At 41.0% G+C, this 144,179-nt stretch overlaps 4 protein-coding genes across 4 annotated transcripts in view; 1 reads left to right on the forward strand and 3 right to left on the reverse strand.

Moving 5' to 3' along the window:
• Positions 1-8,182: 8,182 nt before the first annotated feature.
• LOC132652905 (PRAME family member 8-like) lies at positions 8,183-91,455 on the reverse strand. The gene is given in 6 exon segments (XM_060378849.1): positions 8,183-8,300; positions 8,915-8,933; positions 88,925-89,358; positions 90,106-90,563; positions 90,565-90,715; positions 91,169-91,455. Coding segments are annotated over 6 exon segments (1,467 nt in total).
• On the forward strand, positions 32,729-37,752 carry LOC110544917 (PRAME family member 12-like). The gene is made up of 4 exons (XM_060381233.1): positions 32,729-33,015; positions 33,464-33,648; positions 33,775-34,054; positions 37,182-37,752. Exons 1-4 carry the CDS (start codon positions 32,729-32,731, stop codon positions 37,750-37,752), a joined length of 1,323 nt encoding a protein of 440 aa, XP_060237216.1.
• An 11,437-nt stretch (positions 91,456-102,892) lies between the features above and the next one.
• LOC110543884 (PRAME family member 12-like) lies at positions 102,893-107,839 on the reverse strand. Its single transcript, XM_060378850.1, has 4 exons — positions 107,553-107,839; positions 106,923-107,107; positions 106,514-106,796; positions 102,893-103,412 (listed from the first exon to the last, which is right to left on the reverse strand). The coding sequence occupies exons 1-4, from the start codon at positions 107,837-107,839 to the stop codon at positions 102,893-102,895; spliced, it is 1,275 nt and encodes a 424-aa protein (XP_060234833.1).
• A 34,777-nt stretch (positions 107,840-142,616) lies between these two features.
• Positions 142,617-144,179, reverse strand: part of LOC110543634 (PRAME family member 8-like) — a 2,623-nt gene continuing 1,060 nt past the window's right edge. The window contains 3 exon segments of the mRNA XM_060378851.1: positions 142,617-142,755; positions 142,757-143,191; positions 143,948-144,179. The exon segment at positions 143,948-144,179 is cut by the window's right edge and continues 135 nt beyond it. Coding sequence (XP_060234834.1) covers positions 142,617-142,755; positions 142,757-143,191; positions 143,948-144,179 — 806 coding nt within the window.

A 144,179-nucleotide genomic window follows, 5' to 3' on the forward strand; every position in this document is an offset into this window, starting at 1 on the left:
ACCCTGTTTCATTGCTTGTTTTCTTTTCATTTTTGTTGGGACATTATCTGTATGCCCTGTTTTCTTGGGTGAATTTGTTTTCATTGGATTGGAGTTTTCCTTCTAGTATCTTCTGTAGGGATGGTTTGCTGTGTAGATATTGTATAAATTTAGTTTTGTCATGGAATATTTTGTTTTCTCCATCTATGTTGATTGAAAGCTTTGCAGGGTATAGTAGTCTGGGTTGACATTTGTGATCTCTTAGAGTCTCCATGATACTTGCCCAGGCCCTTCTGGCTTTCATAGTTTCTGATGAGAAGTCCGGCGTGATTCTGATAGGTCTACCTTCATATGTTACTTGGCCTTTTTCCCTTGCTGCTTTTAATATCTTTTCTTTGTTCTGTAGATTTAGTGTTTTGACTATGATGTGACGTGATGTGTTTCTTTTCTGGTCTAGTCTATTTGGAGTTCTGTAGGCCTCTTGTATATTTATGGACATCTCTTTCTTTAAGTTGGGAAAATTTTCTTCTATGATTTTCTTGAAAATATTTTCTGGACCTTGGAGTCTGGAGTCTTCTTTTTCGTGAATTCCTATTATTCTTAGATTTTGTCTTTTCATAGCATCCTTGATTTCTTGGATATTTTGTGATTGGAACTTTTCTGATTTTACTTTTTCTTTGAGAGAAGTATCCATTTCTGCAAGTGTGTCTTCAGCTCCAGAGATTCTCTCTTCCATCTCTTGTATTCTGTTGGTGATGCTTACTTTTGTTGTTCCTGATCTTTTCTCCAAGTTCTCCAGCTCAAGGGTTTTCTCATTTTGTGTTTTCTTTATTGATTCTAATTCTGTTTTCATGCCTTGCACCATTTCTTTCATGTGTTTGAATTTGGATTCCTGTCTCTCTACGATGGCCTCTATTTCTTTTTTCATTTCCTTCTTATATGCCACTAATTTTTCCTCTACTTGTGTATCTATTTGTTTGGCTATGTTTGCCTGTGTTTCTTTAAGGATATTGTCTATTTCTTCTTTCTTTGCCTCCAATTGACTGGCCATCTCTTTGAAAGACTTGTTCATTTCCTCCTTATGAGCCTCAAATAATTGGGCAAGCATGGCTTTAAAATCATTTTCCTGTGCTTCTGCTGAATTGGTGTATCCACCGATTTTGGGGTTTGCTGGTGAAGTCATGATGTCCTGATTTATGTTGGAAGTGTTCTTTCGCCTACCTCTGGCCATTGGCTTATCTGAAACCTTCCCTGTTTGTTTTTGGATTCTGCAGATCAGACTGGTGCTGTCTCTCTCTGGTGTCTGGAGAGTTCTTCAGGAAGCTGAGCACTCTCAGCGTGTGCTGAGGACTAGCTGTACCTGTGGGAGGAAAGTACGCAGGCGCAAACGGGGCAAATGCAAGCGTGTGTGTCTGTGTGTGTAAGTGTGCGTGGATGAGTTTCTCGAGGGACAGAGTGATGGCTAATGTTGAACCCTTGAGTGTGTGGGAGGGGCTCTGCACTGTATATGTCGCAGGCGCTAATGATGATCGCAGCGCAATTTCTGGCATTAACTGTCTTAGCTCCTCAATCAGGCCCACAGGGCAGGAACTTCAATGTCCCTAGTGCCCCTCTGTTTCCCAAAGTGGGTATGTGGGTGGGAGGGGGGTTCGATGCCTGGCTTCTGATTTAGAAGGACCCAGGATCTGGGGAACTGCAGATTCTCAAGGATGCACTTACTTACAGGCAGGTCTCTTGGCCGAGATCGTGGTATCCTGGGCTCTCTGCTCTCTGGTTTGGCCCTGCTTCTTTGATGTGTTCCGCCAGTTCTGTGCTGCTGTCACTGCCAGGTTCTGAGGTCTTGCTGCAGCTGGAGATTTCAGGGTGGTCACTTCAGCAGGGATGGGGTAACCAGGCTCTCTGTTCTCTGGTTTGGCCCTGGTTAGCTCTCCAAGCTTGGGAGGCCCAGTGCCTGGTGTGTCCAGGTTGTGTGACGTTTCTGCCTGGTTTCGGTGAGTATATAGCGTATTCTCTGTCACTGTGGGATTGGGCGGGCCGCACCGTCAGTGATGGCGATCCTGTGGATGCAAATCCTTTTTCTGATGCCAACTTCTGACCTCCAAAAGACACATATGGCACTCCATGGTATACAGACAAAAATTGTTTGGTTTGCTTTGTTTTCTTTCTTTGTCTCTTTCATTTATTTATTTATCTTTTTGAGACAGGGTTTCTCTGTCTAGACTCTGCAGACCAGGCTAAGCTCGAACTCTCAGAGATCTGTCCAGCTTTGCCTCCTCCAGTGCTGGGATTAAAGGTACATGCCATCATGCCCAGCTTAAAGTTATTAAAAAAGAACTAGTTTAAACATTACATAAACCTATTTTTGAATTTTTATGTAATTTATTACCATGTATTTTATGTGCATTGGTGTTTTGCCTGTGTGTATGTTTGTGTGAAAGTGTTGGATCCCCTGGAGCTGAATCACAGACAGTTTTAGGCTATCAATTTTGTGTTGGATACTGAACCTGGGTCCTCTGGAATAGTAGCTAGTGCTCGTAAGCCATCTCTTCAACTTCTAGTATGTAAATATTGTCTACTATGTAAAAATTGTTTAGAGATGATGCCACCAAGAATGGGAACTAGACAGGGAGAAGCTTCATACTACAAGAGGAGGCAAAAGCCTGGAGAGATGGCTGAGCAGTTAAAAGCACTGAATGCTCTTGCAGAGAACCCAAGTTCTATTTATCGTATCAACATGGCAGCTCACAACTGTCTGTAACTCCTGTTCCAGGGAATCTGACATTCTCACACAGACATGCATGCAGTCAAAACACCAATGTATAGAAAATAAAAATAAATAATTTCTTTAAAATTAAAAAAAAGGAGTCAGAAAGTGGATCATCTGTAGTTTGAGTCTAGCCTGGGTTATAGATTGAAACTATTTCATCTAGCCAAGTATAAACACTCAGTCCTCAGTTCAATAACAGAGAATCAATATACAGCCTTGAGACTTCAGATAGTACAAGTCTAGAATTTTTGAAGGTGGGAGCCATAGTACCCTGGAGTAAAAGAGAGCAAGAAACATGGAGAAGCCCAGTAACATTTTAACTTCAGCCACGTTCTTTTGGAAAGTTTGTTTCAAGTAAAGGATATGTTAGACCCAGCTGTGGTGGTACAGGCTTTTAATCCTGAACTATGAAGGTAAAATATCGTGTAGAAGGAAACACCCACATTTAAAATTGAAGTCTAACTAATTGTCAAAATGAGGTGATGAATCAGAGAAGAATTTGAGGCCATAGAATATTCCCAACTCTCATGAGATGTGAGAGGAAAGAGAAGCTCCTCAATGGAGCAGCAAAGAGAATGAGGGAGAGGAAGCAGTTTTGCTGGGAAAGATTCACAGAGAAACATTACAGACAATAAGCTGGATACAGGTGATTATTACAGGTGATAACAGAACCAGCCAGAAAAGGAAAAGGATCTGGATTAGAAGAGATTGTAGAGGCCAAGAGAAAAACCAGAATGAACAAGTCAGATGTGGGAGGATTTTGAGCCAGAAAAGCTGAGTTGAACCAACTAGGAAGGGTAAGCTTAGGCAGTAGTAAGTCTCCAAGGCTGAAAACATTCTAAGCCTAGATTAGATTGTACAGAGGCTATAAGCTTCCAGGCTGAGCCTAGTTTAGCAGATGGAGGCAGTAAGCCTCCAACTCTACAATGGCATCTGGTGAATTAAAGTTACATTTATAGTAGATAGATATATCATACATAGGTAGACAGATAGTTTCAGAATCAGGGTTTCTACTACTGAGATGAAACACAATGACCAAAGCACCAGTTGGGGAGGAAAGGCTTTATTTGGCTCCTACTTCCAGATCCATAGTCCATCACTGGATGAAGTCAAGACAGAAACTCAAGCAGGGTTGGAACCTAGAGGGAGGAGCTGATGTAGAGGCCATGGAAGAGTGCTGCTTACTCTTCCTCATGGCCTCTTCAATCTACCTTCTTAAAGAACCCAGGACCATCACCCCAGGGATGGCACCACCCACAAAGCCTGGTCCTCATCAGGCAATTGCTCACTAATTGAGAAAATACATTACAGCTGGATCTCATGGAGGCATTCCCTCAAATGAAGTTCCTTCCTCTCTGAGGACTGTAGTTTCTGTCAACATGCAAAAGCAGCCAATATAGATAGATAGATAGATAGATACATGTGTACATACATACATATATACATACATACATATTTAATAGATGAAAAAAAATTAAATAGGTAGATTGATAGATACATAGATGATGCATACATATATATGTACATAGATACTTAGATAGATAATACATAGATAGAGATAGAACATGCATAGATAAAAAGATTGATACTTAGATAGATAATACATAGATAAAATGGTACAGAGATATATATATAAACGGATAAAAAAGATAGATTAAATGGAAAAGTAGATTGATATATACAAAGATAGTGGATACATACATACATATGTACATACATAGATAGAGAGATGGTAGATAGAGATAGAGAAATAGAGAGAGAAGGACATACAGACATAGAGACATTAGATAGATATAGATACATTCATAGACAAGTGATTCATATATACATATATACATACATAAAGATAGATTGATAGCAAGATAGATAGATAGATAGACAGATAGATAGATAGATAGATAGATAGATAGATAGATAGATAGATAGATAGATAGATAGACAGATAGATAGACTAAAAAATGATAGACATAATAAATGTGAGGGAAAAACATTTCAGATCCAAATATTAGGCTGCAATTGTGTCTCTCTGGGTATAAGACTTTTTGTTCAATCTTATTAAGTGAACATTTTCTTGGGAGACATGAATAAAATTCCTCCCACCCCAGAAAGAGTGCCAACAAGACACTACAGCTATGATTCCAACCTTGAATTAGCAATCAGGCTTGCTAAATCCCTGGGTGTATTGGGCTTAAGCTTGCAGATAGTTCAGTTGGTAGAAAGCCTCAACTCAGCATAATAACTTCATGTCACTCAAATTTCAACTGATGTGACAAAGGCCATGACCAAGAGTAACTAGAGAGGAGCAGGTTTGTTTTACCTCACAGCTTTTAAGTCCACTGAAGGAAGTCAATGTAGGAACTAGGGATAGGGACCTAGAGGCAGATACTGATAGAAAAGTCTTAAAGGAATATTGATTACTGGCTTGCTCCTCAGGTATCCTTAGCCTGCTTTGTGATACAGCATCTATGACCACCAGCTCATGCCTACTCCACCCACAATGGCCTGGGCTCTCTCATATCAACCACCAATTAAGAAAAAGCACCACAGGATTGCACACAGGACAGTGGAGTAGGGCATATTCTCAATTGAGTTTCCCTCTTCTCAAATGAGCCAGGCCTTTGTCAAATTGCAATAAAACTACCTAGAACAATTGACCCCTGTGGATTCCATAGACACGTTTACTGTTAAACCATGACTTTTCTTTCTTGTTTACTCCCTAGACCTCATATTAATATTAAAAGGAACATCACAATATAAAGCATTGCAGCTTGTCAAACTCCCACAGTCTTTACAATTCTAAAAATGTAAACGTTCATTTTTCTTCACTTTTTATTCATTTCTTTCTTGTTTTACAGTTTTTATTCCATCACTGAGCAGAAATAAGATGAAATCAAAAGAGACTAGAATGAAAATTCTGAGGGACTCTGGCTCCACATCAAGAGGAGGTTTCTTGAATTCACAAAGTAGGTTTTCAAACTAAGTAACTAGGATGGTATTGAATTTCTGCTCTGTCATCTCTCCCCGAAGACTAGGGGGGCATGCCATCTGTGCATTCTTATACCCTGTTTAATGGGGTTCACAGATTCAAGTAATGCATAGATAAGCAATCTATCAGGTGAAGTATATCCAGACCTGTTTGGGAGGGACACAGGACATTGTTATTCCTTGGTCAAATCTAAGCAGTCACTATCTGAAATGAAAAAAATAAAAATAGAACACACACACAATACACTTAAAACCTAATGCTTTAAAGATGATACGAAATAGGTAAGATTTTATGTTAGATAGGCACTGATTTACTTTGATTCTGTATCTACACATGCTTTCTATATTGAAGATCTTGTGTCTGGAGAAATGACTCATCTCTTAAGAGCAGTGGATATTCTTCCAGAGCATCATGGCTCAGAACCATCATACTGGGAACTGATGCACTCTTCATTCAGGCAGGCATGCATGCAAATAGAGTGTTCACATACATAAAATACATACAAAACTAAATTGTCAACATTGACATACCAATGATATCCTTTTACTTCATCCAGGGTTCAAGAGCTCAGACCCTAGAGCCAAGGGCAAAGTAGGCTATTGCTCACTCCACACACTTGAAAAGTCCACATACTGTCTTCACTCTGCAGTGCCAGAATTAATGTCAGAGACACATACCAGTGAGGCAAGCAACCTGCTCCAGAACAACATCTCTGCTTTAATTAATTACTTCCTTTCATATTTCCTTGTGAAACTGAGTTTTTATATCAAGAGGTTTAAAAATTCAGTGTCTATATATGTGTATTGTGTAGATTTGTGCATGTAAAAGGAAAGACACACACGCCAGGAGAAGTGGGCCAATGACATGAAGTTTGAGGCCCAGTTGAGAACCCACCTTATATGAGTACTGAATGCAAAGTTTGGTCTTCTGAAAATGCAAGCTGTGCTCTTGATCTGTGAATCATTGCTCCAGTCTATGAGTTTGTCTTTCCTTTTTAAGACAGTGCCTTATTCTGTACTCTAGGCTGGCCTAGATGTCTCTATGTGGCCCACCCTGGTGGAAAAACTTATCCACATTCCCCAGTGGTGGGAAAGTTGGCAATACTGTCATCAACCTGTTCATGTTTACTTCTGTCCAGAGAGCACCTGTTTAGGAGCCCTCAAATTTAGATTCTTTATGGAATTTAGACAACAACAATTACAGTTATACAAAGAACCCATCTTCTGTGGGTTCAATAAATATTCCAATGAAGAACAAAACAATAATCATTTTGCTATTTTACTATACAGAAAAGGGGGCATATACTGGCTAGTACTAGGGAGATTTATTTTATTCATTAAATACGTTCATACAGAGAAAACTGAAAGTGTAAATTATAGTTATTTCGTAAAGTAAATGTTTTCTGCATGAGAGGGATTTACATATTATTGAAATCTTTATAAGCTATGGCTATTTCAAAGAGTTTGTGAATCCAAATGAATACTACCATATAGACATGTGGCAAGGAAGCTGGATAGAGTGGTTTACAGTGGTAGTCTGAGCCAGACAGAAAGATCAAAAGTTCAATGCTGGCTACAGTACATTTTTATTTATTGTTTTCAATAAAACGGTCTATTTTCTGAGACAGAGTTTTTCTGGATAGCCATGACTGTCCTGGACTTACGTTATAGACCAGGTTGTCTTCAAACTCAGACATCCACCTGTCTCTGTTTCCCTGAGTGCTGGGATTGCAAGTGTGCACCACCATGCATGTCAGGGAACATGATTTTTAAGAGAAAAAAATTGTAAACCCTGAACAATTTCCCCTGTGTTGTCTCCTCCTTCCCTTCAGTGACCTCTCATGGGCCTATGGTGTCTAGTGGCCTGAGTGTACTGGATATTAATTGTCTGTAATTCATTAAAACCTTATTCATAAGATGTATACTATGTTGCTCACTTTAGTTTCAAATTTTTGTACACATAAATGGCTACACAAGAAGGTTTGTAACTAACACACAGACAAAAGACAGGAATGAAGGACATATCACCAAAATTTTAGTTTTATGGATGACCTGGACCATTGCCTCACTCATTAAAAAGTGGATTTTTCAACTGGGGTCGGGGAGTCACTGACCCTTCCTGACCCTGAACATGGCAGTGAGGGTGATAACTGAAAAAGACCCCAGAAGGAGAGCATCTAGGTTTACAACTGCAGGACAAAGCCAGTGATTATTCTATCCTGACAAAAGCCTCTTATAAATGTAAAGTGGTCTTTCTCACTCTACAAGATCCTCTGTTCCCACAATTGCATTGTCTTCCATCTCAACTTCAATCTCCAAAATCCAACTCAAGGTACATCATTTTGTTTCCAAAAATATGAAGAGTGTCTGAAGCTCTGAGTCCCCAGCATGAGAGATGGTCCGAAGCCTTTCATTTCTTTCAATCCAGAAGTCCTGTTTCCCTATTTACTGTCACCTCTGCTGGCAATGACAGAGTCTGAATTCCTGGTCATAGACACAGGGCTCTCCACATCTAGGGCACATATTTGTAGCAAAGGAGATGTACTTAGGCTGTCTTAGGGCCCTGAGCCTGCCTATTTCCTCTGCACAGAGTTGGTCAAATCTCTCTGTGGAGACATAACGGAAGTCATCCTAGCACTCGAGAGGGGCAGGGTACTGTTCCACATTCATCTTGCTCAAGTTGGCTGTGTGCTATAAAAGGTTCCTCAGTATGGGCATGGAGAAGTCATTGCCATAGAAACTGACATTAGCCAGATGGGAGCACTTGCTGAGGGCAGGTATGAGCAAAGTGAGCTGAGAGTCCTTCATCCTACAGAGCTTCAGGTCCAGGGACTGCAAAGTGTCTGCCACATTCTCTAGGAGGACTCAGAGAGGCATAAGATCCAAAGCCTTTAAGCCCACATGTTTCATGTCCAGATGTTTCAGCTGAAAGAGCTTTGAGAACCTGGACAAGTAATTCAGGTCTGACTGTGAAATGTTACAGTAAGTGATGGACAGGGTCTCCAGTGGGGTCATCAGGCACCTAGGGATAGACCAGGATATTAGTTCTGGGAAATGGTGTTGGAGAATATGGGTGGTATTTACACAGAGGTAGAGGAACCTGGTGCACCAAGCTCAGTTTTACCAAATAGCAAGGACATTCTCTAAGATGCTTCCTGTTGGAATCTGCTCAGTCAAACAAACCTGCACTTCATCTCCTGGCCTCACTCTCAAGCAGAAAACCAGTTCAGCCCATAAGCCCAGAAAGCACACACAAAAAATTCCAAACGATGAGCATGGGAGATCTTTACATTTTCTGCTATCTTCTTCAATTTCTTTCTTCAGAGACTTGAAGTTTCTTCATACAAGTCTTCCACTTACTCGGTTAGTTACACTAAGACAGTTTATGATTTTTCTGGTGATTGTGAAGGCTGTTTCCTAATTTATTTCTCAGCCTCTTTTCCTTTTGTATAGAGGGGGACTACTGATTATGTTTTTTTTTTTTTTTTTTTTAGTTAATTTTTTATCCAGTCACGTTGCTGATGGTGTTTGTCAGCCATAGGTTTTGCCTGGAAGATTTTTTTTTTTTTTTTAGTTAATTTTTTATCCAGTCACATTGCTGATGGTGTTTGTCAGCCATAGGTTTTGCCTGGAAGATTTTTTTTTTTTTTCAATGCAGTTTAGTCAGGAACATTGAACAATCCTCGGACCCCGGGGAAAGCCAGCCCACAGCTTAAATAGCCTCTGGGTGGCCAACCCAGGCGTGCCACGGGGGCAATGCAGATATGTCCACATACATGGAAGCAAGCCAGATCCTCGGCCTTAGCCAAATGTGGAGTTGTTCGTGACAGAGAGCACTCACCATCGGGAAGGTGGAAGGCAGAAACCAGCTCCATCTTTAAGGCATAGCATTCCGCAGCTCTCTACAGTTCCCCCTTTTTGTTTTAGACGCATCAGGCAAGAGTAGAGGTCTGATCTCTGATATTAGAAATAAATTGGGACTTTGTACAGATGTTCATTTAGGTGTCATCCACCCAAAGAGCATCAGACCCGTCCGATACCTTTTTCTCAGAGGCAGGACCTGGGGCATCAACCCGCATGCAATCAGACATGCTCTTCTCTGGGTCCAAAGCAGCTGACCCTGAGTGCAGTGCTTAGCCTCGCATCCTGAGCGTATCATTTTAGCTTTTTATGGTATCCAACCATGCTTGGGGAGAATGTCCTGCTTCAATGGCTGTAAAGGCCTGAATGATCATGGCTGCATCACACTGTTGTGAGACTCTAATCTTGCATATATACCACAGGCAAACCAAGGAGACCAACACCAGAAGGCCTGCTAACATTACCATGCCCGCCCATTCCTTCAGATGATTCATGGCTGCAGCAATCCATGTTGATAATCCTGTGGCTAGTCCTGCGTCCACTCCGGTAGAATTTACTGTGACAATGGCCACTCTCAGCTGCTCCATCGTAGTATCGAATTCTCCAGTCCAATTACCTAAAATATAGCTCGACAATTGTTTAGACAGATTTGCAGCACAGGAAAAATTCTCATGTTGTATGCTAGTGACACAAAGTCCAGCATACTTTCATTGACAGCCAGGTTGAGCGATTTGCCATAGGGTATCAATTTGCTCCTGCAAGAGGTCAATCCTCTGATTGAACACCATCAAGCTTCCTTTTAGTTGAGTATTAATTCCTTTATGTACAACTAAGGCATGAGCTACATTGGCTAAATGATTATTCAGGGTCTGAGCAGTCTGCCCAGTATGACTCATGGCTAATGCCCTGGTGGTAGCTCCAACAGCCATCAATGAGATGGTAGTAACAATGGTGGCTGTAGTACCAAGAACCCTTTTCTGTCTGAAGAGAGTCATAGCGTGAGGGGCATCAATGGGCACAGGCACCCAGTGAGGCATGTGAGTAACCAGGGCATACCTAACTTTACTAGCATTCCAGCATTGGGCAAAAAAGCAAGTATCATTACCACAATTACTTGGCTCTATCTGGCTAATAATGAATAAAAATGGGGGATATAGACAAACAGGTGTGGGCTTATAGGAAATATTATGAGAAGCCTTAACCCCTCGTTGGAACATCCTGCGTCAGTTCTAGAACTAGCAGTGGTGGTGTCCGAGGTCTGAGTAGGTTCAGGAGACCATTGCCCCCAGGGGCGAGACGTGCTCCATGCCAATTGACTAACTCCATGTTTTCCTCCAATTTTGAAAGTCATTTAAGGTTCTTAAATTATTTTTTCCCTTTTTTCTTAAATTTTTCATCAATTACACTTTATTCATTCTGCATCCCCCCATAAGCCCCTCCTTCCTCCCATCCCAATCCCACCCTCCCTCCTCCCTCTGCTTGCATGCCACTCCCCAAGTACACTAATAGGGGAGGTTCTCCTCTCCTTTCTGATCTTAGTCTGTCAGTTCACATCAAAAGTGGCTGTATTGTCCTCTACTGTGGCCTGGTAAGGCTGCTCCCCCACCAGAGGGAGGTGATCAAAGAGCAGGCCAATCAGATTATGTCAGAGGCAGTCCCTCTTCCCATTACTATGTAACACAATTGGACTCTGAACTGCCCTGGGCTACATCTGTGCAGGGGTTCTAGGTTATCTCCATGAATAGTCCTTGGTTGAAGTATGAGTCTCTGGGAAGTTCCCTGTGTTCAAATTTTCTTGTTCTGTTGCTCTCCTTGTGGAGACCCTGTCCTCTCCAGCTCTTACTATTTCCCAGTTCTTACCTAAAATTCCGTTCACCTGCCCAACCGTTGCCCCTCCGGCTCAGCATCTGCTTTGATAGTCTGAAGGGCAGAGGCTTTCAGAGGCCCTCTGTGGTAGGTTCCTAGGTTGTTTCCTGTTTTCTTCTTCTTCTGATGTCCATCCTCTTTGCCTTTCCAGATGGGGATTGGACATTTTAGTTAGGGTCCTCTCTCTTGCTTAGTTTCTTTAGATGCACAGGTTTTAGTGGGTTTGTCCTATGTTGTATATCTATATGAGTGAGTATATACCATGTGTGTCTTTTTGCTTCTGAGACAACTCACTCAGGATGATCCTTTCCAGATCCCACCATTTACCTGCAAATTTCATGATTTCCTTATTTTTCATTGCTGAGTAATATTCCATTGTGTAGATGTACCACAATTTCTGCATCCATTCTTCAGTTGAGGGGCATCTGGGTTGTTTCCAGCTTCTGGTTATTACAAATAAAGCTGCTACAAACATGGTTGAGCAAATGTCCTTTTTGTGTACTTGAGCCTCTTTTGGATATATGCCCAGTAGTGGTATGGCTGGATCTTGAGGAAGCGCTATTCCTAGTTGTCTGAGAAAGCGCCAGATTGATTTCCAGAGTGGTTGTACAAGTTTACATTCCCACCAGCAGTGGAGAAGGGTACCCCTTTCTCCACAACCTCTCCAGCATGTGTTGTCACTTGAGTTTTTGATCTTGGCCATTCTCATGGGTGTAAGGTGAAATCTCAGGGTTGTTTTGATTTGCATTTCCCTAATGGCTAACGAGGTTGAGCATTTCTTTAAGTGCTTCTCTGCCATTCGGTATTCCTCTACAGGGAATTCTCTGTTTAGCTCTGTTCCCCATTTTTTAAGTGGATTACTTGGTTTGCTGCTTTTCAGCTTCTTTAGTTCTTTATATATACTGGATATGAGTCCTCTGTCAGATAAAGGGTTGGTGAAGATTCTTTCCCAATCTGTAGGTGGTCGCTTTGTTTTGATGACGGTGTCCTTTGCTTTACAGAAGCTTTTCAGTTTCATGAGGTCCCATTTATTGGTTGTTGCTCTTAGAGCCTGTGCTGTTGGTGTTCTGTTCAGGAAGTTTCCCCCTGTACCAATGAGTTCTAGGGTATTTCCCACTTTTTTTTCAAGCCGATTTAATGTGTCTGGTTTTATGTTGAGGTCTTTGATCCACTTGGACTTCAGTTTTGTGCAGGGTGACAAGTATGGATCTATTTTCATTTTTCTACATGTAGACATCCAGTTAGACCAGCACCATTTGTTGAAGATGCTATCTTTTTTCCATTGTATGGTTTTGGCGTCTTTGTCAAAGATCAGGTGTCCATAAGTGTGTGGGTTTATTTCTGGGTCCTCTGTTCGGTTCCATTGATCCACCATTCTGTTTCTATGCCAGTACCATGCAGTTTTTAAAACTGTTGCTCTATAGTACAACTTAAGATCAGGGATGGAGATACCTCCAGAAGATCTTTTATTGTAGAGGCTTGTTTTAGCAATTCTGGGTTTCTTGTTATTCCATATGAAGTTGAGAATTTTCCTTTTCAGGTCTGTAAATAATTGTGTTGGTAATTTGATGGGCATTGCATTGAATCTGTAGATTGCTTTTGGTAAGATGGCCATTTTTACTATGTTAATCCTACCAAGCCATGAGCATGGGAGATCTTTCCATCTTCTCATATCTTCTTCTAATTCTTTCTTCAGAGATTTGAAATTTTTTTCATACAAGTCTTTGACTTCCTTGGTTAGGTTTACTCCGAGGTACCTTATGTCATTTGTGGCTATTGTGAAGGGTGTTGTTTCCTTAATTTCTTTCTCAGCCCTTTTGTCTTTTGTATACAGGAGGGCTACTGATGTTTTTGAGTTAATTTTGTATCCTGCCACTTTGCTGAAGGTGTTTATCAACTGTAGGAGTTCCCTGGTAGAGTTTTTGGGGTCACTCATGTATACTATCATATCATCTGCAAATAGTGATAATTTGACTTCTTCCTTTCCAATTTGTATCCCCTTGATCTCCTTCAACTGTCTTATTGCTCTAGCAAGGACTTCCAACACTATGTTGAAGAGATATGGAGAGAGTGGGCAGCCTTGTCTTGTCCCTGATTTCAGTGGGATTGCTTTAAGTTTCTCTCCATTCAGTTTGATGTTGGCTATAGGCTTGCTGTATATCGCCTTTACTATGTTTAGATATGTGCCTTGTATCCCTGATCTCTCCAATACTTTGAACATGAATGGATGTTGGATTTTGTCAAAGGCTTTTTCAGCATCTAGGGAGATTATCATGTGGTTTTTTTCTTTCAGTTTGTTAATATGGTGGATCACATTGATGGATTTCCGTATATTGAACCACCCCTGCATACCTGGGATGAAGCCTACTTGGTCATAGTGGATAATATCTTTGATGTGTTCTTGGATTCGGTTTGCAAGTATTTTATTAAGTATTTTTGCATCAATGTTCATAAGGGAGATTGACCTGAAATTCTCTTTCTTTGTTGAGTCTTTGTGAGGTTTAGGTACCAAGGTGACTGTGGCTTCATAGAATGAGTTTGGTAATGTTCCTAGTTGACTTTCCAAGCAAACGGACCCAAGAAGCAAGCAGGAGTAGCCATTCTAATATCTGATAAAATAGACTTTCAACCAAAATTAATCAAAAGAGATGGGGAAGGACACTTCATACTCATCAAGGGAAAATTCTACCAGGAAGACATCACAATCCTGAACATATATGCCCCAAATACAAGGGCACCCACATTTGTGAAAGAAACATTGATAAAATTTAAAGCACATATAGATCCACACACATTAATAGTGGGAGACTTCAACACCCCACTCTCAACAAAGGACAGGTCAACCAAACAGAAATTAAACAAAGAAACAATGTCTCTGACAGAGGTCATGAATCAAATGGACCTAACAGACATTTACAGAACTTTACACCCAAACACAAAAGAATTTACCTTCTTCTCAGCACCTCATGGAACCTTCTCCAAAATAGACCACATAGTGGGTCACAAAGAGAGCCTCAACAGATACAAGAAGATTGAAATAATCCCATGTATCTTGTCTGATCACCATGGAATAAAGCTGGACCTCAACAATAACAGAAATAACAAAAAGCCTACACACACATGGAAACTGAACAACTTGTTACTAAATGACAGCTGGGTCAGGAAGTAATAAAGAAAGAAATTAAAGTCTTTCTAGAAATCAATGAAAATGAAGACACAACATACCCGAACTTGTGGGACACAATGAAAGCAGTGCTAAGAGGAAAGTTCATAGCACTAAGTGCCTTCAAGAAGAAATTCGAGACAGCTCATTCAAGCACCCTAATGGCTCACTTAAAAACCCTAGAAAAAGAAGAAGCAGACACACCAAGAAGGAGTAGATGGCTGGAAATAATCAAACTCAGGGCTGAAATCAATCAATTGGAAACAAATAAAACAATTCAAAGAATCAATGAAACCAAGAGCTGGTTCTTTGAGAAAATCAACAAGATCGACAAACCCTTAGCCAGGCTAACTAAAAGGCAGAGAGACACCACCCAAATCAACAAAATCAGAAATGAAAAGGGGGATATAACTACAGACACTGAGGAAATCCAAACAATCATTAGGACTTACTTCAAAAGTCTATATGCCACAAAATTTGAAAATCTAAATGAAATGGACAATTTTCTTGATCGATTTTACTTACCAATGCCTGGAATATTTTTGGGGTCACTCATGTATACTATCATATCATCTGTAAATAGATTCAATGCACCTCCTATCAAAACACCAACACAGTACTTTATAGACCTTGAAAGAATAATTCTCAACAAAACAAAAACCCAGAATAGCTAAAACAATCCTGTACAATAAAAGATCATCTGGAGGTAGTTCTATCCCTGATTTCATACTGTACTATAGAGCAAAAGTAATAAAAACTGCATAGTACAGGCATAGAAACAGACTATGGGGTCAGTACAATCGAATAGAAGATGCATAAATACACACACACACACACACACACACACACAAACACACACACCTATAAACACTTGATTTTTGACGACGAAAAAAGTCATACCATGGGGAAAAAAGACATCTTCAACAAATGGTGCTGGTCTTACTGGATGTCTACATGTAGAAAAATGAAAATAGATCCACATTTATCACCCTGAACAAAACTTAAGTCTAATGAGATCAAGGACCTCAGCATGAAACTAGACACAATGAATCTATTAGAAGAAAAATTGGGGAAGAGCTTTGATCTCAATGACACAGGAGATAACTTCCTGAACAGAATAGCAACAGCTCAGGTATAAGATCAACAATCAATAAATGGGAGCTCTTGAAACTGAAAAGTTCTGTAAAGCAAAGTGCTCGGGCCAGCGGAGCCTGTTATTAGCGGGGGATAGAAGAGAATCCGATCCTGTGAAAAGATGGGCTGAGAGAAAGAAATGAGTCCGAGCAAACAGGTGCTTGTCAAGGACCAACTTTACTGAGCAGAATTAGCTTTTATTTAGGGTTCAGGATGAGGAAGTAGGGTGGGTGAAAAATTACAGATTCTTCTCGGCCAGGGGCCTGAAACATCTTGTGATAAGCCATGGTTCTATGAGCACATCTCTGCTGTTACCAAGCAGTATGTTTACTGCAGGTAAGGAAACGGGCAAGTTGAGGCAGGTTGATGGGTTTCCACAGGTGGTCTCTGACATCTCCAAGCAGTATGTTTACTGCAGGTAAGGGAACGGGCATCTCCAAGCAGTATGTTTACTGCAAGTAAGGGAACAGCAAGTTAAGGCAAGTTGGTGAGCTCCTTCAGGTGGTCTCTGAAGTTGGCGAGTTCCCTCAGGTGGTCCCTGACATCTCCCCCTCTCTAGTCTAAATAAAATGAAGGAAAGGAATGATTTGCTGCAGCTCATAAGATGGGGAACTTTGTAAATTGGGGTCAATTGTTTTTTATTTGCCAAATGAAATCTTTAATTTTATGATAGGGGATAGAAACTGTGGTAATGAGGCCAGAGGGCTGAACGTTAGAGATCTGTGGGCAAGGCAGATTGCGTCCCCCAGAAGTGACGATTTGGGGGCTAGCATCCAGATCCTGCTTTGAGGGCCCAAGTCCCCAACCACCAGTCATCAGTCCAAACATGGGGCACAAATGGGGTCTGAGCCTGCTAGAATGACAAGGCTTGGGCCTTACCTGTCATGGGAGCGGCCTCCTCCAGGCGAGGTCGTCCTGTCTTAGGTGGACCAAGGGTTATATGTTCATTCCGTCTCTGACTTACCAGACCACTCACTTTGTGGAAAGTAATGCTTTTTTTAGATTGCCTACCCACAAGATATAAGATAGCTCGCCCAAAAATGGCTATGGAGAATTTGGAAAGCCAATCTTGGTTAATTTTTTATCAAATTTTACCACAGTAAACGTTAGCCAATTATAACAGCCAATTAGGAAGCTGCAGGAACCATTAGGGAAGCTCCACACTTATTTGTCCCTAACTAACAGGTGAAGCCAAGACCTCCCCCCAGTTGTTTTGAGGGACGAGAAGTCATTGTGCTGCTCTTGTCCATGGTGGAGTCCACGGGGGGGGGATCCTCCGTGGTGTTTAGGCGATGATAATGGACTGCAACAGGTTTCATTGCTGAGTCTACCTGTGACTTAATAAAACTGGTTAATCTATTAAAGGCCCAAGGGCCAAAGGAAAGAAGTAAAAGGATGCCAACAAAAGGTCCCAAAAGGCTTGGGAGCAGGGTGGTAATCCAGGGAGAAGTAGAGAACCAATTTTGATACCAGGATTCTTGTTGTTCTCTCTTTCTTTTTCTTTCTTCCAAACTATGTTTAACTCTATCAAGACTGTCTTGTACTAATCCGGTCTTATCACCATAAAAGCAACATTCCTCCTTGAGAGCTACACACAGTCCCCCTTCTTTGAGGAAGACCAAATCTAAGCCTCGCTGGTTTTGAAGAACCACTTCTGATACGGAGGCTAGAGAATCCTTAAGATTTTGCATTCCTTGGTGGATTTCTTGGATATCTTTATCAACAGCAGCAGTTAATTGTGCATAATGCTGTTGAGAAGTAACAAGAGAAGCAATGCCGGTTCTGGCCCCAGCAGCACTCAGGCCAAGGATGACAGTAAGTGTAACTGCTGTGAGAGGCTCTCTCTTGGTTTTTGATGAATAGGTTTTTCTCTCCCAAAAGTTTAGAAAATTATCTGAATTATGTATAAAAAGCCTAGGAAGAATGAAAACAACTACACAAAAATCCCTTTTTGTAAGAAAAACCGAATTAACTATATAAGTAGTTAATCCAAGAGAGCAAGCCAAATAAGTATTATCAGGAGCTTTAGTATAGGTGAAGGAATTATTTACAACAGAGGTTTGATTGCAAACTTGTAATAAAGAAGCGGGGGGGGGGGGGAAGCATATTTGGTCCTAGTAAGCAATGTCCCAAGCGTGATACCATGCTAAGAGTAAGGCCTCCTGATGTATCAGCGGCCCATGAAAGGGAATCAGCGTCATTAGTGGGGATGGGGTTTGCAAAGGAGGCAATACCCCCATAGAAGGGAGGTGTGGAGGAAAAGCAAATCCAGCACTCTTGATATTCGGGTAGGCTGGTATTATGAATAGCTTCAAGAGAAGCATTAATCAAGGAGATAATAAGATCAGTGGAAGAGGGAGGGCCATCAGGGATGGTAGGTTGAAATGGAGCAATTAATGAAGGCATGGTAATAGTGGGCAGAATGGTGGGCTTATTCTTTTGGGCAGGCTTAGCAGGCTGGTGTAATATTTTATTAGGCCCGATGGCTGCAGAGCCTCTATTTGGAATATTTTTAGTTAAGCTTATCTTAAACTTCAGACCAAAATCTTTTCCCTCCTTATGTAATCTAAGTCTCCGTTGATATCCTCGGCCTGTCCAATCTTTTTGTTTTCCTGGCTTAGTAAATTGGATCAGGAGGGGATTACACCATCCTTTTAACCTGGAATCAGACCCGCATTGCGAGTTTAATGGTTGCGGGTCAGAGGCTGTGTAAATCCTCTTGGGGGGGTATTCCAAGGGGAGGTGGATGGTTCAATGTGGCCAGCCATTAGCTGTTCCTGCACTAACTGCATGGCAGCCGTTAATTTATTTTGTGGAAGGGGCCATTGATCTACCCAGACAGGGACGTCACTCTTCCAGGTTATTTTGTCTGCCTGGTGTGTAGGAGGAGCAATGGCCCTTAGAAAAAATGGGAGTCATAACCAAGGCCTGTCCTGGACATTTTAGGGGTGACTGCAATAGGATCCAGGGCACCCTGATTATTTTTGCCCAGTTCTTTTCCAGGAATAAATCCTTGATCAAGCATTGGATGAGTCACGGTTTCTGAGGGGCTAAACATAAAGACTCCCATCTGAGTTAGAATATGTCTCCCCCAGAGATTGACTGGGAGGCCCGGGACTACGAAAGGTTTAACATGTCCAGAGTTTCCCTCAGCATCTTTCCATGTTAAAAGCTGGGAACTTTGAAGGGTGTTTGTAGATTGACCTATGCCCTGTAAGTGAGTCATTGAGGGCTGGAGGGGCCAAGATGTAGGCCAGGCATTTTGTGAGATTACGGTGGAGTCAGCCCCTGAATCTAGAATGCCCTCAAAAGTTTTTCCATTGAGCTCAAGTTTGAGAATGGGACGTTTTTGGGTGATTTCTTGAATCCAATAGATATCTGAGGACCCTGGAATAGAACTTCCTTGATGAGGCTTGAATGAAGGGGTGGATGAATCTAAAGGTAGGGGAAGGGCCTGGGCCAATCGCTGTCCTTGTTTAATAAAAAGGGGTCCCTGTGAACCACTAGCCAAAATTTTTATTTCTCCCGTGTAATCATGATCTACCACCAAGGGAAAAATGGTGATGCCTTTTAGGGTAGCAGAGGCTCTTCCTAAAATTAAGTTGGCAGATTCTGATAGCCTACAGCCAGGATTAGAACAGGACTCTGACTATCTACTAGGGAGACTGAGAAAGGAGGGTCTCAAACTCAAGGCCAGCCGGAGGAATTTACTGAGACCATGATTTAAAGCCAAGGATACTGCTGAGCACAGTGGCAGATGCCTTTAATCCCAGCACTCAGGAGGCCGTGACAGGTGGATATCTATGTGTTTGAGGCCAGCCTAGTTTACAGAGTGAGTTTCAGGACAGACAGGGCTACACAGAGAAACGCTGTCTAGAAAAACAAAACAAAAATAAGAGCAGGAGGAAGAAAGAAAAATGAGAGAGAAAAAAAGGGAGGTGTATTGTGCGGTCTATTATTTGTTGTGCCTATATGTGGTCCTGGGTTCCCATTGCCAGTGTAAAAAAAAAAAAACAAATAAACAAACCAGAGAAATTTGCATCTGTTGACTGGCTTTCACCCCTATTCTTCTGCAGTCCTTGGGAGTTAACCTACAGCCTTCCACATGCTAAATGACCACTCTACTGCCCTATCCCTTTTATGCACTTTTTTAGATTTTTCCCTATTGTTTTTAGAAAGCAGAATGCATTTTATATCCATGTAATGAGAGGTTCATGACTCTACATCTCTCTTTCTGTTCTGTGTACATGTATCTCTTTCCTGTTTGAAATTGCCCTGGTCCCTCACAGGGTCCAGTAAGACCTCGGCACTGCTGCATGAGTTCTGCACTACCCTCCGTGTAATCCTTTCCGGGTTCCTTTGGAAGGAGCCTTGGCATGAGTCTACAAGAGGAACTTGCACATGCATGCCACAAATCTTTTCCTTTTCTTGAACTCTGCCATAATAATGCTCCTGCCCCACTCCACCTCACACACAAAGTTCCACCAGTTCTGCCTATTAAAATTAATGACTTGAGAATAAGCCTCAATTTACCAAAGATTCATTCCCCAGGACTAGAAATTCTCCAGCATCAACTTGCTGCCTCAAGCCTGTGAGTGCCTGTGACCTCAAGACCTCCCTGTAAAATGTTCCTATTAGTCTTTGTGTCTAGAGCAGCTTCCTGAATAAATTGGCTCACATTCTGTTCCCAACTTATGTCTACCTTCTCAGGAGCTCCTGGGAGAGTTTCCTAAGGAGAGAAAATACTCTTATTTTAAGAACTTCCTTCCTCCTAGGTAAGCCAATTGGTGTGTGTTATCTCTGTCCTTCAGGTAAGAGTGAGAACCAAGTTGTTGTTCTTGAATGGCACCTCTTTCCTAGCTTCCCTATGAACTTAATTACTGTGACCCTGTTTGGTCCTAGAACCTGGTGTTTCTCCTGCTCTTCACCTCACCAGAGTTCTGATAACATCCCCTGGACTGACACTCTGTTCATCTGTCTGCCCTGGGCTCTCAAAACTGGAAGTTTCCTCTCTGTGACTATCCCTAAAAGATGAAGATTATCTAGAGCAGTGATTCTCAACCTTCCTAATGCTGTGATCCTTTAGTAAAGTTGCTTGTGTTGGGGTGAGTAACCATAAGATTACTCCATTGCTACTTCATAATACAATTTCGCTACTGTTATCGATCATAATGTAAACATCTGAAATTCAGAATATCTGAAGGCATCTCAATACACAGGTTGAGAACAGCTGGTCTAGAGACATACTCCCCTTTAGCTATCAGAGTTTTGAAACAATGGGTTCCTTTCAATTGTCATTTGTCCAGGAATTTTAAGCTGAGAGAGGCCAAAGATTGACTTTTGGCCACAAGAAGAACACTTTACTCTGGCAAAGAGAATTCAGGTTTCTGAGAAACTGTCAGGTCAACTTGCAGGACTGACTGGAAGTACAGGCAGTGATGAGTCACACATGACCAGCACACCTTTGATGTGCATACTGTCTGTCTCCCATCCCGGAGTGGGAATGCTGAACCAGTCTCTTCTCTGTCTGACACTGTTTGTCTCTTTAATTAGCCATTGAGATTCAGGGCAACATCCATTCGTTAGGGTCAGAACCTGAGTCCTGGTAGCCTTATAAGCCTGGGTCACATCTTAGAAAAATGATGTCTGCATGGGGATCCAGCCCAGCTCTTCCTAACTCCAAGCCAGTGGAATCAGTTCACCTTGAAAGATAATTGTATGAGCAGTGCTCAAGGACTACCCCTGTGAAACAGAAATTCACTCTTTTGGTTCCCATGTTAAATACCACCATCTCAAATTCCAGTCAGTCACCTAAGGACTACATGCATTTACTATTCTCAGTGTGACAAAAATCCTGACAAATGTCATTTAAGGGTCTATTTGTCTTTTAGTCTAAGTGGAGGCTATCACTGTGAAGAAGGAATGGCAGAGGGACAGTGAAGCCACTGGATACATTTCATCCACTCTGAGGAGGCAAAGCAATGAAGCTCTTGTTCAGATAGCTTCGTCCTCTTTATGCACTTCAGGGAAGGCACATGGAATGGCATTTCCCACATTAGGGTGAACCTTATTCACCTCTTTCTAATCTAGAAAGTCCCTCAGACATGTGCAGACCTTTGTCTCCACAGCAATTCTAGATCCTGCCCGTATAAACCACCACAAGGCCAATTATAGCTTCTAAGCTAACAGCAAGACTGAAAGTGTCTTCCCAGATAAATTTTTGAAGTTCAACTGAACAGCAAGCTGTACTGCTTAGGTATTTGATCACAGCAAGGAGAGGCCAGAGAATGTTGTAGGTGTTAGTTTTTAAAAACTCTTTTATTTACACTTTTTAAGCTCTACATTGGGCTTCAAATGTTATTAGAAAGAACAGCTCAACCGCTGTATTTTACCAATAAAGACACAGGAGCCAGATGCTGGGGAGAAAAACCTGCTAGCTCAGAGAGGCAGAGAAAGTAACCAGCTAACCTTCCTTCTAAGTTCAGTCTGATGGAAAAAACCCAAAAGGCTCATTAGCTCAGCTGACAGCCCCAGAGCAAAAGGCAAACAAAACAAAACAAACAAACAAAACACCCAAGGCCAATGGCTTGTTAGCTAAAAGCCCAAAAGCCAGGGAGCTGGGGAGCTAACTAAGCTAAAGCCAGAGCTTGAGCTAATTGCCTTTCTTCTTCTCCATGCTGTCTCAACTCAAAGTCCCTCCTACTCTTTAATCTCTGCCAGCTGGTTTCTAGCTCTGCCTCTTGACCTAGTATTAACTTTATTAGATCCAGTATACTGAGAGCTCTTGGATTAAAGTCTGGGTGAACCACACCAAAATCACCTGTTTACAATAAACAGACAGTTCTTGGATTAAAGGTGTGTGCTAGGGCTCAACCACACCAAAGAAAGAGGGTTTTACAGTTCACAATTTTGGGAATCACAATGGGATCAAATATCCTGCAACAGAGGATGACAGATTCCCCTGGAGCTAGAATTGCCTCAAGTGGATCCTAGGAACTCAAGTATAGTACCCTGAAAGAGCAGCCAGAGCTCTTAATTGCTGAGCCATCTCTCTCTCTACCTCTCATTTTCTGTTTTTGTTTGTTTGTTTGTTTGTTTGTTTTAGACAGGCTTTCTGTGTGTAGCCTTGGCTGACCTGGACCAGGAACCAGGCAGCTGCTGAGCCTCGTTTTAACCCCTGATTTTGTTATTTTAAAAAATATTTTCAATTAAATATAATCATAGCATTTTCCTTTTCTCAGTCAAGCCCTTTCCATGTATGTACCCTCACTCCATCTCGACTTCATTGATTTTTTTTTTTCTTTCTTATAAATATATAAATAGCCAGGTCAGTGGCATACACCTGTTATCCCAGCAATCGGAGAGGTAGAGGTGGGCAGATCTCTGTGAGTTCAAGTTCAGCCTGGTCTACAAAGTGAGTCCAGGACAGCAAAGGCTTCACAGAAAAATCCTGTGTTGAAAAAACATGTGTGTGTGTGTGTGTGTGTGTGTGTGTGTGTGTACACATACACATATATTACACAGACACATGTGAGTGTGTGTATAGATGCCAAATATTTATATTCAACCTGCTGAGTCTATTTAGCATTACTTGTGTGTGTATGATTTTAGTTCTGACCACCAGGCATTGCCTATGGATGAGCAGGCTGGGGATTCTGTATGACCAGTTCTCCCTCTCTTGGCAATCCTTACTTAGCTGCAGTTTTTAGTTAGGGGAGGGGCTCTATGAGACTTATCCCTTCCCATGGAATCAAATTGCAGCTTGTGGGTGGAGCTGGGGTGGCAAAGGAGAGGAGTAGGGAGAAATGTGGATAAGAGCTTCAGAGGAGCCTGAGAAGACACCCAGAGTTGCAGAGCCAGAGCCACTGCCTGGCCCTGCTTGGAGTTGGATTGCTGGCACCACTGTCACACACCATCATCACCCAGCCACTCCAGGCTAACGACATTAGACCCAAGACAGCACAGGGCACTAAAATTTCTGTATCCAGATTTGCAGAGTGGAGATTAGTTTTTAAACCCAAATGTGGTTTTGCCTTTAACCGAAAGTATTTTCCGTTGATACTTAATTACTTGTGATTCTGTATCAACATGTGCTTTCTACATTGAGGATCTTGTCGCCGGAAAAATGCATCAGCATTGAGAGCACTGGATGCTCTTCCAAAGCATCCTGACTCAGAACCATAATGGGATCTGATGCCCTCTTTGGTCAAGCAGGCATGCATGCAAATAGAGCACTCATATACATAAAATACACACAAAACTAAATTTTCAACATTGACATTCCAGTGTTTTCCTTTCACTTCATCTATTGTGCAGGAGCTCAGATCCTGAATCCAAGGGCAAAGTAGGCTATTGCTCACCCCACACACCTGAAACATCCACATACTCTCTTCACTCTGCAGTGCCAGAATTAATGTCAGAGACACACCAGTGAGGCAAGCACCCTGCTCCTGAACAACATCTCTGCTTTAATTAACCAGTTCCTTTTTTATTTCCTTGAGAAACTGAGTTTTTATATCAAGAGCTTTAAAAATTGGAGTTGGAAAGTGGCAGGGAGAAGCTGAGGGAGAGGGTGGAATTGGGAGGGCATAAGGGAGTGGATACAGCAGGGATACAGAGTTAATAAAATGTAAGAAATAATAACAAACAATAAAAAAAAGAGGTTTAAAAATTAGGTGTCTATGTAGGTGTATTGTGTTGATCTATGCATGTGAAAGGAGGGACACACACAGGCCAGGTTAACTGGGCCTATGACATGAATCCTTAGGCCCAGTTGAGAACCACCTGTTATGAGTACTGAAAGCAAAGTTTGGTCTTTGAAAATGCAAGCTGTGCTCTTGAGCTGTGAATGATTGTTCCAGTCTATCGGTTTTGTCTTTTTTCTTTAAGTGTCTTACTCTGTACTCTAGGCTGGCCTAGATGTGGCCCACCTTGGTGGAAAAATTTATGCATCTTCCCCTGTGCTGGGAAAGTTGGCAATACTGTCATCAATTTTCTCGTGTTTACTTCTGTCCACAAAGAACCTGTTGAGGAGTCCTAAAATTCAGATTTTTTATGGAATTTAGACAACAACAATTACAGTTAAACAAAGAACCCAATTCTATGGGTTCAATAAATATTCCAAAGAAAAACAAAACAATAATTTAAATCATTTTGCTATTTTACTATACAGAAAAGGGGGAATACACTGGCCAGGCCTTGGAGATTTTTTTTAAATACTTTCATACAGAGACAACTGAAGATGTAAATTATTTTGTAAAGTAAATGTTTTCTGTAGCAGAGGGATTTACATATTATTGAAAACCTTTATGTGCTATGACTATTTCAAAGAGTTTGTGGATCCAAAGGAACACTACCCTATATACTTGTGGTATGCAAGCTGGATAGAGTGCTTTATGGTGGTAGTTTCACCCAAACAAAAAGATCAAGAGTTCACTGCCAGGCTACAATACATTTTTATTTATTGTTTTCAATAAAAATAAAAACTTCTTTTTTGGGAGACAGAGATTCTCTGGGTAGCTGTGTCTGTCCTGGACTTACTTTATAGACCAGGTTGTCTTCAAACTCAGAGATCCACCTCTCTCTGTCTCCCTGAGTGTTGGGATTGCAAGTGTGCACCACATTGCATGTGAGGAAACAAAATTTTTAAGAGAAAAAAATTGTAAACCCTGTGAAAATGGATTTGCAGATATTTGAGAGCTGCCATGTGGATGCTGGGAAATGGAAATGGCTCCTTGTTAAGAGCAGCCAGTGCTCTTGACTGCTCAATCATTGCCTCAGGTATTTTCTTTGCTCTTCATTTATTGACAATAGATGTTTTTCATACAATACATTCTGATTATGGCCTCTTGTCAACCAGCTCCTCTGTGATCCTCCCCACCTTCTCTTCCATCCCAATTCCCACTGTCATCTCTTCCCTAAGAAGACAAAGAGGCAACTAAAGAATAATAAGAAGGATCCAAGTGGTTGGAGAGATGGCTCAGTGGTTAAGAGCACTGTTTGTTCTTCCAGTAGTCCTGGGTTCAATTTTCAGCGACCACATGTATAATGTGATCTGATTTCCTCTTCTATCAGGCAGATGTCCATGCAGAAATGCACTCACATACACAAAATAATTAAATCTTAAAAAATGGAGAGAGAGTGAGGGAGCCAGGCGTGGTGACACACACCTTTAATCCCAGCACTCAGGAGATCTCTGAGTTGATTCCAGCATGGTCTACAAAGTGAGTTCCAGGATAGCCAGAGTTACAGAGAGAAACCGTGTTTTGAAAGTCCAAAACAAAACATAGAAACAGAATAGAATTATAAGAAAATAAAACAAAAACAAACAAATTGAGTAGGAGAAATAAATACACGAACAGAGAAAAAAAATCAAGGATAGAGCATGAGGAGGTGGGAACAGTGACACTCTTTTGTAATCCCAGCACTCAGGGAGACAGAGACACTCAGATCCCTGTGAGTTTAAAGCCAGTCTGATCCAGGGCAGTCAAGGCTACACAGAGGAGCCCTGTCTTAAAAATAAAAAAATGAATCATTTAGATGCAGAAGGAGGACACTTTGGCACATACACGAATCCAATGAAAACAAAACTGGCTTTCTCTGCCTCATGTTCTTTCCCTTTCACTAATTTTTGTCATTTACCTCTGGGGAGGGGGGGTGGAGGGACACCACACCATTCTCCTATTTCTTCTCTCCATTCACTCTTCTCCCCATTTCCTCTCCTTATACAAAAACAATAATTAAATAAATAAATAAGAAGAAACAACAATAACAGAAAAACCACAAAATTGGTAGACATAATATACAAGCAAAGTAATATAAAAGTAATATAAAAAGTAAAGAAAAATCCTGATAAAACATTATGAGACCAAGAACCTCCAAAGATGCCACTGAGTTCATTTTGTGTTGGTCACTGGGCCTGTTGTACAGAGTGACATTTGTACTCTTGGGGAGACTCCATTTGAGGGAACTACATTCCCATTTGCAATAGCTTATCCCTAGCTTCTGGGTTAGGGATGGGAGCTTGTGTCCACTCCTCTCCACATTGACACCTCATGTGGTATAGACCCATGCAGGCCCTGTGCATGCTGCCTCAGTCTCTCTGGGTTCATATGTGCAGTCTTCTGCTGGGTTTAAGAAGGCCTGTTTCCTTGGTGTACTCCATTCCATCTGGTTCTCACAGTCTTTCTTCCTCCTTTTTCACTGGGTTCCCTGATCCCTGAGGGGAGGTTTTGACAGAGAAGTCCCAAATAGGATAGTGTGTTCATGATCTCTCTCTCTCTTCCAGCCTCATCATTCTCTCTCCATTTGTGTGTGTGAGTACTTGTGTAAATGTCCACATGAACATAATTGTGCCCCTTAAATCTAGGAAAGGTCAATAGATTCCTTTACACTCAAGTTATAGGACATTTCAAATCACCTCCATACATGCTGGGCAGTGAACTTCAGCATTTTGCAATAGCAGGATATTCTCCTAGACACTGAACATCTCTCCATGTCAGGTGATCCTCCTTTTCTGAAATTTTACTGAACTTCCTGAGAAAAACCAGTGAAATCTCCCTCCCTGATACACTTTGTGAAATGTTGTGAGAAAGTAAAGTGCAACCCCAATTTCCAATTATAGCCAATGAAGACATTGAACTTTTGAGCCCTGTATACTTAAACTGTCACATTCTCAGAGGATAGGCATGTTCCAACAAGTCTAGATCAGGTCTAGATGTCACCTATTGTTTTGTGAATGTCAAGCAAGGATTTTACTACCTAAATTCCTGGCACAGAAAGCCCTGCCAAATATTGTTATGACCTGCTTACACTCTAAAGCCCCTCTGCAGAGACCTACTTTAGTCCTTAGCATGACTGTGGCTCCTCAGTTAACTCTTGCTGTCACCTTTAGCATATCAGAGGCCATTTTGTCTTCAAGTCTCCATTTTGATTGTAAGGTGAAATTAAGACCAAATTCTCAATCCCTCCATGCCTGACACCAGAATACAATTCAGTAATTTGTACTTGCTGCTTAGGATCAAACAATAGATGGCAAATGCATGTTCTGCTTGTGTTAAAGATCACAACAGCCTGTTATATTCCTTATATCCAGATGGATGGAAAGCACTCATGACATCCCCTACCCTAATCCTAGCCAATTAGCTTAAAGTGCTTTGTCTAGCCTCCTAGATAAAATGCCATACACTTGGAACATAATTGATTATGTTTAGCTGGTCAAAATGATGTAATCTGAGTGTGGTGTTGGAATGGTCACTGTGTGGCTATTCCTGAAGTAATAACATTATTAATGGATGTAAGCTATCCTCCTGCCTCAGCCTCTGAGTAGCTACCAAACAGGAAGATTGGCAAAGCATCAAGCTCAGCTCTTGATTCTAGAATAGACAAATAAGTTTATATTTTCAGGATTAAGTTAACACTCCCCCACTCTGCTGACTCACACCCTGAACCATGCTGGTCACAAATATATAAACACTGCCAGGGTAGTTGATTCACATAGTAATCCTCCCTACAGGAAGGCTGAAGCAGGAGGATCCCTGTGAATTGGAATTCCAAATTAACCTTACCTACATAGCAAAGTTGTCAGAACACAATTCAAAACCAAGGAGAACAAGAGCAAATAGAAGAGTAAATAAACAAGCAAGCATATCGTAAAATTCAAGGTGAGGGAACTAGTCAGTAAACGGACTCATAATTTTCTTCCTGTTATGTTTTGGTTGTTTGCATTGACACAGAAATCTTGATTCAATCTAGGAATGGGAAAATCCAAGGTGGGATTAAATGTCTGGACTCAAATATACAAGCAGATGGCAGCTTGTGGTTGGTGGGTGGAACTGCAAAAGGGAGGGACCTAGCAGGGTGGTATATACAGGCTGCAGGGGAGGCAGAGGAGTCGTTCCCTCAGGAATGAACACTGTGAACACTGTGGTGACAGCCTGGCTCTCCTGGTATCCAGAGACCATGTGCTCATCAGTGCTCAGAACAGGTAAGTCACTTTGATCCAAAGGGCCCAGGAGCCCTGAAATAGAGAGGGTAGGCCCAAGATGAGAAAGTCATTTATGTATTCATTTGTTTATTTATTTACATAATTTTCTAAAGGAATTTTTCTGGATGTATATTTTTTAAAACTACTTTTAAAATTGTTAATATTTTTATTGATTTGGGCAATTTCATATCATTGAACCCTGAGCACACTGACATTTCATTTCAGTCAGGTCAACCACCCCAAGTATCAACAACCAAAAAATGCAAAAGAAGAAATTCAGTGTGTGTTGCCAAACTGTTCAGAAAGTTGTCTCCTGTGCCAATAAGGTCAAGGCTCTTCCCCACTTTTTCTTCTACTGATTTAGTGTGTCTTGTTTTAAGTTGAGATCTTTGATCGACTTGGCCTTGAATTTTGGGTATGGTGATAAGTATGGATCTAGCTGCATTTTCTATATGTAGACATCCAGTTAAACACGCACCATTTGTTGAAGATGCTGACATTTTTTCCATTGTATGATTTTGACATCTTTGTCAAATTCAGGTGTCCACAAGCATGTGGGTTTGTTTCTGGTTCTTCTATTCATTTCCATTGATCTACCAATCTGTTTCTATGCCAGTACCATGCCATTTTTATTACTGTTGCTCTATAGTACAGCTTGAGATCAGGAATGGAGATACCTCTAGAAGATCTATTATTGTATAGGATTGTTTTAGTGATTCTGGGTTTCTTGTTTTTCCCTATGAAGTTGAGAATTTTTCTTTCAAGTTCTGTAAAGAACTATGTTGGTAACTTGATAGGAATGTATTAAATCTATATATTGCTTCAGAACATGTATTTTTATTTTTATTTTTTAATATTAGTAACAGTTTTTAACTTTGTATTTCAGAACATAGGTTTTTTTTTAAAGAAGTTATTTCTTTTTATTTTGTGTGCATTGCTGTTTGGACTGCATGTTTGTCTGTGTGAGGGTGTTGGATTCTGGAACAGTAGTTACAAACAGTTGTGAGCTGCCCTGTGGGTGCAGTGACTAGAACCTGGGTCCTCTGCAAGAGCATTCAGTGCTCTTAACTGCTGCACCACATCTCCAGCCCTCTGCCTCCATTTGTAGTATGAAGCTTCTCCCTGTCAAGCTCCCATTCTTGGTGGCATCATCTCCACACAATGTGCCAACCTAGTCTTTCCTGATTTCCTTCTTAAGATTTACATGATAGATGTTGGAGAGTTGGCTCAGCACTTAAGAGCAGTAGCTGCTCTTCCAGAGGACACAGGTTCATTTCCCAGCATGAATATGACAGCCCACAAATATCTGTAACTCCAGTTCCAGGGGATCCAACACTTTCACAGAAACATACATGTAGAAAAACCACCAATGCACATAAAATACAAGGTAATAAATTATATAAAAATTCAAAAACAGATCTCTGTAATGTTTGAACTATTTCTTTTTAAAAACTTTAACCTTGGCATAATGACACATGCCTTTAATCTCAATACTGGTCGAGGCAAGCTCAGGTAGATCTCTGTGAGATTGAGCATAGCCTGGTCTACAGAGAAAGTGTGTCTCAGAAAACAAAACAAAACAAAACAAAGCCAAACAATCAGTGTGTATCATGAAGTATTATGTGTGTCTTCTCGAGGTCAGAAGTTAGCTTCAGAAAATGGGGTTGCAGATATCTGAGAGCTGCCGCATCAGTCATCTCTCCAGCCCTTTCTCGTTGCACTTTATTTATTGAAAATATATATTTTTTCATACAGTACATTCTGATTATGGCTTCTTCTCTACTGGCTTCTCTGTGATCCTGCCTACATTCTCTTCCATCCCAATCCACAATCTCTTCTCTTCCCTTAGAAGACAAACAGGCACCAAAGAATAATAAGAAGGAGCCAGGGGTTTGGAGAGATGGCACAGTTGTTAAGAGCACTGTTTGTTTTTCCAGAGGTCCTGGGTTCAAATCTCAGCATCCACAAGGAGGCTCACAACCATAATGTGATCTGATGCCCTCTTCTATCATGCTGATGTACATGCAGAGGAGCATTCACAAACATAAAATAATTAAATCTTAAAAAGGGGAAAGAGAGAGAGGGAGCCAGCTGTGGTGGTACATGCCTTTAATCCCAGCACTCAGGAGAAAGAGCCAGGAGATCTCTGTGAGTAGAGTCCATCATGGTCTACAAAGTGAGTTCTAGGACATGCAGAGTTATACAGAGAAACCTTGTCTCAAAAAACTAACCCACAAAGAAACAAACAAACAAACAAAAAACAATACCAGAAATAGAATTATAAGACAAGAAAACAAAAACAAACAATTCAGAATAAGTGAAAATAGACAAACCAATACAGAAAATAATCCAAAGATAAAGCATGAGGAGTTGGCCTGGTGGCACTCTTCTGTAACCCCAGAACTCAGGGAGACAGAGGCAGGGATATCTGTGAGTTTGAGGCCAGCCTGAGGCCAGGGCAGCTTTGGCTCACATAGTAATTCTCCCAGCAGGAACCCTTAGGCAAGAAGATGCCTGTGAATTGGAATTCCAAGTTATCCTTACCTACAGAACAATCCAAAAGCAAGGACAACAAGAGCAAATAGAAGAGTAAATAAATAAGCACCAAACCATAAAAATTGAAGGTTAGGGAATTAGTAAGTGGACACATGATTTTCATCCTAATCTGTTTTTATTGTGTTTGCATTGACACTGAATGCTTGAGTCAATCTAGAGAATGGGAACACCCAAGGTGGGATTAAGTGTCTGGACTCAAATATGCAAGCAGATGGCAGCTTGTGGTTGGGAGGTGGGGCTGCAATAGGGAGGGGCTGAGCAGGGTGGTATATAAAGGCTTCAGGGAGACAGGAGTCATTCCCTCAGGGATGTGAAGACTGTGGTCTTAGCCTGGCTCTGCTAAGATCCAGAGACCCTATGCTCATCAGTGCTCAGAACAGGTAAGTCACTTTGATCCAAAATGCCAGGGTCCCTCAAAATAGAGAGGTTTGGCCCAAAGTAGGAAAAGTCGGTTATTTATTTATTTATTTATTTATTTATTTATTTATTTATGTTTCTAAAGGCTTTATATTTCTGAATGTGTAGAATTTAAAACTACCTTTTAAATTTGTAATGATTTTATTTATTATTGGGGAATTTCACATCATTGAACCCTGAGCACACTCACTTCCCAGTCCACCCAGGTCAACCTCCACACTTGCCACCAACCAAAATAATAATAATAATAGTAATAATAATAATAATAATAATAATAATAATAATGGATGTTCAGTTTGTGTGGCCAATATACTCACTTGAATGTGAGCAAACTTCTGGTGGCCAGCCTCTTAGAGAAACATGACTCCTTTCTCACCTGCCATCAGCCAGGTGCCATCTCCTGAGGGTGGCTACCTTTCTTCATCCTTTCCACAATGTTGATTAGTTGTTTTTAGGACAAGATTTTTCTTTCCTGTCTATTCAGATGAACCTACTGAAGAAGATTGGATTTAAGTTCAACTTTATATAATGCAGGATGGAGTATCTACCCCATTTCTAGGAGTATGAAAGTTTTTCACAGGCAGATTCTATATTTTAGAAAAAATTTTTTCAAGATGGGTGTGTAAACTTCCATGCTCTGTGCTTAGGGACTTGTCATATGATCTGTGTCTGGTTGGCACACAAAGATAGTACTCAGCATTCAGACTTCTAGGGGCCCTGCCCAGTGGGGATGGGATTGAGTGGGGCATTGGTTAGGGTTGGAAGGATGACTGAGGAATGTGTAACCCTGGGTGTACCTGTCAGAGGCTCCTCATGCTGTCCATGACAGAGTTTGGTTTGAGACTTAAGGTGAGGACAATTGATTAAGTTGACGTCTCCACCAAGGACAGAGCAGTAACCTTGCCTGACCTTGAGAGGTTCCTGTGATGGTGAGGGGTCTTTGTAAACTTGATGCTGACAATATATTTTTCTCTAAATGCCTCCCCAGGATCCTTCTGACTGAAGACCTTCCAGGATGAGTGCTCAGACTCCACCCACACTCCTGAAGCTGGCAAGGCAGGCTCTGCTGAGAGATGAGACCGTGGACATGTCAGCTCTGGACAAACTGCCCATGGAGCTCTTGCCAGCACTATTCAAGGAGGCCTTGACTGGCAGACATACTATGACTGTGAAGGCAATGGTGGCAGCCTGGCCTTTCCCCTGTCTCCCTGTGGGGGCATTGATGAAGACCCCTGACTTGGAAACCTTGCAGGCAGTTCTGGCAGGAGTAGACATGCAGCTGCAAAGAAAGATTCACTCCAGGTAAGTAATAAGCCAGTAGTTTGGAATGGAGCCCATGGATAAAAGGGAAGCATTTGTGGGGTTATGGAAAATGGCTTCTTCATGAAGCTTTTGATGGATCATCAGATAGGGGTGCAAGGACCTTGGAAGCTGTTTTTGCTTGTCCTAAGAAAGGTTGGCTGTGGTCAGAGCTGGGAGTAGGTCTACCCACACATTGATATGAGTCTTCCTTGTAGTCCCACAATCACTAGTAATGGGACTAAGGAGTAATAGAGTCACTGAGAGGAAGGAAAGTTATGAGGACTACATGTGCAACACACGGAAGACTTCTGCAGGCTGCATACTGAATAATGAAAAAAAAAAATAACACCTCATCCGGAGTTAGAGTTGAGGTTAGAGATTTGGAAGAAATGCTGGGTTGCTGTTGGGTCTTGCTATATAGCTGACACTTCACATATTTTCCTCACAGGAGGAGAAAACTTCAGGTTCTTGACCTGAGGAAGAAGCACCATGAATTCTGGAGCATATGGGCTGGTGCAGAGGAGGGTGACTGCTCAGCAGAGGACCCAGATGAGCAGCAAGTAGTGAAGGTCCTTCCACGATATGCACTGAGGTGGCTCCTGAAGGTGGTAGCTGACCTTTGGCTCAGGCCATGTATAGATGAAGAACAAACATGTTTATTGAAATGGGCCCAGCTGAGAAAGGGCTCTGTAGAGTTCTGCTGTATGGAGATGAAGATCTGGGCTCTGTCTTCGTATATTAACTGAGGGGTCTTCAAAGGTTTCCATGAAGAGCACATCGAGACTTTGGAACTGATGATCAGTTGGGATATGTTAAAACTGTCACAAGTTGCTCCTTTCCTGGGCCGGATGAGAAATCTTCGCAAATTCTTCCTGACAAATACCGTCAAGAATGTCTTCATCATTGGCAACAGGACAACAGACCAAGAAGAGAAGTGTATCAGGAAGTTCATTTCTCAGTTTTACAAACTCGACTGTCTTCAGTATCTCTCCATGAATGGCATCTACTTTCTTAGAGACCACCTGCATCTGGTTCTTGGGTAAGTAAGGGTGAGGGCTGGGTCAGCTGCCAGAGCAGACATTTCTTTAATTTTAAAGATTAGTGGTTCATGAGACCTGCCAGTCACTGGGTACAATATTTAGGCCTCATTAGAATATGAAGGTTATGTGTTGTTTCCATGTGTAATGAATCAAGTTGTCAAATTCACACTCTTTAAACTGAGGACTGAATGTCAGATCTAGTAAGGATGGGATGTAATTCTTCTTGGAATCATGCCCACCCAATCCAATGGAAAGGGAACAGTAAAGGGAGAATGCAGTGAAGGTTCAGAAGACTCACCAGCACAATTTGGAGGTGAGCTCTGTGCTCAGATCTGTTAGTAGACTCAGTCTACCCCAAATTTGCTATGGGTGAAATGTTTTGAGCCCAAGTAGTGTACATGGCACAATGGGGATAGTGTGGGTGTTAAATGACAGCAATAGTGACTGTGCAAGGCATTGATGGAATCCAGAGTCCAATGAGCACACAGGAAGTGTCCCTAGAGCCTGCCAGGACTTTCATGGGTTGGAACTTCTTTTCTTTTTCTTTTATTATTATTGTTGTTGTTGTTATCATCTACAATTAATTTATTTTGTATCCTGAATGCAGTTCCCTTTCTCATCTTCCCTAGGTCTTACCTCCCACCATCTTCCTTACCATTCCTTTTCTCTAGCATTCTGAAAAGGGGAGTCCTACACCACTGCTATCTGACCCTTCCCTATCAAGTCTCATCAGGAATGCCTGGATCCTCTCTTCCTCTGTGGCTTGGTAAACCCACCCTGCCTGGGAGAGGAGCTCAAAGAACAGGCAACCAAGTTCTGGTCAGTGGCAGCCCCTGCTATCCTTATTAGTCGACTTACGTGGAGACTGAGCTGTCTATAGGCTACATCTCAGCAGGGGTCTAGGTCTTCTTGAATGGTCTTTGGCTGGTGCATTAATCTATGGAGGCCCTCCTGTGCCCTAATTTTTGGGCTTTGTTGTTCTCCTCATGGGGTTCCTGTCCCTGCTGAATCCTTCTCTTCCCACCTTCTTCCATTAGATCCCTGCTGTCTGCCCAAATTGTGGGTCTCTGTCTCTGCATTTGCTTTGATTCCATGGTGAGTGGAGTCTTTCAGAGGACATCTATATTTGTTCCCATCCTGTTTCCCTTCTTCAGCTGCTTCTAGTCTCCATCCTTTTGCCCTTCTGAGTGGGATTTAAACATCTCACTAGGTTCCTCCTTGTTTAGCTTCTTCAGGTCTGTAGATTTTAGTATGTTTATTTGTATTACATAGCTAATATCTGATTATAAGTGAGTATATACCATGAGTGTCTTTCTTCTTCCAGGTTACTCCAGTCAGGATGATCTTTTCCTGTTACATCCACTTGCTTGCAAATTTAATATTTCTGTATCAATTCTTTGATTGAGGGACATCTAGGTTGTGTGCAGATTCTGTCTATTACAAATAAAGCTGCTAGAATCATAAATTGTAGTTGAGCAAATGCCCTTGTGTGGTTTAGCATCTTTCAGGTATATGCCAAGGAGTGGTATAACAGGTTCTGGAGGAAGGGCTGCTTCCTCTTTTCTAAGAAAGTGCCAGATTGATTTCCAAAGTGGTTGTATATTTTTGTGCTAGTACCAGCAATGGAGGGGGTTCTCCATTCTCCACATCCTCTCCAGCATGTGCTGTTACTTGAGTTTTTGATCTTAGCCATATATAATGGGTATGAGATGAAATATCAGAGTCATTTGGAGTTTAATTTTCCTGATTACTAAAGATGTGGAGCATTTCTTTAAATGTTTCTCCACCATTCTGTATTTCTCTGTTGAGAATTATGCTTAGCCCTGTACCACATTTTTACTTTTTGTTTGGTTTCTTGGTGCTTAACTTCTTAAGTTCTTTATAGATTCTAGACATTAGCGATTTGTGAGATGTAGGGTTGGTGAAGATTGTTTCCCTGTCTGTTGTCTGCTGTTTGTTCTGTTGACAATGTTCTTTGCCTTACAGAACTTTTCAGTTTCATGAGGTCCCATTTATTGATTGTTGATCTTATAGCATGAGCTATTGATATTCTGTTCAGGAAGTTATCTCCTGTGTCACTGAGTTCAAAGCTCTTCTCCAATTTTTCTTCCTGTAGATTTAGTGTGTCTGGTTTCATGTTGAGGTATTTGATCTACTTAGACTTGAGTTTTGTTCAGGGTGATAAATGTGAATCTATTTCCATTTTTCTACATGTAGACACCCAGTAAGACCAGCACCATTTGTTGAAGATGCTGTCTTTTTTTTTTTTTTGATTGTATGGTTTTTCTTTGTCAAAACTCAAATGCCTATAGGTGTGTAGGTTTTTATGCATCTTCTATTTGATTCTACTGACCACACAGTCTGATTCTATGCCTTTGCCATGCAGTATTTATTTATTACTGTTGCTCTATAGTACAGCCTAAATTCAGGAATAGAACTACCTCCAGATGATCTTTTATTGTACATGATTGTTTTAGCTATCCCGGGTTTTTTTGTTTTGCTGAGAATTATTCTTTCAAGGTCTGAAGAATTTTGTTGGTATTTTGATAGGATTTGCATTGAATCTATTCACAGTTGATATGATAGTATGCATGGGTGACCCCAAAAATCTTCGAGAAAATTCTATAGCTGAAAATCACCATAAGGAAAGTGGCTAAATACAAAATTTACTAAAAGAGAAAATCAGTATTCCTCTGTATTCAAAAGGCAAACAGGCTAAGAAAGAAATTAGGAAAACAACACTATCGCCCCCAAAAAACATAAACTGTCTTGGTGTAACTCTAACTGTGCCAGTGAAAGACTTGTATGAAAAACTTCAAGTCTCTGAAGAAAAAAATTGAAGAAGATAGTAGAAGATGAAAAGATCTCTCAGATTCGTGGTTTGGAATTTCTTATGAGTGTTTTCTGTGCTTATGGGCTGAACAGTTTTCTGCTTGAGAGTGAGGCTAAAGAGAGGAAGGGTGGGTTTGTCTTGACTGAGCAGATTCCAACAAGAAGCATCTTAGAGAGTGTCCTTGCTATTTGGTCAAACTGACCTTGGGCACCGAATTCTTTCTACCTCTGTTTAAATACCACCCATATTCTCCAACACCATTTTCCAGAAATAATCTCCTTGTCTATTTCTAGGTGCCTGATGGCTCCGTTGGAGACCCTGTCCATCACCTCCTGCAACCTTTCACAGTCAGACCTGAATTCCTTGTCCGAGTGCCCGAAGCTCTTTCAGCTGAAACATCTGGACATGAAACGTGTGGGCTTAACGTCTTTGGATCTTAGGCCTCTCCAAATCCTCCTAGAGAATGTGGCAGACACTTTGCAATCCCTGGACTTGAAGGCTTGTTGGATTTCAGACTCTCATCTCACTATGCTCATACCTGCCCTCAGCAAGTGCTCTCAGCTGGCCAATGTCAGTTTCTATGACAATTACTTCTCCATGCACAACCTGAGGAAACTTTTGCAGCACACAGCTAACTTGAGCAAGATGAATGTGGAACAGTACCCTGCCCCGCTGGAGTGCTATGATGAGTTGGGCTATATCTCCACAGAGAGATTTACCCAACTCTGTGCAGAGGAAATAGATAGACTCAGGGCCATAAGACAGCCCAAGTGCATCTCCTTTGCTACACTTATTTGCTCTAGATGTGGAGAGCGTTCTATCTATGACCAAGAACTCAGACTCTGTGTTTGCCAGCAGAGATGACAGTAATTGGCAAACAGGACTTCTGGATTGGAAGAAATCAAAGGCTTGGGACCAATCTCTCATGCTGGTGACTCAGGACTTAAGACACTCTTCATAATTTTGGAAACAAAATGAGGTTTAGTGAGTTGGAATTAGGAGGCTGAATTGACATGGAGAACAATGCAATTGTGAGAGCAGATGATCTTGTGGACTGAGAAAGACCACTTTATATTTATAAGTCGCTTCTGTCAGGACAGGATAACCAGTGGCTTTGTCCTGCAGCTGTAAACCTGGATGCTCTCCCTCTGGGGTCTTTTTCAGTTATCACCCTCACTGCCAGGTTCAGGGTCAGGAGGTGTCAGTTACTCTACAACCCCAGTGAAAAAACACCACTCTTTAATGAGTGAGGCAAAGGTCCAGGTCATCCATAAAACTAAAGTTTTGGTGATAACTTCTTTCATTCCTGTCTTTTGCCTGTGTGTAAGTTACAACCTTCTTGTGTAGCTGTTAATTTATGTGTACAAAAATTTTAATGTAAAGTGAGCAACATAGCACACATCTTATGAATAAGGCTTTAATGAATCACAGAAAATTAACATCCAGTACACTCAAGCCACTAGACACTATGGGCCCATGAGAGATGAGTGAAGAGAAAGAGAAGACAACACAGGGGAAATTGAACAGGGTTTACAATTTTTTCCTCTTAAAAATTGTGTTTCCTTGCATGCAATGTGGTGCACACTTGCAATCCCAGCACTCAGGGAGACAGAGACAGGTGGATCTCTGAGTTTGAAGACAACCTGGTCTATAAAGTAAGTCCAGGACAGACACAGCTACCCAGAGAATCTCTGTCTCAGAAAAAAGAATTTTTTATTTTTATTGAAAACAATAAATAAAGATGTAATGTAGCCTGGCAGTGAACTCTTGATCTTTTTGTTTGGGTGAGACTACCACCATAAACCACTCTATCCAGCTTTCATGCCACATGTCTATAGGGTAGTATTCCTTTGGATTCACAAACGCTTTGAAATAGTCATAGCACATAAAGGTTTTCAATAATATGTAAATCCCTCTGCTACAGAAAACATTTTCTTTACAAAATGATTTACATCTTCAGTTGTCTCTGTATGAAAGTATTAAAAAAAATTCTCCCTAGTTTTAGCCAGTATATGCCCTCTTTTCTGTATAATAAAATAACAAAATGATTTATGATTGTTTTGTTCTTCATTGGAATATTTGTTGTACTCATAGAAGATAGGTTCTTTGTATAAATGTAATTGTTGTCTAAATTCCATAGAGGTGAGGATGCCTAAACAGGTGCTCTCTGGACAGAAGTAAACATGAACAGATTGATGACAGTATTGCCAACTTTCCCACCACTGGGGAATGTGGATAAGTTTTTCCACCAGGGTGGGCCACATAGAGACATCTAGGCCAGCCTAGAGTACAGAGTAAGGCACTGTCTTAAAAAGGAAAGACAAAACCTATAGACTGGAGCAATGATTGATAGCTCAAGAGCACAGCTTGCATTTTCAAATGAAAAAACTTTGCTTTCAGTACTCATATCAGGTGGGCCTCAGGCTTCATGTCATTGGCCCACTTCTTCTGGCCTGTGTGTGTCCCTCCTTTCACATGCACAAATCTACACAATACACATATGTAGACACCGAATTTTTAAACCTCTTGATATAAAAACTCAGTTTCACAAGGAAATAAAAAAGGAAGTAATTAATTAAAGCAGAGATGTTGTTCTGGAGCAGGTTGCTTCCCTCACTGGTATGTGTCTCTGACATTAATTCTGGCACTGCAGAGTGAAGACAGTATGTGGACTTTTCAAGTGTGTGGGGTGAGCAATAGTCTACTTTGCCCTTGGCTCCAGGGTCTGAGCTCCTGAACCCTGGATGAAGTAAAAAGATATCATTGGTATGTTAATGTTGACAATTTAGTTTTGTATGTATTTTATGTATGTGAACACTCTATTTGCATGCATGCCTGCCTGAATGAAGAGTGCATTAGTTCCCATTATGATGGTTCTGAGCCATGCTGCTCTGGAAGAACATCCACTGCTCTTAAGAGATGAGTCATTTCTCCAGCCACAAGATCTTCAATATAGAAAGCATGTGTAGATACAGAATCAAAGTAAATCAGTGCCTATCTGACATAAAATCTTACCAATTTGGTATCATTTTTAAAGCGTTAGGTTTTAAGTGTGTTGTGTGTGTGTTCTATTTTTATTTTTTTTTCATTTCAGATAGTGACTGCTTAGATTTGACCAAGGAATAACAATGTCCTGTGTCCCTCTCAAACAGGTCTGGATATACTTCACCTGATAGAGTGCTTACCTATGTATTACTTGAATCTGTGAACCCCATTAAACAGGGTATAAGAATGCACAGATGGTATGCCCCCCTAGTCTGCGGGGAGAAATGACAGAGCAGAAATTCTATACCATCCTAGTTACTTAGTTTGAAAACCTACTTTGTGAATTCAAGAAACTTCCTCTTGATGTGGAGCCAGAGTCCCTCAGAATTTTCATTCTAGTCTCTTTTGATTTCATCTTATTTCTGCTCAGTGATGGAATAAAAACTGTAAAACAAGAAAGAAATGAATAAAAAGTGAAGAAAAATGAACGTTTACATTTTTAGAATTGTAAAGACTGTGGGAGTTTTACAAGCTGCAATGCTTTATATTGTGATGTTCCTTTCAATATTAATATGAGTTCTAGGGAGTAAAGAAGAAAGAAAAGTCATGGTTTAACAGTAAATGTGTCCATGGACTCCACAGGGGTCAATTGTACTAGGTAGTTTTATTGCAATTTGACACAGGCCTGGCTCATTTGAGAAGAGGGAATCTCAATTAAGAACATGCCCTACACTACTGTCCTGTGTGCAAGCCTGTGGTGCTTTTTCTTAATTGGTGGTTGATATGGGAGGGCCCAGGCCATTGTGGGTGGGGTAGGCATGAGCTGGTGTTCATAGATGCTGTATCACAAAGCAGGCTAAGGATACCTGAGGAGCAAGCCAGTAATCAATATTCCTTTAAGGCTTTTCTATCAGTATCTGCCTCTAGGTCCCTATCCCTAGTTCCTACATTGACTTCCTTCAGTGGACTTAAAAGCTGTGAGGTAAAACAAACCTGCACCTCTCTAGTTACTCTTGGTCATGGCCTTTGTCACATCAGTTGAAATTTGAGTGACATGATGTTATTATGCTGAGTTGAGGCTTTCTACCAACTGGACTATCTGCAAGCTTAAACCCAATACACCCAAGGATTTAGCAAGCCTGTTTGCTAATTCAAGGTTGGAATCATAGCTGTAGTGTTTTGTTGGCACTCTCTCTGGGGTGGGAGGAATTTTTTTCATGTCTCCCAAGAAAAGGTTCACTTACTAAGATTGAACAAAAAGTCTTATACCCAGAGAGACAAAATTGCAGCCTAATATTTGGATCTGAAATGTTTTTCCCTCACATTTATTATGTCTATCATTTCTTTGTCTGTCTATCTATCTATGTCTCTTTCTATTGATCTATCTTTGTATCAATCTATCTATCTTTATGTATGTATATATGTATGTATGAATCATCTGTCTATGAATGTATCTATATTTATCTAATGTCTCTATGTTTGTATGTCTTTTTCTCTATTTCTCTATATCTACCATCTCTCTACCAATCTATGTACATACATATGTATGTGTGTATTTATCTATGAATGTTCTCTTTATCGAAGGATCATCTATCTACCTATGTACCTAAGTATGCACTATCTTTGTATCTATCAATCTACTTTTCCATTTAATCTATCTTTTTATCTGTTTATATATGTATGTCTGCACCATTTTATCTATGTATTATCTATCTAAGCATCAATCTTTTTATCTATGCATGTTCTATCTCTATCTATGTATCATCTATCTAAGTATCTGTGTATCTATCAATCTACCTACCTATTTAATTTTTCTTTCATCTATTAAATATGTATGCATGTATATATGTATGTATGTACAAATGTATCTATCTATCTATCTATCTATCTGTATTGGCTGCTTTTGCATGTCGACAGAAACTACAGTCCTCAGAGAGGAAGGAACTTCATTTGAGGGAATGCCTCCATGAGATTCAGCTGTAATGTATTTTCTCAATTAGTGTTCAATTGCCTGGTGAGGACCTGGGCTTTGTGGGTGGTACCATTCCTGAGGTGATGGTCCTGGGTTCTATGAGAAGGTAGGGTGAAGAGGCCATGAGGAAGAGTAAGCAGCACTCTTCCATGGCCTCTACATCAGCTCCTCCCTCTAGGTTCCAACCCTGCTTGAATTTCTGTCTTGGCTTCATCCAGTGATGGACTATGGATCTGGAAGTAGGAGCCAAATAAAGCCTTTCCTCCCCAACTGGTGCTTTGGTCATTGTGTTTCATCTCAGTAGTAGAAACCCTGATTCTGAAACTATCTATCTACCTACCTATCATCTATATACCTACCTACCTACGTATGATATATCTATCTACTATAAATGTAACTTTAATTCACCAGATGCCATTGTAGAGTTGGAGGCTCACTGCCTCCATCTGCTAAACTAAACTCAGCCTGGAAGCTTATAGCCTCTGTACAATCTAATCTAGGCTTAGAATGTTTTCAGCCTTGGAGACTTACTGCTGCCTAAGCTTACCCTTCCTAGCTGGTTCAACTCAGCTTTTCTGGCTCAAAATCCTCCCACATCTGACCTGTTCATTTTGTTTTTTCTCTTGGCCTCTACAATATCTTCTAATCCAGTTCCTTTTCCTTTCCTAGCTGGTTCTGTTATCACCTGTGTCCAGGTTATTGTCTGTAACATTTCTCTGTGAATCTTTCCCAGTAAAACTGCTTCCTCTTCCCTCATTCTCTGTGCTGCTCCCTTGAGGAGCTTCCCTTTCCTCTCTCTTCTCATGAGAGTTGGGAATATTCTATTGCCTCAAATTCTTCTCTGATTTTCACCTCATTTTGACACTTAGTTAGACTTCACTTTTAAATGTGGGTGTTTCCTTCTACACGATATTTTACCATCATAGTTCGGTATTAAAAGCCTGTACCACCACACCTGGCTCTAAGATATTCTTTACCTAAAACAAACTTTCCAAAAGAATGTGGCTGAATTTAATAAGTCACTGGCCTTATCCATGTTTCTTGCTCTCTTTCACTCCAGGGTACTACGGCTGCCGCCTTCAAAATTTCTAGACCTGTACTATCTCATGTCTCAAGGCTGTATATTGATTCTCTGTTATTGAACTGAGGAAGGAGTGTTTATACTTGGCTAGATGAAATAGTTTCAATCTATAACCCAGGCTAGACTCAAACTACACATGATCCAGTTTCTGACTTCTTTTTTTTTTAATTTAAAGAAATTATTTATTTTTATTTTGTATACATTGGTGTTTTGACTGCATGCATGTCTGTGTGAGAATGTCAGTTTTCCTGGAACAGGAGTTACAGACAGTTGTTTGCTGCCATGTGGGTATGATGAATAGAACTCTGCAAGATCATTCAGTGCTTTTAACTGCTCAGCAATCTATCAAAGCTTTTGCCTCCTCTTGTAGTATGAAGCTTCTCCCTGTCTGGTTCCCATTCTTGGTGGCATCATCTCTAGACAATTTTTACATAGTAGAAAATATTTACATACTAGAGGTTGAAGACATGGCTCAGCACTTAAAAGCACTAGCTGCTCTTCCAGAGGACCCAGGCTCAGTATCCAACACAAAAATGATAGCCTAAAAATGTCTGTGATTCAGTTCCAGGGGATCCAACACTTTCACACAAACATACACACAGGCAATACACCAATGCACATAAAATACATGGTAGGAAATTACATAAGAATTCCAAAATAGATTTATGTAATGTTTAAACTAGTTCCTTTTTAACAACTTTAAGCTGGGCATGATGGCATGTGCCTTAAATCCCAGCACTGGAGGAGGCAAAGCTGGACAGATCTCTGAGAGTTTGAGCCTAGCCTGGTCTGCAGAGGCTAAACAGAGAAACCCTGTCTCCAAAAAAAAAGAAAGAAAGAAAGAGACAAAGAATGAAAACAAACAATTTTTGTCTGTACACTTTGGAGTATTATATGTTTCTTCTGGAGGTCAGAAGTTTTCTTCAAAAAATGGATTTGCAGATATTTGAGAGCTGCCATGTGGATGCTGGGAAATGGACCTGGCTCCTCTGTAAGAGCTGTCAGTGCTCTGGACCACTTAGTCATTGCTCCAGGCCTTTTTCACTGCTCTTCATTTATTGAATATAGATATATATATATATATTGTACACTACATTCTGGTTATGGCTTTTTGTCCACTAGCTCTTCTGTGACTCTCCCTACATTCTCTTTCATTTCAATCAACACTCTCTTCTTTTCTGTAAGAAGACGAAGGATCCAGGGGGTTGGAGAGATGGCTCAGTGGTTAAGAGCACTTGTTTGTTCTTCCAGAGGTCCTGGGTTCAATTCCCAGGAACCACATGTATAATGTGATCTGATGTCCTCTTCTCTCATGCAGATGTACATGTAGAGGAGCACTCACATACATAAAAGAATTCAATCTTCAAAAAGGGAGAGAGAGAGACCAGGTTTCGTGGTACACACCTTTAATCCCAGCACTCAGGAGGCAGATTCAGGAGATCTCTGTAAGTTGAGTGGAACATGGTCTACAAAGTGAGTTCCAGGACAGCTAGAGTTACACAGAGAAACCATGTCTTGAAACACCAACACACAAACACACTAACAGGAATAGAAATATAAGAAAATAAAAACAAATCAGAATAGGAGAATACGAAGAAACCAACAAACATATAATCCAAGGATAAAGCACGAGGAGGTGGAACTCTTCTGTAATCCCAGCACTCAGGGGTGCAGAGCCAGGCAGTTCTCTGTGAGTTTGAGGCCAGCCTGAGTCCAGGACAGAAAAGGGTATACAAAAGCAGCCCTGTCTTGAAAAACAAAGAAAACAAAAAAGCATGAGTCATATACATGTAGGTGCAGGACACTTACACACACACACACACACACACACACACCATGAATCCCCAAATAACACAAAATTGGCTTTCTCTGCTTCAGTTTTTTTCCCCTTCCTTCATCTCTGATATTTCTTTTTAAGGAGGCCACCTGCCATGCTCCTATTTCTTCTTTCTTCTCACTCTTCTTCCCCTTTCCACTCCTTACTCAAAAACAAAATCTAAGAGAGAGAGAGTGACATCTTGTTCATTATTCAACAAACTTTTATTAATCTGAGTCTGGTGTTGTAATGGCTACTCTGTGTTATTCCTCAATTAATAACATTATTAATGAAAGTACACTATCCTCCTGCCTCAACCGTGAGTATCTGCCATACAAGAAGATTGGAAAATTATGAAGCTCAGCTCTTGATTCCCTAATAGACAAATAAGTGTATATTTTCAGGAACAGGTTAATCCTACACCCTAAAGCATCCTACTCTGAACCATGCTGGTTTCAAATGTGTAAACACAGCTAGGAGAGTTGGCTCACATAGTAATCCTCCCTGCAGGAAGGTTGAGACAGGAGGGTCCATGTGAATTGGAATTCTAAATTAACCTTACCTACAGAACAATGTTGTCAGAACACAATCCAAAAACAAGAACAACAAGAGTAAATGAATAAGCAATCAAACCATAAAATTCAAGGTGAGTGAAATAGTCAGTAAATCGACTCATGATTTTCAACCTGTTCTGTTTTTATTGTGTTTGCATTGACACTGAATGCTTGATTCAATCTAGAGAATGGGAAAACCCAAGGTGGGATTAAGTGTCTGGACTCCAATATGCAAGCAGGTGGCAGCTTGTGGTTTACAGGTGTGGCTGCAATAGGAAGGGGCTGAGCAGGGTGGTATATAAAGGCTTCAGGGGAGGCAGAGGAGTCATTCCCTCAGGGACTTGAACACTGTGGTGACAGCCTGGCTCTATTGGGATCCAGAGACCCTGTGCTTATCAGTGCTCAGAAGAGGTAAGTCACTTTGATCCAAAGGGACCAGGACCCCTGAAATCGAGAGGGTAGGCCCAAGATGGGAAAGTCATTTATTTATTGATATGTTTATATTTTTATTTACTTAAGTTTTTAAAGGCTTTTTTCTGGATGTATAGTATTTAAAACTACTTTTTAAATTTGCAATATTTTTATTGGTTATTGGGCAATTTCACATCATTGAACCCTGAGCACACTCACTTCCTAGTTCACACAGGTCAACCTCCCCAAGTCCCACCACCACCAAAAACAAAAAAATTCAGTTTCTGTGGCCAATACTCTCACTGGAACATGATCAAACTTAAAGTGGCCAACCTCTTAAAGAAACAGGAGTCCTTTCCCACCTGCCCCTCTCCCCCCACCCTTCTGAGGACTACCCTCTACCCTTCTGCATCCTTATCATAATGTTATCAGTTCCCTTTGATGGCTTTCTGTGACAGGATTGTTCATTCCTTCAGATGAACCTACTGAAGACACAGATTGGATTTCAATTCAGGTTTTTGACATAACTTTAAGAAATACAGGATGGAGTACTAACCATAATTTCCAGGATCATCTCAGTTTTTCCCAGACAGGTTCCATGTTTTAGAAAACTTATGGGTAGGTTGTGTGTGTAAATTTCCCATGCTTTGTGTTTGGGGACTTGTGACACAATCTATGTGTGATTGGCACACAAAGATGGTACTCATCTTTCAGACTGCTGGGGACCCCTGAAGGTGGTAGCTGACCTTTGGCTTATGTATTGTTTGAATGAAAAGCAAGCAGGCTTCTTGCAGTGGGCCCACCAGAGAAAGGGCTCCATACAGTTCTGCTGTATGGAGATGAAGATCTGGGCTCTGCCTGTCTATGTTACTCAAGAGGTCTTGAATGTCTTCCATCCTGAGTACATTGAGGAATTGGAACTGAACATGCTCAGTTGGGATTTGTTAAAGCTGTTACAACTTGCTCCCTAAGTGGCCCAGATGAGAAATCTTCGCAAACACTTGCTGGCCTACATCTTCAAGATTGTGTTCATGATTGGCAACAGAACAACAGACAGAGAAGAGAAGTGTGTCAGGAATTTCATTTCTCAGTTTTCCAAACTCAACTGTCTCCAGCACCTCTCCATGAATGGCATGTAATTTCTTAGAGACCGCCTGAAACAGGTTCTTGGGTAAGTAAGTGTTAGGGCTGGGTCAGCTGCCAGAGCAGACATTTCTTCATAATTTTAAGGATTAGTGGTACATGATGCCTGCCTGTCACTGGGTATAATATTTAGGCCGCTTTAGAATATGAAGGTCATGTATTATTTCCATGTATAATGAATCATGGTGTCAAATGCCCAGTCATGAATCAAAGGCCTGAAGATCAGATCTAGTAAGGATGGGTTGTAATTCTTCTTGGAATCATGCCCACCATCCAATGGAAATGAAACAGGAAGGGGAGAATCTAGTCAGGATTCAGGGGACTCACCAACACAGTGTGGAAGTGAGCTCTGTGCTCAGATCTATGAGAGCAGCCTCAGTCTGTCCCGAATTTCACATGGTTTAAATGCTTTGAGTCCAAGCAGAGCTGAGTGCATGGAACAATGTGGCTAGTGTGGGTTGTAAATGTTATCACCAGTGACTGTGTAGAGGCATTGATGGAATGCAGAGTGCAGTCAGCTCACAAAACGTATCCCTAGAGCCTGCCAGGACTTTCATGGGTTGGAAATTCCTCTCTTTATCTTCTATTATTATTATTATTATTATTATCATTTACAGTTTATTCATTCAGTTTGTATCCTGTTGGCAGTATCCTCTCTCATCTCTCCTGAATCTCACCCTCCATCTTTCTTTCTTACCATCCCCTTCTTCTAGTACCTTGAAAAAGGGACTCCTCCCCTCCTATAAGACCCCAGCCTATCAAGTCTCCTCAGGAATGCCTGGATCCTCTTCCTCTGTGGCCTGGTAAAGCCACCCTGCCAGGGCAAAATGATCAAACAACAGGCAACCAAGTTCATGTCAGTGGCAGCTCCTGCTCTTCTTATTAGTGGACTCACTTGGGACTGATCTGTCTGTGGGCTACATTTGAGCAGGGGGTCTAGGTCTTCTCCATGAATGGTCCTTGGCTAGTGCATCAATCTCTGTAGGCTCCCCTGGGCCAAGAGTTTTGGGTTCTGTTGTTTTCCTCTTGGGGCTCCTGTGCCATCTGAGTCTATCCCACCATATTGCAAAAGACTCCCTGTTGTCTGCCCAAATAGTGGCTGTGTGTTTCTATATCTGCTTTGATCCCATGGTGAGTGGAGTCTTTCAGAGGACATCTATGGTAGCCTCCCTTCCTCTTTCCTTTCTTCAACTGCTTCCAGTCTCTGTATTTTTGCCCTTCTGGGTGAGATTTAAGCATCCTCACTAGGTTTGTTCCTCCTTGTTTAGCTTCTTCAGGTCTTTAGATTTTAGTATGTTTATTTGTATTACATAAATAATATCTGCTTATAAGTGAGTATATACCATGAGTGTCTTTCTTCTTCTGGGTTACCCCAGTCAGGATGACCTTTTCCAGTCCATCCACTTGCTTGCAAATTTTGTAATTTCTCTATCCATTCTTTGGTTGGGGGATATCTAGGTTGTTTGCAAATTGTGTTTATTACAAATAAAGCTGTTATAAACATAAATATAGTTGATCAAAGGCCTTTGTGTGGTGGAGCATCTTTTAGGTGTATGCCCAGGAGTGGTATAACTGGTTCTTGTGGAAGGGCTATTTTCACTTTTCTAAGACAGTGCCAGATTGATTTCCAAAGTGGTTGTACAGGTTTGTGCTCCCACGAGCAATTGAGATGAGGGGAGTTCTATATTCTCCACATCTCTCCAGCATGTGCTGTTACTTGAGTTTTTGATCTTAGCCATATCTGACAAGTATGAGATGGAATCTCAGAGTCATTTTGATTTGCATTTTCCTGATTACTAAAGATGTGAAGCATTTCCTTAAGTGTTTCTCTGCCATTCAGTATTTCTCTGTTGAGAATTCTCTGTTTAACTCTGTACCCCATTTTAAATTCTTATTTGATTTCTTGGTATTCTTCTTCTTAAGTTCTTTATATATTCTACATATTAGGCCTCTGTCAGATGTACGGTTGGTGAAGATTATTTCCCAGTCTGTTGTCTGCTGTTTGTTCTATTGACAGTGTCCTTTGCCTTACAGAACTTCTCAGTTTCATGAGGTCCTGTTTATTGATTTTTGACCTTATAGACTGAGCTGTTGGTATTCTGTTCAGGAAATTATCTTTTGTGTCAATTAGTTCAAAGCTCTTCCCCAATTTTTCTTCTAGTAGATTTAGTTTGTCTGGTTTTATGTTGAGGTCTTTGATCCACCTGGACTTTATGGATCTATTTGCATTTTTCTATATTTAGTCATCCAGTTGGATCAGTACCATCTGTGGAAGATGCTGTCTTTTTTCCATTGTAGGTTTTTTTTCTTTGTCAAAAATCAAGCATCTATTGGTGTGTGGGTTTATTTCTGAGTCTTCTGTTTAATTCTGTTGATCCACCAGTCTGTTTCTATGCCTGTCCCGTGCAGGTTTTATTAATGTTGCTCTATAGTACAGCATGAGATCAGGGATAGAGTTACCTCCAGATGATCTTTTGTTGTACAGGATTGTTTAAGCTATTCTGGGTTTTTGTTTTGTTGAGACTTACTCTTTCCAGGTCTGAAGAATTGTATTGGTATTTTGATAGGAATTGCATTGAATCTACTCACAGATGCTATGATAGTATACATGAGTGACCCCAAAAATCTTCCATAATCCTGTAGCTGATAACACCATCAGCAAAGTGGCTAGATACAAAATAAACTAAAAAAGAAAATCAGTAGCCTTGCCATATACAAAAGACAAACAGAAAGAGTTAGAAATTAGTGAAGCAACACCCTTCACAATAGCCACCAAAAAAGAATATAAAGTGTCTTGGTGTAACTCTAACCAAGCAATTTGAAGACTTGTATGAAAAACTTTAAGTCTCTGAAGAAAGAAATTGAAGAAGATATATATATATATAAAGGAAAGATCTCTCATACTCATGGTTTGGAATTTCTTGTGAATGCTTTCTTGGCTTATGGGCTGAACTGGTTTTCTGCTTGAGAGTGAGGCCAGGAGATGAAGTGTCAGTTTGTCTTGAGTGAGCAGATTCCAACAGGAAGCATCTTAGAGAATAACCTTGGTATTTGTTCAAACTGACCTTGGGACACTGGGTTCCTTCTACCTCTGTGTAAATGCTACCCCATAATCCACAACACCATTTTCCAGAATTAACCTCCCAGTCTATATCCCTAGGTGCCTTATGACTCCATTGGAGACCCTGTCCATCACCTACTGCAGCATTTCACAGTCAGACCTGAATGACTTCTCTGGGTGTCCGAAGCTTTTTCAGCTGAAACTTCTAGACATGAAAGGTGTGCGCTTAAAGGCTTTGGATCTTATGCCTCTCCAAGTCCTCCTAGAGAATGTAGCAGACACTTTGCAATCCCTGGACTTGAAGGTTTATAGGATGAAGGACTCTCATCTTGCTGTGCTCATACCTGCCCTCAGCAAGTGCTCCCAGCTGGCCAAGGTCAGTTTCTATGACAATGACTTCTCCATGCACAACCCGAGGAACCTTTTTCAGCACGCAGCCAACATGAGCAAGATGAATGTGGAACAGTACCCTGCCCCACTGGAGTGCTATGATGAGTTTGGTTATATCTCCACAGAGAGATTTACCCAACTCTGTGCTGAGCAAGTAGATAGACTCAGGGCCATAAGACAGCCCACGTCCATCTCCTTTGCTACAAATATGTGCCCTAGATGTGAAGAGCATTGTGTCTATGGCCAAGGATTCAGACTCTGTCGTTGCCAACAGAGGTGACAGTAAATAGGTAAATAGGATTTCTGGATCAGGAGAAATGAAAGGCTTCGGGCCCTTCTCTCATGCTGGGGATTTAGACTTCAGACACTCTTTATATTTTTGGAAACAATAAATGTTTAGTGAGTTGGATTTAGGAGGCTGAACTGACATGGAGAACAATGCAATTGTGGGAGCAGAGGATCTTGTGGAGTGAGAAAGACCACTTTATATTTATAAGTCACTTCTGTCAGGACAGGATAACCAGTGGCTTTGTCCTGCAGCTGTAAACCTGGATGCTCTCCCTCTGGGGTCTTTTTCAGTTATCATCCTCACTGCCAGGTTCATGGTCAGGGTGAATGAGTGACTCCACAACCCCAGTGGAAAAACACTACTATTTAATGAGTGAGGCAAAGGTTCAGGTCATCCATAAAACTAAAGTTTTGGTGATAACTTCTTTCATTCCTGTCTTTTGCCTGTGTGTTAGTTACAACCTTTTTGTGTAGCTGTTCATTTACGTGTACAAAAATTTTGAAGTAAAGTGAGCAACATAGCAAACATCTTATGAATAAAGTTTTAATGAATCACAGACAATTTATGTCCAGTACATTCAGGCCACTAGACCCTATGGGCCCATGAGAGATGACTGAAGGGCAGAAGAAGACAACACAAGGGAAAATGAACAGGATGTACAATTTTTTTCTTTTAAAAATTGTGTTTCCTGGCATGCAATGTTGTGCACACTTGCCATCCCAGCACTCGGGGAGACAGAGACAGGCAGATATGAGTTTGAAGAAATTCTTGTCTATAAAGTAAGTCCAGGACAGTCACGGCTACCCAGAAAAACTCTGTCTCAGAAAAAAAAAATGTTTTTATTTGTATTTACTAGAATAAATACAAATATATGTAGCCTGGCATTGAACTCTTGATCTTTTTGTCTGGGTGAGACTACTACCATAAACCACTCTATCCAGCCTGCATGCCACATGTCTTTAGGGCCATTATACTTGTGAGTCAAAAACTCACTAAAATAGCCATAGTATATAAAGTTTTCCAATAATATGTAATTCTCTCTGCTGCAGAAAACATCTATTTTCCAAAATAACTGTATTTTACATCTTCAGTTGTCTGTACAAATATATTTAAGGAAAAAGTTCCCTGGGCCTAGCAGTTATATGCCGCCTTTTTTGTATAGTAAGATAGCAAAATGATGTATTATTGTTTCATTCTTTATTGGAATATTCATAGAACACATAGAACTTGGGGTTTTTTTGTTTGTTTAACTGTCATTGCTGTTGTCTAAATTTATAAAGTATGTAAATTTGAGGACTCCTCACAGATGCTCTCTAGACAGAATAAAAATGCACAAATTGATGATAGTATTGCCAACTTTCCAAACAGTGCTGTAGGTGGATAAATTTCTCCAACCAGGTGGGCCACATAGAGACATCTAGCCCAGTCAAGAGTACAGAGAAAGTCAATGTCTTAAAAAAAGAAACAAAAACAAACAAACAAACAAACACAACCCATCCCATAGACTGAGAGCGATGGTTCACTGCTCAGGAGCACAAGCTGATTTTTCAGAGGACAAAACTTTGCTTTCAGTACTCATATCAGGTGGTTCTCAACTGGGACACAGGCTTCATGTCATAGGCCCCTGTATCCTGGCCTGTATGTGTATGGGAAACCAGATCGTGCATGAGCTATATTTGCTTTGATTTTTTTTATATCTTCAAATATGATTTAAAAAAGAGTTGTAAAATATGTTGCTTTTCATTTAAAAGACTGCTGTTTCTTTAATGCAATATGTCTTCTTATGCTCTTTAAAGGGAAATTCAGGGTTACATTCAAATCATTGTTAACTATTATATAAAATATATGCCTGGTTGCCAGTTCCTATATATATAATTTAATGCTGTTTCTTTCTGGCTGAGAAGCTTGATATGCCCAGATTGTCCATTCCTGCTAAGGTGTCCAGCTGTGTTTAGTTCTCCATTTAGTGCTAAACAAAACTTTCGTCTTTTAAGCTTTTTCTGCTTAGTCTCAATGCAATGTAATAGGATGAGCAAGATCTGCTAGACCTTCTATGTATTGTAGGTGATTGAAAGTTTTGCTTTGATTTTAGTTCAGAAAGATATTTAAAGATATGCTAATGACTTCAGTAGGTTATAAGAGTGAGCTTTAGTTAGTCTTTTGTTTTGTTTTTAAGGTTAAACCTGGGATGGATAACTATGAAGTTTGCCTATGTAAATCTACTTGGGATAGACATGGTTTTAAACCATTTATCTAAGGAATATGACAGAATTAGAGATTATGGCATTCTGTTTTATAGGATGCAATTTAAAATAAATAACTAAACACTTTGAGATTCTAATGAAACTGATTAATCCTCTCTTGGAAAAATTCAAGCACATGATGCAACCAACTCCTCATTTAATTTCTCATGCTTTGAGGTACTTGACAAACTCCAGTAAAACGATAATTCTTCATAGGATATGCCTTACTTTTCATTGTTTCTAGCACCCCAAGTGCTCTTACTTTGACAACTGCAAGAGATCCATACAGCCAAAAATCTGGGTAAATCCATATTCGATAGATCCCCCAGGTAAAATTGTGTCCTAAGGAAAGCATTTAGCGACACAAAGCAACACTCAGCCTATGGCAACTCCTAGGGGCAATGTTGCTCCAGAAATGAACATGAAAATGCTTAAGAATTTTGATATGTACATTTAATTGCCCTTTAGGTACAACTAATCCATGCCATATCCCATAACTATATCTAAAGGTCTTTCCAGGTACCAGACACTTTTCAACAAGAAAATGACAAAAATGGCATCATCATTGCCGCTTTCACTAGCTTCACAAATAAAATCTATTATTCTGTTATTGTTTTAGTTAACAATAAGATGGTGTGTTTAGGGGGGTGACATTTTGGTAACCAATATTGCTTCCTTTGTAAATGACCCATTCAATTTCTCAGCTCTTTTGTTTCCACAGACTGTGTATACGTTCTTTCCAATGTTTGTATTTCATTTTGTTTTACATCTCCCTTGATTGCTTGCAATGTCCAGAATGATGATAAATAAAACTGATTTTTAATGGCAAAAAAATAACTAAAGATAGATAAAAAATAATTCAGATATGCTGGCCCTCAAGCTTGTCAGAGATCTGGTGAATATGGCATTTTAACATGTGTAAGCTTATTATGATAGAGGCCCCAAATCCTGGCAGTAGCTCCCACAAAGTTTCTGCGAAGATTTGAGCATAATGACAGATGACTTCGACTCTGTATTATGGTATACTAACCACCAGGCCTGATTGCCTCAACTGCCTACTGCTAGCACCCAGCCTAAACTGTAGACAAAACTGTGGACACCTGGAGAGTCAATGTTTCATGTTGCTAAGGTTGAGGTAAGATCATTCTCTTGTCTCTTTTTCCACAAAACAGACTCTCATTTTCTGAGGCCTGATGCTGAACCACCTATGCTCATGATGCCATGAGACCACAGGAGCCAGGGACAGCTACCTAGAGTAATGGACTGACTAGTTGTCACTCTCATTTTGATTGGTCCATATTTATCCTTCTCAGGTCTCTTATCACATCAATGGCTAAGCTAAACTAATGGTAGCTTTGCAGCTAAAAAGCAGATAATAAAATCCATTGTTAGTTCATTGGTTAGTGTATTAGCTAGTTAGAACTACCAGGTACTAGGTCTTTTATTTGCCTTTCCTACAGGCTTCATGTTAATTGTCTATATTTTATGATAAATAGCTGGATAAAAAGATATAGAATTTATACAAAATTTAAGGATATAAAAATTTAAGTTATGAAATTTTAAAAATTATTATTTAAAGATCTGGAAAAATGGTTCAGAATTAATAAAAATTAAAGGGTCAAAATAAATACTTTAAGATAATATTTCAAATTTCTCCCAATTCTCTGTTATTGATATGCTTACATTGTTGTAAAATCTCATAAGTCCATCAATACAATATTGATTAATAAAATTGGGATAGGCTGATGGAACACTGACTGCTTATTATCCAGTAACAAGCTTGAGATTTTTATTTTCTCTTGGGTGTCTTTTGGAAATAGATCTAGAGATGCTTGTCATCATGCTAAGAACATCTGTTCAATGTTCAATGTGTATTTGAATATCTGCCATTTTTTGAGGTAGACTTTGATATAGGATTTAAGAATATTTTAAGCCTATTCCTTCTAGTTGCTTTCTTTTTTTCTTATTATTATTAATTACACTTTATTCATTTTGTATCCCCCCATAAGCCCCTCCCTCCTCTCCTCCCGATTCCACCCTTCCTCCCCTTTCTGCATGCATGCTCCTCCCCAAGTCCGCTGATAGGGGAGGTCTTCCTCTCCTTCCTTCTGATATTAGTCTATCAGATCACATTGGGAATGGCTGCATTGTCTTCTTCTGTGGCCTGGTAAGGCTGCTCCCCCATCAGGGGGAAGTGATCAAAGAGCAGGCCAATCAGTTTATGTCAGAGGCAGTCCCTCTTCCCATTACTATGGAACCCACTTGGACACTGAACTGCCATGGGCTACATGTCTGCAGGGATTCTAGGTTATCCCCATGAATAGTCCTTGGTTGGAGTGTGAGTCTCTGGGAAGTTCCTGTGTTCAAATTTTCTTGTTCTGTTGCTCTCCTTGTGGAGTTCCTGTCCTCTCCAGCTCTTGCTATTTCGCACTTCTTACATAAAATTCCATTCACTCTGCCTGCCAGTTGACCATCAGGCTCAGCATCTGCTTTGATAGTCTGCAGGGCAGAGGCTTGCAGAGGACCTCTGTAGCAGGTTCCTATGTTGTTTCCTGTTTTCTTCTTCTTCTGATGTCCATCCTCTTTGCCTTTCAGGATGGGGATTGAGCGTTTTAGTTAGGGTCCTCTCTTTTGCTTAGTTTGTTTAGATGTACGGATTTTAGTGGGTTTATCCTATGTTGTATGTTTATATGAGTGAGTACATACCGTGTGTGTCTTTTTACTTCTAGGACAACTCACTCAGGATGATCTTTTCCAGGTCCCACCATTTACCCGCAAATTTCATGATTTCCTTATTTTTCATTGCTGAGTAATACTCCATTATATAGATGTACCACATTTCTGCATCCATTCTTCAGTTGAGGGGCATCTGGGCTGTTTCCAGCTTCTGGCTATTACAAATGAAGCTGCTGATTTAATGTGTCTCGTTTTATGGTGAGGTCTTTGATCCACTTGGACTTCAGTTTTGTGCAGGGTGATACGTATGGATCTATTTTCATTTTTCTACATGTAGACATCCAGTTAGACCCACACCATTTGTTGAAAATGCTATCTTTTTTCTATTGTGTGGTTTTGGCATCTTTGTCAAAGATCAGGTGTCCATAATTGTGTGGGTTTGTTTCTGGGTCTTCTGTTTGGTTCCATTGATCCACCATTTTGTTTCTATGCAGGTACCATGCAGTTTTTGTAACTTTTGCTCTATAGTACAGCTTGAGATCAGGGATGGAGATACCTCCAGAAGATCTTTTATTGTAGAGGATCGTTTTAGCAATTCTTGGTTTCTTTTTATTCCATAAGAAGTTGAGAATTTTTCTTTCCAGGTCTTTAAAGAATTTTGTTGGCAATTTGATGGGAATTGCATTAAATCTGTAGATTGCTTTTGGTAAGATGGCCATTTTTACTATGTTAATCCTGTGAAGCCATGAGCATGGGAGATCTTTCTATCTTCTCATACCTTCTTCTAATTCTTTCTTCAGAGACTTGAAATTTTTTTCATACAAGTCTTTGACTTGCTTGGTTAGGGTTACACCAAGGTACTTTATGTCATTTGTGGCTATTGTGAAGAGTCTTGTTTTCCTAATTTCTGTCTCAGCCCCTTTGTCTTTTGTATACTGGAGTGCTACTGATTTTTTTTTTTTCAGTTAATTTTGTATCCGGGCACTTTACTGAAAGTATTTATCAGCTGTAGGAGTTCTCTGGCAGAGTTTTTGGGGTCACTCATGTATACTATCATATCATCTATGAATAGTGATAATTTGACTTCTTTTCCAATCTGTATCCTCTTGATATCCTTCAACTGTCTTATTGCTCTAGCAAGGACTTCCAGCCCTATGTTGAACAGATATGGAGAGAGTTGGCAGCCTTGTCTTGTTCCTGATTTTAGTGGAATTGCTTTAAGTTTCTCTCCGTTTAGTTTGATGTTGGCTATAGGCTTGCTGTATATCACATTTACTATGTTTAGATATGTGCCTTGTATCCCTGATCTCTCCAATACTTTAAACATGAATGGATGTTGGAATTTGTCAAATGCTTTTTCAGCATCTAGGGAGATTATCATGTGGTTTTTTTTTTCTTTCAGTTTGTTAATATGGTGGATCACATTGATGGATTTCTGTATATTGAACCACCCCTGCATACCTGGGATGAAGCCTACTTGGTCATAGTGGATAATATCTTTGATGTGTTCTTGTATTCGGTTTGCGAGTATTTTGTTAAGTATTTTTGCATCAATGTTCATAAGGGAGATTGACCTGAAATTCTCTTTCTTTGTTGAGTCTTTGTGAGGTTTAGGTACCAAGGTGACTGTGGCTTCATAGAATGAGTTTGGTAATGTTCCTTCTATTTCTATTTTGTGGAATATTTTGAAGAGATTTGGTGTTAGCTCTTCTTTGAAGGTCTGGTAGAATTCTGTGCTGAAGCCATCTGGTCCTTGGCTTTTTTAGGATGGGAGACTTTTGATGACTGCTTCTATTTCTTTGGGGGATATAAGACTATTTAGTTGATTTACCTTGTCCTGATTCAGCTTTGGTAAGTCAAATCGATCAAGAAAATTGTACATTTCATTTAGATTTTCAAATTGTGTGGCATATAGACTGGCTCCGGGCTGGCTCCTGGGGCACCTGTGGAACCTGAGTCTTTTCCAGGGGATGTCTGGGTGACCTAAGGTCGGTCCCAATCATTTCCTGCACCGTGGGGTTATATCTAGACTGAAAATTCCAGTCTCTGATAGTGTGGTGCTCATGGTTCAGTCTGGGACCATGACCAGAGACACTGGCTTGTGGCTGTGGACTGGGGCTGGGGCTGGCTGACAGCAGTCAAGCAACTTGCAGAACTGAGTTCTCTTCTGAGGTTTAGCAGGGTGAGTTAAAAGCTGATTGAATCCCCCACTCTGGGGTATCTTCTCACCTGGGAAACACAATCACTGTGTTTTATGGCTGTGAGGTCTGATTGTTGGTCACTCTGCTGATCCTGCTATGCTGCTGGTCAGAATGAGAGTCCTTCCGGTACCGCCATCTAGCACCACTTACCTCTAGTTGCTTTCTTAAGGGAAGTCCAAGTATCTAGAGTTTAATACAAAAGCCTTTAATGAACTTCTGCATAACTTTCCAGTGAGGAAGAAATGGCATGATGGCTGATTACCAACAACTATACCCACAGTTAAAGTGTTAAACTTTCAGACCATGGACACATTTAAATTGTTCATAAAGGTTATAAAACAAGTCTCTAAGAAGAATTCTGTTGGATGCAGTTTAAGCTGTTATTCACAAAATGTTGATATATTATTTTTCTGAGTCTTTTTATAGATTTCCTTTTGCAAACTAAAAATTCATATGACTTTTAGGAAATCAAAAAGTTGTAATACCTGGTATTACAACAGATATGGTATCGCTCAGATGAGTTATTTTCTTGATTTTGGGATTGCTCACTTTTCCCCTTAGGAAACTTCTGTTCCTAGTCTGAATTTGCCTCAGCAGTTTTTCACCTGTTTGAAACTGCAAGCTGAGATCTGAACTTGCTGGAAGCTGACATGATTGTTCACTGACTCCTCAAGTGTATCAACTAACCGGATTCCTCTGAGGACTGCTGCATTGCCCAGCCTTTGGCTGGCATTTCAGCTTTTCTAGCCCCTTATTCCAAGAGTCCTTTTGTCACCTTTGAATCAGATTCAGAAGAAGAGATATTCAGTCCAAAATTCTGCCTATTAGGCTGAAATTATAAGTTAAAAGGGGCTCTCTGACATTAGCTATTTTCTTCAAGACCTGCTTAGCTGGAGTAGGAACTACTATTGCAACACTGGATATATGAAGCCAGAATTATAACAGCTCAAAGGTAATATCTTTTGCTTTTGATCATTTTTTGGACCATGCTTGCTTAAGAAGCGCTTAGGATACATTCAGCAAAGACTAGGGACTATAGAGTTGATGGTAATGAAAACCAAGTCCTGGCAGTTTAAAGCTGACCATGGGATGTAAGAGCCCAAGATAGGCTTCTTTATGAAGAAGGAAAGGGGGAAATGAAGACTTTAAGTTAGCCTGGGGGACTCCATGTTGAAATGAGGAGCAATCTTGAGTGGGAGCTGAACTTGAGCACTAGGAAATATCACAGAACGTGCTCTTGGCAACAAACAAAGTTAATTTTCCTAGCAATAGCCTCCAGGAAATATCACAGAATAAATACGTGATAGAAAATAGAGACTCACCCTGGCATCCATCAATGAAAATTGGTTGGGAAAATTCTCCCCCATGTTCCAGATGTAGTTTAGAAGAATAATTATTGTAAGTTAGATTCCAGCTAGATGGTCATCTCATCCCTCTGACTCTTATGCAATCTGGTAACTCTAAATCATGAACCACCCTGCTTACTGTCAATGGAAACCCCCTGCTTTCAGTTTTTCACATTAAAAACCCTGCTCACCCAGTGCTCAGAACCCACCTCTCTACTGCTGGGTCAGTGAGAATTGGGTCCCAAGTTAAATCGCTCTCATAATAAAGTCCTGTTGCTTTTGCATTGAGTCATCTCCTGGTCGTCTTTGAGGTTCTCATGATCCTGGCATAACACTCTCTGTTACTGAACCTCAGTGCTGAGTGTTTATTCTTGGCCAGGTGAAATAATTTCAGTCTATAACCCAGGCTAGACTCAAACTACAGATGATCCAGTTTCTGCCTTTTTTTTATTTAAAGAAATTTATTTGTTTTTATTTTGTATACATTGGTATTTGACTGCATGTATGTCTGTGTGCAAGTGTCAGATATCCTGGAACAGGAGTTACAGACCGTTGTGAGCTGCCATATGGGCACAGTTGATAGAACTCGGGGTCTCTGCAAAAGCATTCAGTGTTCTTAACTGCTGAGCCATCTTTCCAGCCCTTTACCTCCTCTTGTAGTATGAAGGTTTTCCCTCTCTAGCTTCCGTTCTTGGTGGCATCATCCCTAGACAATTTTTCCATAGGAGACAATATTTACATACTAGAGGTTGGAGAGATGGCACAGCACTTAAGAGCACTAGCTGCTCTTCTAGAGGGCCCGGGTTAAGTTTCCAGCACAAACATGACAGCCTAAAAATGTTTGTGATCCAGTTCCAGGGGATCCAACAGTTTCACACAAGCATACACATAGGCAAAACACCAATGCATATAAAATACAAAGTAATAAATAACATAAAAATTAAAAAAAAACATTTATGTAATGTTTATACTGTTTCTTTTTAACAAATTTAAGCTGGGCATGATGGCACATGCCTTTAATCCCAGCTCTGTGGGAGGTAAAGGTGGACAGATCTCTCTGAGTTTGAGCCTAGCTTGGTCTGCAGAGGCTACAAAGAAACCCTGTCTCAAAAAAAAAAAGTAAGGAATAATTAAAGTGTAATGCCTGGTTCACAGGACTCCAGAGACCACCAGGAGGCTATTTGATGCAACTGAAAGAGAGCTTTATTATGAGAGTGATTGAACTCGGGACCCAAGTCTCTCTGACCCAGCAGTAGAGAAGTGGGACCTGGAGAGGACAGGAGACCCACAAGGAGAGCAACAGAACCAGAAAATTTGAACACAGGGGTCTTCACAGCGACCCATACTCCAATCAAGTACCAGGCATGGATATAACCTAGAATCCCTGTGCAGATGTAATCCATGGCAGTTTAGTGTCTAAGTGGGTTACATAGTAATGGGAAGAGGGACTGTCTCCAACACAATCAGATTGGCCTGCTCTTTGATCACCTCCCCCTGAGGGGAGAGCAGTCTTACCAGGCCACAGAATATGACAATGTAGCCACTCCTGATGTGATCTGATAGACTAAGTTCAGAAGGAAGGAGAGGAGGACCTCCCCTATCAGTGGACTTGGTGAGGGGCATGCCTGAAGAAGGGGAGGGAGGGTGGGATTTGGAGTGGAGGAGGGAGGGGCTTATGGGGGATGTAAAGTGAATAAAGTGTAACAAAAAGAAAAAAATTAATAAAAATGATAAATAATACATAAATAAATAGGTAAATAAATGACAATCCAATAAAAAAAATTACGACAATAAAACATTTAAAGTTTATCAGGCATTTTAGACAATGACCTGGGGCATTCTAACAGGGAACTTGGAACAGTTTCTCAATCCTTTGGGGAAGACAAAAGACTTTGGTATTTATTTTCTTAATTTTACAAAATGAAACCAAGCCATATTATTTGAGCCAATTAAGAAAATTGCAGTTTTTCAATATATTATGTCAAAATGATAAAATAATAAAAAGGGTTCTGATGAAAACTTTTATATGGTCTAAAAATCAAGAAAACGTCTGGTTAAATAAAAAAAAAATGGAGCTGGGAAAAGCCTCTACTGAAGGTAAATATACTGTTATAAGGGTATAAGATATGTTGCTCTTCATTTAAAGGCTGACGTTTCTTCACTGTGAAATGTTTTTTCATGCTCTTTAGCCCAGGTTTACCTAGGGTTATATTTATGTTATTGTTAATTATTATAAAAATATATACCTGGTTGCAAGTTCCTATATAAATGATTTAATGCTGTTTATTTCTGGCCGATGGGTTTGAAATGGTCATAATTGTCCATCTCTAAGGTTGCCACTTGTGATTAGTTCTTCGTTTAGTGCTAAATGAAACTTTTGTCCTTTATGCTTTTTTGCTGTTCAGTTGTAATGCAATATGATAGGATGAACAAAATTTTCTGGCCCTCCTATATATTGTGTTTCATTGAAAGTTTTGCTTTGATTTTAGTTCAGAAAGATATTTGAAGTTATGCTAGTGAATGTTAGTTATAAGAATGGATTTTACTTGGTCTTTTGTTTATGTTTTTAAAGTTAAGCCTAGGATGGGTAATTAAAAAGTTGTCCTATGTAGATCTACTTCACATAAATACAGGTTTAAAATATTTATTTAAGGAATATGCCAGAATTAGATTATGACATTCTATTTCATAGGATGTAATTTAAAATTAAAAAAAATTTAAAAAGAGATGAAAAATAATTCAGATATGCTGGCCCTCAAGCTTGTCAGACATCTGATGGATATGGCTTTTTAACATGTGTAAGCTTATTATGACGGACAGTCCCAAAATTCTGGCAGTAGCTCCCCAAGGTCTCCAAGAAGATTTGGGCACAATGCAACTCTGGATTATGGTATGCTAACCACTGGGCAAGACTGTCCCAACTGGTCCACTACTAGGGTGCAGCCTAAACTTCTACGGTGCAGCCTAAACTGTGGACAAAACTGGTCACCTGGAGAGTCATGTTTCACGTTGTTAAGGGTGAGGTGAGGTCATTCTCTCATTTCTTTCTTCACAGTCTCTCATCTGTGCCTGGTCACTGGACCATCCTGCTCATGATGCCATGAGACCACAGGAGACAGGGACAACTGCCTAGAGTGATGGACTGACTAGTTGTCACTGTCATTTGGATTGGTTCATGGATTGGTACATACTTATCCTTCTCAGGTCTCTGATTACATTGATGACTAAGCTAAGCTAATGATAGGCTTGAAGCTAAAGAGCAAATAGTTAGATCTATTGTTAGTTTATTGGTTAATTCATTAATTAGTTACAATCATTAGGTACTAAGTCTTTTATTTGAAAAAGGCAGGCAAATTTGCCTTGCCTACAGGCTTCAAGTTAATTATCTATGTCTTAGGAAGAATGGGTGGATAGAAAGATAATGGAGTTTCTATAGGGTCTGAGGATTTACGAGTTTAGCTTCTGAGAATCTAGAGAATGTTGTTTGGTCTGGAAGAATATTTCAGAGATTATAAACGTAAGAAAGATTTGAGAGTATAAGTAGATGTTTTAAGGTATATGAATATGAATTGTAATGATACAGAGAAGTGATTTGAGGCCTATTAAACTGGGAGATATTTCAGATTTCTCTCCTCTCTCTACTATTGTTGTGCTTATGTGGTTGTAAAATTTCAGAAGTCCAGAGTTTTGACATTGACCAATAGAGTTCTGATAAGTTGATGAAACACTGATTGCTTATTACCCAGTCACAAGCTTGAAATTTTCACTGCCTTTTGTTTGTCTTCTAGAGATAGATTTAGAAATGCATTTCATTATGATAAACACATCTATACAAGGTGTATATCTGACCCAAAAGCCAGAGCTTTTACTATGATATTTTTAATATCTGCCATACCTCAGATAGACTTTGATATAGGATTTTAAAATATTTTAAATCTATTTCTCTAGTTGCTTTGTTAAGGAAAGTCTAAGCATTCAGAGTTTAATACTAAAGCCACTAATGTATTTCTGCCTAACTTTCCAATGTGACATGAAGATGGAAACTAAAAGTAAATGCTGAATGTACAAGAAATGGCATGATGGCTGATTACCAACTGCTGTACCCACAGTTAAAATGTTAGAGTTCCATATCATGGGCACACTTAAATTGTTGCTCACTCCATTGGATGCAGTTTTACCTGTTATTCACAAAAGGTTGTTAATATATTATTTTTCTGAGTCTTTTTATGTATTTCCTTTTGTAAACTAAAAATTTATATGACTTTCAGGAAGCCAAAAATTCATGAGACCTGAATCTGACATAGCTCAAACAGACCCCAGATGAGTTTTTCTCTGGTCTTGGGATTCCTCATTTTTCCAACTTACTAGACAAAATTTAATTTTTGTTTCTAGTTTAAATTTGTCTCAGCAGATTTTCACCTGTTTGAAACTGCAATCTGAGATCTGAACTTGCTGGAAGCTGACATGATTGCTCCCTGCCTCTTCAGGTGGATCAACTAACCAGATGCTTCTGAGGACTTACCCATTGCCCAGCCTTTGGCTGGCATTTCAGCCTTCCTAGCCCCTGATGCCAACGTTGTATTGTTAACACTGAAGCAGTTTCTGAAGACGAGATCCACATGAATCCCAGCTGGCTTTCTGCTTGAGAATGAGGCCAGGAGAAGAAGTGTCATTTTGTGCTGACTGAGCAGATTCTGACAGAAGGCACTTTAGAGAATGTCCTTGATATTTGGTCAAACTGACCTTGGGTACTGGGATTCTTCTACCTCTGTGTAAGGTCTCCAACACCATTTTCCAGAACTAACCTCCTGGTCTCTCCCTAGGTGCTTGATGACCCCATTGGAGACCCTGTCCATCACTTACTGCTACAATTCACAGTCAGACCTGAATTACTTCTCTGGGTGTCCTAAGCTCATTCAGCTGAAATATCTGGACATGAAAGGTGTGGGCTTAAAGGCTTTGGATCTTATGCCTCTCCAAGTCCTCCTAGAGTATGTGGCAGACACCTTAAAGTCCCTGGACTTGAAGTGTGTAAGATGAAAGACTCTCATCTCACTGTGCTCATACCTGCCCTCAGCAAGTGCTCCCAGCTGACCAAAGTCAGTTTCTATCGCAATGAATTCTCCAAGCCCATTTTGAGGGACCTTTTGCAGCACACAGCCAACTTGAGCTAGATGAATGTGGAAAAGTACCCTGCCCCTCTTGAGTGCTATGATGAGTTTGGTTATGTCTCCACAGAGAGATTTGGCCAACTCTGTCCTGAGGAAATAGAGAGACTCGGGGCCATAAGGCAATCCAAGTGCATCTCCTTTGCTACACATATGTGCCCTAAATGTGGAGAGCACTGTGTCTATGGCCGAAGATTCAGACTGTGTCATTGCCAGAGGAGGCAGTGGTAATTAAAGAAACATGACTTCTGATTTGAAGAAATGGATGGCTTAGGACAAAATTCTCCTTTTGTGTGCTCAGAGCTTGTGGATTCAGACTCTGCGAAAATATTTAGAATCCAAATGATTGGACAGCTGGATCTAGGATTCTGAAGGTGACATGGAGAACAATGGGACTGTGGGAACAGGGGTCTTGTGGAGTCAGATAGACAGTATTGCCTTTTAGCGTCCTTCTGTCAGAACAGGACAGCCAGTGGCTTTGTCCTCTAGCTGTTAACCTGGATGTTCTCCCTATGGGGTATTTTTTTGTTATAACCCTCATTGCTAGGGTCTGGAGGGTTTCATGACAAAATGAATGGAAAAATACCTGTGTCTTATGAGTAAGGCAAAAGTCCAGTCCAAATTGGCATCCATAAAATGATGATTTTGGTGACACTTATTCCATTCTTATCCTTTTCCTGCCTGTGCAATAGTTACAACTGTCTTGGTGGCTGTTCTGTTATAGGTACAAAATGTTGAAACTAAAGTGAGCATCATAGACACAGATCCTGTGAATGTGAATGAGGTTTTAATGGATCACAGATAGTTAACATCCAGTACACTTAAGCCTTCCAGTTTTAAAACTTTGCTTTCTTTTTAGTTGAAAGCCTCATGTACTCTGAGCTAGCCTTGGAATTTTGATCTTTTTGTCTTAGTGAGACTACCACACGAATTGTGTAAATGTACTACAATTGTACTACAATTTCTGTATCCATTCCTCAACTGAGGGACATCGGGGTTGTTTCCAGATTCTGGCTCTTACAAAGAAGCCTCCTACAAACATGGCTGAGCAACTGACCTTATTGTATACTTGAGAATATTTTGGATATATGCCTAGGAATGGTATAGCTGGATCTTGAAGAAGCAATTATTCCCAATTGTCTGTGAAAGCACCAGATTGTTTTCCAAAGTGTTTGTAGAATTTTCATTTTCAACAGCAATGGAGGAGTGATCCCCTCTCTCCATATTTTCTCCCGCATGTGTTGTCACTTGAGTTTTTGATCTTAACCATTATGATGGGTGTAAGGTAAAAAATCTCAGGGTCTTTTTTATTTTCTTTTCCCTGATGACTAAGGATGTTAAGCATTTCCTTAAGTGTTCCTCTGCCATTCGATATTCCTCTATGGAGAATTTTCTGTTTAGCTCTGTACCCCATTTTATATTTGGATTACTTGATTGGTTGCTGTTTAACTTCTTGAGTTCTTTATATATTCTGGATATGAGCCCTCAGTCAAATATAGGGTTGCTGAAATACTTTTCCCAATCTGTAGGCTGACATTTTGTTAATGTTGACAGTGTCTTTTGCTTTACAGCAGCTTTTTTAGTTTCATGAGGTCCCATTTATTGATTGTGGATCTTAGAGCCTGTGCTGTTGGTGTTCTGTTCAGAAGTTGTCTCTTGTGCCAATAAGGTCAAGGCTCTTCCCCACTTTTTCTTCTACTGATTTAGTGTCTCTTGTTTTATGTTGAGGTCTTTGATAGACTTGGCCTTGAATTTTGGGTATGGTGATAAGTATGGATCTAGCTGCATTTTCTATATGTAGACATCCAGTTAAACCAGCACCATTTGTTGAAGATGCTGTCATTTTTTCCATTGTATGATTTTGACATCTTTGTCAAAAATCAGGTGTCCACAAGCATGTGGGTTTGTTACTGGTTCTTCTATTCATTTCCATTGATCTACCAATCTGTTTCTATGCCAGTACCATGCCATTTTTATTACTGTTGCTCTATAGTACAGCTTGAGATCAGGAATGGAGATACCTCTAGAAGATCTATTATTGTATAGGATTGTTTTAGTGATTCTGGGTTTCTTGTTTTTCCCTATGAAGTTGAGAATTTTTCTTTCAAGTTCTGTAAAGAACTATGTTGGTAACTTGATAGGAATGTATTAAATCTATATATTGCTTCAGAACATGTATTTTTATTTTTATTTTTTAATGTTAGTAACAGTTTTTAACTTTGTATTTCAGAACATAGTTTTTTTTTTTTAAAGAAGTTATTTCTTTTTATTTTGTGTGCATTGCTGTTTGGACTGCATGTTTGTCTGTGTGAGGGTGTTGGATTCTGGAACAGTAGTTACAAACAGTTGTGAGCTGCCCTGTGGGTGCAGTGACTAGAACCTGGGTCCTCTGCAAGAGCATTCAGTGCTCTTAACTGCTGCACCACATCTCCAGCCCTCTGCCTCCATTTGTAGTATGAAGCTTCTCCCTGTCAAGCTCCCATTCTTGGTGGCATCATCTCCACACAATGTGCCAAGCTAGTCTTTCCTGATTTGCTTCTTAAGATTAACATAATAGAGGTTGGAGAGATGGCTCAGCACTTAAGTGTACTAGCTGCTCTTCCAGTAAACAGAGGTTCATTTCCCAGCATAAATATGACAGCCCACAACTATCTGTAACTCCAGTTCCAGGGGATTCAACACTTTCACAGAAATATACAGGTAGAGAAAACACCAATGCACATAAAATACAAGGTAATAAATTATATAAAAATTCAAAAATAGATCTATGTAATGTTTGAACTATTTCTTTTTAAAAACTTTAACCTTGGCATAATGACACATGCCTTTAATCTCAATACTGGTGGAGGCAAGCTCAGGTAGATCTCTGTGAGACTGAGCATAGCCTGGTTTACAGAGAAAGTGTGTCTCAAAAAAACACGACAAAACAAAGCCAAATAATCAGTGTGTACCATGGAGTATTATGAGTGTCTTCTCGATGTCAGAAGTTAGCTTCAGAAAATGGGGTTGCAGATATGTGAGAGCTGCTGAATCAGTCATCTCTCCAGCCCTTTCTCTTTACACTTTGTTTATTGAAAATAAATACTTTTTCATACAGCACATTCTGATTATGGCTTCATCTTTACCAGCTTCTCTGTGATCCTCCCTACATTCTCTTCCATCCCAATCCACACTCTCTTCTCTTCCCTTAGAAGACAAACAGGCACAAAAGAATTATAAGAAGGAGCCAGGGGGTTGGAGAGATGGCACAGTTGTTAAGAGCACTGTTTGTTCTTCCAGAGGTCCTGGGTTCAATTCTCAGCATCCACAAGGAGGCTCACAACCATAATGTGATCTGATGCCCTCTTCTATCATGCTGATGTACATGCAGAGGAGCATTCACAAACATAAAATAATTAAATCTTAAAAAGGGGAAAGAGAGAGAGGGAGCCAGCTGTGGTGGTACATACCTTTAATCCCAGCACTCAGGAGACAGAGTCAGGAGATCTCTGTGAGTTGAGTCCATCATGGTCTACAAAGTGAGTTCCAGGACAGGCAGAGTTATACAGAGAAACCTTGTCTCAAAAAACTAACCCACAAAGAAACAAACAAACAAACAAAAAACAATACCAGAAATAGAGTTATAAGAAAATAAAACAAAAACAAACAATTCAGAATAAGAGAAAATAGACAAACCAATACAGAAACTAATCCAAAGATAAAGCATGAGGAGTTGGCCTGGTGGCACTCTTCTGTAACCCCAGAACTCATGGAGACAGACGCAGGGAGATCTGTGAGTTTGAGGCCAGCCTGAGGCCAGGACAGCTAGGAGCTTTGGCTCACATAGTAATTCTCCCAGCAGGAACCCTTAGGCAAGAAGATCCTTGTGAATTGGAAATCCAAGTTAACCTTACCTACAGAACAATGTTTTCAGAACACAATCCAAAAGCAAGGACAACAAGAGCAAATAGAAGAGTAAATAAATAAGCACCAAACCATAAAAATTGAAGGTTAGGGAATTAGTAAGTGGACACATGATTTTCATCCTATTCTGTTTTTATTGTGTTTGCATTGACACTGAATGCTTGAGTCAATCTAGAGAATGGGAAAACCCAAGGTGGGATTAAGTGTTTGGACTCAAATATGCAAGCAGATGGCAGCTTGTGGTTGGAAGGTGGGGGTGTAATAAGGAGGGGTTAGAAAGACTGAAATGCCAGCCTAAGGATGGACAGTCCTTAGAAACATCTGTGTCGAGACTGCCTCGACCAGCAAGGAAAAAGCAACACTGGACTCTTCTCAATGCAGTTTATTCAGGAACCTTGTACAATCTTCTAACTCTCGGGAAACCCAGCAGGTCAAATAAATAGCCTATGGCCAGCCAATCCTGACAAGCTACAAGGCTCCTGCAGATTAGTCCACAACTGTGGAAGTGAGCCCGATGCACATACACAACCAATTAAGGAGTTGATTACTGAGAGCTTTTACCTACCAGAGGCAGAAGGCAGCTCCATCTTTAGGGCCCGGCAGAGCTTGGCTCTCCACACATCTGGTTAGGTGATCCACCTGAAGAGGCAGGGAGCAATCATGTCAGCTTCCAGCAAGTTCAGATCTCAGCTTGCAGTCTCAAACAGGTGAAAATCTGCTGAGACAAATTTAAACTAGAAACAGAAATTAAATTTTTTTCTAGTAAATGGGAAAAATGAGGAATCCCAAGACCAGAGAAAAACTCATCTGGGGTCTGTTTGAGCTATGTCAGATTCAGGTCTCATGAATTTTTGGCTTCCTGAAAGTCATATAAATTTTGAGTTTGCAAAAGGAAATATATAAAACGACTCAGAAAAATAATATATTAACAACCCTTTTGTGAATAACAGGTAAAACTGCATCCAATGGAGTGAGCAACAATTTAAGTGTGTCCATGATAAGAAACTCTAACATTTTAACTGTGGGTACAGCAGTTGGTAATCAGCCATCATGCCATTTCTTGTACATTCAGCATTTACTTTTAGTTTCCATCTTCATGTTACATTGGAAAGTTAGGCAGAAATACATTAGTGGCTTTAGTATTAAACTCTGAATGCTTAGACTTTCCTTAACAAAGCAACTAGAGAAATAGATTTAAAATATTTTAAAATCCTATATCAAAGTCTATCTCAGATATGGCAGATATTAAAAATATCATAGTAAAAGCTCTGGCTTATGGGTCAGATATACACCGTGTATGGATGTGTTTATCATAATGAAATGCATTTCTAAATCTATCTCTAGAAGACAAAGAAAAGGCAATGAAAATTTCAAGCTTGTGACTGGGGAATAATCAATCAGTGTTTCATCAACTTATCAGAAACCTATTGGTCAATGTCAAAACTCTGGACTTCTGAAATTTTACAGCAACATAAGCACAACAATAGCAGAGTGAGGACAGAAATCTGAAATATCTCCTAGTTTCAATATGCCTGAAATCACTTTTCTGTATCATTACAATTCATATTCATATACCTTAAAACATCTACTTATACTCTCAAATCTTTCTTACGTTTATAAACTCTGAAATATTTTTCCAGACCAAACAACATTCTCTAGATTCTCAGAAGCTAAACTCCTAAATCCTCAGACCCTATAGAAACTCCGTTATCTTTCTTTCCAGCCATTCTTCATAAGACATAGATAATTGACATGAAGCCTGTAGGCAAGGAAAACTTGCCTGCCTTTTTCAAATAGAAGACCTAGTACCTGATAATTTTAACTAATTAATGAATTAACCTAACAATGGATCTAACTATCTGCTCTTTAGCTGCAAGGCTACCATTAGCTTACCTTAGCCATCAATGTAATCAGAGACCTGAGAAGGATAAGTATGTACCAATCCATGTACCAATCCAAATGACAGTGACAACTAGTCATTCCATTGCTCTAAGCAGCTGTCCCTGCCTCCTGTGGTCTCATGGCATCATAGTCCAGGATAATCCAGTGACTAGGCACAGAAGATGAGAGAAAGAAATGTTTCTGTGGAGAAAGAAATGAGAGAATGACCTCACCTCACCCTTAGCAATGTGAAACATTGACTCTCCAGGTATTCAGGTTTGTAGACAGTTTAGGCTGCACCCTAGTAGTGGACCAGTTGGGGCCATCTCGCCAGGTGGTTAGCATACCATAATCCAGAGTTGCATTGTGCCCAAATCTTCTTGGAGACCTTGGGGAGCTACTGCCAGGATTTTGGGTCTCTCTGTCATAATAAGCTTACACACGTTAAAATGCCATATCGATCAAATCTCTGACAAGGTTGAGGGCCAGCATATCTGAATTATTTTTCATCTCTTTTTGATTTTTTTTTTTAATTTTAAATTACATCCTATGAAATAGAATATCATAATCTAATTCTGGCATATTCCTTAAATAAATATTTTAAACCCATATTTATCTGAAGTAGATCTACATAGGACAACATTATAATTACCCATTCTAGGATTAACTTTAAAAACGTAAACAAAGGACCAGATAAAATCCATTCTTATAACTAACATTCGCTAGCATAACATCAAATATCTTTCTGAACTAAAATCAAAGCTAAATTTCAATGAATTACAATACATAGAGGGGCCAGAAGATCTTGCTCCTCCTATCATATTGCATTGAAACTGAACAGCAAAAAAGCATAAAGGACAAAAGTTTCATTTGGCACTAAACGGAGAACTAAACACAAGTGGCAACCTTAGAGATGGACAATTATGACCATTTCAAACCCATCGGCCAGAAATAAACAGCATTAAATCATTTATATAGGAACTGGCAACCAGGCATATATTTTTATAATAATTAGCAATAACTTAAATATAACCCAATATAAACCAGGCCTAAAGAGCATAAAAAAACCTTTTCACATTGAAGAAATGTCAGCCTTTAAATGAAGAGCAACATATCTTATACCCTTTATAACAGTGTATTTACCTTCAGTAGAGGCTTTTCCCAGCTCCGTTTTTTTTTTTTTTTTATTTAACCAGACATTATCTTGTTTTTAAACCATATAAAAGTTTTCATCAGAACCCTTTTTATTGTTTTATCATTTTGACATAATATATTGAAAAACTGCAATTTTCTTAATTGGCTCAAATAATATGGCTTGGTTTCATTTTGTAAAATTAAGAAAATAAATACCAAAGTCTTCTGTCTTCCCCAAAGGATTGAGAAACTGTTCCAAGTTCCCTGTTAGAATGCCCCAGTACATTGTCTAAAATGCCTGATAAACTTTAAATGTTTTATTGCCTTATACATTTTTTTCCATTGGATGGTCATTTATTTAATTATTTACTTACGCATTTAATCTTTTTTATTATTAATTTTTTAATTTTTTGCACTTTATTCACTTTGTATCCTCCCATAAGCCACTCCTGAACCCACCCTCTCTCTCCCTTCTTTACACATGCCCCTCCTCAAGTCCACTGATAAGGGAAGTCCTCCTCTCCTTCCTTCTGATCTTAGTCTATCAGATCACATCAGGAGTGGCTGCATTGTCATCTTCTGTGGCCTGATAAGACTGCTCTCCCCTCAGGGGGAGGTGATCAAAGAGCAGGCCAATCAGAATTTGTCAGAAACAGTCCCTCTTGCCATTAATATGTAACCCACTTAGAGACTAAACTGCCATGTTTTACATCTGCACAGGGGTTCTAGGTTATCTCCATGCCTGGTACTTGATTGGAGTATGGGTCGCTGTGAAGACCCCTGTGTTCAAATTTTCTGGTTCTGTTGCTCTCCTTGTGGGGCTCCTGTCTTCTCCAGGTCTACTTCTCTACTGCTGAATCAGAGAGACTTGGGTCCCGAGTTCAATGCACTTGTAATAAAGCTCTCTTTCAACTGCATCAAGTAGCTTCATGGTGGTCTCTGGATGTCCTGTGAACCTGGCATTACACTTAGTTATTCCTTACTTTTTTTGAAACAGAGTTTCTTTGTAGCTCTGCAGACCAGGCTTGGCTCAAACTCACAGAGATCTGTCCACCTCTGCCTCCCACAGAGCTGGGATTAAAGGCATGTGCCAGCAAAACCAGCTTAAAGTTGTTAAAAAGAAACAGTATAAACATTACATGAATCTTTTTTTGAATTTTTATGTTATTTATTACTTTGTATTTTATATGAATTCTTGTTTTGCCTATGTGCAAGTTTGTGTGAAAGTGTTGGATCCCCTGGAACTGGATGACAAATATTTTTAGGCTGTCATTTTTGTGCTGGAAACTGAACCTGAGCCCTCTAGAAGAGCAGCTAGTGCTCTTAAGTGCTGTGCCATCTCTCCAACCTCTAGTATGTAAATATTGTCTCCTATGGAAAAATTGTCTAGGGATGATGCCACCAAGAACGGAAGCTAGAGAGGGAAAACCTTCATACTACAAGAGGAGGTAAAGGGCTGGAGAGATGGATCAGCAGTTAAGAATACTGAATGATCTTGCAGAGAACCCGAGTTGTATTCACTGTGCCCACATAGCAGCTCACAACTATCTGTAACTCCTGTTCTAGGATATCTGACACTCTCACACAGACATACATGTAGTCAAAACACCAATGTATACAAAATCAAAACAAATAAATTTCTTTAAATAAAAAAGAGGCAGAAACTGGATCATCTGTAGTTTGAGTCTAGCCTGGGTTATAGATTGAAACTATTTCACCTAGCCAAGAATAAACACTCAGCACTGAGGTTCAGTAACAGAGAGTGTTATGCCAAGATCATGAGACCCTCAAAGACCACCAGGAGATGACTCAATGCAAAAGCAACAGGACTTTATTATGAGAGCGATTTAACTTGGGACCCAATTCTCACTGACCCAGCAGTAGAGAGGTGGGACTCTGAGCACTGAGTGTGCAGGGTTTTTAAAGGGAAAAACTGTAAGCAGGGGGTTTCCATTGACAGTAAGCAGGGGGGTTCATGACTTAGAGTTACAGGATTGGGTAAGAGTCAGAGGGACGAGATGACCATCTAGCTGGAATCTAACTTACAATAATTATTCTTCTAAACTACATCTGGAACATTGGGGAATACTTTCCCAACTGATTTTCACCAATGGATGCCAGGGTGAGTCTCTATTTTCTATCAAGTATTTGTTCTGTGATATTTCCTGGAGGCTATTGCTAGAAAAATTAACTTTGTTTGTTGCCAAGATCATATTCTGTGATATTTCCTGGTGCCCAAGTTCAGCTCCTGCTCAAGATTGCTCCTTATTTCAACATGGAGTCACCCAGGCTAACTTCATTCTTCATTCCCCCGTTTCCTTGTTCATAAAGAAGCCAATCTTGGGCTCTTACAGCCCATCGTCAGCTTTAAACTGCCAGGACTTGGTTCTCATCACCATCAACTGTATAGTCCCTAGTCTTTGCCTAATGTATCCTAAGAGCTTCTTAAGCAAGCATGGTCCAAAAAATGATCAAAAGCAAAAGATATTGCCTTTGAGCTGTTATAATTCTGGCTTTATAAATCCAGTGTTGCAACAGTAGTTCCTACTCCAGCTAAGCAGGTCTTGAAGAAAATAGCTAATGTCAGAGAGCCCCTTTTAACTTAGATTTTCAGCCTAATAGGCAGAATTTTGGACTGAATATCTCTTCTTCTGAATCTGATTCAAAGGTGACAAAAGGACTCTTGGAATCATGGGCTAGAAAAGCTGAAATGCCAGCCAAAGGCTGGGCAATGCAGCAGTCCTCAGAAGAATCCGGTTAGTTGATACACTTGAGGAGTCAGTGAGCAATCATGTCAGCTTCCAGCAAGTTCAGATCTCAGCCTGCATTTTCAAACAGGTGAAAAATCTGCTGAGACAAATTCAGACTAGAAACAGAAGTTTCTAAATGGGAAAAGTGAGAAATCCCAAAATCAAGGAAATAACTCATCTGACCTATACCATATCTGTTGTAATACCAGGTATTACAACTTTTTGATTTCTTAAAAGTCATATGAATTTTTAGTTTGCAAAAGGAAATCTATAAAAAGACTCAGAAAAATAATATATCAACATTTTGTAAATAACAGCTTAAACTGCATCCAACAGAATTCTTCTTAGAGACTTGTTTTGTAACCTTTATAAACAATTTAAATGTGTCCATGGTCTAAATGTTTAACACTTTAACTGTGGGTATAGTTGTTGGTAATCAGCCATCATGCCATTTCTTCTACACTGGAAAGTTAGGCAGAAGTGCATTAAAGGCTTTAGTATTAAACTCTGGATGCTTGGACTTTCCTTTACAAAGCAACTAAAAGGAATAGGCTTAAAATATTCCTAAATCTTATATCAAAGTCTACCTCAAGAGAAAATAAAAAGCTCAAGCTTGTGACTGAATAATAAGCAGTCAGTGTTCTATCAGCCTATCCCACTTTTATTAATCAATATTGTAATGCTGAACTTCTGAGATTTTATAACAATATAAGCATATCAATAGCAGCGAAGGGGTAGAAATCTGAAATATTATCATAAAGTATTAATTTTGACCCTTTAATTTTTTATTAACTCTAAAACATTTTTCCAGATCTTTAAATAATAATTTTTAAATTTTCAAAACTTAAAGTTTTATATCCTTAAATTTTATATGAATCATATATCTTTTTATCCAGCTATTTATTATAAAATATAGACAATTTACATGAAGCCTGTAGGAAAGGCAAATAATAAACCTAGTACCCGGTAGTTCTAACTAGCTAATAAAGTAACCAATGAACTAGCAATGGATCTCATTATCTGCTTCGTTAGCTGCAAAGTTATTACTAGATTAGCTTAGCCATTAATGTGATCAGAGACCTTAGAAGGATAAATATGGTCCAATCCATGTACCAATCAAAATGTCAGTGACAACTAATCAGCCCATTACTCTATGAAGTTGTCCCTGGCTCCTCTGTGCTGGGAGCCAATGCTACTTACTGAAGCCAAAGTCAAATAGTGAGCCAGAGCTATTTAGTGGAGACAAAGCTATTTACTGAAGGCAAAGCCAAATAGTGAGCAAAGGTCATTTAGTGGAGACCTAAAGCTATTTAGTGACAAAGTTACCTAGGACCCTAAATCATGGGTGATAGATTTGTGAGGATGTTTTAGAGCATCCGTGAGATATCTTAAGAAAACATCCTTATGGTATCTTGCAGGTGCAATATTTAAACCATGAAAGCACTCTTCCTATCTCCTGCAGTGGTAATTAACCTTCCCCCATTTTCCTGCCTTCTCCCTATATAAGTAGGGTAAAAATTTCTAATAAACCAGGCCTTGATCAGACAAACAGACTTGGCTTCATTCCTTGTGTTTCTTGTTCTCCCCCTCATTACTTCCACCCCCTCTTTAGGAACCCGATGAAGTGCCTCAGGTTGGGACACCTGTGGTCTTATGGCATCATGAGCAAAGGTGGTCCAGCGTCCAGGCTAAGAAAATGAGAGTCTGTTTCTGTAGAGAAAGAGAGGAGAGAATGACATTACCTCAACCTTAACAACATGAAACATTGACTCTCCAGGTGGCCCCAGTTTTGTCCACAGTTTAGGCTGGGCCCTAGCAGTATGTAGTTGAGGCAATCTTGCCTGAATATCATAATCCAGAGTCAAAGTCCTCTGTCAGAGACATTGGGGTAGCTCCTGCCAGAATTTAGGAACTCTCTGTTATAATAAGCTTACACCTCTTAAAATGTCATATTCATCAGATCTCTGACAAGCTTAAGGGCCAGCATATCTGAATTATTTTTTACCTATCTTTAGTTATTTATTTTAAATTGCATCCTATAAAATAGAATGCCATAATCTCTAATTCTGGCACATTTCTTAGATGAATTTTTTAAAACCATATCTATCACAAGTAGATTTACATAGGCAAACTTTATAGTTATCCATCCCAAGTTTAACCTTAAAAACATAAACAAAAGACTAGCTAAAGCTCACTCTTATAACCAACTGCAGTCATTAGCATATCTTTAAATATCTTTCTGAACTAAAATCAAAGCAAAACTTTCAATCAGATACAATACATAGAAGGACTAGCAAATCTTACTCACCCTATCACATTGCATTGAGACTAAACAGCAAAAAAAAAAAAAAAAAAAAAAAAAAGCTTAACAGAAAAAAGTTTTGTTTAGCACTAAATGGAGAAATAAATGCAGCTGGCAACCTTAGCAGGGATGGACAATTCTGGCCATCTCAAACCTATCAACCAGAAAGAAACAGCATTAAATTATTTATATAGGAACTGGCAACCAGGTGTATATTTTATATAATAGTTAGCAATGAATGTACCCCTGTAGTTCCCTTTAAAGAACATAAGAAAACATATTGCATTAAAGAAACATCAGCCTTTTGAATGAAGAGCAACATATTTTACAGCTCTTTTTCAAATCATATTTGAAGATATAAAAAAAATAAAAAAACTAATACAGTTCATGTGCCCTCTGGTTTTCCATACATATTTTGACCTTTTATATCATTCTGTATGTCTTCAGGTTACGCTTTTACCGGAATCATTCTTCTGGTTTAACCAGACACTTCTCTAGCTTTTCAGACAACCTAAAAATTTTATTATGTATATATATTTATTATTATTACATTATTTCATGGATTTTAATTATCCTCATATGATACACTGTAAAAACTGCAATTTTCTTAATTGGCTCAAACAATATGGCTTGGTAGCACTTGGTAAAATTAACAAAATAAATACCAAAGTCTTTAGTCCTTCCCCAAAGGATTGAGAAACTATTTCAAATTCCCTGTTAAACTGCACAAGGTCATTGTTTAAAATGCCTGATAAACCTAAAAACATTTCATAGTCTTAAACATATTTTCTTAAAACCTGTTTTTGCAATTTTGAAATAAACATATTTTTAGAGAAAAAATATGTCTTTGCAATATCAAAATGAAGTAGCTTTTTAAAGAATAAAATTATTAAGTATAACCATAGTTCTAAAAGTCAAAAACAAATTTTATCAATGCAAACACTTCAATATTTTTAAAATTCATATCAAGGGTATAATTTTGATGTTATAAACTTTGGCTGTCAGCAAGAAAAGTTCTTCTATCCAAACATACAGAGGTGCCATTTAAGTTTATATAAACAGAGTTTCAAACATTATTATTTTTATAAACCTGGTTTTTAAGAAGTGACAGAAATTATGTAAAGTCTTTATATACTTAATAACTAATAATCAGACATCAAGGTCTATAGAACATAGTAAAATTACATATTCAAACAAACAGACAAAACTATAAAACTCATTTTTACTTCTTTTAGCTGTAATTTCTAGGGAGGAACATCTTGCTACCTGTTGAATCCAATTTTTACGACCATAGAGGCTTACAGCTTTCTCACCTGAGAAGCAGCTCTTGACCCTTTAAGAGCTGTCTGCTTGCACAGAAGTCTTAAACATTTCTCAAAACTTGTTTTATCCATTTCATCAAAAGAATCAGTCTTAAGGTTGGGTACTATAGGGGATGGCTGGCATCCCATACATGAATCTCAAAGGGGAATTAACCCTAGCTGGTAAGGGGAATTCCTAATCCTATGAAGGACAAAGGGGAGGAGCAGCACCCAGTTATTGCAAGTTTCCAAGGTCAATTTAGTTAAGGCTTCTTTTAATATTTCATTTATTTTCTCCATGTGTCCTGAACTTTGGGGCCTATGTGCACATTGCAATCTCCAATTTGCCCCACTCATACTTATGGTCTCTTGGACCCCAGTACCTTAATCTGGGACCTGGGTGCCCTCCATGGGCATTCTCTAAACCAGTGACCTTCCTCCATACAATGTGCACATTGGTTTTTACCCAGTGGTGGTTTATGTCATCCTCCAGACCTTGTGTCATTGGCTATGTGCTTTCTTACTCCAGGGTCCAGAACATTGTTTGCCAATAGAACCTTTGCCAGATCCCGGTTTAAGGCCCTTCCTGTCTTTAACTGCTTTTCCTCAGAACTGTCCCTGTTATTGTACACTCTCTCAGCTACCTCAACTAAATCTTACAGCATCATTTGTCCTATTCTCTCCCTTCTATGTAATTTCTTTTTTATGTCTGGAGCAGTCTGATTAATGAAAGCCAAAGCAACCGTGCCTGTATGTTCAGGCTTCTCTGGATCAACATGAGTATACCTGTGGAAGACTTCATTAATCCTTTCAAGAAAGGTGGCTAGACTTTCATCTGTTCACTGTCTGACATCATACACCTTGGCCAAATTAATAGGCCATCTTGCAGTAGCCTTGAGCCCTGCCAACTGAGTCTCATGGTAGACTAGGAGATGTTCCTTACCTGGAGTTATGTTGTAATCCCACCTGGGCCTCTGGTAGAGAAAGTAATCATCAATATGGACTTGATCTGTGGTTGAGACTGCTGTAGTGTCTGGGACATTTTGGCGTGCTTCTGAATTAATACGTCTGTGATCCTCTATGGCAGACCAATCTTTTAAAAGCTGCTGGCAATCGTCCCAGGTGGGATGGTAGGTATACAGAACAGTTTCAAAGAAATCAATCAAATCCCAAGAATTGTCAGAGAACTTGACATTCTGAGTTCTCCAGTTATAAAGATCCGATGTGGCAAAAAGCCAGTAATGATGAGATTGATTGATATTAGCACATTGGCAGTCCGGTGGTCCACAAGGGAAGAACTGTAGAATCTGCCTCTTGTTCCCCCGAGGTTGCCCAGCAGCTCCAGGTCCTGGGTGCTCAGTCAAATGGTGGTTGCAACCTGGATAAAGGGACCACAGCCAGCTGAGGAGTAGGAGGAGCTCTTTATGGAGGGGTGGAAAATTATTTCCCTGGGAATCCCATTCTGCAAAACAGAGGAAGGGGGGTAAGTGAGCCAGACCCTCTAGTTTTGGAGAGCCTATGGAAGGAGGATTGTTAATGTGGATCAGAAAGGGCTTGATCCATGGAGGTGGATGAATCACTAGGTCCTTCCAAACTACAATATAAGACACTTGGTCTGGGTGCCCCCATGCTTTCTAGACCACTAGGAGACGACTGGATGTAAGAGCAAGAGAGCTATATTACAAGAGCGATCAAACTCAGGACCCAAGTCTCAGTGACACAGCAGTAGAGAAGTGGGACCCCGAGCCCTGGGTGAGCAGGGTTTTAAAAGGGAAAAAGCACAGCAGGGGGTTTGCATGACAACTTATGGGGGGAGGGATTCATGCCTTGACCTGACAGGATTGGGTAAAAGCAATAGGGATGAGATGACCTTCATAATCACATAATCTACATTATCACATAATCTACATAATCACAATTGTCATTCTTCTAAGCTACATCTGGAATGTTGGAGAGATTTTTCCCAACTGATTCTCATTGATTATTGCCAGGGAGACTGTCTCTATTTTCTATCAATATTTATTCTGTGGTATTTCCTGGAGGCTGTTGCTAGGAGAGTTAACTTTGTTTTCTGCCAAGTGCACATTCTGTGATATTTCCTGGTATCTGATTTCAGCTCCTGGTCAAGATGGCTCCTCATTTAAAAATGGAGTCATTTAACTTAAACTCTTCAGGGCCACCCAGCCATGCTCCTATTTCTCTGCTCTTCTCACACTTCTTCTCTCTTCCTCTCCTTATCAAAAAACAATAAATAAATAAATGAATAAGTAACTCAAGAAATAAATAACAGCAATAGAAAACTCACAAAATTGGTAGACAAAACATACAAGCAAAGGTCCTGCTTTAAAGCTAGTATGTTGTTGTTGTTGTTTCTGGCTGATAGGTTTGATATGGCCAGAACTGTCCATCCCAGCTAAGGTTGCCAGCTTTGTTTAGTTCTCTCTTAAGTGCTAAACAAAACTTTTGTCCTTTATACTTTTTTCCTGTTTAGGCTCAACACAATGTGATTGGATGCACAAGATTTGCTAGCCCTTCTATGTATTGTACGCAACTCTGGATTGTAGTACACTAACCACTGGGAAACACTGCCCCAACTGGCACACTGCTAGGGCCCAGACTAAACTGTGGACAAAACTGTGGACACCTAGAGAGTCAATGTTTCATGTTGCCAAGGGCGAGGTGAGGTCATGCACTCATCTCTTTCTCCACAGAAAATTTCTCTCATTTTCTGTGCCTGGTTGCTGGACTGCCTGTGTTCATGATTCCATGATACCACAGGAGCCAGTGACAGCTGCCTAGGCTCTTTGTCACTGTCATTTTGGTACATGGATCAGGTCTCTGATCACATTGATGGCTAAGCTAAGCTAATGGTAGCCTTGCACTTAAAGAGCAGGTAATTAGATCCACTTTTAGTTCAATGTTTAGTTTATTAATTAGTTAAAATTACTAGGTACTAGGTCTTCTATTTAAAAAGGCAAACAGGTTTGCCTTTAATGTAGACTTCATGTTAATTGCCTATGTTTTATGATAAATGGCTAGATAAAAAGACAGAATTTACATAAGATTTGATGTTATAAAATTTTAAGTATGAAAATTTAAAAATTATTTAAAGATCTGGAAAAATGTTGCAGAGTTAATTAAAACAATTAAAGGGTCTAAATAAATATTTTCAGGTAATATTTCAGATTCATCCCCTTCTCTGCTATTGATATGCTCATATTGTTATAAAATCTCAGAAGTTCAGTGTTATAATATTGAATATTAGAATTGAGATAAGCTGATGAAACACTGACTGCTTATTATCCAGTCACAAGCTTGAGATTTTAACTTTCTCTTGCTTCTCTTCTGGAAATAGATTTAGAGATGTAAATTTGAATATCTTCCATTTTGAGGTAGACTTTGAAATATGATTTAATAATATTTTAAACATATTCCTTCTAGTTGCTTTGTTAAGGAAAGTCCAAGCTTCCAGTGTTCAATACTAAAGCCTTTAGTGTACTTCTGCCTACCTTTCCAGTTATAAGAAATGGCATGATGGCTGATTCCCAATATCTGTACCCACAGTTATAGTGTTAGAGTTTCAGACCATGGACACATTTAAATTGTTTATCAAGCTTACAAAACAAACAGCTTAGAAAAAAATGATACCGTTGGATAAATTTACATGAGTTTCAGGAAATCAAAAAGTAATGAGACCTGAATCTGACATAGCTCAAACAGACCCCAGATGAGTTTTTTCCTTAGTATTGGGATTGCTCACTTTTCCCATTTAGTAGACAAATTTAACCCTCTGTTTCTAGTCTCGAGTTTTTCTCGACAGATTTTCACTGGGTTGATTCTATCTGGGATCAGCTATAGACTACAACCTGAGATCTAGACTTGCTGGAAGCTGACATGATTGCTCACTGCCTCTTCAGGTGGCTCAGCTAACCAGACACTCCTGAGGACTGCCCCACTGCCCAGTCTTTGGGTGGCATTTCAGCCTTCCTAACCCCTGATGCTAATGGTCCTATTGTTATCATTGAAGCAGTTTCAGAATAAGAGACCACCAGCCCAAAATCCCACCTAACAGGCTGAAATTCTAAGTCAAAGGGGCTCCCTGCCATTAGCTATTATCTTGGGGACCTGCTTAGTTGGAATAGGAACTAGAATTGCAATACTGGATATGCAAAGCCAGAACTATAACAGCTCTAAGGTAGAATGTTTTTGGTCATTTTTGACCATGCTGCTTAACAACTTGTTAGAATATATTAGGCAAAGACAAGGAACTATACAGTTGATTGTAATGAGAACCCAGTACCACCAGTTTGAAGCTGACCATGGACTGTAAGAGCCCAAGATTGGCCTCTTTAGGAACAAGGAAAAGGACTTGGGTCCCAATTTTATAAAATTTAAGAAATTAAAATTTATTCATGTAAAAATTAATACCTGTACAAGATTTATTTTTGCTACCTTGCATTCTGGAGAAGCTGCATGCCTCATTATAGATCATTGTTTGGCTGCATTTGCTGTTCTTGGCATGCAACACCAAATTAAAACTGACAATAAAGCAGCTTATACCAATCAGCCCTTTCAAATGTTTTCTAAAAAAATTATTTATTAAGTATGTAATAGGTATTCCTTATAATCCTATGGGTCAAGGCATGTTTCAACGTGCCCATGCCACCATTAAGATGTATTTACAAAAGACAAAAAAGGGGAAATAATGTCTTCCTTGATCATCCAGAGCTCAATTTAAATTTTTTAACCTGGACAAACATGGCAAATATGCAGCTAAACATTTTTGGCACCCTGAAACCTCCATGGTTAAATGGAGGGACCCCTTGAATAATACATGACATGGACTTAACCCCATTTTGATTTGGCACTAGGATATGTTTGTGGTTCTTTTTGTAGGTTAAAGATGCTGCTCGATGTCTGCCAGAGAGACTGGTGCAACAAGTGGATTACATCAAGAAACAAGATCATTCCCCAAGTGATGATATTGCTGATCCTGCTGCAGCTGATTCATCCGTTGAAGTCTGAATTACACTTTTGGGCTTTAGTGCCCAAACCCCCTTTTGTTCCTCTTGTACATGTTAGCACACCTTTGTTTGGCTGATCTGGTACTATTCATCTTTGTAATTGCCAGATGTGTCCACATAGCTCAATAGCGCCAAGCTAGATTTAATGCCATTGAAAGAGCAGCATGCTATGACTCCCTCACCCCGGGTAGGGGCTGGGCTTGCCCAGCTCAAATGTCAGCTTTAACCTCTCCTTTCCTGTGTTATGGGCCGGTTAGCCAATGACACGTTTGGGGTGATCAGATATTTACCAACCTAAGACACAGAAATCCCCCTATAAGTGGGATTCTTCCATAACAGGTAAGATACTTATTGGCAATCACTCTCACCTAAGAAAGGCACGATCCCTTTGTTTTAATTCGAAAGAGAGGAGTTGTGGCAGCCTATTTGGAGTTTTTGGTAAATTGGCATGCACATCTCAACAGTGGAACTCAGTCTCTTGGCTCTGACTATTTTCCAAAATCCAGTGTCTCATAGACTGACTGACCTTGGTGGTCCTACAGCAGATTGCTCTGACCCTGAGAAACTCTGTGCTACCATAGTAACCAGACAGCAAGCTCTGTGTAACCATGAGTGAGCACTCATATGTTTTGGCTAAGTAAAATTGCCTGCTTGAGAGACTGCTTGTCCTTTTCTGCCTACTTAAGTGTTAAGTTGACGTCCATTAAATCAACACTTTGATCAGCATGTAGACTAGGAGTCCTTCTCTGTGTCACCCTGTCTCTCTCTCTCCCCAGCCCTCTCTCAGGTGGTATTCAGGTGTCCCTGCCAGTGACAACATTACGGTTGTGAGCCTCCATGTGGTTGCTGGGAATTGAACCCGGGACCTCTGGGAGAACAAGCAGTTCTTTTAACCAATGAGCCATCTCTCCAACTCCCTGGCTCCTTCTTATTATTCTTTAGATGCCTGTTTGTCTTTTTAGGGAAGAGAAGAGAGTTTGGATTGGGATGGAAGAAAAGGTAGGGAGGATCATAAAGGAGCTGGTGGACAAAAAGCAATAATCAGAACTTATTGTATGAAAGAACTATCTATTTTCATTAAATGATTAGCAATGAAAAAGGGCTAGAGCAATGACTGAGCAGTCAAGAGCACTGACAGCACTTAACAAGGAGCCAGTTCCATTTCCCAGCATCCACATTGAATCTGACAAATAGCTGCAACCCCATTTTCTGAAGCCAACTTTTGAACCACAGAAAACACATGTAATACTACATGGTGCACAGACAATATTTGTTTGTTTTACTTTGTTTTCTTTTCTTTTTTGAGACAGGGTTTCTCTTTGTAGCCTAGGCAGACCAAGCTATGCTCAAACTCCCAGAGATCCATCTATCTTTGCCTCCCCCAATGCTGGGATTAAAGGCATGTGCCATCATACCCAGTTTAAACTTGTTAAAAAGAAATAGTTTAAACATTGCATAAATCTGTTTTTAAACTTTTATATAATTTCTTACCTTGCAGCTGTGTTTTGCTTACATGTTTTTTGTTTGAACATGTTGGATGCCCTGGAACTAGATCACAGACAGTTGTGGGCTGTCATGTTTGTGCTGGGAAATGAATCTGGGTCCTCTTGAACATTAGCTAGTACATTTAATCCTAAGTCCTCTCTCCAGCCTCTATCATGTAAATCTTAAGAAGAAAACCAAGAAGGACCATTGGCCCATTGTTTAGGGATGATGCCAACAAAACTGAGCTAGACAGGGGGAAGTATCATACTACAAAAGAAAGCAGAGAGGTTCAGAGATGATTCAGAGGTTAAGAGCTCTGAATGCTCTTGCAGAAGACCTGAGTTCAATTCACTGCACCCAGAAAGAAGCTCACAACTGTCTGTAACTCCTGTTCCGAATCAAACACCTTCACACAGACATACAAGTAGTCAAAATAACAAAGTACACAAAATAAAATGACATCCTTAAAAACAAAACGAAACAAAACAAAAAAAAAAACATGATCTAAGTGTTCAATAAATATTTCAATAAAGAAGAAAACAATTCAGAAATAAATCATTTTATTGATATCTTACTATACAGAAAAAGAAAATATAATGGCTGGGACAAGGGAGATTTTTCTTCTTACATTAATACAGAGTCCACAAGTGAAGGCACAAAATACAGTAATTTTATAAATACAATGTTTTCTGCAGCACAAGGATTTATGTATTATTGGACACCTGTATATACACTATGGCTACTTCAGAGTTTGGGAGTCCACAGAAATATGGCCCTAGAGACATGTGGCATGCAGGATGGATATACTGGTTTATGGTGGTAGTCTAACCCAGACAAGTTCAAGAGTCCAAGGCTAGCCCAGAGTACATGGGCATTTCAATGAAAAAGAAAACAAGGTTTTAAGACGGGAAGAAATGACCATTAAAAAGCTTGTTCACTTTTCCCTGTGTTCTCTTCTCCTTCCATTTAGTCATTTCTAATGGGTCCATGGTGCCTTGTGGCCTGAGTGTACTGGATGTTAACTGTCTGTGATCCACGAAAGCCCCCTTCATATTCACAGGAGCTGTGTCTATGTTGCTCACTTCAGTTTCAACGTTTTCTATATATAAAAGAATAGCCACTGAGACAGTTGTAACTGTTTTGCAGGAAGGAAAAGGACAAGAATGAGTGTCATCAAAACTGTCATTTTGTGGATGCCAATTTGGCATGGACCTTTGTCTCACTCATTAGATATCAGTGCTTTTTCATTCATGGTGTCAAGGAAACTTCCAGAACCTGGCAGGGAGGGTGATAACCAAAAAAGACCCCAGAGGGAGAACATCAAGGTTTACTACTGCAGGACAAAGCCACTGGCTACCCTGTTCTGACAGAAGCCACACCAAAAGGCAAAATCGTCTTTCTGACACAACAATACCCCTGTTCCCAAAGTCCCATTGTTCTCAAAGCTAACTTCTGTCTCCTATATCCTACTCAGCAAACATCATTTGGATACTAAAACTGAGCAGAGCCTGAAGCCACAAGCTCTAAGCATCCAAAATGAGAGATGTGTCCCAAGCCCTCCATTTCTTGAAATGCAGAAGTTAGGTTTCTCTATTCACCACTGCCTCCTCTGGCAAAGACACAGTCAGAATCCCATGCCATAGACACAGTGCTCTCCACTGGGGCTTTCTCAGACAATTGGAAATACTGCTTCCTCAAGATACAGCTATACTACTCTTAGACATATATCAAAAAAATTGCTCAAGTATACAACAAAGACATTGAGCTTTATTCATAATAGCCAGGATCTGGAAACAACCCAGATGCCCCTCAATTGAAGAATGGATATAGTAATTGTGGTACATTTACACAATGGAATACTACCCAGCAATTAAAAACAAGGAAATCAAGAAATTTGCAGGCATATGGTGGGAATTAGAAAAGATCATCCTGAGTGAGCTATCCCAGTAGCAGAAAGACACACATGGTATATACTCACTTATAAGTGGATAATAGGCATATAATATAGGATAATCATACTGAAATCTGTACACCTAAAGAAGCTAAGGAAGGAGGACCCTGTGTAAGATGCTCAATCCTTATTCAGAAAGGCAAATGGGATAGACATTGGAAGAAGGTGCAAATAAGGAAGGAGACAGGAACTTACCAGAGAGGGCCTCTGAAAGACTCTACGCAGCAGGGTATTCAAGAGATGCTGGGACTTATAGCCAAACACTGGGCAGAGTTCAGAGAATCTTATGAAGGAAGTGAGATATAGATAGACCTGGAAGGGTCTGGAGCTCACAAGAACAACAGAACCAAAAAATCTGGGCTCAGGGGTCTTTTCTGAGACTAATATTCCAACCAAGGACCATTCATCGGGATAACCTAGAACCCCTGCACAGTTGTTGCCCGTGGCAGCTCATTCTCCAAATGGGTACCCTAGTAAGGGAAATAGGGGCTGTCTCTGACATAAACTCAGTGGCTGACTCTGTGATCACCTCTCCCCTAGGGCAGTGTACTGCCTTACCAGGCCACAGAGGAAGACTAGGAAAGACAATCCTGAGGAGACCTGATAGGCTAAGGTCAGATGGAAGGGGAGAATGTCCTCCCTTATCAGTGGACTGGAAAAGGAACATGGGAGGAGATGAGGGAAAGAGAGCAGGCAGGATTGGGAGGGATGATGATGGGGGGTACAGCTGGGATACGAACTGCATAAACTGTAATAAATAAAAAACTATATTGAAAAAAAAAACTAAGCAAGAAGGAAGACCCTGGGAAAGATGATAAGTCCTCATTTAGAAAGGCAAATGGGACTGACACAGGAAGAGGGAGAAAAAAGGGAACAGGAGAGGATTCTACCACAGAGGGCCTACCACAGAAGGCCTCTAAAAGACACTACCCAGCAGGGTATTAAAGGAATGCTGAGACTCATAGCCAAATTTTGGGCAGAGTGAAGGGAACCTTATGAAAGAAGTGGGAGGTAGAAAGACCTGGAGGGGACTGGTGCTCCACAAGAAGAACAACAGAACCAAAAACTCTGAGCTCAGGGGTCTTTTGTGAAAGTCCAACCACAGACCCTTCATGGAGATAATCTTAGAACCCCTGCACATTTTTAGTCCATGGCATTTCAGTCTTCAAATGGGCTTCCTAGTAAGGGGAACAAGGGCTGTCTCTGACGTAAACTCAGTACCTGACTCTGTGACTACCACCCCCGCAGGGCAGGGGAGCAACTGTACTAGACCACACAGGAAGAAAATGCTGGCAGTCCTGATGAAACCTAATAGCCTAGGGTCAGATGGAAGGGGAGGAGGATGTCCCCTATAAGTGGTTGGGGGGATGGGCAAGAGAGGAGAAGAGGCAGGGAGGGCAGGATTGTGAGAGGACAAGGGGGAGGGCTACAGCTGGGATACAAAGTGAATAAATTGTACTAAATTAAAAAGTAAAATTGAAAAAGGGGAAATATACTTCCTATCATTCTGAGAAACCATCCATTTTTTATTGTTTGACGTTCTTCTATTAATTCTTATGGTTAAATATGGTAATAATTTTGAAAGGCACCCCTGACTGAAATAATTACAAACACATCATACAGAAACCACCTCAGAGTTCACTACCCACAATTCTTTTTCAACTATAAGGTTTTAATAAATGTTTGTTACCAATAACAACAACAACATAAAAAAAGCTTGTTCTAGGTGTTCAATAAATAATTCAATGGAGAAGAAAACAATTGAGAAATAAATCATTTTATTGATATCTTACTATACAGAAAAAGGGCATATAATGGCAAGGACTAGGGAGATTTTTCTTCTTATATATATCAATACAGAGACCACAACTGAAGACATAAAATAAAATTCTTCCATAAATAAAATGTGTTCTGCAGGACAGGGACTTATGTGGCATTGGACACCTTTATATACACTATGCCTGCTTCACAGAGTTTGGGAGGCCACAGGAATACAGCCTTAGAGACATGCAGCATGCGGGATGGATATACTGGTATATGGTGGTAGTCTCACCCAGATAAGTTCAAGAGTCCAAGGCTAGCCCAGAGTCCATAGCATTTCAATGAGAAAGAAAAGAAGGTTTTAAGACTAGAAGGAAAATAACCGTTGAAAAGCCTGCTCACTTTTCCCTGTGTTGTCTTCTCCTTCTCTTCAGTCACCTCTCATGGGTCCGTGGTGCCTTGTGGCCTGAGTGTACTGGACATTAATGGTCTGATCCATTAAAGCCACCTTCATATTCACAGTAGCTGTGTCTATGTTGCTCACTTTAGTGTCAACTTTCAGAGCATGTGAAAGAACAACCACACAAGACAGTTGTAACTATAGCACAGGCAAGAAAAGGACAAGAATGGAAGAAGTGTCACCAAAACTGACATTTTATGGAAGCCAATTTGGCATGACCTTTGTCTCACCCAGTGTCACCTAGAGACCAGTGTTTTTCCATTCATTGTGTCATGGAACCCTCCAGACCCTGGCAGTGAGGGTGATAAACAAAAAGACCCCAGAGGGAGAACATCCAGGTTTACAGCTGCAGGACAAAGCCACTGGCAAGAGTGTCCTGACAGATGGACGCTTAAAGGAAAAACTGTCTTTCTGACTCCACAAGACCCCTGTTCCCACAGTCCCATTGTTCTCCATGTCACCTTCAGAATCCTAGATCCAGCTCTCTGATCATTTGGATACTAACAATTTGAGCAGAGTCTGAAGCCACAACCTCTGAGTTCCCAGCATGAGAGATGTGTCCCAAGCCTTCCATTGCTACAAATGCAGAAGTTAGGTTTCTCTATTTACTGCCGCCTCCTCTGACAAAGACAAGGTCTGAATCTTCGGCCATAGACACAGCGCTCTCCACATCGAGGACACATATGTGTAGCAAAGAAGATGTGCTTCAGCTGCCTTATGGCCCTGAGTCTATCTATTTGCTAAGCACAGAGTTGGGTAAAGCTCTCTGTGGAGACATAACCGAAGTCATCATAGCACTCGAGAGGGGCAGAGTACTGTTCCACATTCATCTTGCTCAAGTTGGCTGTGTGTTGTAAAAGGTTCCTCAAGATAGGCATGGAGAAGTCATTGCAATAGAAACTGACCTTGGCCAGCTGGGAGCACTTGCTGAGGGCAGGTATGAGCACAATGAGATGAGAGTCCTTCATCCTACAACACTTCATGTCCAGGGACTGCAAAGTGTCTGCCACCTTCTCTAGGAGGACTCGGAGAGGCATAAGATCCAAAGCCTTTAAGCCCACACCTTTCATGTCCAGATGTTTCAGCTGAAAAAGCTTCGGACACTCAGAGAAGTAATTCAGGTCTGACTGTGAAATGTTATAGTGTGTGATGGACAGGGTCTCCAATGGGGTCATCAGGCACCTAGGGATAGACCAGTAGGTTACTTTCTGGAAAATGGTGTTGGAGAGTATGGGATTGCATTTACATAGAGGCAGAAGAAGCCCAGTTCCCCAAGGATTCAAAGGGCATCATTTTAGTTGCTTCCTCCAGAAATCTCCTCTCTTAAGACAAACTGACACTTCTTCTCTTGGCCTCAATCTCAAGCAGAAGCCAGTTCAGCCCAAGAGCTCAGGAAGCACACATAAGGAGTTCCAAAACATGAAAGTCCTGGCAGGCTCTAGGGACACTTCCTGTGTACTCACTGCACTCTGGATCCCATCAATGCCTCTTCACAGTCACAATTGTAGTAATTTAACATCCTCACTATCCCCATTGTCCCAGGCACTCAGCTGTACTTAAACTCAAAACCTGTCACACATGGGAAATTTGGGAGAGACTGAGGCTGTTCTCACAGACCAGTGTTCAGAGCTCCCCTCAACACTGTGCTTGTGAGTCCACCGATTCCTCACTGCACTCTCCCCTTCCTGTTCCCTTTCCATTGGATTGGGTGGGCATCATTCCAAGAAGAATTACATCCCATCATTACCGAATCTGACCTTCGGTTTTATGATTCATTTTAGTGCATTTGACACTATGATTCATTATACATGGAATCAAGACATGCATTCTGTATTCAAGGGGTGCTAAATGCTTGTACTCACTGACTGGCAGGCATCGTGAACTACTAACCCTTAAAACAAAAGAGAAAGGTCTGCTCTGGTAGCTAACCCAGCTCTCCATCCTTGCTTACTAAGGACCCTTTTGATGCGGTTTCTGAGAAAGTAGACCCTCCTGAAGGAGAGGTGCTGGAGACAGTTGAATCTGGAGAACTGAGAAATGAACTTGTTGATACACTTGTCTTCCATGTCTGTTGTCCTGTTGCCAATCTTGATGTTCTTAGAGACGGGTGCCAGTAAGAGTTTGTGAAGATTTCTCATCTGGCCCAGGCAGGGAGCAAACCATGCCAGCATAAATATATTCCACTCTGTGTTCAGTTCAAATTCCCGGATGTGCTCTGGATGAAAAACCTTCAGGACCTCTTTGATAACATGGACAGGCTGAATCCAGATGGTCATTTTCATACAGCAGAACTGGATGGAGCCCTTTCTCTGCTGGGCCCACTGTAAGAAGCATGTTTGTTCGTCATCTACACGTGGCCTGAGGCAAAGGTCAGCTACCACCTTCAGGCAACAGCCTCAGTGCATATTTGGGAAGGACCTTCACTACTTGCTGCTCATCTTGGTTCTCTACTGAGCAGTCACCATCCTCTACACCAGCCCATATGCTCCAAAATTCATGGTACTTCTTCCTCAGGTCAAGAAACTGAAGTTTTCCCCTCCTGTGGGTAAAATTTGTCAAGTGTCAGCTACATGGCAAGACCCCACACTGACTCATCATTTCCTCCACATCACTAAATTTAGCTCTAACTCCTGCTAAGGTGGGTGTTTTTTCGGCAGCCACTTCCCACCCTGCAGAAGCTTTCCCTGACCTGCATAGGTAGCACTGGTAAGTTTCCTTGCTCTAAGTAACTCAGTTTCCCCTAGTCCCATTACTAGCGATTGGGGGAGGCCAGGGATAGCTCATTTTCCTGTGTGGCTACATGTGCTCCAAGCTCTGATATAGGCAACAGTTCTTAGCACAAGCAAAGAACAGCTTCCAAAGGCCCTGTCTCTCTATCCGATGATCAATCAGGAGCCTCTGATACTCTCAAGAAGAAGCCATTCTCCCTGACCCCACAATATCTTCCCTCTTATCCATAGGCTCCATTCCACAGAACTTGCTTATTGCTTACCTGGGGTGAAACTTTCTTTGCAGCCATGTATCTACTCCTGCTAGAACTGCCTTGAAGGTTTCCAAGTAAGGGGTCTTCATCAGTGCCCCCACAGGGAGACAGGGGAAAGGCCAGGCTGCCACCATTGCCTTCACAGTTGTAGTGTGTCTGCCAGTCAAGGCCTCCTTGAACAGTGCTGGCAAGAGCTCCATGGGCAGTTTGTCCAGAGCTGACATGTCCAAGGTCTCATCTCTCAGCAGAGCCTGCCTTGCCAGCTTCAGGAGTGTGGGTGGTGTCTGAGCACTCATCCTGGAAGGTCTTCAGTCAGAAGGATCCTGGGGAGGCATTTAGGGGAGAATACATTGTCACAATCCAGTTTAGAAAAGCCCCTCACTATTAGAAAAAACACTCTAGGTCAGAGTTACTGCTTTGATGATGGTGGAGTCATCAGCTTAAGCCATTGTCCTCATAGGAGGTCTCAAAGTGAAACTCCCTCACTGAGAAGCACACCCAAGTTTACACATTCCCCAGTGTTCCATCCAACCCTTACCAATGCCCCACTCAATCACATCCCCATTGGGCAGGGGTCCCCTGTAGTCAAGCTAAATACCATCTTTGTGTGCAAACCAGACATAGATCATGTCTCAAGTCCTGGGACAACAGAACATGGGAAGTTGACACACCCATCCTACCCATAATTTTTCTAAAACATGGAAACCGCCTGTGAAAAAACCGAGAAGATCCTGGAAATTGGGTTGATACTCCATCCTGTATTAATTAAAGTTGTGTCAAGAACCTGAATTTAAATCTAAACCTTGTCTTTAGTAGGTTCATATGAGGAGACAGGAATGAAAAATACTGTCACAAAAAGCCATCAAAGAGAACTTTTCAACATTGCATGGTAAGGATGCAGAAGTTTAACACTCTTCAGTGGATGGTTCCTGACTGGGGGCAGGTAGGGACGAACTTGTGATTCTTCAAGAGGCTGGCCACCTAAACTTTGAGCATGTTCCAGTGAGTGTATTGGCCACACAAAGGGATTTTTTTTGATTGGTGGGACTTGGGGAGGTTGACCTGTGTGAACTGGGAAGTGAGTGTGCTCAAGGTTCAATGATGTGATATTGCCCAATAATCAATAAAAATATTGCAAATTTTAAAAGTAGTTTTAAATCATATACATCCAGAAAAAAAGGCTTTAGAAACTTAAGTAAGTAAATAAATAAACAAATGAATAAATAAATGACTTCCCCATCTTGGGCCTAACCTCTCTGTTTCAGGAGCCCTGGTCCTTTAGATCAAAGTGACTTACCTCTTCTGAGCACTGATAAGCACAGGGTCTCTGGATCCCAGCAGAGCCAGGCTGTCAGAACAGTCTTCAAGTCACTGAGGGAATGACTCCTCTGTCTCGCATGAAGCCTTTATATACCACCCTGCCAGCCCCTCCCTATTTCAGCCCCACCTACCAACCACAAGCTGCCATCTGCTTGCATATTGGAGTCCACACACTTAATCCCACCTTGGGTTTTCCCATTCTCTAGATTGAATCAAGCATTCAGTGTCAATGCAAACACAACCAAGAATAGGATAAAAATCATGAGAACCTATACTAATTCCTGAACCTTGAATTTTGATTTGCTTGCTTATTCATTTACTCTTCTATTTGCTCTTGTCGTCCTTGTTTTTGAATTGTGTTCTTACAACATTGTTCTGTAGGTAAGGTTAATTTAGAATTCCAATTCACAGGGATCCTCCTGCCTCAGCCTTCCTGCTGGGAGGATTACTATATGAGCCAACTACCCTGGCTGTGTTTATACATTTGTGACCCGCATGGTTCAGAGTGGGAGTCAGCAGGGTGCAGGAAGTGTTAACCTGTTCCTAAAATATACACTTACTTTTCTACTCTGCAATCAAGAGCTGAGCTTCATGCTTTGCCAATCTTTTTGTTTGGTAGCTACTCAGAGACTTACATCAATTAATAATGTTATTACTTCAGAAATAGCCACACAGTGACCATTCCAACACCACACTCAGATTACATCATTTTAACCAGCTAAACATAATCAATTATGTTCCAAGTGGCATTGTATCTAGGAGGCTAGGCAAATCACTTTAAGCTAATTGGCTAGGATTAGGGTAGGGAATCTGATAGGTTCTTTCCAGCTATGTGGAAATAAGGAATATAGCAAAATATTGTGATCTTTAACACAAGCAGAACATGCATCTGTCATCTATTGTTTGATTCTAAACAGCAAGTAGGAACTATTGAATTGTATTCTGGTGTCAAGCATGGAGGGATTGAGAATTTGGTTGTAATTTCACCTTACAATCAAAATGGAGACTTGAAGACAAAATGGCTTCTGATATGCTGAGAGACCAAAAGATTAAAAATTAGCAGCTATTATTAATATTTAAGACCTGAACTAAGTGGGTGGAGAGGTCTAGTAATACCTGCCTTACTGCATTCTTTTCCCATTCACTAGAGATACAATTGCTAGGAAACTGGCCCATCCCCCTAGGGAGGGACACCAGATCATTAATGGTTTGGGGACCTTCCTATAGCTAATCAATTCAAAATATAGCATTTTGACCAATAGATGCTTGCCAGACAAGAATCACCCCTGCCTTGTACATTCTGGGAGGAACCAGAATCTTTAAATCACCCAACAATCCTGAGCCCAGACTCTTGGCTTTCATCACTATGGTGGTGGGGGGTGTGAGCTCAAGCTGCAGCTTGTAATGATTTGCAATTTAAAAGATCCTCATGTGGTATCAATGGACTCGGCTCCTGGTGGTGGTCTTATGGGATAACCAAATTCGGACAAAACAGTGTGAAAGGTGACAGCAAGAGTTAACTGAGGAGCCACAATCATGCTAAGGACTAAAGTAGGTCTCTGCAGAGGGGCTTTAGAGTGTAAGCAGGTCATAACAATATTTGGCAGGGCGTTCTGTGCCAGGAATTCAGGTAGCACAATCCTTGCTTGGCATTCACAAAACCATAGGTGATATCTCGACTTGAACTACACAGGTTGGAACATGCCTATCCTCTGAGAATGTGAGAGTTTAAGTGTACAGGGCTCAAAAGTTCAATGTCTTCATTGACTATAATTGGAAATTTGGTGGTGCACTTCACTTTCTCACAACATTTCACAAAGTGAAACAGGGGGGGAGATGCCATCAGTGGTTCTGAGGATGTTGGGTGCTATTTCAGAAAGGAAGGATCACTAGACATGGAGAGATGCTCCATGGTTAGGAGAGCACTCTGCCATTATAGAATGCCCAATTCAGTGCCCAGCATGTATGGTGGTGCCTTGAAATATACTATAACTTGAGTGCAAAGGAATCTTCTGACTTTTCCTGGACTTAATGGGCACAATTATGTTCATGTGGACATGCACACAAGCACACACACACACACACATACAAACAGAAATGGAGAGAGAATTATGAGCCTGGAAAGAGAGAGAGACTTTGACACACTCTGTACTAATTGGAACATCTCTGTCAAATCCTCCCCTCAGGGATCAGGGAACCCTGTGGAAGAGGAGGAAGAAAGACTGTGAGAACCAGATGGAATGGAGGACACCAAGGAAACCAGGCTTTCTTAAAGCAAGAAGAAGAAGGCACATATGAACCAAGAGAGAATGAGGCAGCATGCACAGGACCTGCAAGGGTCTGTACCACATGGGGTGTCAGTGTGGAGTGGAGTGGACAGCAGCTTCCATACCTAACCTAGAAGCAAGAGATAACCTATTGCAAATGGAAATTGATTCCTTCAAATGGAGTCTCCCCAAGAATACAAACTGCACTCTGACCAGCAGGCCCAGTGACAAACTATTGATGCCAACACAAAATGAACTCAGTGGCATCTTTGGAGTTTATTGTTCTCATAATGGTTTATCAGGACTTTCCTTTACTTTTTATATTACATTCCTTGTATATTATGTCTATTAATTTTGTGGTCTTCTGTTATTGTTGTTTATTGTTATTTATTTATTTATTGTTTTTGTAGAAGGAGAAAAATTGGGAAGAAGAGTGAGTGGAGAGGAGAAATGGGAGAATGGTATGGTACCCCACCCCCCGAGAGATAAAAAACAAAGAGGAGGGAAGTGGAAAGAAACTGATGCAGAGAAAGCCAGTTTTATGTTTTCATGGGATTCATTAATGTGCGAAAGTATCCTCTATCTGCATATGTGTGACTCATACTTTTTTTTTTAAGACATGGCTTCTCTGTGTAGCCTTGACTGCCCTGGATCAGACTGGCTTTAAACTCACAGGGATCTGCATGTCTCTGTCTCCCTGAGGGTTAGGATTACAAAAGAGTATCACTGTGCCCACCTCCTCAAGCTTTATCCTAGAATTTTTTTCCTTTGTTGGTTTGTTTATTTTCTCCTATTCCAATTTGTTTGTTTTTGTTTTATTTTCTTATAATTCTTTTTCTGTTTCTATGTTTTTTGTTGGACTTTCAAAACATGGTTTCTCTCTGTAACTCTGGTTTTCCTGGAACTCACTTTGTAGCACATGCTGGACTCAACTCAGAGATCTCCTGACTCTGCCTCCTGAGTGCTGGGATTAAAGGTGTGTATCACCACACCTGGCTCCCTCACTCTCCATTTTTTAAGATTTAATTATTGCGTATGTGAGTGCATCTCTGCGTGTACATCTGCATGATAGAAGAGGACAGCAGACACATTATACATGTGTTGGCTGGAAATTGAACCCAGGACTACTGGATAAACAAACAGTGCTCTTAACCAGTGAGCCATCTCTCCTTTGACCTGGATCCTTATTATTATTCTTCAAATACCTGTTTTTCTACTTAGGGAAAAAAAGAGAGTGTAAATTGGGATGGAAGGGAAGGTGGGGAGGATCACAGAGGACCTGGATAACAAGAGGCCATAATCAGAATGTATTGTGTGAAAAAAAATCTATTTTCAAAAAATGAAGAGCACTGAAAATACCTGAGGCAATGACTGAGCAGTCAAGAGCACTGGCTTTCTTAACAATGAGCCATTTCCATTTCCCAGCATCACATGGCAGCTTTCTAATATCTGCAAATCCATTTTTTGAAGAAAACTTCTGACCTCCAGAAGACACATATAATACTCCAAGGTGTACAGACAAAAATTGTTTGTTTTGCTGTTTTCATTCTTTGTCTCTTTCTTTCTTTCTTTCTTTCTTTCTTTCTTTCTTTCTTTCTTTCTTTCTTTTTTTTTATTTTGAGACAGGGTTTCTCTGTTTAGCCTCTGCAGACCAGGCTAGGCTCAAACTCTCAGAGATCTGTCCAGCTTTGCCTCCTCCACTGCTGGGATTAAAGGCACATGCCATCATGCCCAGCTTAAAGTTGTAAAATAGGAACTAGTTTAAACATTACATAAATCTATTTTTGAATTTTTATGTAATTTCCTACCATGTATTTTATGTGCATTGGTGTTTTGCCTGTGTGTATGTTTGTGTGAAAGTGTTGGATCCCCTGGAACTGAATCACAGACATTTTTAGGCTATCATTTTTGTGTTGGATACTGAGCCTGGGTCCTCTGGAAGAGCAGCTAGTGCTTTTAAGTGCTAAGCCATGTCTTCAACCTCTAGTATGTAGATATTTTCTACTATGTAAAAATTGTCTAGAGATGATGCCACCAAGAATGGGAACCAGACAGGGAGAAGCTTCATACTACAAGAGGAGGCAAAAGCTTTGATAGATTGCTGAGCAGTTAAAAGCACTGAATGATCTTGCAGAGAACCCGAGTTCTATTCATCGTACCCACATGGCAGCTCACAACTGTCTGTAACTCCTGTTCCAGGAGAACTGACATTCTCACACAGACATGCATGCAGTCAAAACACCAATGTATACAAAATAGAAATAAATAATTTCTTTAAATAAAAAAAAAAGAAGTCAGAAACTGGATCATCTGTAGTTTGAGTCTAGCCTGGGTTATAGATTGAAACTATTTCATCTAGCCAAGTATAAACACTCCTTCCTCGGTTCAATAACAGAGAATCAATATACAGCCTTGAGACTTGAGATAGTACAGGTCTAGAAATTTTGAAGGCGGCAGCCATAGTACCCTGGAGTGAAAAAGAGCAAGAAACATGGAGAAGCCCAGTGACTTATTAAATTCAGCCAAATTCTTTTGGAAAGTTTGTTTTAGGTAAAGAATATCTTAGAGCCAGGTGTGGTGGTACAGGCTTTTAATACCGAACTATGAAGGTGAAATATCGTGTAGAAGGAAACACCCACATTTAAAAGTGAAGTCTAACTAAGTGTCAAAATGCGGTGATGAATCAGAGAAGAATTTGAGGCAATAGAATATTCCCAACTCTCATGAGAAGAGAGAGGAAAGAGAAGCTCCTCAAGGGAGCAGCACAGAGAATGAGGGAAGAGGAAGCAGTTTTACTGGGAAAGATTCACAGAGAAATGTTAGAGACGATAACCTGGACACAGGTGATAACAGAACCAGCTAGGAAAGGAAAAGGAACTGGATTAGAAGAGATTGTAGAGGCCAAGAGAAAAACCAAAATGAACAAGTCAGATGTGGCAGGATTTTGAGCCAGAAAAGCTGAGTTGAACCAGCTAGGAAGGGTAAGCTTAGGCAGCAGTAAATCTCCAAGGCTGAAAACATTCTAAGCCTAGATTAGATTGTACAGAGGCTATAAGCTTCCAGGCTGAGTTTAGTTTAGCAGATGGAGGCAGTGAGCCTCCAACTCTACAATGGCATCTGGTGAATTAAAGTTACGTTTATAGTAGATAGATATATCATACGTAGGTAGGTAGGTATATAGATGTTAGGTAGGAAGATAGATAGTGTCAGAATTACGGTTTCTACTACTGTGATGAAATACATTGACCAAAAAACCAGTTGGGGAGGAAAGGCTTTACTTGGCTCCTACTTCCAGATCCATAGTCCATCACTGGATGAAGTCAAGACAGAAACTCAAGCAGGGTTGGAACCTAGAGGGAGGAGCTGATGTAGAGGCCATGGAAGAGTGCTGCTTACTGTTCCTCATGGCCTCTTCACCCTACCTTCTCATAGAACCCAGGACCATCACCTCAGGGATGGTACCACCCACAAAGCCCATGTCCTCACCAGGCAATTGAACACTAATTGAGAAAATACATTACAGCTGGATCTCATGGAGGCATTCCCTCAAATGAAGTTCCTTCCTTTCTGAGGACTGTAGTTTCTGTCAACATGCAAAAGCAGCCAATACAGATAGATAGATAGATAGATAGATAGATAGATAGATAGATAGATAGATACATGTGTACATACATACATATATACATACATACATATTTAATAGATGAAAGAAAAATTAAATAGGTAGGTAGATTGATAGATACATAGATACTTAGATAGATGATACATAGATAGAGATAGAACATGCATAGATAAAAAGATTGATGCTTAGATAGATAATACACAGATAAAATGGTACAGACATACATATATAAACAGATAAAAAAATAGATTAAATGGAAAAGTAGACTGATAGATAGAAAGATAGTGCATACTTAGGTACATAGGTAGATAGATGATCCTTAGATAAAGAGAACATTCATAGATAAATACATACATACATATGTACATACATAGATTGGTAGAGAGATGGTAGATAGAGAAATAGAGAAAGAAAGACATACAAACATAGAGACATTAGATAGATATAGATACATTCATAGACAGATGATTCATACATACATATATACATACATAAAGATAGATAGATAGATTGATACAAAGATAGATCGATAGAAAGAGACATAGATAGATAGATAGATAGATAGATAGATAGATAGATAGATAGATATAGATAGATAGACAAATAAATGATAGACATAATAAATGTGAGGGAAAAACATTTCAGATCCAAATATTAGGCTTCAATTGTGTCTCTCTAGGTATAAGACTTTTTGTTCAATCTTAGTAAGTGAACCTTTTCTTGGGAGACATGAATAAAATTCCTCCCACCCCAGAGAGAGTGCCAACAAAACACTACAGCTATGATTCCAACCTTGAATTAGCAATCAGGCTTGCTAAATCCCTGAGTGTATTGGGCTTAAGCTTGCAGATAGTCCAGTTGGTAGAAAGCCTCAACTCAGCATAATAACTTCATATCACTCAAATTTCAACTGATGTGACAAAGGCCATGACCAAGAATAACTAGAGAGGAGCAGGTTTGTTTTACCTCACAGCTTTTAAGTCCACTGAAGGAAGTCAAGGTAGGAACTAGGGATAGGGACCTAGAGGCAGATACTGATAGAAAAGCCTCAAAGGAATATTGATTACTGGCTTGCTCCTCAGGATAACCTTAGCCTGCTTTGTGATACAGCATCTATGACCACCAGCTCATGCCTACCCCACCCACAATGGCCTGGGCCCTCCCAAATCAACCACCAATTAAGAAAAAGCACCACAGGCTTGCACACAGGACAGCGGGGAAGGGCATGTTCTTTTTTTTTTTTCAATGCAGTTTATTCAGGAACCTTGAACAATCCTCAGACCCTGGGGAAAGCCAGCCCACAGCTTAAATAGCCTCTGGGTAGCCAACCCAGGCGTACCACGTGGGCAATGCAGATAGGTCCACATACATGGAAGCAAGCCAGATCCTCAGCCTTAGCCAAATGTGGAACAGAGGGCCTCTGAAAGCCTCTGCCCTTCAGACTATCAAAGCAGATGCCGAGCCGGATGGGCAACTGTTGGGCAGGTGAACGGAATTTTAGGTAAGAACTGGGAAACAGTAAGAGCTGGAGAGGACAGGGTCTCCACAAGGAGAGCAACAGAACAAGAAAATTTGAACACAGGAAACTTCCCAGAGACTAATACTCCAACCAAGGACTATTCATAGGCATGTTCTTAATTGAGTTTCCCTCTTATTAAAATGAACCAGGCCTGTGTCAAATTGCAATAAAACTACCTAGAACAATTGACCCCTGTGGAGTCCATAGACACATTTACTGTTAAACCATGACTTTTCTTTCTTGTTTACTCCCTAGACCCCATGTTAATATTAAAAGGAACATCACAATATAAAGCATTGCAGCTTGTAAAACTCCCACAGTCTTTACAATTCTAAAAATGTAAACGTTCATTTTTCTTCACTTTTTATTCATTTCTTTCTTGTTTTACAGTTTTTATTCCATCACTGAGCAGAAATAAGATGAAGTCAAAAGAGACTAGAATGAAAATTCTGAGGGACTCTGGCTCCACATCAAGAGGAGGTTTCTTGAATTCACAAAGTAGGTTTTCAAACTAAGTAACTAGGATGGTATTGAATTTCTGCTCTGTCATCTCTCCCAGAAGACTAGGGGGGCATACCATCTATGCATTCTTATACCCTGTTTAATGGGGTTCAAAGATTCAAGTAATGCATAGGTAAGCACTCTATCAGGTGAAGTATATCCAGACCTGTTTGGGAGGGACACAGGACATTGTTATTCCTTGGTCAAATCTAAGCAGTCACTATCTGAAATGAAAAAAATAAAAAAAGAACACACACACAATACGCTTAAAACCTAACGCTTTAAAGATGATACGAAATGGGTACGATTTTATGTCAGATAGGCACTGATTTACTTTGATTCTGTATCTACACATGCTTTCTATATTGAGGATCTTGTGTCTGGAGAAATGACTCATCTCTTAAGAGCAGTGGATATTCTTCCAGAGCAGCATGGCTCAGAACCATCATACTGGGAACTGATGCACTCTTCATTCAGGAAGGCATGCATGCAAATAGAGCACTCAAATACATAAAATACATACAAAACTAAATTGTCAACATTGACATGCCAATGATATCCTTTTACTTCATCCAGGGTTCAGGAGCTCAGACCCTGGAGCCAAGGGCAAAGTAGACTATTGCTCACCCCACACACTTGAAAAGTCCACATAATGTCTTCACTCTGCAGTGCCAGAATAATGTCAGAGACACATACCGGTGAGGCAAGCAACCTGCTCCAGAACAACATCTATGCTTTAATTAATTACTTCCTTTTATATTTCCTTGTGAAACTGAATTTTTATGTCAAGAGGTTTAAAAATTCGGTGTCTACATATGTGTATTGTGTAGATTTGTGCATGTGAAAGGAGGGACACACACAGGCCAGAAGAAGTGGGCCAATGACATGAAGCCTGAGGCCCACCTGATATGAGTACTGAAAGCAAAGTTTTTTCTTCTGAAAATGCAAGCTGTGATCTTGAGCTATCAATCATTACTCCAGTCTATAGGTTTTGTCTTTCCTTTTTAAGACAGTGCCTTACTCTGTACTCTAGGCTGGCCTAGATGTCTCTATGTGGCCCACCCTGGTGGAAAAACTTATCCGCATTCCGCAGTGGTGGGAAAGTTGGCAATACTGTCATCAATCTGTTCATGTTTACTTCTGTCCAGAGAGCACCTGTTTAGGCGTCCTCACCTCTATGGAATTTAGACAACAATTACATTTATACAAAGAACCTATCTTCTATGAGTACAACAAATATTCCAATGAAGAACAAAACAATAATAAATCATTTTGCTATTTTATTATACAGAAAAGGGGGCATATACTGGCTAAAACTAGGGAGAATTTTTTTTTAAATACTTTCATACAGAGAAAACTGAAGATGTAAATCATTTTGTAAAGTAAATGTTTTCTGTAGAAGAGGGATTTACATATTATTGAAAACCTTTATGTGCTATGACTATTTCAAAGAGTTTGTGAATCCAAAGGAATACTACCCTATAGACATGTGGCATGAAAGCTGGATAGACTGGTTTATGGTGGTAGTTTCACCCAAACAAAAAGATCAAGAGTTCACTGCCAGGCTACAATACATTTTTATTTATTGTTTTCAATAAAAATAAAAACTTCTTTTTTCTGAGACAGAGATTCTCTGGGTAGCTGTGTCTGTCCTGGACTTACTTTATAGATCAGGTTGTCTTCAAACTCAGAGATCCACCTGTCTCTGTCTCCCTGAGTGCTGGGATTGCAAGTGTGCACCACATTGCATGCAAGGAAACAAAAGTTTTAAGAGGAAAAAATTGTAAACCCTGTTCAATTTCCCCTGTGTTATCTTCTCTTTCTCTTCACTCATCTCTCATGGGCCCATAGTGTCTAGTGGCTTGAGTGTACTGGATGTTAATTTTCTGTGATTCATTAAAACCTTATTCATAAGATGTGTGCTATGTTGCTCACTTTACATTAAAATGTTTGTACACATAAATGAACAGCTACACAAGAAGGTTGTAACTTACACACAGGCAAAAGACAGGAATGAAAGAAGTTATCACCAAAACTTTAGTTTTATGGATGACCTGGACCTTTGCCTCACTCATTAAAGAGTGGTGTTTTTTCACTGGGGTTGTAGAGTAACTGACACCTCCTGACCCTGAACCTGGCAGTGAGGGTGATAACTGAAAAAGACCCCAGAGGGAGAGCATCGAGGTTTACAGCTGCAGGACAAAGCCACTGGTTATCCTGTCCTGACAGAAGCGACTTATAAATATAAAGTGGTCTTCCTCACTCCACAAGATCATCTGCTCTCACAATTGCATTGTTCTCCATGTCAATTCAGCCTCCGAATTCCAACTCACTAAACATCATTTTGTTTCCAAAATTATGAAGAGTGTCTGAAGTCCTGAGTCACCAGCATGAAAGATTGGTCCCAAGGCTTTTATTTCTTCCAATCCAGAAGTCCTGTTTGCCAATTACTGTCACCTCTGCTGGCAAACACAGAGTCTGAGTTCTTGGTCATAGATAGAATGCTATCCACATCTAGAGCAAATAAGTGTAGCAAAGGAGATGCACTTGGGCTGTCTTATGGCCCTGAGTCTATCTATTTGCTCTGCACAGAGTTGGGTAAATCTCTCTATGGAGATATAACCTAACTCATCATGGCATTCCAGTGGGGCAGGGTACTGTTCCACATTCATCTTGCTCAAGTTAGCTGTGTGCTGCAAAAGGTTCGTCAGGTTGTGCATGGAGAAGTCATTGTCATAGAAACTGACATTGGCCAGCTGAGTGCATTTGCTGAGGGCAGAAATGAGCAGTTGGAGATGGGAGTCCATCATCCAACAAGACTCCAAGTCCAGGGATTGCAAAGTGTCTGCCACATTCTCTAGGAGGATTTGGAGAGGCTTAACATCCAAATCCATTAAGCACACTCGTTTCAGGTCCAGATGTTTAAGCTGAAAGAGCTTCGGGCACTCAGACAAGGAGTTCAGGTCTGACTGTGAAAGGTTGCAGGAGGTGATGGACAGGGTCTCCAATGGGGCCATCAAGCACCTAGAAATTGACAAGGAGATTTTTTCTGGAAAATGGTGTTGGAGAATATAGGTGGTATTTAAACAGACGTAGAAAGAATTCGGTGCCCAAGGTCAGTTTGACCAAATAGCAAGGACACTCTCTAAGATGCTTCTTGTTGGAATCTGCTCAGTCAAGACAAACCCACCCTTCCTCTCAAGCAGAAAACTGTTCAGCCCATAAGCACAGAAAACACTCATAAGAAATTCCAAACCACGAGTCTGAGAGATCTTTTCATCTTCTGCTATCTTCTTCAATTTCTTTCTTCAGAGACTTGAAGTTTTTCATACAAGTCTTTCACTGGCACAGTTAGAGTTACACCAAGACAGTTTATGTTTTTTGGGGCGATAGTGTTGTTTCCCTAATTTCTTTCTTAGCCTGTTTGCCTTTTGAATACAGCGGAATACTGATTTTCTTGTTTAGTAAATTTTGTATCTAGCCACTTTCCTTATGGTGATTTTCAGCTATAGAATTTGCTGGAAGATTTTTGGGGTCACCCATGCATACTATCATATCATCTGTGAATAGATTCAATGCAGAACCTATCAAAATACCAACAAAATTCTTCAGACCTTGAAAGAATAATTCTCAGCAAAACAAAAAACCCGGAATAGCTAAAACAATCATGTACAATAAAAGATCATCTGGAGGTAGTTCTATTCCTGAATTCAGGCTGTACTATAGAGCAACAGTAATAAAAACTGCATGGCAAAGGCATAGAATCAGACTGTGTGGTCAGTAGAATCAAATAGAAGATACATAAAAACCTATACACCTATAGGCATTTGAGTATTGACAAAGAAAAACCATACAATCGAAAAGAAGACAGCATCTTCAACAAATGGTGCTGGTCTTACTGGGTGTCTACATGTAGAAAAATGGAAATAGATTCACATTTATCACCCTGAACAAAACTCAAGTCTAAGTAGATCAAATACCTCCACATGAAACCAGACACACTAAATCTACAGGAAGAAAAATTGAGGAAGAGCTTTGAACTCAATGACACAGGAGATAACTTCCTGAACAGAATATCAATAGCTCGTGCTATAAGATCAACAATCAATAAATGGGACCTCATGAAACTGAAAAGTTCTGTAAGGCAAAGAACATTGTCAACAGAACAAACAGCAGACAACAGACAGGGAAACAGTCTTCACCAACCCTACGTCTCACAAATGGCTAATGTCTAGAATCTATAAAGAACTTAAGAAGTTAAGCACCAAGAAACCAAACAAAAAGTAAAAATGGGGTACAGGGCTAAGCAGAATTCTCAACAGAGAAATACAGAATGGTGGAGAAACATTTAAAGAAATGCTCCACATCTTTAGTAATCAGGAAAATGAAACTCCAAATGACTCTGAGATTTCATCTCATACCCATCATATATGGCTAAGATAAAAAACTCAAGAAACAGCACATGCTGGAGAGAATGTGGAGAATGGAGAACCCCCTCCATTGCTAGTATTAGCACAAAAATATACAACCACTTCGGAAATCAATCTGGCACTTTCTTAGAAAAGAGGAAGTAGCCCTTCCTCTAGAACCTGTTATACCACTCCTCGGCATATACCTGAAAGATGCTAAACCACACAAGGGCATTTGCTCAACTACAATTTATGATTCTAGCAGCTTTATTTGTAATAGACAGAATCTGCACACAACCTAGATGTCCCTCAATCAAAGAATTGATACAGAAATATTAAATTTGCAAGCAAGTGGATGTAACAGGAAAAGATCATCCTGACTGGAGTAACCTGGAAGAAGAAAGACACTCATGGTATATACTCACTTATAAGCAGATATTAGCTATGTAATACAAATAAACATACTAAAATCTACAGACTTGAAGAAGCTAAACAAGGAGGAACCTAGTGAGGATGCTTAAATCTCACTCAGAAAGACAAAAAGATGGAGACTAGAAGCAGCTGAAGACAGGAAACAGGATGGGAAAAAATATAGATGTCCTCTGAAAGACTCCACTCACCATGGAATCAAAGCAAATGCAGAGACAGAGCCCCACAATTTGGGCAGACAGCAGGGATCTTATGGAAGAAGGTGGGAAGAGAAAGATTCAGCAGGGACAGGAACCCCATAAGGAAAACAACAAAGCCCAAAAATTAGGGCACAGGGGGGCCTCCATAGATTAATGCACCAGCCAAGGACTATTCAAGAAGACCTAGACCCCTGCTGAGATGTAGCCTATAGACAGCTCAGTCTCCACGTAAGTCGACTAATAAGGATAGCAGGGGCTGCCACTGACCAGAACTTGGTTGCCTGTTCTTTGAGCTCCTCTCCCAGGCAGGGTGGGTTTACCAAGCCACAGAGGAAGAGAGGATCCAGGCATTCCTGATGAGACTTGATAGGGAAGGGTCAGATAGCAGTGGTGTAGGACTCCCCTTTTCAGAATGCTAGAGAAAAGGAATGGTAAGGAAGATGGTGGGAGGTAAGACCTAGGGAAGATGAGAAAGGGAACTGCATTCAGGATACAAAATAAATTAATTGTAGATGATAACAACAACAACAATAATAATAAAAGAAAAAGAAAAGAAGTTCCAACCCATGAAAGTCCTGGCAGGCTCTAGGGACACTTCCTGTGTGCTCATTGGACTCTGGATTCCATCAATGCCTTGCACAGTCACTATTGCTGTCATTTAACACCCACACTATCCCCATTGTGCCATGTACACTACTTGGGCTCAAAACATTTCACCCATAGCAAATTTGGGGTAGACTGAGTCTACTAACAGATCTGAGCACAGAGCTCACCTCCAAATTGTGCTGGTGAGTCTTCTGAACCTTCACTGCATTCTCCCTTTACTGTTCCCTTTCCATTGGATTGGGTGGGCATGATTCCAAGAAGAATTACAGCCCATCCTTACTAGATCTGACCTTCAGTCCTCAGATTAAAGAGTGTGAATTTGACAACTTGATTCATTACACATGGAAACAACACATGACCTTCATATTCTAATGAGGCCTAAATATTGTACCCAGTGACTGGCAGGTCTCATGAACCACTAATCTTTAAAATTAAAGAAATGTCTGCTCTGGCAGCTGACCCAGCCCTCACCCTTACTTACCCAAGAACCAGATGCAGGTGGTCTCTAAGAAAGTAGATGCCATTCATGGAGAGATACTGAAGACAGTCGAGTTTGTAAAACTGAGAAATGAACTTCCTGATACAATTCTCTTCTCTGTCTGTTGTCCTGTTGCCAATGATGAAGACATTCTTGATGGTATTTGCCAGGAAGAATTTGCGAAGATTTCTCATCCAGCCCAGGAAAGGAGAAACTTGTGACAGTTTTAACATATCCCAACTGATCATCATCAGTTCCAAAGTCTCAATGTGCTCTGCATGGAAACCTTTGAAGACCCCTCAGTTAATATACGAAGACAGAGCCCAGATATTCATCTCCATACAGGAGAACTCTACAGAACCCTTTCTCAGCTGGGCCCATTTCAATAAACATGTTTGTTCTTCATCTATACATGGCCTGAGCCAAAGGTCAGCTACCACCTTCAGGAGCCGCCTCAGTGCATATCGTGGAAGGACCTTCACTACTTGCTGCTCATCTGGGGCCTCTGCTGAGCAGTCACCCTTCTCTGCACCAGCCCATATGCTCCAGAATTCATGGTGCTTCTTACTCAGGTCAAGAACCTGAAGTTTTCTCCTCCTGTGAGGAAAATATGTGAAGTGTCAGCTATATGGCAAGACCCAACAGCAACCCAGCATTTCCTCCAAATCTCTAATCTCAACTCTAACTCTGGATGAGGTGTTATTTTTTTTCATTATTCAGTATGCAGCCTGCAGAAGTCTTCTGTGTGTTGCACATGTAGTCCTCATAACTTTCCTTCCTCTCAGTGACTCTATTACTCCTTAGTCCCATTACTAGTGATTGTGGGACTACAAGGAAGACTCATATCAATGGGTAGGTACACATACTCCCAGCTCTGACCACAGCCAACCTTTCTTAGGACTAGCAAAAACAGCTTCCAAGGCCCTTGCACCCCTATCTGATGATCCATCAAAAGCTTCATGAAGAAGCCATTTTCCATAACCCCACAAATTCTTCCCTTTTATCCATGGGCTCCATTCCAAACTACTGGCTTATTACTTACCTGGAGTGAATCTTTCTTTGCAGCTCCATGTCTACTCCTGCTAGAACTGCCTGCAAGGTTTCCAAGTCAGGGGTCTTCATCAATGCCCCCACAGGGAGACAGGGGAAAGGCCAGGCTGCCACCATTGCCTTCACAGTCATAGTATGTCTGCCAGTCAAGGCCTCCTTGAATAGTGCTGGCAAGAGCTCCATGGGCAGTTTGTCCAGAGCTGACATGTCCAAGGTCTCATCTCTCAGCAGAGCCTGCCTTGCCAGCTTCAGGAGTGTGGGTGGAGTCTGAGCACACATCCTGGAAGGTCTTCAGTCAGAAGGATCCTGGGGAGGCATTTAGAGAAAAATATATTGTCAGCATCAAGTTTAAAAGGACCCCTCACCATCACAGGAACCTCTGAAGGTCAGGCAAGGTTATTGCTCTGTCCTTGGTGCAGACGTCAACTTAATCCATTGTCCTCACTTTAAGTCTCAAACGAAACTACATCATAGACAGCACGAGGAGCCTCTGACAGGTACACCCAGGGTTACACATTCCTCAGTCATCCTTCCAACCCTAACCAATGCCCCACTCAATCCCATCCCCACTGGGCAGGGCCCCTAGAAGTCTGAATGCTGAGTACTATCTTTGTGTTCCAACCAGACACAGATCATATGACAAGTCCCTAAGCACAGAGCATGGAAGTTTACACACCCATCTTGAAAAATTTTTTTCTAAAATATAGAATCTGCCTGTGAAAAACTTTCATACTCCTAGAAATGGGGTTGATACTCCATCCTGCATTATATAAAGTTGAACTTAAATCCAATCTTCTTCAGTAGGTTCATCTGAATAGACAGGAAAGAACAATCTTGTCCTAAAAACAACTACTCAACATTGTGGAAAGGATGAAGAAAGGTAGCCACCCTCAGGGGATGGCACCTGGCTGATCAGGTGAGAAAGGAGTCATGTTTCTCTAAGAGGCTGGCCACCTGACGTTTGCTCACATTCAAGTGAGTATATTGGCCACACAAACTGAAAATCCTTTATTATTATTATTATTATTATTATTACTATTATTATTATTATTTTGGTTGGTGGCAAGTGGGGAGGTTGACCTGGGTGGACTGGGAAGTGAGTGTGCTCAGGGTTCAATGATGTAAAATTCCCCAATAATAAATAAAATCATTACAAATTTAAAAGGTAGTTTTAAATTCTACACATTCAGAAATATAAAGCCTTTAGAAACATAAATAAATAAATAAATGAACAAATAAATAAATAACGGACTTTTCCTGCTTTGGGCCAAACCTCTCTATTTTGAGGGACCCTGGCATTTGGATCAAAGTGACTTACCTGTTCTGCGCACTGATGAGCACAGGGTCTCTGGATCCCAGTAGAGCCAAGCTATCACCACAGTCTTCACATCCCTGAGGGAATGACTCCTCTGCCTCCCCTGAAGCCTTTATATACCACCCTGCTCAGCCCCTCCCTATTGCAGCCCCACCTCCCAACCACAAACTGCCATCTGCTTGCATATTTGAGTCCAGACACTTATTCCCACCTTGGGTGTTCCCATTCTCTAGATTGACTCAAGCATTCAGTGTCAATGCAAACACAATAAAAACAGAATAGGATGAAAATCATGTGTCCACTTACTGACTAATTCCCTAACCTTCAATTTTTATGGTTTGGTGCTTATTTACTTACTCTTCTATTTGCTCTTGTTGTCCTTGCTTTTGGATTGTGTTCTGACAACATTGTTCTGTAGGTAAGGATAACTTGGAATTCCAATTCACAGGGATCTTCTTGCCTAAGGATTCCTGCTGGGAGAATTACTATGTGAGCCAAAGCTCCTAGCTGCCCTGGCCTCAAACTCACAGATCTGCCTGCCTCTGTCTCCCTGAGTGCTGGGGTTACAGAAGAGTGCCACCAGGCCAACTCCTCATGCTTTATCTTTGGATTATTTTCTGTATTGGTTTGTCTATTTTCACTTATTCTGAATTGTTTGTTTTTGTTTTATTTTCTTATAATTCTATTTCTGGTATTGTTTTTTGTTTGTTTGTTTGTTTGTGGGTTAGTTTTTTGAGACAAGGTTTCTCTGTATAACTCTGCATGTCCTGGAACTCACTTTGTAGACCATGATGCACTCTACTCACAGAGATCTCCTGACTCTGTCGCCTGAGTGCTGGGATTAAAGGCATGTACCACCACAGCTGGCTCCCTCTCTCTCTTTCCCCTTTTTAAGATTTAATTATTTTATGTTTGTGAATGCTCCTCTGCATGTACATCAGCATGATAGAAGAGGGCATTAGATCACATTATGGTTGTGAGCCTCCTTGTGAATGCTGAGAATTGAACCCAGGACCTCTGGAAGAACAAACAGTGCTCTTAACAACTGTGCCATCTCTCCAAACCCCTGGCTCCTTCTTATTATTCTTTGGTGCCTGTTTGTCTTCTAAGGGAAGAGAAGAGAGTGTGGATTGGGATAGAAGAGAATGTAGGCAGGATCACAGAGAAGCCGGTAGAGAAGAAGCCATAATCAGAATGTACTGTATGAATAAATATATATTTTCAATAAACAAAGTGCAACGAGAAAGGCCTGGAGAGATGACTGATGCGGCAGCTCTCAGATATCTGCAACCCCATTTTCTGAAGCTAACTTCTGACCTCGAGAAGACACACATAATACTCCATGGTACACACTGATTGTTTGGCTTTGTTTTGTTTTGTTTTGTTTTGTTTGAGACACATTTTCTCTGTAGACCAGGCTATGCTCAATCTCACAGAGAACTACCTGAGCTTGCCTCACCCAGTATTGAGATTGAAGGCATGTGTCATTATGCCAAGGTTAAAGTTTTTAAAAAGAAATTGTTCAAACATTACAGAGATCTGTTTTTTTAATTTTTATATAATTTATTACCTTGTATTTTATGTGCATTGGTGTTTTTTCTATATGTATGTTTCTGTGAAAGTGTTGGATCCCCTGGAACTGGAGTTACAGATAGTTGTGGGCTGTCATATTTATGCTGGGAAATGAACCTGTGTCTTCTGGAAGAGCAGCTAGTGCTCTTAAGTGCTGAGCCATCTCTCCAACCTCTATCATGTAAATCTTAAGAAGGAAATCAGGAATGACTAGGTTGGCACATTGTGTGGAGATGATGCCACCAAGAATGGGAGCTTGACAGGGAGAAGCTTCATACTACAAATGGAGGCAGAGGGCTGGAGATGTGGTGCAGCAGTTAAGAGCACTGAATGCTCTTGCAGAGGACCCAGGTTCTAGTCACTGCACCCACAGGGCAGCTCACAACTGTTTGTAACTACTGTTCCAGAATCCAACACCCTCACACAGACATACATGCAGTCCAAACAGCAATGCATACAAAATAAAAATAAATAACTTCTTTAAAAAAAAACTATGTTCTGAAATACAAAGTTAAAAACTGTTACTAATATTAAAAAATAAAAATAAAAATACATGTTCTGAAGCAATATATAGATTTAATACATTCCTATCAAGTTACCAACATAGTTCTTTACAGAACTTGAAAGAAAAATTCTCAACTTCATAGGGAAAAACAAGAAACCCAGAATCACTAAAACAATCCTATACAATAATAGATCTTCTAGAGGTATCTCCATTCCTGATCTCAAGCTGTACTATAGAGCAACAGTAATAAAAATGGCATGGTACTGGCATAGAAACAGATTGGTAGATCAATGGAAATGAATAGAAGAACCAGTAACAAACCCACATGCTTGTGGACACCTGATTTTTGACAAAGATGTCAAAATCATACAATGGAAAAAATGGCAGCATCTTCAACAAATGGTGCTGGTTTAACTGGATGTCTACATATAGAAAATGCAGCTAGATCCATGCTTATCACCATACCCAAAATTCAAGGCCAAGTCGATCAAAGACCTCAACATAAAACAAGACACACTAAATCAGTAGAAGAAAAAGTGGGGAAGAGCCTTGACCTTATTGGCACAGGAGACAACTTTCTGAACAGTTTGGCAACACACACTGAATTTCTTCTTTTGAATTTTTTGGTTGTTGGTACTTGGGGTGGTTGACCTGGGTGAAATGAAATGTTAGTGTGCAGGGTTCAATGATATGAAATTGCCCAAATCAATAAAAATATTAAAAGTTTTAAAAGTAGTTTTAAAAAATATACATGCAGAAAAAATCCTTTAGAAACTTAAGTAAATAAATAAGCAAATGAATATGTAAATGACTTTCCCGTCTTGGGCCTAGCCTCTCTATTTCAGGGGTCCTGGGCCCTTTGCATCAAAGTGACTTACCTGTTCTGAGCACTGATGAGCACATGGTCTCTGGATACCAGCAGAGCCAGGCTGTCACCAGTGTTCACAGTGTTCGTCCCTCAGGGAAAGACTCCTCTGCCTCCCCTGCAGCCTGTATATACCACCCTGCTCGGTCCCTCCCTTTTGCAGCCCCACCCACCAAACACAAGCTGCCATCTGCTTGTATATTTGAGTCCAGACACTTAATCCCACATTGGATTTTCCCATTCCTAGATTGAATCAAGATTTCTGTGTCAATGCAAACAACCAAAACATAACAGGAAGAAAATTATGAGTCCGTTTACTGACTAGTTCCCTCACCTTGAATTTTACGATATGCTTGCTTGTTTATTTACTCTTCTATTTGCTCTTGTTCTCCTTGGTTTTGAATTGTGTTCTGACAACTTTGCTATGTAGGTAAGGTTAATTTGGAATTCCAATTCACAGGGATCCTCCTGCTTCAGCCTTCCTGTAGGGAGGATTACTATGTGAATCAACTACCCTGGCAGTATTTATACATTTGTGACCAGCATGGCTCAGGGTGTGAGTCAGCAGAGTGGGGGAGTGTTAACTTAATCCTGAAAATATAAACTTATTTGTCTTTTCTAGAATCAAGAGCTGAGCTTGATGCTTTGCCAATCTTCCTGTTTGGTAGCTACTCAGAGGCTGAGGCAGGAGGATGGCTTACATCCATTAATAATGTTATTACTTCAGGAATAGCCACACAGTAACCATTCCAACACCACACTCAGATTACATCATTTTGACCAGCTAAACATGATCAATTATGTTCCAAGTGTATGGCATTTTATCTAGGAGGCTAGACAAAGCACTTTAAGCTAATTGGCTAGGATTAGGGTAGGGGATGTCATGAGTGCTTTCCAGCCATCTGGAAATAAGGAATATACCAGGCTGTTGTGATCTTTAACACAAGCAGAACATGCATTTGCCATCTATTGTTTGATCCTAAGCAGCAAGTACAAACTACTGAATTGTATTCTGGTGTCAGGCATGGAGGGATTGAGAATTTGGTCTTAATTTCACCTTACAATCAAAATGGAGACTTGAAGACAAAATGGCTTCTGATATGCTAAAGGTGACAGCAAGAGTTAACTGAGGAGCCACAGTCATGCTAAGGACTAAAGTAGGTCTCTGCAGAGGGGCTTTAGAGTGTAAGCAGGTCATAACAATATTTGGCAGGGCTTTCTGTGTCAGGAATTTAGGTAGTAAAATCCTTGCTTGACATTCACAAAACAATAGGTGACATCTAGACCTGATCTAGACTTGTTGGAACATGCCTGTCCTCTGAGAATGTGACAGTTTAAGTATACAGGGCTCAAAAGTTCAATGTCTTCATTGGCTATAATTGGAAATTGGGGTTGCACTTTACTTTCTCACAACATTTCACAAAGTGTATCAGGGAGGGAGATTTCACTGGTTTTTCTCAGGAAGTTCAGTAAAATTTCAGAAAAGGAGGATCACCTGACATGGAGAGATGTTCAGTGTCTAGGAGAACATCCTGCTATTGCAGAATGCTGAAGTTCACTGCCCAGCATGTATGGCGGTGATGTGAAATGTTCTATAACTTGAGTGCAAAGGAATCTATTGACCATTCCTGGATTTAATGGGCACAATTATGTTCATGTGGACATGTACACAAGTACACACACACACAAATGGAGAGAGAATGATGAGGCTGGAAAAGAGAGGGAGATCATGAACACACTATCCTATTTGGGACTTCTCTGTCAAATCCTCCCCTCAGGGCTCAGTGAACCCAGGGAAAAAGGAGAAAGAAAGACTGTGAGAACCAGATGGAATGGAGGACACCAAGGAAAACAGACCTTCTTAAACCCAGCAAAAGACTGCACATATAAACCCAGAGAGACTGAGGCAGCATGCACAGGGCCTGCATGGGTCTATACCACATGAGGTGTCAATGTGGAGAGGAGTGGACACAAGCTCCCATTTCTAACCCAGAAGCTAGGGATAAGCTATTGCAAATGGGAATGGAGTTCCTTCAAATGGAGTCTCCCTGAGGATACAAACCCCACTCTGATCAACAGGCCCAATGACCAACTATTGATGCCAACACAAAATGAACTCAGTGGCATCTTTGGAGGTTCTTGGTCTCATAATGTTTTATCAGGATTTTTCTTTACTTTTTATATTACTTTTATATTACTTTGCTTGTATATTATGTCTACCAATTTTGTGGTTTTTCTGTTATTGTTGTTTCTTCTTATTTATTTATTTAATTATTGTTTTTGTATAAGGAGAGGAAATGGGAAGAAGAGTGAATGGAAAGAAGAAATAGGAGAATGGTGTGGTGTCCCTCCACCCCCCCTCTCCAGAGGTAAATGACAAAAATGAGTGAAAGGGAAAGAACATGAGGCAGAGAAAGCCAGTTTTGTTTTCATGGGATTCGTGTATGTGCCAAAGTGTCCTCCATCTGCATCTAAATGATTCATTTTTTTAATTTTAAGACAGGGCTCCTCTGTGTAGCCTTGACTGCCCTGGATCAGACTGGCTTTAAACTCACAGGGATGTGAGTGTCTCTGTCTCCCTGAGTGCTGGGATTACAAAAGAGTGTCACTGTGCCCACGTCCTCATGCTCTATCCTTGATTTTTTTTCTCTGTTCATGTATTTATTTTCTCCTATTCAATTTGTTTGTTTTTGTTTTATTTTCTTATAATTCTATTCTGTTTCTATGTTTTGTGTTGCACTTTCAAAACACGGTTTCTCTCTGTAACTCTGGCTATCCTGGAACTCACTTTGTAGACCATGCTGGAATCAACTCAGAGATCTCCTGACTCTGCCTCCTGAGTGCTTCGATTAAAGGTGTGTATCACCACACCTGGCTCCCTCTCTCTCTCTCCATTTTTTAAGATTTAATTATTTTGTGTATGTGAGTGCATTTCTGCATGGACATCTGCCTGATAGAAGAGGAAATCAGATCACATTATACATGTGGTCTCTGAAAATTGAACCCAGGACTACTGGTAGAACAAACAGTGCTCTTAACCACTGAGCCATCTCTCCAACCACTTGGATCCTTCTTATTATTCTTTAGTTGCCTGTTTGTCTTCTTAGGGAAGAGATGAGTGTGGGAATTGGGATGGAAGAGAAGGTGGGGAGGATCACAGAGGAACTGGTTGACAAGAGGCCATAATCAGAATGTATTGTATGAAAAACATCTATTGTCAATAAATGAAGAGCAAAGAAAATACTTGAGGCAATGATTGAGCAGTCAAGAGCATTGGCTGCTCTTAACAAGGAGCCATTTCCATTTCCCAGCATCCACATGGCAGCTCTCAAATATCTGCAAATCCATTTTCACAAGGTTTTCAATTTTTTTCTCTTAAAAATTTTGTTTCCTCACATGCAATGTGGTGCACACTTGCAATCCCAACACTCAGGGAGACAGAGACAGGTTGATCTCTGAGTTTGAAGACAACCTGGTCTATAAAGTAAGTCCAGGACAGACACAGCTACCCAGAGAATCTCTGTCTCCCAAAAAAGAAGTTTTTATTTTTATTGAAAACAATAAATAAAAATGTATTGTAGCCTGGCAGTGAACTCTTGATCTTTTTGTTTGGGTGAAACTACCACCATAAAGCACTCTATCCAGCTTGCATACCACAAGTATATAGGGTAGTGTTCCTTTGGATCCACAAACTCTTTGAAATAGTCATAGCACATAAAGGTTTTCAATAATATGTAAATCCCTCTGCTACAGAAAACATTTACTTTACAAAATAATTTACATCTTCAGTTGTCTCTGTATGAAAGTATTAAAAAAAAAAAAATCTCCAAGTCCTGGCCAGTATATTCCCCCTTTTCTGTATAGTAAAATAGCAAAATGATTTATTATTGTTTTGTTTTCCTTTGGAATATTTATTGAACCATAGAATTGGGTTCTTTGTTTAACTGTAATTGCTGTTGTCTAAATTCCATAAAAAATCTGAATTTTAGGACTCCTCAACAGGTTCTTTGTGGACAGAAGTAAACACGAGAAAATTGATGACAGTATTGCCAACTTTCCCAGCACAGGGGAAGATGCATAAATTTTTCCACCAAGGTGGGCCACATCTAGGCCAGCCTAGAGTACAGAGTAAGACACTTAAAGAAAAAAAACAAAACTGATAGACTGGAACAATCATTCACAGCTCAAGAGCACAGCTTGCATTTTCAAAGACCAAACTTTGCTTTCAGTACTCATAACAGGTGGTTCTCAACTGGGCCTCAGGATTCATGTCATAGGCCCAGTTAACCTGGCCTGTGTGTGTCCCTCCTTTCACATGCATAGATCAACACAATACACCTACATAGACACCTAATTTTTAAACCTCTTTTTTTTATTGTTTGTTATTATTTCTTACATTTTATTAACTCTGTATCCCTGCTGTATCCACTCCCTTATCCCCTCCCAATTCCACCCTCTCTCCCTCAGCTTCTCCCTGCCACTTTCCAAGTCCAATTTTTAAAGCTCTTGATATAAAAACTCAGTTTCTCAAGGAAATAAAAAAGGAACTGGTTAATTAAAGCAGAGATGTTGTTCAGGAGCAGGGTGCTTGCCTCACTGGTGTGTCTCTGACATTAATTCTGGCACTGCAGAGTGAAGAGAGTATGTGGATGTTTCAGGTGTGTGGGGTGAGCAATAGCCTACTTTGCCCTTGGATTCAGGATCTGAGCTCCTGCACAATAGATGAAGTGAAAGGAAAACACTGGAATGTCAATGTTGAAAATTTAGTTTTGTGTGTATTTTATGTATATGAGTGCTCTATTTGCATGCATGCCTGCTTGACCAAAGAGGGCATCAGATCCCATTATGGTTCTGAGTCAGGATGCTTTGGAAGAGCATCTACTGCTCTCAATGCTGATGCATTTTTCCGGCGACAAGATCCTCATTGTAGAAAGCACATGTTGATACAGAATCACAAGTAATTAAGTATCTATTTTACATAAAATCTTACCCATTTGTTATCATGTTTTTTTTAATTTTTTGTTATTTTATTTCATTCATTTTTTATTTTTTTAATATTCATCATAAATTATTTATTTTGTTTCCCAGCTGTAGACCCCTCCCTCTTTTCCTCCCCATTCTACCCTCCCTCCCTCATCTCCTCCTTGTGCCTTTCCAAGTGCACTGCTTAGGGAGGTCCTTCTCCTCTTCCATCTGACCCTAACTTATTAGGTATCTTCTGTACTGGCTGCAATGTCCTCTTCTGTGGCCTAGCAAGGCTGTTCCTCCCTAGGGGGTGGGGTGAGGTAAAGGAGACAGTCCTTGAGTTCATTTCAGAAATAGACACACACACAGGTAAATTTTAATCTACCCTGTTTTTTCTCTTAATGGCAATACAGGAAAAGTACCTCTTCAAGAAATTTTAAAGTATTTCTATCTTTAAATTTCCCTTATCCATGAGAACTTCTGATTTTTCTTTAGTGAATCTATATTCACTGAAAATTAACAAGAAATAAAAGAAACAGAACTTTAACACTAGATACAGGTGACACAGGTGAGTTGCTGGAGTATTTGCCTAGCATGCACTGATCCCTGGGCCCTCTCCATCAACACAGTGTGTTAAGAGGCCACAGTGCTTGTATTCCATGTCCTTACACTCAGGAGGTAGAGGCAGAAGGGTCACTGTTCAAGGTCATTTAGGATACACATGCAGTACTCCTGGGCTACAACAATCGGGTTTCATAGTAGCAAAACCAACCAAACAAGCAAATTAGCCAGGAGTACTAAGATGAAATGAATAACATTAGAAGATGCTTGAGAAACAGCCCGTGAGGTCAGCAGCTGGGAGCTGAGGCTGGGTTTGATGACACATGCTAATGACTCCAGCATTCAGGAGATACATTCAGGAGGCCTGCAGACTCTGGCCAGCCTGAGCTACATGGCCAGTTTCATCCCAATCTGGGCAACATAGCCAAACGTTGTCTCAAAAATTAACAGAATCACAAATTATCAACGGAAAATACTTTCGGTTAAAGGCAAAACCACATTTGGGTTTAAAAACTAATCTCCACTCTGCAAATCTGGATACTGAAATTTTAGTGCCCTGTGCTGTCTTGGGTCTAATGTCATTAGCCTGGAGTGGCTGGGTGATGATGGTGTGTGACAGTGGTGCCAGCAATCCAACTCCAAGCAGGGCCAGGCAGTGGCTCTGGCTCTGCAACTCTGGGTGTCTTCTCAGGCTCCTCTGAAGCTCTTATCCACATTTCTCCCTACTCCTCTCCTTTGCCACCCCAGCTCCACCCACAAGCTGCAATTTGATTCCATAGGAAGGGATAAGTCTCATAGAGCCCCTCACCTAACTAAAAACTGCAGCTAACTAAGGATTGCCAAGAGAGGGAGAACTGGTCATACAGAATCCCCAGCCTGCTCATTCATAGGCAATGCCAGGTGCTCTAGACACAAAGACTAATAGGAACATTTTACAGGGAGGTCTTGAGGTCACAGGTACTCACAGCCTTGAGGCAGCAAGTTGATGCTGGAGAATTTCTAGTCCTGGGGATGAATCTTTGGTAAATTGAGGTTTACTCTTAAGTCATTAATTTTAATAGGCAGAACTGTTGGAAATTTGTGTGTGAGGTGGAATGGGGCAGGAAGATTATTATGGCAGAGTTCAAGAAAAGGGAAAGATTTGTGGCATGCATGTGCAAGTTGCTCTTGTAGACTCATGCCAAGGCTCCTTCCAAAGGAACCCAGAAAGGATTACATGGAGGGTAGTGCAAAACTCTTGCAGCAGTGCCGAGGTCTTACTGGACCCTGTGAGGGACCAGGGCAATTTCAAACAGGAAAGAGACACATGTACACAGAACAGAAAGAGAGATGTAGGGTCATGAACTTATCATTACATGGATATAAAATGCATTCTGGTTTCTAAAAGAATAGGGAAAATCTAAAATGTGCATAAAGAAGATAGGGCGGTAGAGTCATCATTTAGTATGTGGAAGGTTGTAGGTTAACTCCCATGGACTGCAGAAGAATAGGGGGGAAAGCCAGTCAACAGATGCAAATTACTCTGGTTTGTTTATTTATTTTTTACACTGGCGATGGGAACCCAGGACTTCACAATAGGCACAACAAATAATAGACTGCACAATACACATCCATTTTTTTTTCTCTCTCTCATTTTTCTTTCTTCCTCCTACTCTTATTTTTGTTTTTTTTTGTTTTGTTTTTCTAGATAGTGTTTTCTGTGTAGCCCTGTCTGTCCTGAAACTCACTCTGTAAACCAGGCTGGCCTCAAACACACAGAGATCCACCTGTCACGGCCTCCTGAGTGCTGGGATTAAAGGCATCTGCCACTATGCTCAGCATTATCCTTGGCTTTAAATCATGGTCTCAGTAAATTACTCAACTGGCCTTGAGTTTGAGACCCTCCTCCCTCAGTCTCCCCAGTAGTTGTCAGTCGCAGTCCTATGCTAATGCTGAATTTAGGCTATCAGAATCTGCCAACAAACTGTATTAATTAAACAAAAATCTTTAATTTTTCCATGCTGCTGGAGATCAAACCCAGGAGCCAATTGTAAACTGTGCAAGTGCTCTATAATATCCTGGGATGCTGAACTGTTTTTTTGCTACCTTATTGTACAGTAAAACGAGATTGTAATCAGTAGGCTTAGAAATATTTAGAAAACAGAATTAATAAAGAAATCACAACTGAAGACTTCAATTGTAGTTCCTTGGTGCAGCAGATGCTTGGAGCCAGCCAAGAGACTTATGTCTATCTATGACCTTTGGATATCAGTGGCTATAGAGTGTGAGTTTGGGAGTGCAGAACACTGTGGCCCTATAGACATATGGCATGCAGATTGGACATGGTTGTTCATTGGTAATCTCACCACTCAGAGAGTGCAGGCAAGACAAGGGTATTGAAAGCTCAGGCAAGCCTGGACTATTTGATAGGGTAAAATAATCACAAAAAAGAGTAAGAGAAAATCTAATGTAGCTTAAACCCCACCTATTTTCTACCCGAACAAACACATAGGAGGGATGTAACGAGTGACCACAGAAGGGTCCAGGAGAAAAACTTTGGGATATGGTGGCACATGCATTTAATCCCAGCAGTTGGGAGGCAGAGGGATGCAGATCTTTGAATTTCAGGTTACCCTGGTCTACAAAGTGAGTTTCAAGAGGCCTAGGGTTACATAGATACCCCTACCCCCTATTTTCTTCATTTTTCTCTTTGTCATTCTGGTCTCTTTATTTTTAAAAATTAATTAATCAATTGTTACAATTTATTCATTTTGTATCCCCACTATAGACTCCTCCCTTGTTTCCTCCTAGTTTCACCCACCCTCTCACTTCTCCCCCTCTGCCCCTTGCCCAGAATCTTGATAGGGAAGGGCCTCCTTCCCTTTTATCTGACCCTAGTCTATTAGGTCTCATCAGGGCTGGCTGCATTGTCTTGCCCTGTTGCCTGGTAAGGCTGCACCCCACCCCCAGGGGAAGGTGATCAAAGAGCTGGCCACTGAGTTCATGTCAGAGATAGTCCATGATCCCCTTACTAATGAACCCATTTGGAACCTGAGCAGCCTACGGGCTTCCTCTGAACAGGGAGTCTAGGTCCTCTTCATGCATGGTCTTTGAATGGATTATCTGTCTCTGTAGGCCCCCTGGACCCAGGTTTATTGCACTCTTGGTCTCCTTGTGGAGTTCCTGTCCCCTCCAGATCTTTCTGTTCCTTTCTTAAAACCGAACAAACAGGTGGGCATGGTGGTGCGTGTAGATGGATCTCTGCAAGTTTGAGGACAACCTGGTCTACAAACAATTCCAGAACAGCCAGAACTACTCTACTGAGAAATCTTGTCTTGAAAAAACCCAAAAACAAAACAAAACAACCTCTGCCATAAAAACAACCAACGAAAAAAGACAAAAAGATTAGAAGGAAAGTTATAAAACCTTTTTATTAATTGATCCCAAGATCTTAGACTTTAGCGTCACTCATCAGACAGAGCTCAAATCTACAGACATCAGATCTGTCAGACTCTAAACCTACCAGGGAGCTTAAGACTTGAGAAAAACGAGAGAGTCCCCAGGTTATCACCGACTGACCATAATTTTCAAAGCCTTGTGCAGAAAAAAAGAGAAAAGCCACTGGTTATTCCATCCTGAGAGAAGCCAAAATTAGAAAAACAGACACTGTCTTTCTGAATCCACGAGACCCATTTTCACCTAGTGTTTTTGTTCTCCGTGTCAGCTTCAGCTTCCAAGATCTGACTCACTGCAATCATTTTGTTTCCAACAATCTCAGCAGTGTGTGAGGCCACAAGTTCTGCGCCCCCAGGATGAGAGATGTGTCCCAAGCTTTCCATTTCTGCAAATCCAGAAGCCATGTTTCCCTATTTCTGCCAGCAAAAGCAACGTCTGAACTGCTGGGGGTTGAAACAGCGCTCAGTACATTTGTGTCAGATCTCTGTAGCAAAGGAGATTCTCTTGGGCCGCCTTACAACCCTGACTGTATCCATGAGCTCAGCATAAAGTCAGGCAAATCTCTCTATGGAGAGGTCAAACATATAGCACTAGAGAGGGCCAGGGTACTGCTCCTCCTTCATCTTTCTCCAGTTGGCTGTGTGCTGTTAATTCCCTCAGAATGAGCATAGAAAAGTCATTGTCATCGAACCTGACCTTGGCCATCTGGGAGCACTTCCTGAGGGCAGGTGTGAGGACAATGAGATGAAAGTTTTTCATCCAACAAGCCTTCAAGTCCAGGGACTGCAAAGTGTCTACCACATTCTGTAGGAGGACTCAGAAAGGTGTAAGATCCAAATGAAATAAGACCACACCTCTCATATCTAGATGTTTCAGGTCAAAGAGCTTTGGACACCCAGAGAAGTAATTCAAGTCTGACTGTGAAACTTGATAGTGAGGGATGGAGAGGGTCTCCAAGGGCGTCTTCATGCACCTAGGGACAGACAAATGGGTTAGTTCAGACAAGAGTGTGTATACTGAAGTTTACAAGGAGGGAGATGGGTATGCATGTCTCAAGGTCAGTGTTACTATACAGGGAATGTGAGTACCCAGGCTGCTGTCTGCTGTAATCTGCATGTTCAAGTCTCACCCACAACGTTCACCATAACTGTGAACTAGTTTGATGCACACTTACTCATTCTTTGCTTCCCAATGATGGCCTTGCATCAAGCACCCATTACTCCTTAAAATTAAGGAGAAAGGCTTGCTCTGGTACCCGACCTGGCTCTCCATCCTTGCTTACCCGGGGACCAGATTCACGCAGTCTCTGAGAAAGAAGATGCCATTCATGGAGAGGTGCTGGAGAGAATTAAGAGTGGAGAACTGAGACATGAACTTCCCAACACAGTCCACTTCTCTATCTCTTGTCTTATTGCAAATATTGTAAATGTTTGACAGGAGGAGGATGCAAAGATTTCTTATTTGGCAGAAAAGGGGAGGAAAATGGGCCAACTCAAACACATTCCTTTCTGTGTTCACTTACAACTCCTCAACAAACCTGCAGGATCTGCCTGATAGTGCAGAGAGACCGACCCCAAACCTGTATCTTTCTACAGCAGAACTGGATGGAGCCCTTTCTCTGCTGGGCTCACCACAAGAAGCATGCTTGCTCTGTACCCATGTAAGCAATGATGCAGAGGTCAGTAGCTACCACCTTCAGATGCAGTCATAACTCACATCTCTGAGGAACCTTCACTACTTGCTGCTCATCTGGGGTCTCTGCTGAGCAGCCACCACCCTCCTCCAGCCCATATGCTACAGAATCCATGGGGCATATTTTTCAGGTCAAGAACCTGAAGTTTTCCCCTCCTGTGGGGAAAACACGTGAAGTGTCAGTGGACATGAAGAGACCCTAAGTCACACTTTACTGCACATCTCTAAACACAGGTCTTTCCCCTGCCAGGTGTGTGTTTTCCAATGCTGAGTGTCCACTGTGTTCTCATTCATGCTACAGAAGTTTTCCCTGAGCTGCACAGGTATCCCTGACTACTTTCCTTCCTCTAAGTGACTCTCTATTACTCCTTAGTCCCATTACTAGTGATTGTGGGAATGCCAGGGAAGGCACATTTCACTGTGTGGCTACATTTACTCAAAGCTCTGACCATAGCCAACTGTCCTTAGGATAAGCAAAGAACAGCTTCCAAAACTCTGCATCTCTGCCCTATGATCCATCAGAGCCTCTGATCCTCTTATGAAGAAGCCATTCTGCCTGACCCCACAATCACTTCCTTCTTATCCATGGGCTCCCTTCTACAGTACTTGCTTATTGCTTGCCTGGAGTGAAACTTTCTTTGCAGGTACATGTATATTCTGGATAGCACAGCCTTGAAGATTTACAAGTCATGGGTCTGCATCAATTCCCCTATTAGGAGACAGTTGAAAGGCCAGGTTGCCAACATTGCCTTCAAAGTCTTAATGTATCTACAAGTGAAGGCCTCCTTGAATAGTGTGGGCAAGAGTTCCATGGGCAATTTGTCAAGAGTCGACATATCCAAGGTCTCATCTCTCAGCAGAGCCTGCCTTGGCAGCTTCAGGAGTGTGGGTGGAGTCGGAGCACTCATCCTGGAAGGTCTTCAGTCAGAAGGATCCTGGGGAGATATGTAGGGGAGAATGCATTATCAACATCAAGTTTAGAAAAACCCCTCACTATCACAGGAACCCCTCAATGTCAGAGTTACTTCTCTGTCCTTGGTGGAGACATCAGCCTAGCCATTGTCCTCACTGGTGGCCTCAGAGCTAAACTCCCTCATTGGCATCATGGGAGCCCTGATATTAGACAACTGGGCACATGATTTTTAGGTCAAAATACCTTATGTATGACCCTTAAAAAACATAAAAGGCCAGAAGGGCATGTGACACAAACCTTTAATCCCTGATCTACAGAAGCAGAGATAGGTGGCATTCTCTGTTATTTGGAGTCCAGCCTGGTCTACAAAGTCAGTCCAGGACAGCCATGGCTACACAGAGAAACCCTGTCTTTAAAAAAAAAAGAAAAAAGCTGTTCATTGTGGTTCACTGTTTAATTCCTTCTAAGGAGGGCAAAGACAGTAGTTGGTTTTTACAGACGTTTCTGGGTTACAAAAGCAGACCGTATCCAAAACCAAAGCTATTTTAAAAAGATGTAAACCAAAGCCTAAGTCAAGCTATTTGAGTCACTCACAGTTCTAATTCCACCTATTGAGTCAGAAGCAAAGGAGCTGCCAGAAGACGAAAGATGTGTCATCTACAGCTCTCCAATGTGAGCCTTTGTCTCACAAAATCCATAAAAACAATGAATGAATAAATGAATGAAGCACAGTATGAGGGAACATGATAATAATCCCAGCACTCACAAGGCTTCGGAGTCAGGAGCATCTTGATTACCTGATGAACCAGAGACACATAGCGAGTTGTAGGAGACCATGAACAGCATAGTAATCTATGTCTCAAAACGATCAACAATCATAATGAAATCAACCAGACATTTGAGATGAAGGCAAAACCTCATTTGGAATTAAACCCAATGTCTTTGTGTGTTCATCTGAAGAGAGATAAATCAGTATTTCCTGTCTCATCTTCGGGATGAAAGGTCTTTTCACTGGGTAGAGCACTCCTAGCACTCAGGGAGGTAGAGGCAGATTGAATTCAAGGTCAGCTTGATCTACAAAAAGTGTCCAGGAGAGCCAAGGCTACACAGAAAGCCTATCTCAAAAACAAACAAACAACAAAAAAACAAACGAAGCAAACAACAAAGGTCTCTACATCCAACTGCAGGAATCAAAGGAAGACCATTACTCACTAGTTCTGAGCACTACTGACAGTGTCTGGACCTGAACTGAGCCAGGGAGTTTCTCCAGGGCTCCCATGAAGCCTTCATATACCTCTCTGATCACGCTCCCTACTGCAGCCACACCTTCCAACCACAAACTGGAATTTTCTTGGATAGTTCAATCTCCACCCTTTTAATTCTATGTGAAACATTTAATCATTTCAGTGATTGAAACAACTCAGGAGAACATCCCATCTCCATCTTCCCAAAAACTCTTTAGTAAATATAAACATGCACTTGTTAAATAACTATGAAAAGCTGAATTTGATGATTTGTTCTTTCATTGGCTTACTTGTTACTCAATTTGTTTTATGGACAGGGTCTTGTACTGAGACTAAAGTTGTTTTAGAACTCTAGTTTGGAGCAATCCTCCTACCTCAGCATCCCTTTTCCTGCTAAGATTATCTGGCTGAATTTTAGTCATGGGACCAAAGTCATTCTGAGTTTGAGTCAGCTCAGGGTTTACTCTCTTGATGATAATAGACATAAAATAATTTAGAGATACTGTCACTGGTCCTGAAGAGTTTAAGTTAGCCTACATGACTCCATTTTGAAATGAGGAGCCATCTTTACTGGGAGCTGGACTCAGGTACCAGGAAATATCACAGAATGTGCAGTTTGCAGAAAACAAAGTTAACTCTCCTAGCAACAGCCTCCAGGAAATATCAGAGAATAAATGCTTGATAGAAAATAGAGACGATCTCTCTGGCAACAATCAATGAGAATTGGTTGGGAAAATTCTCCCCAACATTCCAGATGTAGTTTAGAAGAATAACCATTGGAAGTTAGATTTCACCTAGAAGGTCACCTCGCCCTCTGACTTTTACCCAATTCTGTAATGCCAAGGCATGAACCCCCCTGCTTGCTGTCATGGAAACCCCCTGCCTGTGGTTTTTCCCTTTAAAATCCCTGTTCATTCAGGGCTCAGGGTCCCACTTCTCTACTGCTGTGTCAGTGAGACCTGGGTCATGAGTTTGATCACTCTTGTAATAAAGTTCTCTTGCTTTTGCATCGAGTGGTCTCCTGTTGGTCTCTCAGGGTCTCATGTTCCTGGCATAACATTTGGTTCCCTGACCCGGGAACCCTTAGGATCTCTAGGTCTCCCGACCTAGAGAGCTTAATCCCGTGGGTAAATGTCTTCTGGGCTGTCAGTCTGCTTGAACTGTTTGTTTGCCTTTACTTTTTTTCTTTGTTCTGAAAGGCCTCGAGGTGTCTGCAGATGTGACAAGATGTAGCTAAGGTAGATGTACTTGGGGGCCACATCTCCTGGGGACAAAAAGACATTTTTTACCTCATCAGGCTTGCTCTGGCACTTCTGTGGCTGGGAAACTGGAGCGAGAATCTCAAGGTCTGTGAGTCAGGACCACCCACTCTGGAGTTGCTGTGGGAAGGAAACTGGAGCAAGAATCTGAAAGTCTATGAGTATGACTACATGGCCACTGTGTCTGTTTTTACAGCCAGGTTTTTGGTTTCACTTCATCTCTGTGTGTAATTGTCTACTGCTTTGTTTTGTGTCTGAAGTTACTGCTTCATTTCTGTGTGCATGATAAATTCTTTATGGTTTCGAGTTTGCCCGAGATCGCTTGGTTCTACTGTTGTCCTAAGCTGCTGCTCTTTTCACTTCTTTGATTTCAGTTTTGGTCCCAGGAAATAAGCCCTGGTACAAGCTGTGTTTTATTGTCTTTAGTTTTGCTTTTGTCTGAGATGGCCAGCTCCATATCTATGTGATTTACTGTTTGTTGAAATTGTATGTTTCACTTCTTTGAGTTCTCCTGGTGGATAGATTGACTGATGATATGGGATAGACTGAGTGATGATATGGGACAGACTACTTCCAAACCCCTTGAATTGGTTCTTACTCATTTTAGAGAAGTTAAGACTAGAGCTCACAGTCTTTCAGTTGATGTGAGGAAAAGAAAAATGATGAATTTGCAGCTTGGAATGGCCCACCTTCAATGTGGGCTGGCCGCCAGGAGGAAGTGTCCACCTTTCCACCATCTTTGCAGTGGAAGATAGAGTCTCAGAAAGCACGTGGGCACCCAGACCAAGTGCCGTATATTGTAGTTTGGAAGGATCTAGTGATTCATCCACCTCCAAGGATCAGGCCGCTTCTGACCTCCTGCTAACAATACTCTTTCCACAGGCTCACTGAAACCAGAGGCCACTACCCTGGCTCCCTTGCCACCCCTCTTGTACTCTGTTTTGCAGGATGGGACTCCCATGAAAATAATTTTTCTACCCTTCACATACAGACCTCTTCACATTCTCTAGCTGGCTCCACCACTGCTGACCCGTTTAACGAGGTAGGAACCACCATCTGGCCTGGTGCCAGGGACACAGAGCTGGGCAGCCTTCCCCTCTGGGTTACCAGAGGAAGATTCTATAGCTCTTCCTTTATGAACCCCAGATGAGTTATTTCCTTGGTTTTGGGATTTCTCACTTTCCTCATTTATTTGACAAAGTTTAACTTCTGTTTCTAGTGTGAATTTGTCTCTTCAGATTTTCACCTAGTTGACACTGCAAGCTGAGATCTGGACTTGCTGGAAGCTGACATGATTGCGTACTGGCTCCTCACGTGGATCAACTAACCAGATACTTCTGAGGACTGCCCTATTGTCCAGCCTTTAGCTGGCATTTCAGCCTTCCTTGCCCCTTGATGCCAACAGTCCTAGTGTCAGCACTTAAGCAGATTCAGAAGAAGAAGGCTTCAGTCCAAAATCCCACCTATTAGGCTGAAATTCTAAGTCAAAAGGCCTCCCTGACATTAGCTGTTTTTTTCAAGACCTGCTTAGCTGGAGTAGCAACTAGTATTGCAACACTGGATGTACAAAGCCAGACTTATAACAGCTCAAAGGCAGATTCTTTTGCTTCTGGTCATTTTTGGATCATGCTTGCTTAACAAGTAGGTAGGATTTATTAGGCAAAGACTAGGAACTATACACTTGATGGTAATGAGAACCCAGTACTGCCAGTTTAAAGTTGACTGTGGATTGTAAGAGCCCAAGTTTGGCCTCTTTATTAACAAGGAAAGGGGAGAATGAAGAGTTTAAGTTAGCCTGCACGACTCCATTTTGAAATGAGGAGCCATCTTGAATGGGAGTTGAACTCAGTACCACTAAATATCACAGAATGTGCACTTGGCAGAAAACAAAGTTAACTCTCCTAGCAATAGCCTCCAGGAAATATCACAGAATAAATACTTAATAGAAAATAGAGGCAATCTCTCTGACAACAATCAATGAGAATCGGTTGGGAAAATTCTCCCCAACATTCCAGATGTAGTTTAGAAGAATAACCATTGGAAGTTAGACTTCAGCTAGAAGGTCACCTTGACCCTCTGACTTTTACCCAATTCTGTAATTCCAAGGCATGAACCCCCCTGCTTGCTGTCATGGAAACCCCCTTTCTGTGTTTTTTCCCTTTAAGACCCCTGTTCACCCAGGGCTTGGCGTCCCACATCTATACTGCTGTGTCAGTGAGACTTGAGTTCTAAGTTCGATCACTCTAGTAGTAATATTCTCTTGCTTTTGCATCGAGTAGTCTCCTGTTGGTCTTTGAGGGTCTCCTGATCTCTGCATAACAGTCCTTGGGACAAACATTTTGTCAGAGTCAGGAATGTGTTCTGGCACTCAAGGCCTGAACTGAATGCTCTGTCAATAAACTGCAGTAGCAGCTACTCAAAAGGTTGAGGCAGCAGGAAGACCTGATTCCATTAATCTTGTGGCTGACCAGGGAGTTGGGGATGGACTTAGCTGGAAGAGAGCTACCCAGCATGCACCAGGTCCTCTCTCCATCACTTAGTGCACCAGATATCTGGGACATGCCTGTAATCTCAGAATTTAAGAATTGGAGGCAGGCAGGGCAGTGGTAGCAAATGCCTTTAAGCCCAGCTAATCAGAGGCAGATATGTGTGAGTTCAAGGTCAGCTTGTTCTACAGAGGGAGCTCTAGGACAGTCAGAGCTACACAGAGGAACTGTCTTTAAAAATAAAAAAAAAATGGAAGCAGAATTATCAATCCAAGGTCTTCTTCAGCCAAACTGTGAGCTGAAGGGCAGCCTCAGCCATGTAAGACCTATGCTCCAAAATGGACAAAAGCAAAACAGAAAAAGGAGGCCCTGAGGGAGGCAATGTCCTTGGCTCCTGGAAAACAAAGAGTGCTGCAAGAAGGATCAGCCCATCATTCTTGTTCAAGGAGATGAAGTCAAGAGTGGGACATGGTCTAAAGAGTTAGCTCAGCAACTCTGAGCACCAGCTGATCTTCCATTCCCAGCACTTACATGGAAATGATCTGAAAGTCCACTTCCCAGAGATCTGAAGTTCCCTTCTGACCTTGAGCCCCAGGCATGCTTGTGGTGTACATTCATATAAGCACACAAAATACCCAAACACCTAGAATAAATCATTAAAAGAAATAAAAGTTTGGATCTGTACAAGGAATAGTGGCATGCACCTTTATTTCCTGCACTTAGGAGGCAGAAGCAGGCACATCTCAGTGAGTTCAATGCTAGCCTTTTCTAAGTAGCTAATTCCAAACCAGTCAAATTTATGGAGTAAGGGTCTGCTTTAAAGTTAAAACAGATCTGGGCATAGTGCTGCATGCCATCAGACATCCCACCTCAACATGCACTCTGTCCTGACAGCACACCAATATACAAATGAAGGAATGTGCTAATCATGGAAAGAAAAAGTGAAGGTGCTTGTGCAAGCTTCAGGAGCTGAAGAAGTGTTGCCATAAAACTGAGTCTAACCTGGACTCCATAATGAAATTCTGTCTCACCTGACCAAGAACCAACAATGGGAGCTGTGTGTTAATTAGGTACCTCCAAGGCTTGCCCTGGGTTTGATGAATGAAAATAGGTGCAGTAAAGAAAATCGAAAAGCTAATCAGTGGGTGAAAGGGAAAGAGTTTATTCCAAACTACCAAGGCTGTCTCCAGGTAAAATCAAAGGGAAAGCTACAGGGGAAAGATTTTCAGTATTAAATGGGACCTGGGGAAAGATGGCTTATGAGCAGGGACTGAGAGTGCCTACAGGCTGACATTGACCCTGACAAGTTAATTGGCACCATAGTCTTATGTCAGTGGCAGGACCACAAGTTTCTCTTGCCAGAGATAAAGACAATGACTCTAATTTTAGCAAGCAGGAACTTTCTTCAAGTCCTGGGAGGAATGGGGTCTTTGGCCAAATTCCAGCCGTGGGAAAATGACTCTTTTCGAGGACCAGACACTGGGATCAATGCAAGAAAACAGAAATCCCAACCTTAGACCCTGTGATTCTCCTCATTTCAAGCTTTTTCTTGAACTTTTCAGTGATTGTCCTGTGTGCTTCTGAGGGGCATCCTGGGTGAATTACATGACTCGGGTGCAACCTGGTGAGATCTGTTGTTTGGGAGGCTTGGATTCACCAAGGTGCTATGAGCCCTGTCCTGGTGACTTCAATGTCATGTTCCTCCGACTTCATACAGCTGGGGTGGATATCCTGGCATTGTTGTCTCTTCTGGCTTCCTGGAAGGCAACTGAGGCATTCCCTTGGCCTTAGACTTAGAGGCTGAGGCTCTGCGGATGCCCTGCTCCATTTCTGGGCATGAAACCTCCAGCCATTGTGCAGTCCAGTGGTCCAGGCTTTTCTTCTGTGTCCTCTTCTGCCCTCTACTGCTTGTGCAGCTGTGACACCAACTTTTTGGTAATATCCTTAATAATTGGCCACTGTCATTTTCCCGACCCCCCACTTGTCCTTTGTGTTGTCAGTTCTGAGCATCCATAGTATGAACTTGTGAGCCTCAGAGCAATAGCTCTTTACTGCCCTAGCCAGGAGCAGCTGCTTCATTCCTTGTTTGGTAGTCTGCCCTATAGGCAGAGCCAGATTCTGCTGACTTGGAACCCAAACCAAGCAATAAACTCTCTCTCTCTTTCTCTCTCTCTCTTGGTTTTTACAGACAGGATTTCTCTGTTTAGCCTTGGCTGTCCTGAGCTCACTTTGTAAGCCAGGCTGGCCTAGAACTCACAGAGATGCACCTGCCTCTGTCTGCCTACCTGAGTGCTGGTATCACAGGAATGTGTCACTGAACCCAGTGCCTTCTCCTGTTTATTAACTCCAGAAGTCTGACCATGGAAGTACATAGCCCACTTCTAGTGGCTGTCTTTCTTCTTCTCCTTTAGCTTCCTCCTCTTCCCTATCTTCTCCTTACTCTCCTCCAACTTTTTAAACAATATTTAATTTTTTTAATTACAGTTTATTCCCTTTGTCTCCCACATGTATCTCCAACACTCTTCCCCTCCCAATCCCACCCTCTCTCCCTGTTTTTAATCCGTTCCCCTCCCCCAGTCCACTGATAGGGGATGTCCTCCTCCCTTTCCATAGGATCCTAGTCTATCAGGTCTCATCAGGAGTGTCTGCATTGACTTCCTCTGTGGCTTGGCATGGCTGTACCCCCACACACACACTGAGGGTGATGATCAAAGAGCAGGCCAATCAGTTTATATCAGAGACAGTCCCTGATCCCATGACTAGGGAACCCACTTGGATACTGAGCTGCCATAGGTTACATTTGTGCAGTGGTTCTAGGTTATCTCCATGCATGGTACTTGGTTGGAATATAATTCTCAGAAAATACCAAGATTTGTTGGTTCTGATGCTCTCCTTGTGGAGCTCCTGTCCTCTGCAGGTCTTTCTATCTTGCCCTTCTTTCATAAGATTCCCTGCACTCTGCCCAAAGTTTGGCTATGTGTCTCAGCATCTGCTTTGATACTGTGCAGGTGAGAATCTTTCAGAGACCCTCTGTGGTAGGCTCCTGTCCTGTTCCTTGTTTCCCCCTCTTCTGATATCCATCCTCTTTGCCTTTCTGAATGAGGATTGAGCATCTCTCCTAGAGTCCTCCTTTTTTTTTTTTTCAGTGCAGTTTATTCAGGAACCTTGAACAATCATTGGACCCTGGGGAAAGCCAGCCCACAGCTTAAATAGCCTCTGGGTAGCCAACCCCAGCATGCCACGTGGGCAATGCAGATAGGTCCACATACATGGAAGCAAGCCAGATCCTCAGCCTTAGCCAAATGTGGAGTTGTTTGTGACAGAGAGCACTCACCATCGGGAAAGTGGAAGGCGGAAACCAGCTCCATCTTTCAGGCGCGGCATTATGCAGCTCTCTACAGTTCCCCCTTTTTGTTTTAGACGCATCAGGCAAGAGTAGAGGTCTGATCTCTGATATTAGAAATAAATTGGGACTTTGTACCGATGTTCATTTAGGTGTCATCCACCCAAAGAGCATCAGACCCGTCCGATACCTTTTTCTCAGAGGCGAGACCTGGGGCATCAACCCGCATGCAACCAGACATGCTCTTCTCTGGGTCCAAATCGGCTGACCCTGAGTGCAGTGCTTAGCCTCGCATCCTGAGCATAACATTTTAGCTTTTTATGGTAGCCAAACATGCTTGGGGAGACTGTCCTGCTTCAATGGCTGTAAGGCCTGAATGATCATGGCTGCATTATGCTGTTGTGAGACTCTAATCTTGCATATACACCACAGGCAAACCAAGGAGACCAACACCAGAAGGCCTGCTAATGCCCACCCATTCCTTCAGATGATTCATAGCTGCAGCAATCCATGGTGATAATCCTGTGGCTAGTCCTGCATCCACTCTGGTAGAATTTACTGTGATAATGGCCACTGTCAGCTGCTCCATCGTAGTATCGAATTCTCCAGTCCAATTATCTAAAATATAGCTAGACAATTGTTTAGACAGATTTGCAGCACAGGAAAAATTCTCATGTTGTATGCTAGTGACACAAAGTCCAGCATACTTTCATTGACAGCCCGGTTGAACCATTTGCCATAGGGTATCAATTTGCTCCTGCACGAGGTCAATCCTCTGATTGAACACCAGCAAGCCTCCTTTTAGTTGAGCATTAATTCCTTTTTGTACATCTAAGGCATGAGCTACATTGGCTAAAAGATTATTCAGGGACTGAGCAGTCTGCACAGTATGACTCATGGCTAATGCCACGGTGGTAGTTCCAACAGCCGCCAATGAGGGCGGCTGTAGTTCCAAGATCCCTTTTCTGTCTGAAGAGAGTCATAGCGTGAGGGGCATCAACGGGCACAGGCACCCAGCGAGGCATGCGTGTAACCAGGGCATACCTAAATTCACTAGCATTCCAGCATTGGGCAAAAAAGCAAGTATCATCACCACAATTACTTGGCTCTATCTGGCTAATAATGAATAAAAATGGGGGATATAAACAAACAGGTGTGGGCTTATAGGAAATATTATGAGAAGCCTTAACCCCCTTGTTGGAACATCTTGTATCAGTTCTAGAACTAGCAGTGGTGGTGTCCGAGGTCTGAGTAGGTTCAGAAGACCATTGCCCCCAGGGGCGAGACATGCTCCATGTAAATTGACTGACTCCATGTTTTGCTCCACTTTTGAAAGTCTTTTAAGGTTCTTAAATTATTCCCCCCCCCTTTTTTTAATTTTTCCTCAATTATACTTTATTCATTCTGCATCCCCCTATAAGCCCCTCCCGCCACCCCTCCCGATCCCACCCTCCCTCCTCCCTCTGCATGCATGCCACTCCCCAAGTCCACTGATAGGGGAGGTTCTCCTCTCCATTCTGATCTTAGTCCATCAGTTCACATCATAAGTGGCTGCATTGTCCTCTACTATGGCCTGGTAAGGCTGCTCCCCACCAGGGGGAGGTTATCAAAGAGCAGGCCAATCAGATTATGTCAGAGGCAGTCCCTCTTCACATTACTATGTAACCCAATTGGACTCTGAACTGCCCTGGGCTACATCTGTGCAGGGGTTCTGGGTTATCTCCAAGAATAGACCTTGGTTGGAGTATGAGTCTCTGGGAAGTTCCCTGTGTTCAAATTTTCTTGTTCTGTTGCTCTCCTTGTGGAGACCCTGTCTTCTCCAGCTCTTACTGTTTCCCAGTTCTTACATAAAATTCCATTCACTCTGCCCAACACTTGCCCATCAGGCTCAGCATCTGCTTTGATAGTCTGTAGGGCAGAGGTTTCAGAGGCCCTCTGTGGTAGGTTCCTAGGTTGTTTCCTGTTTTCTTCTTCTTCTGATGTCCATCCTCTTTGCCTTTCCGGATGGGGATTGGACATTTTAGTTAGGGTCCTCTCTCTTGCTTAGTTTCTTTAGATGCACAGGTTATAGTGGGTTTGTCCTATGTTGTATGTCTATATGAGTGAGTATATACCATGTGTGTCTTTTTGCTTCTGGGACAACTCACTCAGGATGATCCTTTTCAGATCCCACCATTTACCTGCAAATTTCATGATTCCCTTATTTTTCATTGCTGAGTAATATTCCATTGTGTAAATGTACCATAATTTCTGCATCCATTCTTCAGTTGAGGGGCATCTGGGTTGTTTCCAGCTTCTGCTATTACAAATAAAGCTGCTACAAACATGGTTGAGCAAATGTCCTTTTTGTGTACTTGAGCCTCTTTTGGATATATGCCTAGGAGTGGTATGGCTGGATCATGGGGAAGCACTATTCCTAGTTGTCTGAGATAGCGCCAGATTGATTTCCAGAGTGGTTGTACAAGTTTACATTCCCATCAGCAGTGGAGAAGGGTTCCCCTTTCTCCACAACCTCTCCAGCATGTGTTGTCACTTGAGTTTTTGATCTTGGCCATTCTCATGGGTGTAAGGTGAAATCTCAGGGTTGTTTTGATTTGCATTTCCCTAATGGCTAGTGAGGTTGAGCATTTCTTTAAGTGCTTCTCTGCCATTCAGTAATCCTCTACAGAGAATTCTCTATTTAGCTCTGTTCCCCATTTTTTAAGTGGATTACTTGGTTTGCTGCTTTTCAGCTTCTTTAGTTCTTTATATATACTGGATATGAGTCCTCTGTCAGATAAAGGGTTGGTGAAGATTCTTTCCCAATCTGTAGGCAGTAGCTTTGTTTTGGTGATGGTCTCCTTTGCTTTGCAGAAGCTTTTCAGTTTCATGAGGTCCCATTTATTGATTGTTGCTCTTAGAGCCTGTGCTGTTGGTGTTCTGTTCAGGAAGTTTTCTCCTGTACCAATGAGTTCTAGGGTATTCCCCACTTTTTTTTCAAGCGGATTTAATGTGTCAGGTTTTATGTTGAGGTCTTTGATCCACTTGGACTTCAGTTTTGTGCAGGATGATAAGTATGGATCTATTTTCATTTTTCTACATGTAGACATCCAGTTGGACCAGCACCATTTGTTGAAGATGCTCTCTGTTTTCCATTGTATGGTTTTGGCGCCTTTGTCAAAGATCAAGTGTCCATAAGTGTGTGGGTTTATTTCTGGGTCCTCTGTTCGGTTCCATTGATCCACTATTCTGTTATTATGCCAGTACCATGCAGTTTTTAAAACTGTTACTCTATAGTACAACTTAAGATCAGGGATAGAGATACCTCCAGAAGATCTTTTATTCTAGAGGATTGTTTTAACAATTCTGGGTTACTTGTTATTCCATATGAAGATGAGAATTTTTCTTTCCAGGTCTGTAAAAAAATGTGTTGGTAATTTGATGGGAATTGCATTGAATCTGTAGATTGCTTTTGGTAAGATGGCCATTTTTACTCTTTTAATCCTGCCTAGCCATGAGCATGGGAGATCTTTCCATCTTCTCATATCTTCTTCTAGTTCTTTCTTCAGAGATTTGAAATTTTTTTCATACAAGTCTTTGACTTCCTTGGTTAGGGTTACTCCGAGGTACCTTATGTCATTTGTGGTATTGTGAAGGGTGTTTCCCTAATTTCTTTCTCAGCCCTTTTGTCTTTTGTATACAGGAGGGCTACTGATTTTTTTGAGTTAATTTTGTATCCGGCCACTTTGCTGAAGGTGTTTATCAGCTGTAGGAGTTCCCTGGTAGAGTTTTTGGGGTCACTCACATATACTATCATATCATCTACAAATAGTGATAATTTGACTTCTTCCTTTCCAATTTGTATCCCCTTGATCTCCTTCAACTATCTTATTGCTCTAGCAAGGACTTCCAGAACTATGTTGAAGAGATATGGAGAGAGTGGGCAGCCTTATCTTGTCCCTGATTTCAGTGGGATTGCTTTAAGTTTCTCTCTGTTCAGTTTGATGTTGGCTATAGGTTTGCTGTATATTGCCTTTACTATGTTTAGATATGTGCCTTGTATCCCTGATCTCTCCAATACTTTAAACATGAATGGATGTTGGATTTTGTCAAAGGCTTTTTCAGCATCTAGGGAGATTATCATGTGGTTTTTTTCTTTCAATTTGTTAATATGGTGGATCACATTGATGGATTTCCGTATATTGAACCATCCCTGCATACCTGGGATGAAGCCTACTTGGTCATGGTGGATGATATCTTTGATGTGTTCTTGGATTCAGTTTGTGAGTATTTTGTTGAGTATTTTTGCATCAATGTTCATAAGGGAGATTGGCCTGAAGTTCTCTTTTTTGGTTGGGTCTTTGTGAGGTTTAGGTACCAAGGTGACTGTAGCTTCATAGAATGAGTTTGGTAATGTTGCTTCTGTTTCGATTTTGTAGAATAGTTTGAAGAGAATTGGAGTTAGCTCTTTTTTGAATGTCTGGTAGAATTCTGTGCTGAAACCATCAGGTCCTGGGCTTTTTTTGGATGGGAGACTTTCGGTGACTGCTTCTATTTCCTTGGGGGATATAGGACTATTTAATTGATTTACCTGGTCCTGATTTAGCTTTGGTAAGTGGAATCGATCAAGAAAATTGTCCATTTCATTTAAATTTTCAAATTTTGTTGCATATAGACTTTTGAAGTAAGTCCTAATGATTGCTTGGATTTCCTCAGTGTCTGTAGTTATGTCCCCCTTTTCATTTCTGATTTTGTTGATTTGGATGGTGTCTCGCTGCCTTTTAGTTAGCTTGGCTAAGGGTTTGTCTATCTTGTTGATTTTCTCAAAGAACCAGCTCTTGGTTTCATTGATTCTTTGAATTGTTTTATTTGTTTCTAATTGATTGATTTCAGCCCTGAGTTTGATTATTTCCAGCCGTCTGCTCCTTCTTGGTGTGTCTGATTCTTCTTTTTCTAGGGTTTTTAAGTGAGCCATTAAGTTGCTTGAATGCGCTGTCTCAAATTTCTTCTTGAAGGCACTTAGTGCTATGAACTTTCCTCTTAGCACTGCTTTCATTGTGTCCCACAAGTTTGGGTATGTTGTGTCTTCATTTTCATTGAGTTCTAGGAAGATTTTAATTTCTTTATTTCTTCCCTGACCCAGCTGTCTTTTAGTAGCAAGTTGTTCAGTTTCCATGTATACGTGTAGGCTTTTTGCTATTTCTGTTGCTACTGAGGTCCAGCTTTATTCCATGGTGATCCTGATCCGACAGGATACAAGGGATTATTTCAATCTTCCTGTATTTGTTGAGGCTTGCTTTGTGACCAACTATGTGGTCTATTTTGGAGAAGGTTCCATGAGGTGCTGAGAAGAAGGTAAATTCTTTGGTGTTTGGGTGTAAGGTTCTGTAAATGTCTGTTAGGTCCATTTGATTCATGACCTCTGTTAGAGATATTGTTTCTTTGTTTAATTTCTGTTTTGTTGACCTGTCCTTTGTTGAGAGTGGGGTGTTGAAGTCTCCCACTATTAGTGTGTGGGGATCTATATGTGGTTTAAGTTTTATCAATTTTTTTTTCACAAATGTGGGTGCCCTTGTATTTGGGGCATAGATGTTCAGGATTGTGATGTCTTCTTGGTGGAATTTTCCCTTGATGAGTATGAAGTGTCCTTCCCCATCTCTTTTGATTAATTTTGGTTGAAAGACTATTTTATCAGATATTAGAATGGCTACTCCTGCTTGCTTCTTGTGTCCATTTGCTTGAAAACCCGTCTTCTATCCCTTTACCCTCAGGTAATGTCTATCTTTGTGACTTAGGTGTGTTTCTTATATACAACAGATTGCTGGGTTTTGTTTATGCATCCATTCTGTTAGTCTGTGTCTTTTTATTGGAGAATTAAGTCCATTGATATTGAGAGAGAGTAATGACCAGTGGCTGTTAGATCCTTTGAATTTGATGTTGGCTGTGGTCATACGGTTGTGTGCTTGGTTGCTTTTTGTTTTACTGTAGTGGGGTTATTTATTTCCTGTGTTTTCTTGAATGTAGCTAGCTTTCTTGGGTTGTATTTTCCCTTCCAGTGTCTTCTGTAATGCTGGATTTGTTTGTAGGTATTGTTGAAATTTTGTTTTTGTCATTGAATATCTTGTTTTCTCCGTCTATGAGGACTGAGAGTTTTGCAGGGTATAGTAGCCTGGGCTGACATCTGTGTTCTCTTAGGGTCTGCATGATATCTGTCCAGGCCCTTCTGGGTTTCATAGTCTGTTGAAAAGTCAGGTGTGATTCTAATGGGTTTGCCATTATATGTTACTTGGCCTTTTTCTCTTGCAGCTTTTAGTATTTTTTCTTTGTTCTGTATACTTACAGTTTTGATTATTATGTGGCAGGAGGATTTTCTTTTCTGGTCTAATTTATTGGGTGTTCTATAGGCCTCTTGTATTCTTATTGGCCTCTCCTTTAAGTTGGGGAAATTTCTTCAATGATTTTGTTGAAAATATTTTCTCGGCCTTGGTGCAGGGAATCTTCTTTTTCCTCTATTCCTATTATTTTTAGGTTTTGTCTTTTTATGTTGTCTTGAATTTCTTGGACGGTCTGTGTCAGGAATTTTTTAGATTTAACATTTTCTTTGACAGATACATCTATTTCTTCCATTGTATCTTCCACACCTGAGATTCTTTCTTCCATTTCTTGTAGCCTATTGGTTATGCTAACCTCTGTAGTTCCTGCTTTCTTCCCTAAGTTCTTTCTCTTCACAATTTCTTCCATTTGTGTTCTTTTTAATTTTTCCAATTCTATCTTCAGGTCTTGAGCGATTTTGTTGGTTTCCTTCCCCTGTCTGACTGTATTTTCATGTTTTTCCGTCAATTCCTTCAGCTGTTTGTTTGAACAATCCACTGTTTCTTTTATTTCATTCAGTGATTTAAGCATTTCCTCTTTAAAGGCCACATACCGCTTGACTTCAGCTTCTTCTATTTCTTTTCGTACTTTATTTGTTTCCTCTGTTATCATCTTCTTGAGCATAGATGTTAGGTCGTCTCCTTGAATTTCATTTATGCTGGGGTGTCTAGGGCTATTTGCCCCTGGATAACTAGGTTCTGGAGATGCCATAATGCTCTGGCTTTTGTTGGTTGAACTTTTACGCTGTCCTCTACCCATTGGGCTATCTTAGTTGTTTGAATTTAGGGGGGGAGCCAAAATGGCGGCACTGGGAAAACAGCACGTCTGAGAAGCAGGACAGCACTTTCCATGCAGAGACCAGGAGACTGAACTCGGGGCCCTGAAACTACATCGATCGTGTTTCCCAGGTGAGGGGAGGCTCCCACGGCATGGGAATCTGTCGGGTCCACTCACGGCTACCCAGCCAGAACCCGGAAGAAATTCCAGGTAACGCAGGCTTTGGGTCTCCTGGCTGGAGCCGCAAGCGGGCGTGTCCCAGCCACTTTCCCAGGCTGATCCGTGGGCACAAGGGTACCTGAGACTGGAAGTCCCAGTCGCGGGGGGACCCCACGGGGAAGCAGGATTTCGGGTCTGATCACAGGTCACCCAGTCTTTCCCCAAAAGGTCTCTGCCGCCATCACAGCCAAGCTCCTGCCGTGCGCAGAGAGCTTTGTGCTCAGCTCAGCGGTACAGACAAGCTACGCGCCCCAGTACAGCAGGGACTGGAAACCCCTGTCCGGAGAGGACCCCACAGAGAAGGAAGAAACCATGCTGCTGGGGTCACCTAGGGAAATTCTAGCAGACTGCAGATTGCAAACAGACAGAACTGAGTGCCCCAAGACACTCACCCGCCACAGATTACCACAGCTGATCACTAAATTTACAGCAAGAAACCCAGAAGGAGGGCAGCTGTTTCCAGGACTTCTCCCGGTGAGAGGAGAGCCCTCTTGACTAATCAGGACCACAGTTACCACCCAGGTCTCTATGCCTGAGGTGAGCTGTAGCAACTCCTGAAAAAACACCAGACATCCAGGGACTATACCCAAAAAGCTGGGAAGGCTTCCTTGAGGAAAAACCATCTTCCTGCCAAAGGGATTCTCTCCACTACAACAGTCCAGGAACAACCAGAAACTAAATTCAAACATCTAGTTGCTTTCTTAAGGAAAGTCCAAGCATCTAGAGTTTAATACTAAAGCCTTTAATGCACTTCTGCATAACTTTCCATAAGTGGATAATAGGCATATAATATAGGATAATCATACTGAAATCTCTACACCTAAAGAAGCTAAGAATGGAGGACCCTGTGTAAGATGCTCAATCCTTATTCAGAAAGGTAAATGGGATAGACATTGGAAGAAGGTGCAAATAAGGAACAAGACAGGAACTTACCATGGAGGGCCTCTGAAAGACTCTACCCAGCAGGGTATTAAAGAGATGCTGGGACTTATAGCCAAACACTGGGCAGAGTTCAGAGAATCTTATGAAGGAAGTGAAATATAGAAAGACCTGGAAGGGTCTGGAGCTCACAAGAACAACAGAACCAAAAAATCTGGGATCAGGGGTCTTTTCTGAGACTAATATTCCAACCAAGGACCATTCATGGGGATAACCTAGAATTGCTGCACAGCTGTTGCCCATGGCAGCTCATTCTCCAAATGGGTACCCTAGTAAGGGAAATAGGGGCTGTCTCTGACATAAACTCAGTGGCTGACTCTGTGATCAACTCTTCCCTAGGGCAGTGTACCCCCTTACCAGGCCACAGAGGAAGACTGGGAAAGACAATCCTGAGGAGACCTGATAGGCTAAGGTCAGATGGAAGGGGAGAATGTCCTTCCTTATCAGTGTACTGGAAAAGGAACATGGGAGGAGATGAGGGAAAGAGAGCAGGCAGGATTGGGAGAGATGATGATGGGGGTACAGCTGGGATACGAACTGCATAAACTGTAATAAATAAAAAACTATATTGAAAAAAAAAAAAAACTAAGAAAGAAGGAGGACCCAGGGAAAGATGATCAGTCCTCATTTAGAAAGGCAAATGGGACTGATATAGGAAGAGGGAGAAAAAAGGGAACAGGACAGGAGCCTACCACAGAAGGCCTACCACAGAGGGCCTCTAAAAAAACACTACCCAGCAGGGTATTAAAGGGATGCTGAGACTCATAGCCAAACTTTGGGCAGAGTGAAGGGAACCTTATGAAAGAAGGGGGAGCTAGAAAGACCTGGAGGGGACTGGTGCTCCACAAGAAGAACAACAGAACCAAAAACTCTGGGCTCAGGGGTCTTTTGTGAGACTCCAACCACAGACCCTTCATGGAGATAATCTTAGAACCCCTGCACATTTTTAGTCCATGGCATTTCAGTCTTCACATGGGCTTTCTAGTAAGGGGAACAAGGGCTGTCTCTGACATAAACTCAGTACCTGACTCTGTGACTACCTCCCCGGCACGGCAGGGTCTGTACTAGACCACAGAGGAAGAAACTGCTGGCAGTCCTGATGAAACCTAATAGACTAGGGTCAGATGGAAGGGGAGGAGAATGTCCCCTATCAGTGATCAGGGGGGATGGGCAAGAGAGGAGAAGAGGCACAGAGGGCAGGATTGTGAGAGGACAAGGGGAGGGCTACAGCTGGGATACAAAGTGAATAAATTGTAATAAATTAAAAAGTAAAATTAAAAAAGGGGAAATATACTTCCTATCATTCTGAGAAACCATCTATTGTTTATTGTTTGACTTTCTTCTATAAATTCTTATCATTAAATATGGTAATAATTTTGAAAGACACCCCTGACTCTGAAATAATTACAAACACATCATACGTAAAACCACCTGAGTTCACTACCCACAATTCTTTTTCAACTATAAGGTTTTAATAAATGTCTGTTGCCAACAACAACAACAACATAAAAAGCTTGTTCTAGCTGTTCAATAAATAATTAAATGGAGAAGAAAACAATTCAGAAATAAATCATTTTATTGATATCTTACTATACAGAAAAAGGGCATATAATGGCAAGGACTAGGGAGATTTTTCTTCTTATATACATCAATACAGAGACCACAACTGAAGACATAAAATAAAATTCTTCCATAAATAAAATGTTTTCTGAAGGACAGGGACTTATGTGGCATTGGACACCTTTATATACACTATGGCTGCTTCACAGAGTTTGGAGTCCACAGGAATACAGCCCTAGGGACATGCGGTATGCGGGATGGATATATTGGTATATGGTGGTAGTCTCACCCAGACAATATCAAGAGTCCAAGGCTAGCCCAGAATCCATAAGCCTTTCAATGAAAAACAAAACAAGGTTTTAAGACTGGAAGGGAAATAACTGTTGAAAAGCTTGTTCACTTTTCCCTGTGTGGTCTTCTCCTTCTCTTCAGTCACCTCTCATGGGTCCATGGTGCCTTGTGGCCTGAGTGTACTGGACGTTAATGGTCTGATCCATTAAAGCCCCCTTAATATTCACAGGAGCTGTGTCTATGTTGCTCACTTTAGTGTCAACTTTCAGAGCATGTGAAAGAACAACCACACAAGACAGTTGTAACTATTGCACAGGCAGGAAAAGGACAAGAATGGAAGAAGTGTCACCAAAACTGTCATTTTATGGATGCCAATTTAGAAATGACCGTTGTCTCACCCACTAGAGACCAGTGTTTTTCCATTCATTGTGTCATGGAACCCTCCAGACCTTGGCAGTGAGGGTGATAACCAAAAAATACCTTAGAGGGGAACATCCAGGTTTACAGCTGCAGGAAAAAGCCACTGGCAAGAGTGTCCTGACAGATGGACGCTTAAAGGCAAAACTGTCTTTCTGACTACAAGACCCCAGTTCCCACAGTCCCATTGTTCTCCATGTCACCTTCAGAATCCTAGATCCAGCTCTCCGATCATTTGGATACTAAAAATTTGAGCAGAGTCTGAAGCCACAAGCTCTGAGTTCCCAGCATGAGAGATGTGTCCCAAGCCTTCCATTGCTTCAAATGCAGAAGTTAGGTTTCTCTATTTACTGCCGCCTCCTCTGGCAAAGACAAGGTCTGAATCTTCGGCCATAGACACAGCGCTTTCCACATCGAAGGCACATATGTGTAGCAAAGAAGATGTGCTTCGGCTGCCGTATGGCCCTGAGTCTATCTATTTGCTCAGCACAGTTGGGTAAATCTCTCTGTGGAGACATAACCGAAGTCATCATCGCACTCGAGAGGGGCAGGGTACTTTTCCACATTCATCTTGCTCAATTTGGATGTGTGCTGCAAAAGGTTCCTCAGGATAGGCATGGAGAAGTCGTTGCAATAGAAACTGACCTTGGCCAGCTGGGAGCACTTGCTGAGGGCAGGTATGAGCACAATGAGATGAGAGTCCTTCATCCTACAACACTTCATGTCCAGGGACTGCAAAGTGTCTGCCACCTTCTCTAGGAGGACTCGGAGAGGCATAAGATCCAAAGCCTTTAAGCCCACACCTTTCATGTCCAGATGTTTCAGCTGAAAGAGCTTCGGACACTCAGAGAAGTAATTCAGGTCTGACTGTGAAATGTTACAGTGTGTGATGGACAGGGTCTCCAATGGGGTCATCAGGCACCTAGGGATAGACCAGTAGGTTACTTTCTGGAATATGGTGTTGGAGAGTATGGGGTAGCATTTACATAGAGGTAGAAGCCCAGTTCCCCAAGGATTCAAAGGGCATCATTTTAGATGCTTCCTGCAGAAATCTCCTTTCTTAAGACAAACTGACACTTCTTCTCTTGGCCTCAATCTCAAGCAGAAGCCAGTTCAGCCCAAGAGCTCAGGAAGCATACATAAGGAGTTCCAAAACACAAAAGTCCTGGCAGGCTCTAGGGACACTTCCTGTGTGCTCACTGCACTCTGGATCCCATCAATGCCTCTGCACAGTCACACTTGTAGTAATTTAACATCCTCACTATCCCAATTGTCAGCTCCACTTAAGCTCAAAACCTGTCACCCATGGGAAATTTCGGAGAGACTGAGGCTGTTCTCACAGACCTGCGTTCAGAGCTCCCCTCAACACTGTGCTTGGGAGTCCACCGATTCCTCGCTGCACTCTCCCCTTCCTGTTCCCTTTCCATTGGATTGGGTGGGCATCATTCCAAGAAGAATTACATCCCATCATTACCGAATCTGACCTTCAGTTTTCCGATTCATTATAGTGCATTTGACACTATGATTCACTATACATGGAATCAAGACATGCATTCTGTATGCAAGGGGTGCTAAATGCTTGTACTCACTGACTGGCAGGCATCATGAACTACTAACCCTTAAAACAAAAGAGAAAGGTCTGCTCTGGTAGCTAACCCAGCTCTCCATCTTTGCTTACCTGAGGACCCTTTTGATGCGGTTTCTGAGAAAGTAGACCCTCCTGAAGGAGAGGTGCTGGAGACAGTTGAATCTGAAGAACTGAGAAATGAACTTGTTGATACACTTGTCTTCCATGTCTGTTGTCCTGTTGCCAATCTTGAAGATGTTCTTAGAGACGGGTGCCAGTAAGAGTTTGTGAAGATTTCTCATCTGGCCCAGGCAGGGAGCAAACCATGCCAGCATAAATATAT

This window comes from Meriones unguiculatus, chromosome 3 (assembly GCF_030254825.1).
Source record: "Meriones unguiculatus strain TT.TT164.6M chromosome 3, Bangor_MerUng_6.1, whole genome shotgun sequence".
Taxonomy (NCBI): Eukaryota; Metazoa; Chordata; class Mammalia; order Rodentia; family Muridae; genus Meriones; species Meriones unguiculatus.

Coding starts and splice junctions, on each gene's coding strand:
- LOC110544917 (XM_060381233.1), top strand. CDS start 32,729: ATGAGTGCTCAGACTCCACCCACACTCCTGAAGCTGGCAAGGCAGGCT. Junction 33,649..33,774: donor TGACCTTTGGCTCAGGCCAT/GTATAGATGAAG, acceptor GGGTCTTCAAAG/GTTTCCATGAAGAGCACATC. Junction 34,055..37,181: donor CACCTGCATCTGGTTCTTGG/GTAAGTAAGGGT, acceptor GTCTATTTCTAG/GTGCCTGATGGCTCCGTTGG.
- LOC110543884 (XM_060378850.1), bottom strand. CDS start 107,839: ATGTGTGCTCAGACTCCACCCACACTCCTGAAGCTGGCAAGGCAGGCT. Junction 106,797..106,922: donor TGACCTTTGGCTCAGGCCAT/GTATAGATGAAG, acceptor GGGTCTTCAAAG/GTTTCCATGCAGAGCACATT. Junction 103,413..106,513: donor CACCTGCATCTGGTTCTTGG/GTAAGTAAGGGT, acceptor GTCAATTTCTAG/GTGCTTGATGGCCCCATTGG.